This window comes from Mugil cephalus, chromosome 5 (genome assembly GCF_022458985.1).
Source record: "Mugil cephalus isolate CIBA_MC_2020 chromosome 5, CIBA_Mcephalus_1.1, whole genome shotgun sequence".
In the NCBI taxonomy this organism is placed as follows: domain Eukaryota; kingdom Metazoa; phylum Chordata; class Actinopteri; order Mugiliformes; family Mugilidae; genus Mugil; species Mugil cephalus.
Genome location: NC_061774.1, coordinates 17,698,536 through 17,840,191, shown reverse-complemented (window position 1 = coordinate 17,840,191; position 141,656 = coordinate 17,698,536). Strand labels below are relative to the sequence as shown.

Genomic DNA, 141,656 nt, shown 5'->3' with positions numbered 1-141,656 from the left:
CTGCCAGCCAGAAGCTACTGTAATGCTTTTGGCAATACTGAGCACAAGCCACATGACTGCTGCAACATGTCTGCAACACTCTTACAAAGACAACAGTAAAAGAAGTACAAAGGACTAGCGTTATCAGTATTAAGTAGTACACGGGAATTTTAAATTGGTGTGTTGTCATTGATAAAACTGATTAACATTGATACTGAAGAAGATGTTCAGTGACTCAACTGTAGAAATAGACCTGGGGCTGCCCCATTAAGATTCCTAGTAAATACTCAAGTAAATGCCACAACAAGTCTTCTACTAAGAATAGGTGTGGTGTGTGTAGACATGGATAACATGCTGGTCTGCGTCTCGTTTGCACTGTTAGTAACCACCCAGCCATGATTGAATGACTTAAAACATCCCCTAGTTTATTCTGTTGTTAAAATATAAACAGTATTCTCTGCTTTGAATGTTGTGGTCGTGGTCTTACTAACATACTATAATTATAACGGATTGGTGGGCATGTTGTACGACATCTGGTGCCATCTTCTGCAATGAAGGAGGATGCAGACCAGAGAGGAAAATAATTAGTTTCACCACTGATAGTGGATTATCTGTGAATCCTAATTGTTTCCAACTAAAGTTCATCAGGGCTGATGTATTTCCAGGACAAATACAGAGCTACCCAGCAAACTGTAAGATATGCATAGTAACCTCTTACGCTAATGCACTATAGTTTAGCTATGGGAACTAGCCTAAAGTAACTGTGTTAGGCAATAGTATGGTTCCAGTGTGTCATATGACTCATTAAATTTCATAATTTTTTGTGGGGCAGGGTTGTTACCTGGTTTGTAAGCTGACCAGTTTTTTATGAACAAAACTATTCAATTCAAAAGTTCATCATTGCTGTATATTCCCATGACATATGTGTCAACATACCAATTACCTGTTGTATTTGACTGATAGTGAGCAAGTTTTGTCGCTTTGGGCATGGCTGAAAATTAACTCTGGTGCCATAATGCTTTGTAAATATTTCTCGAAGTTAATCATAACGTGTCACATAGATACTTCATATTTAGAAGTTCGCAACTGCAAACAATAAACATATCATAATTACAGCATTTACTGATAAGATTTGCCTAGTCCTTGCAACTTTGGTTATGCAGTGCAAAACAGATGCAAATATGTTAACTTGTAGTCCAACAAACTAGTGTAGCGAGCTTTGAAAAGCTAATAGGCAGTTAGCGTAGCTAGGTGTGCATGTGTCGGCTAATGTTTTTGCAGATAAACACATAAAAGCTATTCTTATGAGTAACAGTTGTTACACCTAAAACCTTGTGTGATGCTGATTGGTCCACACCACTGTGGGTCAGTCACAAGTCTGAAGCTTAAAGTGATCTTGTTATCTCACAAGTATCATGAGAATCCAGCTGCCTCGCAAGATAAAAATTCTTCAAGAAAGTCGTTGACCAAAACTGGTCAAAGGACAAACGAGTCCAGTTGTGGTCATGTATTGTAAATGAAAACTTTTGTCAAGTAAAGTGAGTGAAATTCTTCTTTTTTTCCTTGTCCTTTGCAAACAGAGCCACCTTTATGTATGAGCAGTTCCCAGAGGTGATGAACATGCTGTGGGCCCGCATGCTACGGGACAATAAGAAGAACTGGAGGAGAGTTTATAAGGTCTGACACAGAAGTGATGTGTCATCCCACAATGACACACGCTTATTTGTGACACAAGGTTTAAAGGTCTAAGCTACTATTACATTCATTAGACCTAAAACTGTGGGCGTGATCTGACTGAAAGTAATATGGATCTGGTCTTATTATGGTTTTATCTTCCACTTTCATGTCACTGCTTTTAACACAACAAAATGCAATTGTGGAGATGCCTCACATTTACCTGAGTCTGAATTTAAAGAAACTATTCTGATCTCTTCTAGACAGAAGTTGCAGCTTGAACTATTCGAATTGAGTCCACAAGATTCGAGTTAAGAACAAGCTTTTTGTACTTACTACAATTGTGTATCTTTTTCACAGTCGCTGCTACTGCTGGCTCATCTAATCAGGAACGGATCAGAGAGGGTTGTAACCAGCGCCAGAGAACATCTGTATGACCTGAGATCATTAGAAAGCTACCACTTTGTAGGTAAGGCATCACTCCGTTTATTTTTTTATTACTATTATTTCTTCCATCTTTATCTCACCAGCTGGGGAGCATTACACCTTTGTTGTTGTCCTGAAACCAGGAGTGTTTCTCTGTCAGGTCGGGTGATTTGTAAACTATGTTTTAGAACAAATCAACTTTGTTGGTCACTTTGCGAGATGGTTCATTTGCTGTGCGAACACACATTACCCACAGACCGATACAACTACCTTATAATTATATAACCAGGTATAGTTTCGAAGTTTCGAAGACCGTGTACTGCTGCCCACCTGGCAGGTGTGTGGCAGCAGCAGTGCACCTGCTCTCCATATATACATTAATGTCGTTTTCTACACATAGCCTAGAGAACATGTTGTTGATACATGGAACATTAGTACACGAGCCACACAACAGCATTAAGTGCCAGTGCTCACACTCGCTGTTGATGCTCCATTGTTGCACTTTTTTTTTCCACTATGTCCTGCAAAATTATGACCAATCACAAAACTGTGAAGAAAGGAGTCTTGAGGACATTACATAACTTTGTTTTAATTTCCCTGTGAACATAATCTGAACTGAACTGAAATAAAGTTTAAAAGCAACATCACAACAATATTGTATTAATTGCTCCCTGAGTCGGACTAAAATATAGATGTTGAAGCACCCTAAAATTTTATTTTGATAAGGTGAGGGCTCTTTGCACATCGGGATCGTAGTGTTTACTGTTTATTAACAATAGCTCCAGTGTTGGTTGTAATGAATGGGCGGAGGCCTTAAGAACTGCTTAGTCCACAAACTCTTAAACCTCACACTGCCCCAAAGCTGCTTCGCAACATTGTGTATTTATCAGGTACAAGCAGGGACAGTTGGTGTTCTCTGATGTTCATAAATACCTTTTTGTTTTCCCATTGTTTTCAAATCTCTGTTTCTAGACGAGAATGGCAAGGACCAAGGTGTGAATGTGCGTCAGAAGGTGAAGGAGCTTGTGGATTTTGTCCAGGATGACGAAAGGCTCAGGGAAGAACGGAAAAAGGCAAAGAAGAACAGGGACAAATACATTGGCGTATCCTCTGACAGTATGGGATACAGAGGATATTGTAAGTCGTCAGTTAATTCAACAAAGACTTCTGGTTTCTTATTAAATTCATATCACTGTTCAGTCTTTATGTTGTGGTGCTGAATATATGCAGCTGGAAAAATCACATCCTTTTTCTTTTTGCTCCTATCTCCTTTTCCACCTACTTCAATTGCTGCTCTCCAGCGGGGGACAGGTACGACTCCAGTGGGGAAAACCGGGGAAGGTGGGACGACGACTGGGACAAGAAACAAGGGAATTTCCCCTTCAGTGAAAAGCTGGGGGAGATCAGTGATAAAATTGGCAGCACCATTGATGATACCATAAGCAGATTTAGGAAAAAGGACCGAGATGATTCACCAGACCGTTTCAGGTAGGGGACAGCCCCCACCATATAAAATTTACCATTACAGCGGTCCCTGTATAAAACACTGATTTTGATCAGCTAGAAAACATAGAAGTTTTTAAAGGATAGAAATTACCTGTCTATATCTTAACACAACTAGTCGTCATACCTGACATGAGATATTCTCTGCAGTGACAACGAGGAGGATCGGGGTCGATCTTCTCGCAATGGCCAGCAGCCAAAATCGTTCAAAGACGAAGAGGAGACTGTTACTACGAAGAGTGTACAAATTGTCCAAGCGACGGAGACAACGGCAACACGGGTGAAGAGAGGAGGGGAGCCATCCAAGAAAGTTGACCTGGGTGCTGCAGCTCACTACACAGGAGACAGCAGTCCAGCTAATACCGCCAAACAGGTAGCAAAAATGAAATAGACTTTATTCATAAAGGTCTTATAATGTGTCTTAATTTTACTTTTTTACTTACTTGTATGAATTCTGATAATTCCAGTCCCAGTCAGCAGCAGCACCTCAGCCCTCCAGCACTGGCCTAGCTGACTTACTAATGGTGGACACAACACCCAGTCAGCCCGCTGGCTCAGGTACAAACACTCACTTCTGCAGTACCCTGACATTTTTATTCTTTTTTAGAACGCACTTGTTATCTGTCTTAACACAAGATCGATGAGAAGATTATAAGTTGTGCCTCTTTGGTTTCGGCAGATAAATTGAACTGGAATCCAATAGTCTGAGAGAAACCAATAGCTGCTGCCTAAAAGAAAAAAAAAATATGCCTACCAGTGGCAGCAGATCTGCCAGACACCAATAGACAAATCCATTAGTTCAGAGTCGCAGCATCACAAACAATAAACTCCACAGTGACTACAAGCACACACTAGACTGTGTCGAATGTGACAGTGCCCAGCTGCTGAGACTAGCCGATTCCGATTTTGGGGACAGCAGGGGGAGGGAGTTGATGTATAGGAACTAAGTGCACCAGATGTTTTTGGAGGAGTCCCTAGTGCATGGAGAGGGCGGTAGTGCCGAACAGATGTTTGGTCTCCTCCACCTAGCCACTGCTCACCCCTCCCCTCCCTCCAACACTTCTGACACTGAAGGAATGCTAACTATGGCAGAATGACACCTGGACTCACTTGTTTAAATTTGACGTGTTTATTTCCGTTCCTTGACGCAGACCTGATCGGCGGATTTGCTGACTTCTCCTCGTCTGCTGCCTCTGCTGGACTCTCTGCTGGATCTGGTGGGTTTTAAGAGGGTTTTTTGTTAGTGTGTGCATGTTTATGCTTTCCTGTTGCAGCCATACTGCTAGAATATTCAGAGGGATGCTGAGAGGGAGCCCTGACCATATGGAGCCTGCTACCTGCTCTGCATAATAAGAACAGACACACATCAACTCCGGTTATGGATGACAAGGAGACAGGGACAGGGAGGAAGAAGTTGGTGGGGGTGGAGGAAGCTGAGGCAGAGACAACAAGTCGGGCCAGTTCAATGAAAATTTAAAGCGCGGCACCGGTGGTCACTGAGAATGTTCTGTATACAGCTGAACTGGCATCATTGTAGACTCAGCTTTTTATTTGTTGTTGCTGTGACAGGTTCAAATTTGCTTGTGTGACTTCTGTTTGCCAGATCTTTCAATTATTTACACAGTTCACAATACAAACATCACAGTTGGGATGGCAGGTATAGACTCTCATGCCGCTACCTTGTTTTACTGCAGCAGCACCGGCCTCTAGCACCAATGGAGAGTTTGGAGAATGGAACGCCTTTCCCGGAGGTCAGATGCCAGCATCTGCTCAGGCCGCCGACATCAGTGGGAATGACCTTTTTGGAGCCATGACAGCGCCTCCCGCTCCAGCCCCCGCCCCCGCCCCCGCCCCGGTCTCCGCTCCAGGCTCTGGTCCCGCCTCAGCAGACCTGTTCGACTTGATGGGGCCAACTCAGTCTCTCACCTCCTCTCAGAGCCTCAACTTTAGCATGAGCAGCACGCAGAGCATGAGCAGCACAGTCCTGCCCCAGTCTAACTCACAGGTACACATCGTCGCACTCGTGCACACACAAACCCTTTATTTAATAATTCACAGACAAACATATCACAGCATGACTGGCGAATCTGGCTTAAGTGGGATACAGGCAGCATTTCACCTGTGTTACATACAGAATACTGTACTATACACTTAACTGAGATATGTTAAGGTGGCGTAAATTTGGGCTAAATTAATCAATGAAAAATGAATCGTAATATAAAAGTTTTTTTATATATATATATATATATTTTTTTTTTTTTTTAAGATCCTGATCACAAACAATTAACACATTCATTTGAGTCCACATTTTTTTTAAAGAAAAAAACAATACCGGGCTTAAGTGTGTTTATTTAAATTAATGGTATAAAAAGTCTAAATTCTTATATTTGAAAAGACTTTGCTTTGAAACAAACGAAAAGTGAGTTGTCGATAGTTTTCAGTCGCAGAGAATGAATGCAGTCTCCAACAATGTGAAATATACCAGTGTGTGCACCAGATGGTTTATTCATTATTTATGCTTAAAAAAAACAACAACATTGTGGTTAAAGTCTCTAAATGCTGTATTTCTGCATTGTCTCTGGCTTAAATATTTTTACAACCAAATACCAACATGGATCGGTAAAAGAAACTAAGTTCTAGATATGGATTGTCTTTCCATTTTCTACTTTTAATTTTTATTTTATTTTTTTGAGATACTGTGAATTCCAACTGAAACGAGCAGCTTCGGTCAATTAAATTGGTTTACGAATTTCTCCAACATTTTTAATTCTTCACACATTTATCCTCTCGCTCACAGTTCACACTGCGACCGCAGTCAGCCAGCTTGTGTAATAGAAACATACCTTATGTGATTGAAAGACGGAGGACAAGCACAATGGTGGAGGGTTAACACGCAGCCTCGCCAGATGTTCCTCTCCCCCTGAGACCGCCCGCTAACCACCCACTCCTCCTGTTACTGACACAGAATGAGAAGAATGAGATTTGAGTTACAAAAACATTAAAGCACCAACAAAAGCTTGCATATGTCGACTGTATTTCTGTGTTAAAAGGTTGTCGGCCTACTTAAAAAAAAAAAAAAAGTAATTCTTTGTTTCGCTGAGAAGACACCCACATCTCCCTCTTACTCTAGTTACTTTAGTAGGTATGTTTTTAATGAGTTTAGAATGAGATGCAGCAGATTCCTCTGACAGTGTCGGAGTTAAGTAGGTCAGGCTAAAGATGAAAGATGAAGGCTAAAGGTGATTCCGGTATGAATTAGGTTTGTGCTTACAAGCATCTTTGTCTTTGCCAACCCCTCCAGAACATGGGCGGTTCTCTGCAGCCTATGCAGCCCCTCCAGCCTTTTCAGCAGGGAGGGGCCCCTCAAGGTGTAGGAGCCAAAGCAGCCCTCCCACCCACCTGGTCAGATCCTTCGGTTAACATCAGCCTCGACTTCCTGTCCCCTGGCATGCAGCCCCCCAAGCCCAGCCAACCCACTCTCAACACCCTCCAACAAGGTGAGGAAACCAGTAGATACGTACTGAATGACAGCAGCACTGTCGCCTGGATTCCTTTAAAGCACTGGTCTTCAACTTTTTTCAGGCGTTCTATATTAAGCTCGGCCCAGTCCTGTTTGTAAATATACATATCACTATTATCAGTTTGCATTCAATATCACGCTATTCAAATATGACATGTTCAAATTTCAAACATGTGCAACAGTAGGGTGGCCGTGCAGCTGCCATGAACATACATACGTTTACCTTCAAACACAGCTAAATATAGTAGGGACAGTGAATCTTGTGTAATATGTGGCCTCGTGATTGGATCAGCAGCAATAGGGGCGGGGATTGACAGGTCTAGTGTGGCGTGCCATTTATCACGTTACTAAAATATGTTGGATTAATACTAATGTTTAAAGAAATTTAAATTTTGGGTTGAAAATTTAAAAAAAATTATCTAATCACCCAAAGATTTTGCGACCCCCTTGCAGTACCCCCTCACACCTCTAGGGGTCGCGGACCCGTTTTGAAGACCTATGCTTTAATTTTTTATTTTTAATTTTAATTTTTTTTTTCCTAGACCTATGCTTTAAAGGATCCTGACAGTCGGACCAGACTTAAAATGTGATGCTTGAATTGACTGAGTTTGTTCTTTCACTTCCAGGCAACCAGGCACCTCCCAACATGCTTTCCCAGGGATTTTCCAATATGAGTCTCGGACCTACAGCAGTCCGACCACAGGTTAATCCCATGATGCACCCTGGTGCTGGCATGGGAATGGGGATGGGCATGGCCCCGGGCATGGCCCCGGCCCAGGGCATGGGCATGGGCATGGCCCCCCACCAGGGCATGATGGGGATGGGCATGAACATGGGGATGCCACAGGGAGGTATGACCATGGGGATGCCTGGTGCTATGGGGATGCAGATGGGAATGGGCATGGGGATGAACCCTGCAATGGTCCAACAACAGCCCAAACACGATGCCTTTGCTGACTTCGGTAACTTTGGAAAGTGATGAAGCCGGAGAGCAAAGATTTATCAGGAGGAGTGGTGGCAGTCTCTCCGTCCACTGGTGAAGGATTGTTATGAGCTGCAAACAAAGAGTACTTGAATAATGTCAACTATCATAATACCAACACCCTGCAATCTTCCTGTTTTTTAAAAAGTAATGTAGTGATGGGGATCTAAATGAATGTGTGTACGTGTTTGTTTTGTGTGAACCAATGATCGGTCTGGTCTGGGCTCAGGGTCAGACAGACACACTGATGACAGTGTGCAGTGTTGGTTAGTTGCGAGTCACGGAGAGGAAGGAGGAGAGTGCCACTGAGAGAATGTGGAGGGATTCGCTTTATAACCTCAATCAAGTGGAATCACCAGAATAGCAAAAACCTATATATAGTAGCTGTATACATTCTTCTTTTTTTTTTTTTTTGAGATGCGTTCTTAATAACTTTTCTGAATGATGAGTTTGAATGACACGATCAGCCATTTTAACTTTCTAACGTACATTGAAGAATGTCAAGTTACCTCTTTGTTTGTTTTTTTTTTTGTTTTCTTTGTTCCTCGCTCTTCCTTTCGCCTGTAAATAGAAATCTGGAGCCCTGAAAATAAGTTATGAAGTTCATGTGAGTGGCAGTGTGAGGAGATGTATTATGCAGACCAAATCTGATACAAATTAAGGCCTTTATCTAAGCACACCTTCTCTTTGTACATAATTGTCCACGCTCCAGATGTGGCTGTGAGCGGCTACAGCTGGAGTATTTAATAATTGTTTGCAGTGAAACCTAATGATTCATTCTGAAGAATCTCTCCTTCAACAGTCCATCATTTGTGGCCTTTCTTATCGGTATATATCTATATATTTTACTTATGAAGAATATTGTAATCTGTTTGCCTCCAAATGAGATAATCAGTAGCTAGAATATGAAGCCTCAAACAGGGCTCGTGGGTTATTCATTACAGCACATAGTGCCTGAACGACCTTTGCCTTTTCTCGTCAGTTAACCCTTTTGAAGGAGTCAGCGTGGCCGAGCAGCGTTGAACGTAGCTGCCAGGAGGAAGCGTCTGTACTGTGTACAAACATAACGCATGTTTGCACTCGTGCCTCAAGCCAAGTGTGCTCTCTGCGCAGGTGTCAGATGCAATTTTATAATTGTTTCATTCTACTTTCTTCGTCCCATTCTCCTTTTCTTCTTTTTTTTTTTTTTTTTTTTCCTAATCTGTTCAGGCTAGTGGTTAATTCAGACCTATCAATTCAGCACCTTGTGTCGATTCAGACTGTTAATGATTGTTCAATGCATTTGTCTTGTTAAATGCTGCCTTCCAGTTTCATCTTCCATCTTCAGCAAAGTTGAACATTAAAACAGAGATCTTGAAAACATTGTCACCGTCATACCTGTCATCAGTCCACGTCTGTTTTTGTAACTCATCGGGTACATCGTGGTTTGTGTTGTGTTGTGACGCGTCGCCAGCCGCGCCGCGAGTTAGACGTACGCGAACGCTTCTCTTCGGAGGTTCAAGTGCCTGCCGACTGTTGCCTCCTGACCCTTGTTATAAGTGATTGATAATCATAATTGAATCTTGGCTGCCTGACATTCTTGGTATGTCGTCGTTGACATAAATAATTCACTGAGCGGAGGAGAAGGCAGTGGATTCTACAGCCACGGGAGGATTGCGCTTTCTGCTCTCCCAGGGGCTCAAGAGGCTGAGCACACTAACACATAGTAGCCTTGCGTCAGTGTCTGAAGCGTTAAAATGACCAAAATCTGTTTGCCTTTTTTTTTTCTAATATATATATAAATATAGATCAGTAGAGGCTGTTTTATGCATTATGTTTTATACTTCAAATCATTTTGGTTCTCTCTAAAACGGGACTGTTAAAATTGTTACTGAAACACTATTATATGCAAATGTAAAAAAAAAAAAAAAAAGAAAAAAAAAAGAAAATCCTTTGGAGCAAATGAATTTTTGCATTATTCCCGTTTTGATTTGATTTACACGTCCGGATTCTTTACAACATTAAACAGCTGATTGAAATTTGTTAATGGTGTGTGTTATTTGGTGTGCTGTGTCATTAGCCCCGTTCGAAAGTGCTTCCAGCAGCAAATAGTGAAGCCGCGGCACATGGCGCTGGCATCCACATTAACTCGGAGCGACTTTAACTCACACTTTCTGAGGCGATGAAGGCCTCCGGTGGAAACGCGCGGATCGGAAACGGAAAGGCTGAACGCAACAGATGTTTTACCCAAATCTCCCATCTAAACGTCCGCGCATCAGCGTCTTTTGAAATGCTTCAAAAAAAGCTTTCGGTGAAACTTTGTGTCCTCTACGCTTAAATAATTCTTTCAATGTACTCTCTCAGTGAGAGGCATGGCCTGATTACTGTGGTAAGATGCACACAAGAGACAGGTTGCGAAGTCTAATTGTGGCTCATCTCTTCACAATCAGCTCTGTGCCCTTCCCATGTTGTATCAAGGTTTGTTGGAATAACACACTTATGTGACAAACACCACTAAAACAGCTTACATTAAACAATTGACCCCATTCTTCCTCTCTGGAGAGGACTGTTAAATGGGCTATACTAATAATATTCTGATACATTATATGAAAAGTAACTGTATATATATACAGAAGATGAACCAAAAGCTCTGCTGCTGATGGAGTATGCCCCACTTATGACATCAAATACGTGGAAAGAGGGTCAGCTAATCTCTGCAGCCAAATTAAGAGAAACTAAAATACGGATCTCTGAGGCGGATCCAGAAACGCTGCACGATTGTTCCACGCCGCTTGTCATCCAAAACTATCCTCTGCCATTTAAAAAGAAAAGACAAGGAAAAAAAAAAACATCTTTACAACTTCCACGAGACGCAGTAAATTGTGCTTTTATGGGTAATGTGCCCATTAAAGAGTAAAGGCAATCTGAGACGTCAAGACAAATGACAGCTTTTGAGTGCCATCTGCAATCTCCAGCTTCACAAACTCAATTATTCATAATGCATTTATGAAGTCCGCTGAGACTGCGCTGTCATTCTTGTTCAAACTAACGGGGAAATGCAACATAAAGGGACAGGCTCTTTGAGATGACAATGGCCCTGGTGAGATGGCTCCGGTGGGTTTATGCTGCCACCTGCTGGGCAGCGGCCACGACACGGACTTCCCCTCAGACGAAGGGTGACGGACAAAAAAGAAACGACACATTACGACAATCACAACTAAGAAGCTTTTATTCCTCCCAAGCAATATCATTTCTCTAGTGGCCAGAGAGAATCCTCCATATCAATATGATACAAGAGCCGTCTGTGTGCGATTCACTCGAATCTAATTAAATCTGACCGATCTCTCTGGCCGTGTTTCACACCCATTAAATACAGATGCTTTTTTTTTTTTTGTCCTTGGCGAGTGTCGCACAGGAAACGACTATCAGAGAGGCTGCGGGTTAACCAGGACCACGTTCTCGCCGCGGATGAACAGCTGGTTTATGTGGCGTGTGTGAACCTTCCCGTACGTCTGACGAGTCTGTGAACCTCGAGCCTGCACTGAGAGTTTGTGTTTGTCCCGTTCGGTTTGAACAGCTTCGGACAGCTCGGCCTTCGCCGTCTCGCCGTCCCCTCTCACACCGGTGGGTTGAGCGGAGCAACTCTTCGGAGCGGTTTTGTGATACGCGGGCGGACGACCGCCGGCTTTCTCCGTGTTCACTGGCCCGTCACCTCCCGAGCTTCTCTGGAGAGTCAGCTTCTCAAACAGCTGCACAAAGATTAGAGTCATGTTAATATTTGGGGGTAAAACTCAAGGCGTACAATTAAGATTTTCATTCAGTCTCTTTTTCAGTCTCTTGTCCAAACACTTCTACTTCCATCAGAACAGACCGCTCCAGGATCCAGGAATTTCCAGCTGGATTGAAACGGGTGTTGCGTAAACATTTCATAATCCATTCAATCGGAAAATATTGGTGCATAATAGTCATGTAAATGTTTGTGCTGATCATTTCCTACTGGCTGGAATAAATACACTCTTCCTGCATAGGTTTGCAGTGAATAACAGGTCATGTGACGAGTGGAATAAAACAAAGCAGGAGCAAAACGACGAGTTGATCAAACTAGCGTGTGAACAGATGAATGAAATCAGAATTGACTGTATAAAAGTAGCCGAGCACCATTTACGTGCAGCGGGCAAAGAGGCCACGCACGCAGACATGCCACCCAGCAACACTGCTTCCTCCTCCTGATGCCTTTCTCAGAGCCGTATTTCCTACTGCTGCTTGCTCACGTTAGCGCGTTCGGACCAGATGCAGCACATGCGTGTGTGTGCTCCTTTAAGAGCGGGCGCCAGGTTTGCGTGTTCCTCTTTTGAGAGCCGGATGCGACGTGAGAGAGTTTTATGTGATGGCGCTTTTAAAGTTTTACAGAAAACCCTCAGGTTTCAGGTCGTTTTCAAATGATGCTTTCTTTTAAGAGGGCGCCTCAGGCCTTAATGAGTTAAAAACATCCGATCTGCAAAAACAAGTCTGACTTTTATTGCGAACCAGCAACGGGGCACGCAGCGCATTTGTTAGATTAGTGGTGACAGTAATCCTTAACTAAGTATGTGTCTAGAAAACAAGTTCATATTGGCTTTTTTTTTTCCACCACCAGATCTGTTTAAAAGAGAAAAAAAAAAAAACGCTCCATCTGCCACCCCTCAACGAGGCAACCTTCTACCGAGGAATACCGCCTTTGCTGTTTTCAGCATCCAATTATTTTGGACAAGCTTCTTTAATAAGACATGTGAACTTCCTTGTCCAAATCAGCCGGATTTAAAACCTTGAGGATATATATATATATATATACACATTTAATTTTAAACTAGTAGGAAATATACACTCGCTTGCCAAAACACACACCAGTGAAAATGAATGACCTCTAATGCGACAGTCCTGAACTAAATATTATAATTTACAGATAAAAAAAGGTGGTGATTCAGCCGTACGATCATTTTGGAGGATGCCGTTTGTGGTGCTGTTAAGGTGGATTGAATTAAAATGCAGAAGCATTTGTGTGGTTCAGCCTGGCCTACTGACTACAATGGGGTTGTCAAAATAATAGAAAAATGTGTCAGCACATCACAACACAACTCTACAAACTGAAAACACAGTTGAATCAACAGCATCCTTAGTTATTTTAACCAAATGCTGAATGTTGTAATAGAATGCATTTGTTTTCGGTAGTGGACCTAATGGACTCACATGGGGAAGCACTTGTGTCGTATGTAAAACAAAAACAAATTGCATACCCGGGTAATAGTGAGGGCTTTCTCATGGTAGACGGCCTCTCCAAGCAGAGGCTCTCTGTATGTCTCATCCACATCCACCATGGCCTGTCAAAGAGAAAAAAAAGTTGAGATGCCACTATAAAGAAATAAAAGTTCATGGGCACAAGTATGTTGTGGAGTAAAAAAAAAAAGAAAAAAGCAACAGCAGGATTTCTCACCATGTTCCAGAACTTGTCGAAGGCCACGACAAAGCCAGAGCAGACACCCCTCAGCCCTTTAAAGGTCCGGATGTGAACTTTGACTCTTATCCTCTCCTCAACGCAGCGGTACAGCTCCCCCAGAGGACTCCCTTTACACACTGAAGACACATGACATGAAGGTTACACAGCGGTCTCTACGAATAATAAATCATACAAGAAAACTCCTGCAACACAAAGACAAGAGTTTTTTTTTTTTTTTTTTTTACCCCCCCCCAAGATAAAGCCTGGAAAAATGTATAAATAAATTAGAGAAACATAAGATATGCAGATGCTTCCATCTGGGTCAAAATTATCTTTTGATTACTACAGAAGTGGTGCGACTCCTATACCGCCGCCTTCACAGCCACCGGAGCGCAAACCAATCGAAAAACATAAGGAATATTTTGGAGAACAGCATCCTGCACCGCCATCAATAAATCACTCAATAAGGAAATATGTTTTTGTTTCATGTTTCATCTCCAGGAGAGCTCCAGAGACTTGGGAGAATCAATGCGGAGGAGTACTGAAGCAAATCTGGAGGCTTGTAGTCGCTCGATACATAACTAGAACACTTTACTTTATTTTGTTCTTTCTTTCAGACTCACCAGCCTGAGTTGTAACGAAGTGCAATCGGCCAAACCAAAGCATCATTAGTTTCTGTTGTAGGGGCACAATTCGAGTTATCTATCAATGGAAAATGACAAACATTAAATGATTTGAGCTGCTTTAACATGTCAATTTGCTACTGTGTGGTTTGGCATTTTAAATGTTGAGTTTCTTTGAGATTTCAGATGGTTGGTTGGACAAAGTGAGTCATTCAAACATACCACTTTTCGCTCTAGGAAATGGCTTTTCATACTATTGGAATTGTTAACAATGACTAACAATGTAAATGGTTCCCTGTAAAACATGTTAATTTACAAAACAGGACCATTTAAATGTATCTCACTGTAGGATTTTCCGACAAATACTACAATTTAATTTGCCAAGTAAAAAGGGTTTCGCTTAGTTCAATAATCCTCCCCCCTTGAAGAAAGCTGGAAATCATAATGATATGGGTTGTAATACTGTCTTGGCAGCTTGCAGCAGTTAATAATAATCGTAAATAAAAAGGCGTAACTAGCGCGTGTCAAATCTACTGTGTCAAGGTAGCATAGAAAATGATATTTTTTCAGAATAAATTAAGAATCCCTTTCTAATAGTCAGTCATCTCCCAATTTTATTTTAGTAAATAACTTTTTTGGGAGAATAAATACATAAAATGGATTTCATTGTGCAAATTTCACATGATTCAGAATATATTGTAAGGTTTTGTTTCAGTAAGCTTTTGTAGAACTTCTGAGACGCCAAGTTGGACAGTGCATGTGCATGAATAAGATAATCACCTTCGCCTGTTGAGCTGGGATCAGGTGCAACACTTGACTTGTGCACATTTTATCACATATATTCATGTTATGTTAGGTTGGGTGGGTCGCTCGCAGACTTGAGTCAAACGTATTAAAATGCCACCTTTCCAAACTGTTTTTGAGAAACTGAAGGAAATGCATCAGTGACAACTTAGAGATACAAATTGCCAATGTTGTATTCATTATATTTTGTAATCACGTTTTTTGTTGTTGTTTTTTCTGAAGCCAGGCTCAAATATAGATATATTTTGAGGGGAAAAAATGGTGTATTTAAAGATATGACAATTTTCATGAGTGGTTAATCGGCATTTCGACTTAGCATCGATTACTCAGATAGTGCGTCGAAGGTCTGACGTTCCATTATTCAATAGATACCGGTAGATCGATATCGATACTTTACGATGGAGTTATAAATGATTGCATGTGTTTTTAGCTGAACCAGTGTAACAGTGTTGTGGGCACTACTGAACCTACAGGGCATCCTGGTCAGGACATTTTTCTGGGGTTTCTGCTGCCTCCTCCTCCTCTGCGGAGCTCCGCTGCTCTCCCCCTCCTCTGACTCGGCCACCGGGTTGTTCACCATGAGCTTCTTCAGCCTCTCGATGCGCTCCGGGTCCGCCACTCCCTTCATCGCCTCCCGCCGCCTTTTCTCCACATTCTCCGGCTTGGCTCTGCCCCGGCCTCCCTTCAGAAAGCTCTCGTACTCTGCCACATTGTTGAAGCTCTTGATGTTTGGAACTGGAAGCTGCACGGTTGGAGAGTACAAGGCCAGCAGCGGGTCAAAGCTATCGGAGCAGACATTTAATTTATCTGCGTCATCGTCCCCGGCTTTGCTTTCGGCCTTCGGTTTATCCTCCGGTGTTGATATTGTCTCCTTACTATCTGACTTAACACACTTCCTTTCCCTCTCCTCCATGTTTTAAAACAACCCGCAAGAAGAGCTGCGGTGAAGCGAGGAATGCTGGGAAATATGTAGTCCTCGGCTGAGGCCCAGCTCAGTGTGCCGATTAAACTGTACTTTTAAATCCCCCCAAATGTCCTGTTGGATTTTTCGTTTGTTCCTGAAATAATTCCACAGCAACACTAAACATTTCCTTCACAGTCTACTAACTCAACGGAAAGAGTTTGTCGCGGAACTGGACTACAAGTCCCATAACCTCTTAGCGTTCTTGAGTCGCAACGGTTGCACTCTAATATTGTTCCACACGGTGGCGCTAAAACACAAATGATGCTTTAAAGCATCTTTGGCAATCTTCTTGCCTCAATCGATTATATTATTTAACAACATCGAAATATGTTTATTTGCGATTGTGAATTTTTTAAGCGGTCTTGAAGCAACGGAGAACGATTAGCTGTTTAAATAAGTAATCATTTCACTCTTGCGCCCCGGAACTGTCTGTTCGTAGATTTTTGAGTTAAACTCGGACATAATTCGTTGACGGACTGTACACAAACCAACGTGTGTAAGATTTTTTTTGGTAAATTTAGCTTTTCATTAATAACACAAGTTGTGTGTCTTACTAAATCTAATACAAGCGTAAGTTTGAATAACAAAAAACCCACGAACTAAATCGACTCCCCAGAAGCTAACTTGTTTTTTTAATGTAGGAAATTAACACCACATACGGATGACATCATGTGTAAGTATTACAGATGGATGCTTAAAAGTAATAACTCCATTAAGTGCAAAGATTTGATTTGTACTTCTTTGTAAATGGGCTTCTGTGCAAAAGTAGCGTAATTGTGGTCCTACTTTCCCAAAGTAATCGCTAGAGAAATGTTTGTTTACACATTATGTCTCTGCTTGTTTCTTTTCTTTTCAGGCACATCTTCATGGTGATCGGAAAGATCTGTAGATTTGGTGGGGGATTTAGGTCTTGTGTGCTCCTACCATCCACCCGTCTTTTTACCAGTTCCGCCACCATGGCCAAGAGCAAGTTTGAATATGTCCGCAACTTTGAAACAGATGACACTTGTCTGCGAAATTGCTACATTGTTGTGAGACTGGATGGTCGCAACTTTCACAAGTGAGCTTTCGTTTCATTTTGTGAGGTCATGTTGCATCATAAGGTCTGTATATTATTTTTAATTTCACCTTGTATTCCAATTCAGGTTTGCAGAGCAGCACTCGTTTACAAAGCCCAATGATAACCGGGCTTTGGGACTGATGGCCAGGAGTGCACGCTCTGTCATGGAAGAACTAGAGGATATTGCCATCGCTTACGGTCAAAGTGATGAGTTCAGCTTTGTTTTCAAGAGGACCTCAACCTGGTTCAAAAGGAGAGCCAGGTGTGGATCTTTCTTCCTCACTTTCGGTCTCACACAAACTTCTCATCGCATTTATCTGACTTTAATTTCCTCTTCTGCTTTCCCGACAGTAAGCTCATGACCCACGTGGCCTCCCAGTTCTCCTCCTCATACGTGTTTTTCTGGAAGGAGTTTTTTGGTGAACAGCCCCTCTCGTATCCCCCAAGCTTTGATGGACGCGTAGTCCTGTATCCCAGCAACCGTAACCTCAGAGACTACCTCAGCTGGCGGCAGGCAGACTGTACGTGACTCGTTCAAAAAAAATCACACATTTAGGATAACAAGTGTCGCTTGACTGTACGTGTGATTTTGCTTCTTTCAGGTCACATAAATAATTTATACAACACGGTGTTCTGGACGTTAGTACAGAAAGGAGGGCTCACCACAACACAGGCAGAGGATCGCCTAAAGGTGAGAGTGAAACATAGCCTAAAGTTAATTTATGTTTGTGTTTGCATTAGCAGATGTAAATAACAGAATTACTGAAGGAAGGAGTAAAGTTAATCTGCGTATTTAGAGGTTATAAAGCACGAGCAGATGAAAGACAATGCTTTCAGTTCACACACAAAGACGTTCACAAGGTAATTAGTAATTAAACCGCATGTCTGATTAATATTTGGTCACAGTCACGGTCATCACAGTACCTTAGCACATAAAAGAAACATTCTTAAAAACCACAAGTAAAATAAAATAAGACTAGATTGAAGTAAAATAAAATTATCTTGTAAAATATAATAAACAGCGCAATCAAAAAAATTTACAGACTTATGCACAAAAGCAGTTGGCAAAACAGTGTCCAAGAGAGAGAGCGTCAAGAATCTGAGAAATAAAACTTTAAATTGTGATAGTTTAGATAGTTTTGTGTGGGTGAGATCATAAAGCAAGCACAAACATGCATCCGCCCACAACCCTGCAGGATGTTACTGCATGTTTGGACTTCCAAATGGTACTCTTTATACTCTCCACTGTCTTGTGACCTCTTTGCTTCACTCTGCTATGTGTGTGTTTACATGTGCATGTGTGTGTATCTCCCTCCACCCTCAGTCCAACAGACGCACACACACATGCATCTCTTTATATATCTATGACACAGACTGAGAGCTCAGACAGACAGACAGACAGGGACTGTGAGGCCTATTTGTTTTTTTTTAGAGTCTCCCACCCCACACGCTGTTATTGGCTGGAGGCTACACACCCACTGCCCAAAGGTGGCAGCTCAGAAATGTCTTCAGCATAAAAATATTGAAGAAAGACAAGAAAATGCAAAGAAAAGGTGATAAAGACCCTACATTACTAGTAGGTCATCAGTGATGGTTACTATAACTTTAATCTACTTGGCAAGTTTTAATTTTTTCAAACTCTCCGTTTCTGTGTAGTCCTTATTAAGATAAGACATTGTTTATTTATCCCACGTATGGGAAATTTCCTTGTTTCAGTAGCACGGAATTAGACAAGAATACATGCAAAAAAACAATATCAAATGATATAATTACTAAGATTATAAAAAGTAGACAGTTTTGTTTGCAAACGAAATTAGAATAGGTTTATTAATGGAAAGACTAACTGAGTGTGTTTAATAGATTCCAGCAGCCTCTGTTGGAATTATTTATTGTTGTGTATTCAAATACTACACACAATATATCATCAGGGCCGTCTCTGTATGTGGCAGCTGCCGAGGATCGATGCAGCTGTTCTCTGGAAGTCACTTCGCTCTCCATTGGGCTGTGAGGGAAACAGCCGATGAGTTGTGGAAATGTTCATCATGACTGTATGTTTAGGAAACATGAGTTATTCGCAGCTCACCGGCCTGTTGCGGTTTCTAGTTAGTTCATCGAGAGAAAAAAAAAAAAGAGAAAAGGGGTTCGTTCTTTCTCGTCAAGTAAATGAATTCTAACAGCAGTAGTAGGAAAGTGGTTTTATTGGTGGAGTTTTGATCACGTTTAAACGCAGATGTCCTGACCGTGTTTCTCCTCTTTCAGGGGACGTTAGCTGCAGATAAAAATGAGATTCTATTCTCAGAGTTTGACATCAACTACAACAATGAATCTGCCCTCCACAAGAAAGGCACCACGCTCATTTGGGAAAAGGTAAGAAGATGATGAAGAGGGGTTAAATCTGCGCTTTCATTCCTCGGAAACTCCCTCAGATGTTCTTCTACTAGCTGGGATTTTCAGTGAAAGGTGTCACATATGCACAGAATAACACACTAATAAATTAATACTTCAGTCTGTGAGTTTTTGAAAAAACAAAAACAAAAAAACTTTCCAAACATGTAGGATTATGGGATGTTTTCCATAAAAAGATTTTTGCCCTTTTCATCGTTAGGGTTGCCATTGGTTGAGGAATTGTCTTTCTACCTCCGCTCAGGTTTCGTCCCATATTATTTAAAATTGCTGTGTCAGTAACATCCCAGTCTGTGATGAAGATGATATTGAAATTTGTCTTTTGACTCAAATTTACATGGTTGTCAACAATATAAAATCTTAGCTGCAAGACACTCATTGAGAATCTGTCAGGTTTGTGTCTTTGACAGTCTCATATGACAAGATAATCCTTTAATTTATTCAATCACTGCCTGAATGCATAAACACACGGTTACTTTGTAGTATGGAATTAGATTTCATCAATATCTAGGTGTATCCAGGTATACAAAAAGAAGAGTCACGTATTTGCCTTTCCTGGTGATCCTGAGCAGCACTCTTTTCAAAACAGCTAAGACAAATGTTTGTGGAAGACAATGTAGCAATATTCCTGAATTGCACGTAATACACTGCATCACAACTAATCAATACTGAAGTTAAATATAAAAGCGCATTGCAGTTATGCAATTATCAGAAGAGTAATCTCCTCTACTTTTACGCCTGCATTCACAGCCATTGTCATGCAAAGAGCAAAAAAACATCTTCCTTTTTTTTGGGAGAACAAGTATTGAAAAATGACTTCTTGAACATGTTCAGGGAAAATAATAATGTGTGTAGATTGCTGTGCCCCTCTTTAGCCAGACAAGTCGATCGCTTTAGCATCACACTTTTCATTTAACTTACTGTTACAAGTAACTTAAACGCAGCTTTGCATTAACTTAACCAAACTTACCTGAGTTTATTGTTAATTGATCTGTATGAATTACAGTCATTGAATACCTACAAAGGTACATAGTCAATATGTGCACTATATTTAAAACAACCACAAAGTTTTTATCAATATATCTTGATTCCATAATTAAATGGATGTCATGTAATGGCTGATTGTCTGGTTTATAATAGCACAGCTTCCTTCAAGATGATATTGTACTGAAAAGGAACTCAGGAACAAAAAACTATTGAACTTTAAGACGTTTTGCAGCAGTAGGAAATGTACGCTTACCGGCCAGTTTATTAGGCAGACCAGTTTGTTAAATACAACGGAAGCAATGAAGCTGAGAGATTGTCTGGCTCTGCACCAGTTTATCTAAAGTGCATTGATTAAAACATTATATCTTAATTAGTTCGTCCTGGAATGGTGCAACTACCCAGATAGGAATTTCCCAAAATGTTATTCCTTTAACTCTATTAGCCAAAGTTTCCATTTATTTTATCCAGCGAGATGAAACGATCACGAAACGCATGAAGCTACCAAACGAAGAGGAGAAGGACGTGTCGGTCACGCGGAGCAGGAGGAGGGTGGAGGCCTACCACTGCGACATTATAGGGGATCAGTTCTGGGAGGAGCATCCCGACATCTTGGAGGACGACAACTGCTAATGTCGGAGAACTGCTCTGAAGTCATCACTGCTTCACATCGACTCGTGTCGAACAGCATGTTACCCGTGAAGCTTGACATGTGAAATGACACTGAAGACTATTGACTTTGTACAATTACGTTATCGCAGCTGGACCGTATTCTTACATTGTATTAAACTCTGATCATAATTGTCACTGAGCTGGAACTTTCCTGCTTTATTTGCGTGATGATATCGGTCAAACGGGAGTAGACCATCTAATAATCTTTGGTAGGAGAGAGTGTTAAGGACGTGCGCTGCAGTGTGGTTATATCTTTGATACAGGCATCTGCTTACTCCTCTAGCCTGGTCCAATACATGCAGCTCACCTGACGTTGCTTTTCCAAAAATACATCCCCGTCTGATATTATGAATGGCATTTAGAGTACTACCAACCGTTCATCTTGCATCCTGTTTAACGTCTTTCCTCTTGGCCCTGCGCTGCTTTCTTTTTCTTTTTTTTTTCGGCTATTTTAAATCTCGGCTAGCCTCTTTTCTAATATTTTACAGTCAACTTTACAGGAAGCGTTTCCGCAAAGTGCTCAATATCACTTACGGTGTGTAGTAAGAGTGAGATTTATCGAGGGCGCAAATAAGCAGAAACCAATACCTCGACAGGAACACGCAGTCTTGTCTTGGAGCCAGGGCACCATTTAGAGATGTGAATGGATTTGTCGGCCTGCACTGTCATCAGCGCTAAGAATACCTCACACACCCTGCATACACTCTATCCTCCTGACATGTGCTCTGTGGAGTATTTATCATCACACTTATAAATGACCTGCTCAGTATGAATGGCTGCTGGAAGCTTGTAGAGGTAGAAGCCCGTACTGTATTTTGTTACTTTAGTAGGCTCGGTTACTGTCGAGAGTTTGAGCTGTATTTTTGGGTCCGTGACCTCGTTCGAAGCACGTAGCTGCTGCACTGTACTTTACATAACCAGGCGTGTATTTATTAATTTGCAAAATCTTATTCTTTCACAAAGACCCATTTGTTTTAATTTGGACAATAGTTTTCTTTAATGAATGAATGAATGCCAATAATAAAAATTGCATCATTGCTATTTTCTTGATTACATGAACACTCTTAGTGCTAAAAATCAATTTGGTTGTTGACTTACTTAGTGAATACTGTGACTGAACCCTTTAGGAGTAAAGTATTCGTCGAAAACCACAACGTGTTGAGACAAGTGGTGCAGATATTTAAAGACGGCATATGTTTACATGCCAGGTCTATACATAAACCCATCGGGCTCCACTGGCTGGAGTCAAAGTCAAAGTTTTACTTTATACACTCTTTGAAATCTCTCCTCCACGCTGACTGAGTTGCCTCCGCTCGTTCACATCAGACTTTTCGCTCGGCCTTGAAGATGGTGCGAAGTTTAGACAGCTATGTTATCTTTCTCTTGTCAGGAAGAACCATTGCAAGACATCGTCGACACAACTGTAAAGTCACCATTTCGCAACCACAACTGAGCATTTTGGAAAAATACGTGTCACCTGCAGATGGTTCCGCATGGTGGTTTTTGCAATCCCTGCATGGCTTCAACATCACACGTAGCTACTGGTCTTGATTACAGCTCAGGTGGTAGATGATAATGTCATCAGGATTATCTCAGACTGGGCCACAAGACTAGAAATGCATCACTTCTTTGTAAAATCAGACTATGTTTGACATTTAAGACCAGGAACATTATTGGGGGAAGTTATACTCATTGTATTAAGGTAAATGATGGAGCTAGCATTTTTTTAGGTGTCCAAAGGTTAGGATATTTCTCTCTACCTCTCTGGTATAGTTTCAGTTCTTGTTCTATTACTTGTAATCCTTCCGACTTCATACAAATACCGCTGGAGTGCCCCTTTAAGATATGGTCCACTGAAGAACGATTTTATAAAGAAATGTCATGGTGCATCCTGTCCGTTATACGATTCTGTCGTAATCATTATTTCGGTGCCTTCTTTTCAACATATCCCGTCCGTCTTGCTTCAGCTCAGCGGGCTACGTGCCTTTTCTCTAATGAAGATGGAAGGGGAGGGGTTGCGAACGCCACGGAGATGTGCGCCCCGCAGGCTTTTACAGGCATCTCATTCAGAGAGAAACCAGCGGCATCGGCACCGGCATCGGCGGCTCTTCGCGATGTGACACCCGCAGCAGTGTGGCTCACTCCTCTGATGTGCAACACCCAGGCCGTTTTCTGTGCTTTGTTTTTTTAATTTTTATTTTAAACCCCACCGTTTACATTTATGCATCAGTTTAGGGAGTCTGCTCGGAGCCGTGTGTTTTTAGAATGCGTCCGGGAGCGCGCAACCCTCCTCTCGATGCTGTGCAGACCTCTCTGTGCCTGGTAGCTCTCCTCCACTTTGTCCAGGCTGCTGCTCTATATGAAGGCGGTGTTTACAGTGGTGAGTCTGACTCGGAACAATGAATTTCATGTAGGAAAAGGTCGATATTGCATTCCGTTTTTCATGCGTTTTGTGTTTAAAACGCATGTGTTTTTTTGTGCATGTGCCATGTCATAAGCATTTTTTTTAAAGTGATACAACCAACCAAAAAGCATTTCTCTTCCATGTCTGTTGTGGTTATGTTTTCTTTACATCCCCCTGTGTTTTCCAGCGAAGAGCATCCTTGAGCACGTACAGAGTTATGAGATTACTTATCCGGTATGGCAGCATCCTCTCAGACACAAGAGGTCTGCCAACAAAGAGGTGAGTCTGATCCGCCTGCCAGCTCCAGACCACAATGACAGACATTTAATCTTTATATCAAGTTAGTCATGTTTGCTTAATGACTTGTTCAGATAATAAGTAATTTATGGGAATAGTGGTTAAAGAAGTGGATTTGGGGCTGTAGGGTTCAATTTCTCCCTTGAGCAAAGGCTCTCTGAGGGCCTTGTATGGCTGCCAGCTGCTCCAGGTGGATGGTTTAAATGCAGAGATTAAATTGTCTGTATGCGTACATAAACTTGGCAAATAAAGCTGATTTACATTTGAATGCGTTTGGTGTTTTCCTTCCAGCATCCTGCAGAGGCAGAGGTCCTGATCTCAGCTGAGGGCCAGGAGCTCAGACTACATTTGGAGAAGAATGAGTGAGTAACCTAAGTGCACCACACCATCAGTATATTTAATGCACAGGATTAAATTCTGGAGGCTGGAGGAGAGGGTTCTTCGTACGAAATTGGGTCAAAAAAACGTCTGGCACATTGTCCTGCGTGTCCTTCATGAGACGCCCTGGCCAGTGCTGTTGACTTGACCAGATGTTAGCTGTCACATAGACACGTTTATAAGGTCAATGCCCCCGTGGGTGCCAAAAGGGGGGTGAAGGGAGGAAAGAAGGACGGTGATTATGGACAACAGAGGGTTGACACCCGATCCGTGTGCCTTGGGCAAACAGGAAGTGAGATTGTGCCCCATCCTGTAATCTGATGGAGCGGTTCCTGTCCAGTAACAATAGGATGGCTATAGGATATAGGAAAGGAGCTGAGTATCTCACCACTACAGCAGATAGTCCAACAGCTCTTGGGGATAGCGGGCAGCTCTTGAGGTATCAGTGGTGACAATCGAGCTGCAGTTTATCACTTTTGGATTCGAGCCAGCGCACAAGCGGACTGGGAAGCTTTTATGAACATTAGAAATTAAGTAAATTTTTCCCCTTTGAGTGTGTGCAGTCTCACTCATTCATTCACTCGCACTAACAGACCATGACTCCACTGTGTCTGACTGACTAGCCCCTGAGGGATTTGCCCCCTGCTCTCACAGCCCGGCAGGTGGTCATGCTGCTGGATTTCCTCCTGGGCGAGGAATTTTCATCAATCACAAACTGCCTTGGCATGTGTGGTACATTAGAGAAGGAATGACAGAAAGTTAGTTTCGAACAAAGTTTGCAGTGGTTCGGGTCCTCAACACGAGATAGAAAAGGGGCCAGCTGATAAAATAAAATAAAAAAACATTAATTGTTCTTTAAAAGAAAAAGAAAAAAAGAGGAATTATGATGCTCTATAAATAAGTTAATTTCCTCATAAGCATGTAAAATACATTTCAAAACTGTTTTTTTTTTTTTTTTGTTTTTGTTTGTGCAACTAGAACCGGAAAGCTGAGAACATTTCTTCATTTGCGCCAATCACTTCGGGTACAGTTACAGTCAGAGTTCATCAGAATGCACTGGCTGTTAGTAAGAGGTACTAATAAATTAAAACAATACAACATTTTTAATAATGAAGAAAAAAAACATGTAAAACTTCTTAGTAATATTATTTGTATTAATGTCCATTCATTTAAGCTTTTTCCCATAATCCACTAAAAGACTTTTAAAAAAAAAGTCAGTTTCTTATCTACAAATTGAGGATTGAGAGTTTTATTGTGAGTTTCAGGTCATTGTTCATCTTTCTTCCTTGCAATTTTTTTGGTTTGGAGTATCTTTTTCCATCAAAGAAGGAAGTCATATAAACTCACGCATCAAAGACAAAATAGTTTTGCTCAATACACATTTTAAAGAACTGCTGGTAGAGACCAAACACAGACCAAAAAATAAAAAAGGTGAATGTTAGACATAAATGCATCAAGTGGTCAGAAATACGACACAGAAAAATAACAATGTTTCTTTTTAGCCACTAGTTGAGTAAATTGATGGTTCTTTGCTAAGAAGTTTAGCAGATCAAGATTCAAGATTCAAGATCACTTTGTTGAATCCCTCAGGGAAATTATTTTGTCCAAGGGATAAGAAAGAACATATATGAACCAGACATAAAATAAAATAAAATAAAATAAAATAAAAGGAAGCTTTTTTTTAACGTTAATACTTTATTTAAAATGTTATTTTATGTGCTCTATGTTTCATGATGACCCTGATACAGACTACGAGCCAAAATGTATCAGTCCACTAAGATAAAATATTTGTATACACTACATTTATAGCTGGAGCTTTGACCCCCTTAACCATAAGACGTAATAGAAATAACCATATGCTGCATTCCCTCCCCTGCCCACAACAATAACTTGTGTAAAGTCCCTTACAAAAATAGTTTTTTTTATTTAGTTTGAGGTTTATCACCTCACTCCCATCACATTTTGATTTGTCTTTTGTTGGTCTAATGTGGAGGCCACAGGCCGGGTTGAGGAAGACAGCAGCTTGCATCAGTGAAGATTAATGTCTGATGTTGGAGACGTGCCAGAGAGAATTCTACCAGTGTCCACCCCTGTCTCCTGGCTACTCCCTTGTGTCCTTGTTGTACCCAAAACTGTTGCTCGGACAGCAGACAAAGGAGAAGCCAAAGTAACTGTGAGGCGGTCTCGATCCCGTCTGTGTTTATCTCCCTGCAACATTTCACATCTATTTATCTCCAGCCGTCCTCCTTTTCAATCCAGTCCATCTTGATGCGTCACTTCATGAAATCATGGAGAAAGACAGACCTGTGAAGTTTTGTGAGCATCATCAGTTCTAATGGTCGTCATTTGTGTCCTCCCCGGTCATGCTGGTCGGTGCTTGTGCATGAGTCTCTTTTTTTTTTTTTTTTTTGGTTCGTTCTTCTCTGACGTGTGCACGAGTGTCTGCTGGAGCTTTTATCTTAATGAGAGGCTGCGGCGCACCCGCAGAGTACCGGGCGTACTGCGTGCTGACTCAGAGAGCAGGAAAAGGGATGTGAAAACGGAGGGAGAGGGGGAGGAAGCGGCGCAAGAAAGTGAGTGATGGAGCGGAGGAAAGGGTTGAGGTGAGAAAAAGTCATGGAAAGAGGAAAGTCGGCAATGGCCGGGGTCAGTTTGGGTGTGAGTTATATCCCTCTGGTTCAGACACGAATCGTGTGGATCCTCCTCTGCATGACTTTCCCTGCTCTCCTGTTTAATGCCCTTCCTGCACACCCTTAAGTGCATGAACCTGAATTAAGCACTCCCTCGGGAAATGTACACAATAACATTTCTCCTTTCTCCCTCTCCTCTAATCTCGTCCTCACCTCGTATGTCTTCCGCTGTCCAGCTTAAAAACGAGCGCCCCGTTCCTTCCCATTACTTTCTGCTTCTCTCACCTCGCCTGACATTCCCCAGGGCTCTCGCACAAATATACGTCTCCCACAATCCCCCAGCGATCAGGCTTTGGGAGATCGCGGCCACACGCAGACAGATGACACAGAGACACACTTATGTGCGCACGCATGCACACATACACACACAGCACCCGAAAAGAACACAAACAAGACTTAAAGCTCGGTGCTGATGGATTGCAGGTCTGAGCCGGGGACGCTTGTCCTTATTTCCCTTGTGTGTATGTTTAGTCTCACAGTGGCGCGGCCCTGTCTGCTCAGATGTCTCAATCTAGGTCTCTGTGTTAGCGCCCGTGTTCACACAACCGAGCGTCGGCCTCCCTTTGCAATAAAAGCCTCTTCATCATCCATTGCTGAGTGGTGCTTTGACTTTGCATCAGCCTTCTCCCTCCCGTCCTCCGTTCGTGTGCGGTGATGTCATCTGATACTAGGAGAGAATGCAACCCACTGACCCTCATGCATTACCACCCCCTGCCCCCTCTCCACCTCAATATCTTCCAAGTGCATTAGTATTACTCCCCCACCCCGTCTTTCTCCTCCTGAGTCTGAACCAAGCCTTTGTCCAAGCCTCACGGCCAGACAGTCAGCGTTGCGCTTCTCAATCGCAGCATCTGTGTGGACGCTGGACGGCATCCAAACACTGAGTGCACAACGCCGTCGCATAGACGTCTTTAGAGTCTTGATTTGAAAGCTGTCGCAGTATTTGCCAGAATACAATTAGGCGCAAAGCTTTGGCTCCAAAAGTGTTAGAAGCGTTTCACACTGGTTGACTCGAGGTCTGGCAGTGGCACTATAGGTTCATGCCACCCAGTGCTGGACATGTTAAGATGGAGATAAAGATCCCAAATGAGTGTTTCTGTGTTCAGCTGTGGGATTTTCCCCCACTTTGGCTGACTGATGTCTGTTCTTATGTTCAGTAGTTGACGTTATCAGGAGTTGATCAGTTGATTATTTGCCCAAAATACAACTTATCAAAGGATATTTTCTATTATCATTATTTTTAACATTTTTTATTTACTTTTTTTTTTAATATAAGAATTTACAATCAGTAAAATTATTATATTTTATTTCTGGTTGGACACACAAAGACATTTCAAGATGACACCTTTTGTTCTTGGTGACTGCAGTGGAGTACATGGTCCATGTCCAACTTCAACTGGTCCTCTTGTTACAATTAATAGCAGGCAGAGCTATCCTGCATTCAGATACAAGTTTGTTTCCTTGTTCAAATTTAAACCCAACAAAGATTTTTGAAGTTTGAATCAAGAATAGCGGACTCTTGTTGGTTCAAAAAAAGACTTTTACTTTTCATTCTTTTTATTCTCTCTTGTGAGTGTGCACCACCCGACCATCATCTGGGGTGTAACAATGAAACTCATCCGTTTGGTGATCACGCCTTTTTGTGGGTCTTGTGGTTGTTCCACCTTATTCAGCTTTGCTTCAGTTCATTGTAATTAAGACTCAGACTTTGTACAATTGGCTGATATAAGTCAAGTCAAATAATAGGTTGTCATACAATTAAGCTGTAAGTGTATCAAACGTAAGCTGTGGCAAATTCATCGCCAGCTTTAGATTTTTCACCCGAATTCATTGTGGCCTCGTTACACATTAAGTTGCAACTATATAGCCTTGTTAATTGCATGTTGCGTCTGCACGTCACACAGTGGCAGGTTATGTAGCCATCAGTGTAGTATAGTACACGCAGTGTTATCCCACAAGGGCCAGTAAATCAGCGCAGCGTAGCTCAGGAACAGAGCTGCTGACTGGCATGTGAGAATAAAGGAAGGATGGAGAGTCGTTACGCGTTTCCCTCATGGAAGATGTGATAGTCTTCTTGTATAACGACGGTGGAACAGCAGCAGGGTAAACTTCAGTCGATCCTCAGTTATTCTGCCGGTTAAAGTGACAGGGGTGGTAACAGAGATGAGAGGAGAGGCGTGATGGGAATATTTGGGAAGCTGGCGAAGCTGGATGACCAGAGGAAGGCCAGATATAAGTCAGGTCAGTGGGTCAAATGACAGCGCAGTGGGGGTCGATGCGTTTAGGGTGTCATCGGCCGGATACATTACCACTGACTCATCATTTTTAAGTCCCCTCTATGACTTATTGTCCCAGTATTCTATTAAAAGGATAAAGTGGCGGTATTCTGTCTTTGACTTGCTTTGTTGCAGATTGCATCAACAGGCTGCCATTGTTTCAAGGCGCTTGTCTCCCTGAGGGCATCTGATGGGACAGAAAAGAAAAATCCCCATCTTCCCTTCATCTGTCTTCATTGTCCTTTAAAGGAAGGACATTTGACATTTTGGAAAAATCTGCTGGTTTGCCTTCTCAAAGATGGTTCTCTCATGTTTGTGCTAAATATGAATCTGTGTCTTTGGCCAGGAGTGACATCTAACCTGGGTGTGTTTAACGGTTACAAAATCCTCTGAAACTGATTTGTTCAGTCACGGCAGCCACCTATAAATAATTTTTCATATCTGCTCCCCTCCTGCCACGAAACCAAAATTGTCAGAATGAAAGTCCTGGCAGGCAGTGTTGGTGCATCTGGACAGAATCAGTCTGTAGTCTGTCAGTTAGGTTTTTCACAAGTTCTAACTTCTAATAAGTTTTACCCAAATTTTTAAAATATAAATGTAACCTGTGCATTGCAACCCAGTGGCCAAATGTCTGGGGAAAGTACCACATGGAAACAAGTCCTGCACAGCTGATTGCAGAGACAGTTCAGAAGAGAGAAAGTGCACTTCAGTTATCAGACAGGAATTATTTAAAGCTTAAAGCTACAGTTATAATGGGTCATCTTTGTGCTAGAGCATCTTTATAGCTGGTTCAATTCCTTGCTGCGTGTCTTTTCACTGCCTTCTTCTGCATTTTCCTGTCTCTAAGCCTGTCTATTTCTAAATAAACACAGTGTGAATACGTGCAGCTTTCCGTGCAACTTGATTTCACGGCAGCTGCTGCTGCTGCTGCTGCTGCCGCTGCGCGTTTGATGGATCTGAAGTCGAGCCGGGGAGGAGTGATGAGAGGAGATTTAGAAAGACGGTGTAAAAGAAAACCAGCTGCGAGGCGGACAAAGTTTATGAATGAAGGCAGGAAGAAAGGATTGAGACGAAGCTGCAAGGAGAAAGGCAGGAGAGCGAGCATTAATCCTGGGCCGAGTCCAAAGATACTCCCTGAAATACACATACAAACAAATGGAGAAGAAGAGGAAATGTATTACCCAAATAAAATTAATGTTTCTCCAGATATGTGTATGTTTCTGTGATTTATCGGCCTCTCCCGCAGAAGTCGGCCTTGTGTGCGAATTGAGAAATTTCAGGATAGTAAAAGAAAAAAAAAAAAAAAACTGGAGCAGTGGTAAATAATAGCCCTGTCAGGCAAATGCAGTCTGGACATACCAATAACTCTCAGCATAGGGAAGTTATCAACTCCTTCAGCTATACTTTCCAGGAAATACAAAGGATCAACTTGGAAAGGTACATGTGGGTTTTATTATAACCTTTTTCCCACAGTCTTCTTTGTGCTTTCTTACCACTGAAGGAGCTTTTGTCTAAACCTTTAAAGCAGTTTGGTTTTATAGAGTCTCCTTGAGAGTGAATGTTTTATGAGCTGTGGGCTGCTGGTGAGAATCTGTCTTTTTCTGTTTCTGCAGATTCCTTTAGCTTTATATATATATATATATATATATTTCACCATTACACCTCCATATTCCGGCTGTTTCTGTAGATTAAATGTCTAACACGATATACGTTCTTGTCCCTGACTGTTTTTTGACTTTCACCAGGCAACTTTTGGCTCCTGGATATCAGGAAATATGGTACACCCCCGACGGAGCTCGCAAGACCTCATCCCCTGGCAACGCTGTAAGTCTGTGATGTGTTTTGATGATCTATTAGTTGAATTACTTCCAGCTTACTGTTTCCCTAGCCTAGAGAGGTGTGTGTTGAGTTGTGATTTCGGTGTTTCAGGGACACTGTTTCTACCACGGCGAGGTTCTGGGCGTGGAAGGTTCCAGCGTTGCAGTCAGCACTTGCTCAGGACTCAGGTAAGGGAACATATTTGTTCCCCAAGGTGAAATAAATTTCTCACAATTCTCAAACGTCTCTTTGTGAAGACTCCTACAGTTAAGAAAATGGAGGAGGACTTTTTTTTCTAGCTTTAAAGTTTCTTCAGCTGCGATAAGACGAGATGGGGGAAACGCTTTTGCAATGCTCAAGAGAGGAAGTTGGCTGATAAGGATTTGATTGGGCCGTGATAATGTTTGTTTTCTTGTTTGATGTGTTTGCTGGCTCTCTCTGCGAATCATCAAAGCTATTATTCCATTAATGCTAATTGCTCAGTCTCTGTTCATCTTCTGTGCAAACAAATGCAATTAATGGATTCAAAGCAATTTCCTCACTGTTGTCAGACTCCCTGATAGAGTAGATACCTGTACGTGTAATAGAGCTCTGACGTCGCTGCCGCCCGCGGCCACGCCCCTCTGAGTGGCAAAAACATGGTGAACTGTATCAGTAAATACAGCGAGACCGGGAAAAATATGGATTATCAGATCATATTAAAGGAAATTGGACTCGACAATGATTCATATGAACTAGTATGTATATGGAAAAGTGGATTAGCCTCACATTACAGTTATGATAAATGTAGCTAAATAAAAGATGCTAATGCTACGATCTTTCCTGAGAAGTAACGTTAGCCGTTAGCATTCGAGCGGACGTTAGAACAACAAGGTCGACAAACTTAGCTGCCAGCCCTCCAGAACGCAACTAAGGGATAACTTAAGATATGACTTCATCAAAAAATAAAGCATAAATTAATATATTACTTGACACAAAATGTGAACCACAACAACAAGTCTTCGATGCATGGATTCCAGTTGTTTCTTCGTAATGCGATACTTCTCTTTTCTTCGGCAGATGTCATGTCATCATGACTCATTTTTTTTTAATGAATTTCAGGTACGAAAGTGTGAAAAAACGAACGTGTCTTATCTCCATGTTCAACTTTTTGTTGTGACCGTAACCATGGAGATTTCGCTGACTGTGACTTATCAATGTACGCATTATCACATTAGCAAGCATTAGGTCACTTCTTTATGCTACCTAAAAAGGCAGTGTTCATGCAGAGGTGAAACTAGCTGACCACAATGACCCTGATTTGACCTGAGAGTGTTTCCTTGATCTTCTCTGATTGGCTGAATGAAAACCACATGCTTCTAAACCTCACTGAGAGGCACAGGGACTCAATTAAAAATTTGTGGCGAAGTGACTATAGGGTTAATAATCTCCTTACATGAATTTTACACACATGTCAGGTCACTGAGGAAATCTGTCTGTTATATGCATGTAGTTAATTTAATAGCTGATAAAAAGTCAGATTACGTCCCAAACAAACAATGACAAGTCTGTCGGGACTGATATTTTATAGCGCCTACATAATCATTTGGCCTGTGCTCAAACCGTGTCTGAATAGATAAGCTGATAGGAAACAGTTGTGTATCTTGTATCTCGTATAGTTGTTTAGGTTAGTAGGTCATTGGCTCCGGAGTTAGTTCATCGAGTGCAACTCAGTATGGAGGTCCTGTGTTTTCTCCTGCTGTGGCTCCAGAGCAGCTCACGCTTCCTGCCAGAGACGCTCAGAATGGAGAGGCAGGGGAAGAACCAGCGAGCACTCACAGAAATCGTAGCCATATGTGTGTTTTTGTTATCAGGGTCATTGCTCTGCTAGTGGAGGAGGAGTGAATGAATACATCTTCCCACTAATGTAGAACCTCTGTAAGAATGCAAACCCCAGCATAAAGAGGCATTGATGTGTGGGCGCCCAGATGTTTTCTGCAGCTGCATGACCCGCCGCTGCGTTGTACGCTCCGGTGTCGGTGTGTGTGCTCAGGAGCGGTTTTGTGAGGAAGCCAGAGGATTGTGTACTTCTCTGTCATCTTCGGCTGATCTTCATTTATAAACAGCCGTAAATCCCCTGAGACTGGCGGCACTCCGCTCCACCCATTCAAAAAATGAGCTACATTTAAAAACAAACAATCTGTTCTAGATTAAAACAGTGAGCAATGATTACTTACATTTTAAGAAGTGACTGGGGTTATATCAGGACAGTGTTTGCAAGGCAGAAAGATACCAAGCACTAAGGCACACATTCCTTTCTTTAAGCTGATTGGATGGAACCGTCATTCGTGCATTGTTTCCCCAGGGGACTAATTTCTCTAAACACAAGCGTCAGCTACCTGATCGAGCCCCTTCCTGTTACCACGGATGCTCAGCGGCACGCCGTGTTCAGAGCCGAGAGCCTCCGTCTGCCCGGGGGTAGCTGCCTGCATCACCATGGCAACGAGGACCAGGAGGGCGGGCTTAATGAGTTCATCCACGGAATGATGTCACCACAGAGCGTGAGGGTGAGTTCAGGCAGGAAAATAACAACAACTACCTCCTTGATACCATTTGCAAGCTTCACACAAAACATGACAGTGTCGTCTCTGAATTTTCTGTATTCAGACTGTTCTGTCTCCTTCTTCAGGTGAAAAGGGAAATGAGTCCGAATATGAAGTATGTAGAGCTTCTCTTAGTGGCAGATAAAGCTGAGGTGAGGAACCTGTTCATCATTTTTCACCTTAAGCCTCAACACTGTTCAAACACTGATCACAAGTTCAAAGGAAGAGAGCATCATTTTTGTGTCTCTCATGACCTACACCAATCAGGCATAACATTATGACCACTGACAGTGGAAGACAACGTCATTGACCATCTTGTGACAATACAATGTTCTGCTGGGAAATGTTTGGACATGGCATTCATTTGGATGTTACTTAGACATGTTCCACCTACCAGGAGCAGACCAGGCACGCCCACTACACAGCAACGACACTTCTTGATGGCAGCAACCAACCCCAGCAGGATGCATCTTGACACAGCCACGCACACAAAAACTATTTATGAACTACTTAGAACTAGCAAAAATAAAACTCTGATTCATGTCCTGTTTTTAATTTTAATGATGGGAAAACACCTTTTTACAAAAACGTCAGCAGTAGATGTGGGTGTTTGATTGTTTACTTGTACACACAATGTGGTTTATGTTTTTCTTTCAGTATGAGAGGCATGATAGTAGCCTCGAGAAGACCACAAAGAAACTAAAGGAAGCGGCCAACCTCGTTGACAAGGTGTGAAGCATGACTACATCAGACACTTACATACATCACATCTATTTTTATTGATGACTAATGGCATTTTGTGTCTTCCTGCCTCCGTCTGCACCGACAGTACTATAAGGCTTTGAAGATCCGTGTGACTTTAATCGGCCTAGAGGTGTGGACCGACGGGGACAAGATCTCTGTGTCCGATAACCCACATAGCACTCTGGCAGCATTCCTGTCCTGGAGACGTAAACAGCTCCGCACTCTCCCCAACGACAACGCTCAGTTCATCACGTCAGTGTCTCTCGCACTCTTTCACCTCCTGCTTAGTGATGATAATGAACATCAGTCACATCCCTCTAGGCTGCGGTCCAGTTTAACTAATAGCCATCGGCATTTTTGTCTCCAGGGGGATGCCATTCCAGGGGACTACCATCGGGCTAGCACCTCTCAAAGCCATGTGCTCCGACTACCAATCAGGGGGAGTTAACACGGTGAGAGACGAGCGAAAAAACACTCATCAATCCTCTGCGTGTCTTAGTTATCCAAAACATCAGCCAAGTCTCTTTTGTGTAGCTTTCAGTTATCTTATGTTACTTTATGTCAGCGTGCGTCAGTAATTTAACTCCTTCCTCTGTTGAACAGGACCACTCAGAGATCGCAGTCGGTGTAGCCGCCACCATGGCCCACGAGATGGGCCACAACTTCGGCATGAGTCATGACATCGCAGGCTGCTGCCAGGCGAAAGCTGAAGACGGAGGTTGCATCATGGCCGCTGCCACTGGGTACGACACACAAACGCGACAACGTTAAATTAAAATGCGGTCGTTGACAGAAAAGAAGGGAAACTAATAACTTGAATGTTGACATTTGCCGGGTGCTTCTCTCTCCCTCAGGCATCCATTTCCACGTGTGTTTAACGACTGTAACCTGAAGGAGCTGAAGCGCTACCTGAACTCTGGAGGAGGGAAGTGCCTCTTCAACTTGCCAAACACCAAAGTGATGTACGGAGGGCCGCAGTGCGGTAACGGGTTCTTGGAGGAAGGAGAACAGTGTGACTGTGGAGAAGAAGAGGTCCGTGGCTGTCTGTCTGCAGTTTGTTTCTCTTCGTGTCTTTTCTGTTCTTGCCTTTTAATCATGACTCCGCTGCTGCTGTTACGTTTCTGTGCAGGAGTGCACCAGTCCCTGCTGTAATGCCAGCAATTGCACCCTGAAAGCCGGAGCCGAGTGCGCCCACGGAGTCTGCTGTCATAACTGCAAGGTACTCGCATTAATCTGATTATAATGTTTGTCTGGAAAAAGCAAACTAGAATTAGATTTGGCGTAAAGCACATAAAGTTGTTCTTGTTCAAAACCTATCCTTTTCTCTTGGTCTCTCACCGTGAAGCTGAAGAGCCCAGGCGATCTGTGCCGTTCTCCATCTGGACCATGTGACCTCCCGGAGTACTGCGATGGAAAAACAGAGTCTTGCCCTGCTAATTTTTATTTAGTGGACGGTACATCGTGCTCCAACGGGCAAGCCTACTGTTACACCGGCATGTGTCTGACCCTGGAGGGGCAGTGTCAATCCCTATGGGGGCGAGGTGGGTAAAGGGGATGCTGTAGATAATATACACATACTGTAAAGCATATAGGCTTTTATAAAGGTAGCACATGTTTATGCGTTTAGTTAAATGCATTCTAATGACACAGAAGCACTTCATGACTGGTCTAATGTTCAGTACAAAGTACAACAGTGTAGGAAAGCTGTATCTAATGCACTGGCAAGTGATGTACGTGTTTGAAGAAAATATCTGCACCGTGTCCAGTGACGAACAAATGAAGAGACTACGGTTACCAGCATTATAATTAATAGTGTGTCTAATTCCAAGTCCTCTGCTCAAATGTGGACAGTCTGGATCACATTTGACAAACTGTAAACTTTTTCGAATCCAGGCATTTTAAAAGACAGAGATCACAGCAGCCTTCGATCCTTACTTTGTCATAAGAGTGCATAAACCCAAAAGCTGTGGTTTCTTTCCTTTTCTGTAGTCTGTAGAGTTGGATCACTATGTATTGTATGCACAGGGTTAAACATCAGGTGTTCGACGCAGCTTGACGGAGTTAAAGGTGAGTCCTCGTTGGGTTGCAGGATTAGATTGTTATTGGACAGCGTCCATATCCATGTTGTGACAGAGCCTTCCTGCAGAGCCTTTGTAGTACCACAGGAGCCGTGCAGAACAGTAAGGGATGCCATCTGGTCTCCATCAGGTGGCCGCGTAACACACTGTGCTCGCACGCATGTGTGCTTTTGGGTGTGCATGAGCTTTGATATATTTCTGTACATTTTCTTCCTTCGAAACAGGTGGTGACGCGGCGCCTGACCTGTGTTTTAAGAAGGTGAACGTAGCCGGGGACATGTATGGCAACTGTGGCAGAGATCTGCTTGGGAAATACAGGAGCTGTGGGGACAGGTGAGGAGCAAGGCGCTCGGCTGACACACTCAGTACACTTTCATTCACTGGTTTCTCAGTTGAAGTGTATTATATATATATATGTATTTCTTTCCGTGCCAGGGATGCCAAATGTGGGAAGATCCAGTGCACAGCCTCAGCTTCCAAGCCCATTGAGAACAACGCTGTATGCATAGAAACCAATGTCATTTTGGGCAACAAGAGAATTCGGTGTTTGGGAACACACGTGTACAAGCTTGGGGACGAGGACCTGCAGGGGGACACTCTGGACCCTGGACTGGTCATGACAGGCACCAAGTGTGGTGATGACTCGGTGAGGCTCTCAAACAGAAGCGGCATATAGCGTGCATGTTGAGCTTAATCCATATGAGAAATATAAGAAAACCACATTAGTGTCATTTACAAACTTGAGTCTTTATTTTTTTTTTGTGATTTCCATTAAGTAAAATCTACCTTTAAATGCCTCTAAGGTGCATCACATTAATGAAAGTTTTTCACTGGATAGTGGATGAGTTAGTTTTACTCTGATAACTTCTCTACTGTTCCGCTCACGCTCGCTCCTTGTTGTAACAGATATGCTTCAACGGAGAGTGCCGCAATGCATCTTTTCTCAGAGCCGATGAGTGCAACGCCAAGTGCCACGGACATGGGGTAGGTTTCTGTGAGTCACAGCAGGGATCCTGATGTGATGGATTTCTGGACATGCGGGGAAGATTTGGCTGCCTGCCTGCTATTATGGAAAGATGGCAACCTTGGCGGTGGTGCAAGAACTATTCAGAACACTTAATTAAAAGCTGCAGCACAGCAGTGTAAAATGCTAGTGCGAGGTAAAAGTCTAATCTGTAGATGTAATTAAACTAACAAAACTAAAAGTAGCCTACTCAGTAAGTGGGAGGATGGTTCCTTCTTCTGAGTATTTATCTGAAATCTAATTATAGGAGTCATTGATGTGGTTAGCAGTGTATTTTAATAAACCTATGTAATGACTTTACATTACTTGGAATTCATTTGAAATACCACTGTAGTCCTAAAATATCCTTCAGATGTGTGTCAGTTCAGTGAATAAAGACTGACATACTGTCTTTTTAGTGGTGATCTAATTTCAAACTACATCCGTCTCTGTTGTTCTCATCACAGCTATGCAACAACAACCAGAACTGCCACTGTGATCCAGGCTGGGCACCACCTCTGTGTGACCAGAGGGGGTCAGGGGGCAGCCTGGACAGTGGACCTGTCATCAGCCACAGTGAGACGCAGGCTAATGTTTTATGTGTCTAAAAATATTTCTTTTTGATTGTTCTATTTTCTCACTCTTGCTTCTTTTTATGCCCAAAGTTAATCTTCTTCCAGTCCTGCTTGTTCTCCCCCTGGCTCTCTTTCTGGGTTTGGCTGCTGTTGGACTCTGGTGCCGCTACAAACATAAACTCCGCCCACTGAAAACGTCCACTTCACCAACAGTGCCAAAGTGAGTAATTGTCAAATGCAAATACTGAAATTCAGCTTAATTTGTAGCTAAAATTTTTTGATATCAAAGGCTTGACATGTTCAAAATCCTTTTTCATCCTCAGTTTTCCAGCCTCAGCTGAGGTGAAATCTCCACCTGCCAACGTCAGCGGTCATTCCAACCCAACCTTCATGCTAAAGAATAAGGACTTGGTACAGAAGCCAACTAATAGTATGATGCAGAAATAATGTGGCTGTAATGTTTTGAATGAAAGAAAGTAATTCCGTGTGATTTTCCTCAGGAGAAACCCTCTCCTCGTCCGAGCCCGTCTTGCCCAGCTCGGCCCAGACATGCTGGTGTGCGTCCCGCAGTGAAGCCTCCTCCGATACCAGCCTACGCCGCAGGGCAGAGAGAGCAGAGGCAGCAGCCTCAGATCCAGCCTGTGGCTTCTCCTCAGAAGCAAAACCCTCCTCAGGATTACACTGCCTCTCCTTTTAAATCTGCCCAGCTCACTGCGCTCAGACCGAAACCGACTTGTCCACCACATTCATGGCCTCCACCTTTACCATCCCTGGATTCCAAAGATCGGTCACAGCCCTCTGCAATACCGAAACACCGACCGGACCCCCCAAACAGACCTCCACCTCCTTGTCCTGTCAAAAAAACATCAGTGGTGAATGCATTTCATCTACATTGTAAAGCCTTGTGCGTGCTTTAGTGAATGGTAAATGTCTAACTTGTCGTTGTCATGTATGTAGGAACAAAATCATGTGAAAGGCCTGCAGAAAGGACAAGCTGCTCTGGCTCCATCTGCTGGACAGAAAAAGCCAAACAGGTAAATCTTTGTGTGGGTTTTTTTGTTTTGTTTTTTAAAAAATATCTATCTATAAATAAAGAAATCTCACTATCTTCTAATTTTCTTACACTTCTTCTTTCTAGAGTCTGAACTAAGAGCTCAGGGAGGCGATGGGGACCACCACTTACATCCAGGAATGGACTGCCTCAAACTCTTTTTTGCAGCTAGCTATAGCATACTGGCACTGTGGGATGAGATAAATACTTGAAACTTTATTTACACTGATGTGTATTGAAGGGAAATGAGATTATTACAGGAGGTTACACACACACACACACACTGTATGCTTTAAGTTTACACTTTAGTTTACGGTCTGTCCTGAGTGTGTCTGCTTAATTTGCCTGAAACACCTAGAGCTGTGGATTTAAGTGCTTTTTATTTTGTTGTCCCAGATGTTGATGGAAATGTGAAAATTTTCCGGGAGTATTTATTCGCAAAGAGAAATGAATGTTTACAGTGCAGCCTATGTAACAAACATGGTGCCTCTTAAGCCACCCAGCGATAAGGGGATATCTTATATTAAGAAGAGACGCCAATACTGAAGTTCTTGTGCTTCTTGTATGTGAATAATAATGGGTTGTAACTGGACTAAAGAGAACCAGTGAAATACCTACATGCATGCTGTAAGTACACGCTTATGTTGAGGGATACTTGTCTAAGATGTAGCAGGAATTATGAGGGATTTTTCAATTTACGATATTTGTTTTTTATTATTTTTTATATTGTTATAGTGTTGCACTAACAATCATAGTGTTAAACACTCCCTTAAGACTCATATCCTTACCAAGGTTACCAACCGGTAACATTCACCTTTCAATCCTACAAAACAATAATATTAAGGGAGTTTTTAAACTTTCTTTTTCCGGTCAGTAAATATCAGTGAAGAACCTTCCCTCAGATAATTTCAGATTATCAGCAAAAGATGAGCCATATTTTTTGTTTTCACCCTGCGCTACTCCTCTGTTTGTGAGAAAGCTGTGTTATAGAACTGCAGGCTATGTAACAGTGATGCATTTGGGATTGTTATGAGGTACTTCTAACTATTGGGATCCATTTCGACTGCCGGGAGAACTGTAGTATGTAACCAGCTTCCACGTTCCACCTTATTACCAAACCTATGCAAACACAGGGAATGTGCAACCCTGCGTCTGAAACTGGAATTCAAATGAAGAGAGAAAAATAAAAGTTACACTTTCTAATTGATCCTGTTTTTATCAGATCTTGTTAATACTATAATTTGATACTTCTACATTCATGTTTTCTCATTTGTAGAATTAAATTGGACACTGAAACTATTGTGCATATCATTACAAAGTATATCTGCAAGTAACAGTTCTTGCGCACATAAAAGGTGTTTCTGTTATTGAGCCTAGCCCACTGACTAAAATGAGGTTACAGTAATAAAAACATGTTGGTTCAACACAGGACATATTAATAGTACTAGAAACCACAGCCTCCAAAGTTAAAACACAGCTGAAATCATTGTACCTCTCAGTTATTTTTAAACAAATGCTGAATACCATAACCTTCATAGAGCTAAGAACTGTTACATTAGGATGCATTTGATTTCACTTACCCATCTAGAGAACTAGCAAGTGAGTGTATATTGTGAAAAATTCTGACCATGATTGCAAATGACATTTTTGCACTACCACAGCCATTGCTCCGTAAAAAAATGTAAATCTGCAGTTCTACATAATAACTAAACATGGACATCTAATTCCAAGCCCTCTCAATTAAACGTACATGCTTTTCATAGACATATTTTTCATAAATAGTCTAACATGCTTAAAACAAGTGAAATATAGATGCTTTATTAATGGACAGTCAAGTCCTTTAATTCCATTATTAGGAATGTCTTCTTCGTTGCGAGGCACAGATTGACAATAGTCAATCTCCAACAGAATCTACAGAATCGTCATAAAGCTGCCTTCTTTAACAGCGAGTGAACATTGGACTAGAATTTATGTAAGTTCACGTGTTGGCCACTTGGTGGCAGTACAGCAATCTGGACGTAGGGGCTCACTCACCCACCACTGGCCCGGGTGAATTGAACCATTCATTCATTCTCTCTAACTGACTACCCATAACCATATTTCAGCAAAACCATCACAGATGTATCTGCTCACAGTTGGTTTGACTAAATGGGTGTAGGTCAGGCAGTTGAGAAAAATGATACAAGCTGTGACAATGCTCAGTGCTTCCTCAGGCAGAAAAAATACAGTGGTGTTGACACAGATGATTCTCCACCTTGCTGCCAAGATTCCAGATGTGATCTCTGAAGTGATGGTAGCTGTAGATCTGTTCTTTCTTCATCTTGTCCATCTCCATTTGTACAACATAAAATATGCAGGCTATTAATAACAGGTCATCATTATCCAAAATCTTTGAGAGGAATGTATACATTGAAACATTCTTAACAGTATGTTCACCCCATCACACACATCAAAGGTGATACACATTAATATTTTTTTATTATTATTTTTTATCAGGTTAAGTTAAGTTGACCATTCTATGTGAATGGACCATGTGTAGGTGGATGCAGCTGCAGAATTGGCTGGTGGAGGCATGTCCAGATTGTTTTAACTTACAATGCAACCTATTGTGCGCTTCCTGAACATCTCATTTTCCTGTCAGTATGCCCCCCCAATCAGTCTGAACAGCCAAGTGGCCAACACAGTTTGGAAAGTCCTGCAGTCGCAAAAATAAATAAATAAATAATAATAATAAAAAAATAATAATAAAATTAAACAAAAAATAGCTGCAGTGTTTTCCCACCAAGAAACTCAGTCTCAGGTAAGGAAATCTGATTGTACCGTCCATTAAGTTTCAAAGACCTCCCAAATTACAAAAAATAAATAAATAAATAATAAAAAATGTGCTTGGCGCCAACCTTTCTAACGCCTCATTTGGTTCAGTGGTCTTACACTCCTCCAACATGTTCTTTGTTTTCCTTACAGTGACTCCATTAAATGTCATTATTGTTTTCCCTTTACCACTTCTGTTGCTGGAAGGAGATTGTTGTTGTTGGATTCATAGCATTTCTATTTGTATTCTTATATATTAATGAGGTAGCTGTTGTACATACAATGTTTGTTTGTAGAACAAAAAAAGTCATTATTGTTTAACATTTATCAGCTCCAAGTGCAACAACATCCGCTTAGTAAATTAATAAACTAACAAACTTATTCTACTACAATATAACTACTACTATCACCATAACTTGTTGTTGTTGTTGATTGATTGACGAAGGGTAAATTAGCTTGTAGGCGCGTTACCGCCACCTAACGGATTGGAGTAACATTACGTAACAATACAGTCAATGAGAAACCACAGCGACGACTACCGATTTGTCGGCGCCATTACACAGTGAGGCAAACATCCGGAAAAATATTCGTGGGCGAAAAACAATCACGAGGCAACACAGTGGTTGGTGATTCTAAAGTGGCCGTAGGTGTGAGTGTGGCAGGTATAGTAGGTCTCCAGATATCAGTGACCAGAATTTGATCCACCCTTAGCCATGTCTCTTAAACCTCCATGCACCAGTTTCCGGAAGTGGACATCAGGAACATCCGTTTTTACCTCACGAAGTCTTAAGGTAAATAAATTAATCTTTCCTCACTACAACCTGTTCTTAAAATAACGTACATTATCTGAAAAACCTGCCAAAATTTGTACAATTCTATTAATAAGAAGGAGATTATGACAAATTGGTGTGTCCATGGTCAAAAATGGTTGTGGCAATGAAAGTCTTCTGTTTATATGATGCTGGCCAGATCTGCAATGTAGGCTCCTGACATGTAGGCTAAGTACAAATCAAGCTTTATGCTGTTAACATTCACCAGCCTTGTTTTTGGCTGCCTTACAAATGTTAAGTCCTTGAGTAACTGTGTTCTCGGCCTCATCATGGTAGCCGCTCCCCAGGGAAATATCCAGCTCTTTAAGTGATAAATGATTTACTGTCGGATTGTTCAATAACTCAGTGGTTAATCTGAGCTCATTTCACTGAAAACAGTTGCCCACTTTAATGAAATCAACCTGATGAGAGAGCAAGATTGACCCAATGAGTATGAGAACCACAACAATGGGCTAAAACATGCTACAATACTGTTAGTCTGTTGGACTAGGGGTGGCGAAAAAAAAAATAATATCGATATGGCAATATATTGCAATATATTTTTTTAATATAGATTGATTGAATGTCATGTCATGAATGTAAAGAAAAAGTCATGTTTTGGTCCTTTTTCACTTTTTCTGCACAAGTGCAAAAAATTGGAATTGGATCATTTGTTTTTTGACTCAGTTTGTCCATTGAATTATTACTGTCATCTGATGTACATATATGCAATGTGTATTTTAAGCTTCATTTAAAAATTTTCAGAGAACTATGTAGAATATTACAATATATCGCAAAATCATAATAATGCAATAATGTATCGTATTGTGACTCAAGTATCGTGATGCGTATCATATGGTATCGCATCGTGAAGTCCTTGCCAATACCTACCCCTATGTTAGACTGACAAAACTTAACAGACATACAAACACAGAAGAAAAAAGTGATCCGTGATCACAACAACTATAATATTCAATCCCCTCTGATAAAAAAAAAACTATTTTCTGTTTCTGTTGTGTTGCTACTGGAGGCCACCCATACCCTGTATTCATCATTTACCTGTCAGCAGCCTATACGTTTGAATGACGCCTGCTCTTTGTAATGATGGCGGTGCTGAAAGGTGCCTGCCCTTTAGTTCTCCACATCCTTAACTGAGATGAAAGCCCTCTGATTTATTCTAATCAAAAGACTGTTAAATACCAAGGCCAGACCCCCTGAACCAGCCTATCTCCAACACAAAAATAAGCCACCCCCACCTGGTTGACTCTCTAAAGACTTGAGAGCCAGGTGATCTTCCCCCAGGACCAAAGGGAGGTGAAGGTAACTGTGACTCAGAGGGAGTCGCGGCATTGGCAGGCAAAGGTTTTAGCATGTGGCTTAATTGCAGCCAGTCGCCTCCTGCTGAGCATAATTAGTGTTCGCTAGCATGTCACTTGCTGTGGAGTTTCATTTATTAGAGATGATGATTGGCTGAGGGATGAAACGCAGGGGTGACACCCCCGCTTCCCCACGCAGCAGGAGGAGGACATAGCCAGGAGGGCAGTAAAGAGAGGATCTCACCTGCTGAAAACCCCCCTGCCATGCATAATGACCTAATTAAGGCCGAGTTGTTTTTCCACTTGTAATGTTGATTATCACACTCATTTTTTTTTATCACTTTCTTTCAATCAGTTCCTGCATTGTACTTTTAGTCCGTCTTTAGTCCAACTCCATTATTGGACTTTTTCTTATTGTTATAAGGGAAATATTCTGTAGCAGCTTTGTGTTCAACTATTTATTCAAATTACACCCATCCTTACCCATTATGCATTTTAGTAACAATGAGCCATGACATTATGACCTCTGGCAGGTGTGAGATGCAGGAAAGATTGGGAAGTGGAAGGATTTTAGCAGCTAATTTTGACCTACATCTCTTGTGGGGGTGTCCCCTGGTCGGCAGTTGTCCAAGGAAGGAAAAGTGGTGAACCATGCGTGGCCAAGGCTGGACAGTGTTTCACATCCAGCTCTGTGGCAATTGGTCATGATTAACTGTTTTGGGCATTTCCTGTTTCATTTTGTTACTAAATCTCTATCATCTCAGATGTCTTCACTTCCCCCATGTGGTTGGTGTCCCTGGTTGTTAGCCCTGCCCTGATGTGTCATGTATTTACTCTGTATTTCCTTCCCACTCTGCCAGTCCCCCTTTGTACTTCATGTCAGAAATGTTGTAGTCTTTTCCTGCTTGTGCTTCTCTTCTCCCAAGTTATTTTTTTCTTTGTCTTTGCCTGCTTTTGAAGTTAAGACTTTTTATCTACCACCTGAGTCCTGATTTGTGCGTTTGAGTCTTCCTGAAACCAGTCCCTTGTTACACCGTGTGGTTCAGTGTAAAACAGACCAGCTACTGTAGCTCAAACTACTGAAAAAGTTAATAGTGGTTCTGACTGAAAGGTGTCAGAACATGCAATGTATCACAATTTGTTTTGTATGTTTGTCTATAGACCCTTTAAGGTGTCCATGCTAATCGAGGTGCCCTGCTGAAAGTACCTACAGCAGTTACATGAGCATCAAAACTGGAATGCACGGTGATGGAACAAGGTGGTGTGTCAAATCACTCTTTCTTTTATATCACATGCATGCTCTGATATTTTTGTTTCAATTGAAATACTCCCCAATGGCAGTGGCCTCTTTGAGCAGGATCGTGCACTCTGCTAGAAAGAAAAATGGTTCAGGGATGGTTTCAGAAACTCAATGAGTTCAAGGTGTCCAAATTGAACTCAGTCTAATCAAGTATCTGTGGGATTCCAATCCATTGAGGTCAGATACTGCAGGGCACTTTTGGGGTTCTTGTGGGAGTCTGTGTCTTGATGGGTCAGGTAGTCATAATGTTAGGGCTGATCCCGTCACTGGCTACATTTACATGGGCATTTTTTCTTCAGTCTCATTGAAATCAATTTAACAAGCCGCCTTAACTCTCTGCACTGGAGCTAAATCAAATTATCCGATGCCCCATGTGTTCCTCCAGGAATTTTGTTCAGTTGACCTGCTCCACATGGGGCCAGTGTGCACAAAAGTAATGTTTTAAAAGAGACGCATGGACAGGATTTCACAGCTACTAATGAACATAAGTTGTCCTGTCTTAATAGATCCAACCAAACTAACAGAAGTATGATGAGGGTGTCGCGCACCAGTGATAACACCCAGGATGTGCTTTGGGTGTGTAGGGAACTTTAATTATATAGTGTGATACACATAAATATGGTTAAATCAGCCAGTATGATGATGATGATGATGTATTTTTTAGAGAGGGATGCACGCTGTTGTCCCACATTGGAGCATGTAAAGAAAGAATATGAGCTCTTGGTGAGGAAGATTTAAAAATATAGGATAAGTTATCTTTTTGTTGGTTCTTGTTAAGTTGAACTGACAGTATGGCATCACTTACCTCATCCTCATGTCGCTGGAAACTAAAGGGCAGTTTATTCCTGTCTAAACATTCCTGGTCAAATCAGACAAGACCAGTGGAAACATCTGGGCTGGTACACCATGTTGGAGTTTTCAGTGGCATTTCATTTGTCTCAGATATGGGGCAGCCAGGTTTGTACCAGTTGTCTGCCAGTGATTTAGCAGCTCCAGGGCTCTTTGTTAAACTGGATACAGTCCCGCAACTGCAGATTTACTGGCTCATTTACCAGAGTAAATGCCAGAGCTAGAAGTGTCAACAGTAAAGGCCCAAAACAATGGTCACGTGGTGTATTTCCGTTATCCGTCTTCGCTATTGCAGCTGTTGTGTTATTGCCATACAGTATTATTTCATTGTTTCTCTGGTTAAACAATAAAGCATAAAACCTAGTCCAGTGATCAGTCAGTAGCTTTTTATTTTTGCCTTCAGTGTTTACGGCCAGGTCACTCCCCGAGGGACTGATGGTGCGTTATATAGTTAAGTGCTGCTATGATAGAGGTAGTTGCCATTGGCAGTGAAAGGTCAGCATAAATGATTAATGAGAGGAAAATGTCATATGGGAGGGGATGGAGAAAAAAGAGGTGTTAGGAAAATGTGGGATGACTACATCCTAAATGTTCTTCTGCTCTCCTTGCACTTTTTACAGACCTTTTATGGTGCAAGACATTTTAAAAACGCGAAAAATAGGGAGTTGAGGTCTCTCATCACGCCGAAAATGAGTATTATTTACACGGGCTTCAGTGTTCATCACAGCTGGATAGCTTTTACAGCAGACAGACGGATCGATCACAGCTCAGCCGTGGCACAATTTCCTCTCGTGATGTTCATCCCTGTAACTGTGAGGTTTTGACCTATCTTGTGCATTCAGATCAATGAAGAGAGAATTCCTTATGAGACTCCTGCAGAGGTGAATCCACTGAGGCGACATCTGAGTGTTTTCCCCTTTAATTAGAACCTGTGGCAATGCTAATGGATGCCCTTATGAAAATTAATTTAATGACTCTGCTGGAAATATGTCTGATATGTGCTGTTAAGACTCGACTGTACGCGTGGACATGGGATGACACTAAACACCTGCACTGCTATCATTTAACTATTTTTGACCCCATGAGACATTCATACTCAAACTACATTTAGACAGTTGTCTTTATTGTAAACACTTGTCATTCAGATGCACAATTATGACAAAATAATCTTTCACTGAAAGAGGGCAGTAAACACCAAAAAGAATACCTACTTCCACATCACTTTCCTATCTAAATGAGTATACCGTACAAACAATGACTCAACTCCAGAATATAGTCTTAGCACCAACCTCCAATTAAGATTCTCCTGTTTAAACTTTTAAGTGAAGGGCAGTCTTATATATCCCAATACTAAAATCTGCTGCGTATTATATTGATTTAATATGCAACACTGAATATATATATATATGTATATATATTTAACATCATCTACTGTACTCTATACAGTGTATACCATGTCCTGCTTACCAGAAACTTAAATTTACAGTCACAAATAAACAATTACAATCCAGTTCTGCTTCAGTAATCAACGTAAAGACATGATTGCAAAGTTTATCATTTATACAGATGATGCTAATCTATTTGTAGTCCACGCTCGCACTGGTTTCACTTCTTACCTCTGAATAATATCATAAACACAGTTGACAGGATACCACAGGTTTACGGCGCAACTCTCAGCAGTCCATTCAGGAGATTGGTTATTTTTTTTCCTCTTTGTTCTGGTGCTCCCACGGCACGGGATCGTTTTCTTCCGTGTGCAGTCCGGTCTCCCTCTCGTGCCAGAACTGCTCCACGTCAGGCAAGACAATCCCATCTTTGAGGCTCACCCTGTCTGCCTCCTTCCCTCCTCCTCTTCCTCCACCTTGCTCCGACTGAGGCTGAGCTTCTCTGCTGGGTTCCTTGATGGAGCTCGATTGAAGGCTACACTCCCTCCCCAGCTGGCCTGATGTCTCCGGTCTGGGACAAGGGGACTTGAGAGTGGTTGGGTTGTGAGGTCCAGGCTTTGCTTTAGGTGGAGATTGTTTGCGTAGGGTGAGGCGCCTCCACAGGCCCCTGTAACCCTCCCTGAACTCCTCAGAGAGGGAGAGGACGATGAGGGGGTTCACCAGTGAAAGAGAGAATGTGAGGAGCTGAGCAGAGAGGGTCAGAAGAAGTGGAGGAGAGGAGCTAAAGGACCGAGCTCCTTCTGTGTCCGTCTCTGCCCTATGACGCTCCCAAACCCATACCACCCACTGCGGCAGCCAGAGGATAGCCATGGCCACAGTGAGGCTAAAAAGCATTAAAGTCAGCTTCCTGGATCGGATCTGAGCCCGTAGGTTCTGAGTCTTGCTGGAGCGACGCTGGCACTGGCCATAAGCCTTCCAGAAATACATCAGGGCAAAGCTGAGAGGTGCGCAGTAGACCGCCAGAGGGTATGCTTTGATGTACACCGACATGAAATTACGGGCTTCAGCGGGAACCATCAGAACACACACCAGTCCCCGGATCTCTCTGTGCAGCGTAGCAAAAAGCCAATGAGGGATGGTGACGGAGCAGGCGGAGAGCCAGATGAAGAAGAGCACCACCAGGATGGAGCCCAAGTGGATGCTCACCTGCTTGGTGGGGTTTGACACATAGCGGTAGCAGGCTTTGGCCATGATCGCCACTGTCAAGCTCTTCGCTGCCATGCAAGACTGGAGGAACCAGTCGGCCGTCTTGCATACCATCCAGCCCAGGTTCCAGCTAGCCTTGGAGTAGGAGGCAGCCTTGAAAGGCACCGTGAACATCAGCACCAGCCCGTCGGCAAACATCAGGTTGAAGATGAGGGAGTTGATGAGAGACAGTTTGCCCTTATGTGCGTTTGAGAACAGGATGACCATCGCGGTGAGATTACAAGCCACACCCAAGACGCAGATGACTCCGAGAATAGCCGGCACCAGGACCCTGAGCTCTCCGGGGTCAAAATGCTGGAAAGATCCGTACTCATTGAACGGCCACTTGTCTATGGAGCTATTCAACACAGTCCCATTGTTCCCACTCAACTTATCCATCTTTCCCAAGACGATTGTGATCTGATATGAGAGGAGAGGAGAAGTCCGAGGCAGTCTGGAGATGAAAAAAGCTTCCAAGAACTTCCACAAACAGAAAAGCTGTATTTTAGAAAATGAATCTAAACCTGTGAAAACAATCGCATCATAGAAGATATTGATTGACGATCAGTGATCACAGTGGAGCTCCTGTCTGTCTCCCGGTTTATCCTAAGACGCGATGATGCAGCTTCTGCGGCTAGTTATAAAGATGGTGTTTGATTGACAGCTGATGTCCCCAGCTGGCAAAATGTGCGTAGATGGCTCCCTCATGGGGCCAATTAGGAAAAACTTGGTGCGGGGACGAATATATTAGATTTCTAATTTCTCTAAGTGATTGTGAATTAATGGTCATTACAGTAGGGGTTTCAGTAATTAGGTGTTTTATATAAGAGGTTTTTAATGCATAATGTGTCAAAGAGAAGATCTCAGGGCAATCTGTTGGTGAGAGATTTTTGATTTTGTGCAGTATTTTAGATTTGCTACCAAACAGAACATCAAATGTGGCATTCATCAGCAATCCGGGTGGATGTTGTCATTTGTTATTGTTTACCACTCTCCAAATGGTAGAGTAGTTACTTCTCTGTCATTTTAAGATTGTACTACACAGTAATATAATATTAATAAACACAAATAATTAAACTAAATTAAGAAATCTTTGACAGTAGTTAGCGATTTGAAGTCCGTCACCAACCAACTCCACTCGGTCCAGAAAATCATGGTTTCCTTCGTCCTACTGTTTGTCCACACGAGGGCGTCCTTACACCACAGGCAGCGATGATCATGGTCAGGACACGAAACATGTCACACACATTTGATTCTGCAGGCGATAACACAGGACGTCCAACCAATGCAGGATTTGAACTTGCACATCTTTATTCTTTTTTATTCAAAGAAAGTCCAGTAAGCATAAAGACTGCATGGTAATTCATTGCATTTCAATACATTCTGAGCTATAAAAGTTTTGTTTCAATTAGAAGTGTCACAAAGGAGGTTGTTTAGAAGACATTACCATTTAAAGGAATCACACTTAATTATTCCCTGATTTCACAGAGTTCAGTTAGACCTTTGTCTGCTGCTTCGCGTTATGGGAGTGGGCTCATCTGAGACGATCTCCAAACTAAGCCGAGCACTGAAAGACGACCTGCAACTGCTGCTCCATGTCCATGTCGCCCGTCTCCCACGAGAGGGGAAACGCGAACAGGAACGGCAGCAATCTAAAAACCAAACATTTTTGAACGCTCTGGAGAGAAAGCCAATAACTTTGAATTTAAATTGAATAGCGCCTCAGATGATCTGCAGATGTTCAAATAACTATATGCAGGCTGTCAATTTCATCGGATCCAACACATGCAAAAAAGGACCTATGCTAGCATTGTTATGCCAAGAGAATCTCGAGTTTGAGTTCGATATTTCATCGTGATAAGCTTACGGTTTTACCATCTACAGATCATTTTCAGAACTATCCAAATCATGTGAAAATGCTGCAAGAAGTTTTTTAAGTTTTTTTTTTATCAGGAATTTTGCAACAAAAAAAAAAAAAGAATTTGTGTGGCTTTGACTCGTCTCTTGCAAACTGATGACGTCTGACTGACAACTGCAATGTGAGAGCAACAGATACTTTGTACATATCACAGCGTCCTCTCCTGAGCTCACAAGCATGTAACCGGTGCTATAACTTAATCTTGACTACATTGCTTCAAGCACTTTTTCCTCTCGGGACCTTTATTTTTTTTTTGTTTGTTTGTTTGTTTTTTGTTCATAGAGAAAGAAAGAAAAATTGGGGGGAAAAAAAAGAAAATTTCCTAAGTTAACATTTCATTTGAAACATTCACACTCCCGCCTTGTAGTCAGTCCCCTCCCACCCGCCCTCCCCTCCACTACATCAAACCCCCACATACCAAAAGAAGGCACCACAGCTTCTACACAGACCGAGAGAATGACTCAACAAAAACAACAGCATTAAATTAAAACCATTGACACGGCCTGGACGGGCTTCATTCACATTACAGACTACAGCAGTCTCGCACGGAGACACAAAATTGGTACTACAAATGACTGACCCGGAGAAAACTCTCAGTTTGTCAGGTCAGGGGTTAACAGTCTCTTCTTTGTCTGCAGTACGTTGCACTGTCCAAAACCTCACCTCAGTTGGAGGCCGCAGGGTTGATCACATGCAACTGTAGCATGAGCATACTGAAACACAGGGGGGCACTGTTGCTACATGACAACGAGCCACCATCATGTAAGCGTGGTTTCTGTCTGTGTGCTCTATTTTATGTGCCCACATTTGGCCCTTTTCTTCTGGGTCCAGGGTGCTGCTACATCCTATTAATCATGCAGCAATTGTGCACAAGTGCACAGGATTCAATTCTCCAGGGGTCCGCGTGGCTAAATAAATTAAATTAGAAGTCAAATTGAAGAATGAAAGTTCATTCTTGGTCTCAAGGAACCCTTTTCCTCAAGTTGTATCCAGGTTGTATCCCAAAATTCACACTGTCTACTTCCCCCACGTCAGTCACTGGATACTCAACTCTGCGCTTGCTCAGCAGAGCCGGGGGGTGGCGGGGAATCCAAGACAGCAGCCCCTCACATGTACGGGGGGGTCAGGGGTCGGACTGCTCTTTAGTTGACCTTGTCTTGGAAGATGTAGAGGTTGTTGGTGGCCGCTACAGCGATGATGTTCTCGTGTGGGTGCCACGTGGTGTGGAGGATCTTCTTGCTGAAGTCAAGGCTGTCTACGCTGATCTCATCCTTACGGCGTTTCCCACCTACGCACACCTGGAGGACAACATCAGGGACGAAGAGGCGTTAAGGCGGAATGCTTATGCAGTTTCAGCACAAGCAACTCTGATTTCAGGGATTTTATTAACTCATTCCATTTGGCCACTTGTGAGGAGCTGAAATAACATGGAAATAAAATTGCCATGCAAAACTGAGAGTTTGCAAACTGTGCAAACTTATTTCATCTGAAGTCATTTGTATCCATCCTAATCCAATATTTTCTCTCCCTTTAGACTTGTTACTAACACTTAAGGGAAATATTTAGTTAATTATCTGCTAAGTCTTTCACTTTGTTCACCAGGTAGTTGCACACCTATCCCCCGGTGAGAGGGAACCGATAAGGTCATTTGTAATGCAACATCTGGAATGTATCATAATTACAAAGTTACAGGACAGGTAACCTCCAATGGAAGGCAAGTGGATTTAGTGGTATTTAGGTCTGCAACTAATTAAATTAACAATTAGTTGAATGATAGAAAATTGATTGGCAGCTATGCTGGTAGGTGAAACGTTGCCATGCACAGGTTTATGCTGGTTGAAAGTGACTATTTTGACTTTTCTTAACATTAATAGAAAAATTAATAACCGTAGAACCTTCATCCCTGTTCTACTGTTGTCTGTTCCCTGACGGTACAACTAGTACTTGATGTATAACTTGGCAGAAAATAGAGAAAAAATTCTATCACAAGTTCCCGGAGCACAAATTGTCATATTTTAAATCTATCATTTTGTCTTATTAAATGTCTATATCCAAAGATATTCAGTTTACTATCACAGGTTTGATCTATCATAAAAGAGACCCAACAAATAATCGCCCTTTAGAAGAATCAGTGAACGCTTCATTGCGTCAGCTGTGGCCTTGTCTGTTCTGTTCTGTTCTGTTCCGTTGTCCTGATTGGTTTCGGGACTCTCGGGGATTATAAAACTAAATCCATTTTTCTTTGAACCGATGGAATAACTTGTGTTCGTGTGAGGCGATTTACCTTGCGAGGCTTAAGAATAGCTCTGGGTTTGCTGTTCTCTCTGGACGCTTCCAGTGTGACGTCACGTTTGGTGTTGCGGTCGAACATTCGGAAGAAGTTGTTGTAGGAGCCGGTCATTATGACGCTGGAGGGGGGTAGAGGAAAGGAGAGTGGGAGGTTATAGAGAGAGGGGTCTGCAGGTGTACTGATCGATTTATGGATAGATTGAGGAGAAGTCTCACCTGTCTGACCCGTTCCAGACGCACTCAAACTTGTCAAATATGCAGTCGTTCTCATAAAGAGAACAGAGTTTGCCCCGTAAGTAGTCGTGGACCTGAAAAACAAACAATAGATATTTGTGTTACAGCCATTTTACCACTGTCTTAGTGGACGACGATGCAGCCATAAGCTGTAACTCCATATGCTCTACTTTCAGTAATCCTACCAGACCTGCTGACCTACACTAAGATGCTAGGTAGCAGGTGGGATTGGACAGAGAATCCCCTGAGCCAAGCTGATGGCCTTTATCAATCATGACCTGCCCTAAGATGGCTTCCCCTGATCAGGCAATGTGGATCTGACCCCGATGACCACTCAGTGGGAGGTTTTGCCCTTCACGTTGCATCACTACCAGCACTATCTGTCTTCTAATGGACGCTGGGCTCAATAAAGCCTCCCGGGGTATTTGCTGAAGATGACACGGTTACAGATTGGTGGGGTGACAGTGAAACAGGATTATGTTGAGTGATTAGCCTGAAATCAATACATTTTGATTTGATCTAGGCCAGCCCTTCATTTACCAACTTCACCAGCTGAAAACAATCTTCGGAGGATTCAAAATGTCCAACAGGCAGGAAAAAAAAAAAAATCATGACAGAAGCGTACCTGGTAAGTCTCCAGTGGCTTGTTCTCCATTTGAAGGTCCCACACCTTGACAGTGAGGTAGTCCCTTGTCATCAGGTAGCGTCCATTGTGGCTGAACTTCACGTCGGAGATCGATGAGATGATCTCGGAGAAAAAGGAGCGCGTGGATGGATCCTCTGGCTCCTCAAAGTCTACGAGTGAGAGAAACACAAAAAGCAGTTATCTTGTGATACAGAGATACTTTTATGCATTTTACATCATAGCGTTTCTTTAAATCATTTTACAGCAAAGAAAAAAAAAAGCAGATTTGGTTTGAGTGTGTGTGTGTGTGTGTGTGTGGATGGGGGGGTTGTCATTAGCAAACAGTAACCGCCACAACAATGCCTGGATGCCGGGGCTTTACTGCCGCAGCTGCATCTCTTCACGGAATTACTTGTGTGTTCAGGGAGACAGTCGCGGGTCAGCATGGTGGGTAAATATTGGTTATGATTCATATTGATTCTGGCAGCTGCTGATCTGTGTGCAGGCCAGCACGCCGGGGATAAGAGCCAGGCATTCCATCGTTAGCTGTCAAGTTATTGCCCCCTCCTTCCCTCTCTTTTCCTCCCACCCCGCTCCCCTCGCTCTTCTCCATCTCTCCAAAAATGCCCCCCCCCCCGCACTCCTCAGCTGAGGCCTGGAGAATAGCTCTGTGATGTGTCAGTGGGGAGTCTAACAAGGGATGCAGCGTGAGAGATGAAAAAATGGGGGGATGAGGAAGGGATAAGAAAAACAAATCAATGTCAAAGTGCTGGGCCCATATGAGCCCTGCTGGATTTGTGTGTGCATGTGCATGTGTGTGTGTGTGTGTGCCGATGAATACGAGCGTTTGTGAATAAGCAGGGGTGCGATGTGTGTGCATGTATATATGCATGTGTGTGCATCCCCGCCCTCCCTCTCGTCCTGCTCCAGGGGTGCATAATAGGGTCCCTGGGGAGTCGGCAGGGGAGCCGTTTGGACCCTCTGTCTCTGTCCCGGGGCCTTGGCAATCCTCTCTTTTCCCTCCAGCCATCTCTCTCTCCCTCACCCTTCCATCCATCTTTGCTATTACACTGATTGATACCAGCAGCCTCCCAGATTTACAGGTACGCAGGGCGATACAGTACGATTGGGGGGTTTGGGTGTTGCGTAGCTGTATATCAGACTTTGTGTGCGTGGGTGTGTGTCTGTGTGAGGGAAGCTCTGAGTCATACTTGCACATTGAGAAAGACAGTAGGTCAGTATCAGCGGACCTGTCCTGAGGCTACCCACAGCACCTGCCCACTCTGTGTGTATAATGTGTGTGTGTGCACAGCAGGTATGTCAATATCAGACAATCCAAAAAGCTTCAAATTCACTTCTGAACCCAACCCCCCTTTTTTTCCTTTTTCTTTTTTTTTTACTCAGCCCTCAAACGTTCATGTGAAATTCAACAGGCCGCGTTAGCGCTCGGTCCAGTGGTCGCATCGATACGTCTGAGGAAATGAGTGACATTATTGAACAACAAGGTGCATCCACGAGGGACTAATGCGATTGCTCTTAAGCCATTGATTTGCCGGCGAAAATGTCAATGTATTCATTATTCATTCAGCCAAATCGTATGCGTGGGTTGTTGGGTTTCAGGGAAGGCCGTTCATTGTTTGAGACGCGCCACGAGATCTATCGATGGGTTATCAATCGTGCCATATTGAGCAGGGGAAGCCTGCATGTCACGGCTACACAAAGGTGGAGCCGGAACAGTGGAAATCCTTGAATTTACAACCCCATGTTTTATGCATGCTGACTGATTTCCCATTTCTATTAGTGTTTGTTTGGTCATGTATTTTGAGTTTTACACAGGCTTGCACCTCTCTCCTGATCACTTCCTTCCTTTTTGCTTGAAGCTCATTGTTATGTTGAGTATATTGAGTTTTTATCCATGTTTCTTGTGTCTTGTGTGCCTTGTTGTGTCTCTCCTGTGTGCACCCAGGCATTGTGCTTTTTCCCAACTACGCAGCAAGGGATTGGGTGCACCTGCTCTCACCTGCGTATGGGGGGAAAACCGTATAAAGCCTAGAGGAGGAGCAACAATCAGTGATTTTGATTTTGGTCGACAATGATTTGGTCATAGTTTTAGTAGCCACACTGCACCACTGACAATTTAATTTATATGGTTACTTTTTACATGCACAGCCTGGTCTTGCCCGCTGTGTGACGTTTAATCTGGTGGAAATATAACAGAGGAAGAAGAGGAATTTTATTGACTAAAGTAAATGGGAAAAGATGAATGAGATGGGCTCGAGTGTTCAACGATCGCATCAAGCTTTTCAAGTCTATTAGGCATTAATATTCCCCGATTCAGTGGGGCCGTTGCAGTTCTGATTCCCGATAGTGTCCATGTCAATGTAACCAACATTACTGCTCTGTCTCCATAGAGTTGTTTGAAATTAATTTGTGGTTGTGGAGTTTAAACTTCAGTTACAGTTAAACTCTGAACCTACATATCTAAATCTGACAGGTGTAAAGGAAAGATAAGTTAAAGGCTTTAGCATTTCAGTGTGGAAGCCTGTGAGATGGAAAAATTTGGATTTTAAGAATACATAACAACTAAAAATCAATAAAGATCTTAATGGAAAATTCTACAAATGATAAAGTTTTTAAAAGTGGCTAGTTAGAATTTTTTTTGTTGTTGTTTTTGTCTGGTGGGATTTCAGTATTTCAGGAATCTTGTTAAGAAAATAAAATAGTACAAATGTGAAAACTAAAAGCATCTCCAAGCCACAGCTGAATAATTTTTCCCCGCCATGATACTCACATTTGCAGTGCTTGTCGCAGAGCGCAGCCTGTCTCATGTCACAGAGGCGTATCGAGCCCTTGCTGCTACTGTAGGCAAAGGTGTGACAGTGCTGGGGGTGAAACTCGGCGGAGGTGATCACTTCTGTCAGCTCCTCCATGTTCGCTGGCTTGATGTCCACGATGTCTGAGACACGGGCGCTAAGGAACAAGCTCTTTGAGACGACTACAGTGGACATCCAGTGAAGGCGCGTGGAGTGTGGCTAGCGTCACTGGTGGTGTTCAGATTTAAATGAGCTGCACAAATACAAAACTGTAAAAAAAAATAAAAGTCCTGCATTCAAAAGTATTATCAGTAAAATCTACTAAAAGTATGCAGGTAAAAGTCACTGTGCAGTGTTTTTGATGTTTGTGGAATAGTTATTTTATTGCACGACGAAATCTTAAATCCATTTTTAATTACGTTAGACACAGATGGGAAGTTAAATCTGCACCAATGCATCTTTTGTTCATATATCACTCATTGCTATGGGGTGGGGGTGCCTCCTGCAGTCTAGGTGGGTGATGCAGGTGTGGGTTCATTTTTTTTTTTTGTTTTCACATTTTTAAAAGATGATAAATGCAGAAAAGACCCGAGTCAAAGGATACTGAAGCTGCGGTCAGTGATCTCCAGGTTCCACAGGTTCACCCGGAGGTCATCGGTGGAGATGAAGGTCTGAAGGTCGGAGTTGACAGAGATGGAGTTGATGTGGTAGGTGTGGGCATTGCTGAACACACGTCTGGCTGTAGCCTCCACCATCAAATCCATAGGCTGCAGCACCGGCACCTGTAAGGGCCAATGAGGAAATCCAGAAAAAATATTCAAGAAAAAAAATCTAATCTTAAAGGCTTTGATGTGTCACACAGTATTCTTTGAAGCTGGCTCCATCAAGGCCTTCTTAGATATTTATCTGTGTGACTGTGCATGATTTGCTTGTCTGTGCCTAAGAATATACCGGGTGTGTTTGTGTGTGAGAGGCGCAACTGTGTATGACTCCAGGGACTCGTTTGACATTTACTCCAGAAATCTTAATGAAACAGAGACAGCGTCTCTGAAGGGCTCCGGGGCTGTTTGATGGGCCGCTTCAATCAGACTGTGAATATCAGTTTGCTCCACAGCTACTCTGCGACTGATCATGCCTCCCTCTCTCTGTCTCATGGAAGTGCTGAATAAGTCAATCCCTTTCTCTTGTTTGTGTGTGCGTCGAAGAGAAAAAAAAAAGACAGAAAGCGGAGGAGGCGGAAGAAGAGATGGCCCGGGGGCATCGCCGGGCCCTGCTGAGGAATGATAACTGCAGAACTACAGAATTAAGACGAGCTCTCACACACGCGCGCACGCGCACGCACACACATGCACGGTCGCACAGTGCTGCTTGGGCTTCAAAGACGCCCAGCACCAGTCTGCATGCAGCCCCCCGTTGGCCAGATAAAACCCAGACAAAGAGAGAGGAGAGGGGAGGGAGCGAGGAGAACAAATCGGCTGCTTCTTCCCTTTTTTGCTCGTCCGTTTCTGGCACTGACTGAGAGACATGGCAGCCCAGCAGGCTCCTGTATCTCCATGGGTGTCACTTCATTTCCATGTCTTTCACTGGCTGTCCAGAAAGACACGGACCTTATTAACCTGTAACCCCCCAAAACACTGGCAGACACTGTTCAGCTTGCCCCCGCACCTTACAGTGATCTAATAGATTGTCCTCCTTATAGAACGTAAAACTGAATAAATTAAATTGAGATATCTGTTTTCCGTTTTAAAGCGCATACGCCGCAAATCACTTAGAAACACCAAACAGAATGTGTTTCATTCTTATTATTTTATGTCTAAGGATGACTCTAAACGATAAACCTTACCACGTAAAATTGGTTTGATTTTTCTGGCTGTGTGTCAGCTAGTACTCTTGAGGTCCTCCCTATCCTCCCGCTTTCACCCCCTGCTCAGATTTCACAGCCTCTAAACAGGATTGACACAGTCCCAGCCTGTCCTCCAGGTTGCTATGATCCCCCGGCCAGCCAGACAAAGGCGGACAGACACGCTGAACACAGCACTAATCTGCTGTGGCAGACACACACACACACACACACTGTCCTATGTGGGCCTTCCCTTGTGTGAAAATGAAATAGGTAGTGGGGTGATAAGAATGGGCGAGAGACAGATCATGATCCCTTCATGGTGTTCATCTCAGTGCACGTACTGATCGCTTTCCTTTTACACTTAGAATTTAGACTGATCATATGATATTCACTGGTTTTTAAAATAACGATTAGAAAAAAAGTGTTGCTAAGAAGTGTATGGAGGATTAAAGGCTACCGTAGCATCAAGGCTGAATGCTAAATTTTGATTTAATCAGCTTATCTGAACTCTTCTTATTTAGACTCCAGGACACTCAGTGTGAAGGTCTTAACAGAAGCCCTGGTTATTTCTCAAGTCAAGCACCTACGGCTTTGGATTTTATATATTTATAACATTTATTTATAATTTATAACTTTTAAAGGAGCGCAACACCAATCCTATAACTACCTTGTTTTGGGCTCAAGACTCATTTTTAACAGTCGGTGTGAAGTAGGACTGTACCAGGGGCGTCAAATAAAATCTGGTAGTGAGCAGCGCTATGCTAGAAATGTAGGTTACGATGGAAACAAGACATCAGACAAAAACAGATCAAAGGGAATTTACAGTGAGAATGAGAGCAGGTGGTGTAACCTATTGACAATATGTATGTTGTTTCTTTCTGGGTGGAATGACTGGGAGGGACTGAAGAATGGTGTCCCATTTGATCGCATAAGTGTTTGAAAAGATGAACGAAGCCAGAACTGATGTGGTTATCAGCTGTTAACTGCTGAAGTTTAAAGCAATCCTTTAAATTCTGTCTGTTTTTCTTCTGCTGTGTGATGATTTTCTTGTTATTTTCACTTTTATTTCACAGTTAATGTTGAGCAAACAGGTGGGAAACTGTGTGGTGCAAGTCTAGTTGACTTGTAACGGTAATTCAAAGTGGCTTCTATGAGAGAACAAAGTTAAAACTTGTATGAGTTGAGTGTTGTGGCAGAAATTGTGTATAAGATAAAATAAGCCTACTAATAATGCTGATGTCTTGTAATGCCTTATTTTTATTCCACTCGAGATTAATCTGATCTCTGCCTGACATCACAGTCTCGTTCATTCAGTATAATATACTGTATGGTCTTTAGTTTAGACTATTGTGAGCAGAAAACACAGAATATGTGAAGTGCTGTATGGTAGATTGTTAGTTGTTTTAGTCATCTGCACTGTCGGATTTTGGTATTTTTGTCTAAAATATCTGGGTGGGCATGCCTTAGATTGATTTAGGTCCTACCCAACTGAGAGAAGTTTTGTGTCCTTGTTGGGGCCACTGAGTCTCATATAGCACCTCTCAGGTTGGGAGTGCCCCAAGGCTCTATACTTGGCCCTCTTTTGTTTCCTTTCTACTTACATCCTCTTGGATCAGTTCTCCGGAAACATGGCATTGCATTTCATTTTTACGCTGATGACTGTCAAATATATTTGCCACTTAAGCAAGATAATTGCTTAAGATAATAATGCTCTGCAAAACAACTGCTGTCGTGCTTTGCAGAAATCAAGGCATGGCTGGCCATGAATTTTGTGCACCTAAATGACAATAAAACTGAGGTCATGTTGTTTGAGCCTAGTGGTGCATCCAAGGACCATGCTGATCTGGGGCCTTTAAATCAACTGGTAAAATTTTAACACACCAGAAAGGTGCATCATAGCATTATTCAATAGAACGCATGTTACATTTTGGGTGGACGTTGTCTGTAGTTTTGCACGACCTCTTACCCGTAGCGAGGTGATGGTCGACGGGTCTCGGATCCGTCCATCGTCGTCCTTCAGGTTGTAGCCCTCCGGCCGCTTGTCCCTCTCACTGATCTTCCACAGCTTCACTGTCTTGTCTGAGATAGACACACACAGAAAACACACAAAATACAGTTAGCTCGCGGCTCACTCCAGTGAATCTCCGATACAAGATGGATGCGGGGGGTTGGGAAGCCAATCTGGCACATAGCTGGGCAGGAGCCAGCGATGGATGATGAATGGCGGCTCCTGTGTAGATTCTGATGTCACTGATATCAATCTACAAGTTGAGTACATTTCGCTGCTGCGGCGTTCCCCCCAATATAGCCATCTGGGCGCTTTTCGACTCCGCATCACATAAACACACACCAGTTACATTTCATCGTCTCGGTCTAGTGAAGTGGATGGCAGCAGCAGTCAGGTTGTTGCTTTTTTTTTTTTTCTGTCTTTTAATTTCCACTGTGAATATTGGTGTCAGAGCAACAAGGCCATCGCCACAGGACCCTCCACCATCTGCTCCAGCCACCGCTAGCACTTCTGTAGCAGCCATGCATGAAGCCCACAATCTGCGAGACGTCTCTCTGCTGATGTGTGTGTGTCTGTTTGAGCTATCGTGCATGATTGGTGTGTGGTACCACATGCTTTGATATGTCTGTATGTGTGTGGGTGTGTGTGCTCGCACTGTGGCAGTCATGCATGAAGTCCTTAATCTGAAAACTGCTGCTGGTGGCACTTGCTCAGTCAAGCAAAACACCAATAGGTTCACGGCAATAGTCAAAAAGACATTTTAATGTCATATTAATAACACCTATCCATTCTGCAAAGTGAAGAATGACTCTTACCTTTAGCTGGTGCTTTTATTGACTAACAACAACCTAACAGCCACATAAAACACACTCTGAGGATGATATTGTGATCCGTATGGGGAGTATTTTGCCATTTGTACCCGGGCTGACTTAGCTAACTGACTGACCGTTGGTGGAAAGCAGGAAGTACGCTGCATTCTGCTGAGGAAGCCATTTGATCTTGTTGATCTTCTCCTCAATCTCCAAACTCTTCAGGTAGTCAAACTCGGGCTCGTGACTCTGGAATGTGCTGTAAACGTTGTACTCCCCACGACGTTGGGGCTGGCTCTTACTCTGGCAGAGAAAGAAGGAGAAACATTGTTAGACATTAATTTATTTGCTGTAAATTTCAAAAGATAACAATACTGTAACTCTCAAAGCTGGTATAAGATGTTCCAGTGTTTTAGAACGTGTACAGAAAGGGTACAAATATACATTCCAATAAAGTCAACTTCCCTTTAATCGGAGTCATCAAATGTTACAGCCATTGTGGCCTTTTGTTCTTTGGGAATCCCCTGACTTTTGATCTAGCATCAGCTCCAGATCAAATGTTTAATTTCCTGTATGTATTTCCAATGGCTGAAAGCTTGGAAAATTAAGTTCAACCAGTATCACTGCTACGTCTAAATACTGTATTGTATTTAGACAATGTATTAAATCACATCGACTGCATAAAAACGTAGATTTGCCTGGAATATCACAGACATGCTGACAATGACCAAAAAAGCCTGCTCCACATCATCCTAAGTGTTGTCATCTTTACACAAAGATATAGGACACGTTTTGTAAAACATAAATCAGCCTGCTACAGCAGCACAGACGCTATGCATGAGCGCCTTAACAGCAAACACCAGTCGTTTGAACATCAGAACATCAGTACTGACATCAAGACACAGCAGCATCAGTATTTGGGCTATTACAACTGGTTCTTGGTTGGTGGTCAAGGCCTATGACTCATCACTGTGCATCACTTGTGTTTCAAGTAAGAAATCAGAGAAGAACCTCAAGGGCAAGTCTGAAGCAGTTCATTCAACCATATAAACCTAGTTTAAATCAGGCTCAATATTATCTTTGCTTATTAATACTGGGAATACAGTAAACAGGAAAACATTTTCAAGATTTTATTTTGCCACTTTAGCAGCATCTCAGCTATATGATTTACTTATATCTCAACTATATATGTACAGCTGCTCCAGTTCAAGAAATTCAAATGTCTTTATCTGCACATATTTCTCTTATTTTGCATTTGTCAATATTTGGTTTTACTGGAAATCTTGACATCTTAGACAGACATTGTTGGTTTTAAGATATTTCCAGTTGGAGGTCCTTTTCAGATACCTCGCCTTTGTAGTTATAAAAGCCAAAAAAAACAAAAAAAAAAAACAATAACGTTTCAATGCTGTCAAATCCTTTTAGCAGAAGGACGGTGTAATTAGTGTTGCATTGTTGGCATTTCCTACCTCCTGCTCCCTCTGGAAGACAACCACTCTGCCTCCTTTATCCCCGGTGGCCAACAGCTCCCCCGATGAGTTAAACTCCACCGTAGAGATAATGTCAGCTGCAACACAGGAAGCACAAAATGTCAGTGTGGACATGAACAAACCTGTCAAAGTACCATCCAGGTACGCCCACTCTCTGAAAAATATTTCAGGGAGTGGGTGGAGTGACTCCTAGAAAACACATCAGGAGGAGGAGAGGGGAATCCACAGAGGACTCCTCTAAGGCTCTGAGGTACCCCAGTTTGGTGAAATGTGGGTTAGGAGAAACCATGGGATGACTCGCATGATAATTCGTCTCGTCTGATTGAAGTGAGCCAATCTGTGTCACTTAATTGCACTTCTGATTATTTTTAGAGACGCCGCCGCCACACTTGTAATGTCATTCATCCCGATAGTCCTCGACTCTCCTGCTCCATCGCAAACCGCATTCATAAATCTTCCAACCGCTTTATTTATGCAGCTGAAATGTTCGTTCATGTGTAGATTAATTATATGTTCTATTATTATTCAGCGTAGAACAATTAAATATTTAGAGAAACGCTACCAGTCAGTGTTGTCCATCTCTAACATGTCTGAGAAGCTCTGCATAGCTACGGTTTTGCCAAAAAGTAAATAATAGACACCTACCCTTAAGGTTGCTTTTCCTCTCCTCCTCAAAGGCATACATCTGCCTTGGTTTAGGAGAGGCTAATGGTGACTGTAATTATTATACAGCCCTGGGCTAAAAAGACCTGGCATAATGTCTAATGTCTCCCTCTCTCTAACACTCACACACACACACACATATATACACCGCAGCAGAGACTAGCCCTCTTTTTAACAGTGACAATAATGTTAGACAGAGAGAAAAAGAGAGAGAGAGAGCTTGTTGTTTTGTACCCCCCACGCCCTCAGTGGACCTGCTACTGGCGGAGCTCTGAACAGGAGAGGGGAACGTTGCTATGGAGACCGTTTCCATCTCTAGCGGCAGTTCGGGAGCGTATGTGTGCCAATAGCTCTTCGACTTAGTTGCTGATGCTAGCTGTAATTCAGCAGACAGAGAGAGTGCTGCAATAGAGTGAAAACCTGCTAGTGCATCTGGGGGAGTGAGTGCAGTTCAATGCAGCACACAACTCCAGACAATAGGCTCCCTGTGGATGGGCTCATCTATGCACATAACGCTGTTGTTCACGGTGGAAGTGACTAAGCATCATGTCTTCGTATATTTGTGTTACATGTGCCCTTGTTCCAAATAGCTGTTAGACAGAAAGTCACATTCACGGATGAGGTCAGAGGGATTCTCATTGCCATGCGTTGCTAATGACATGAGGTGGGGGCCTAATACTAGTCATATTTGAATAAGGAATCTAATAACCTTTCACAGACAAGACAAAGTCTGACCTAATTACAGGCTGGGAGAACCCCTCTGATACTGTCGGCGCATGCACTCTCACAAGTGCACACACAGGCAAAAAAAAAAAAAAAAAAAAATGATTTCTGTGTCGTTTGTAGACTTCATGCCTACACAGAGATGTGTCGCGCACCCTCCCCCCCTCCCGACAATTTCATACGCACACAGCTAGTGTCCTCGCAGACACCATCAGACCAAACCTACTGCTGTGAATCGAGTAGAATCGGCTTAGCAGTCAGCATTCTTAAACCAAAGGCGTTTTCTCCCTTTTTTCAGAGTCCCCCACTCCCTCTCTGCTCTATCCCTCCCTCATCATGAACGCATTAACTCACTGAAGAGAAACCAAAATTGATGGATGCCATTTAACCAGTTTATACACGAGATATGTCCCTCAATCATCTCCGCGAACTATGAGCCAGGCACAGCAAGTGAGGCCGACGCTCGCGGTAAAGACGTGATGGAATGCCTCTCGAAATGAGCTTTTCCTCATGCAAATGAATTCACGCCAGACAAGGCGAGCCATTCAACCTCAAGCCGCTGACGAAATTGCGCTCAAATGGCGACGTATCCTTTAAACGAGACGGCATTGGAGGGAGCGCATTGATTAGCGGCGCGGGCGCAGGTGGGCGGGGCCTGCTAAATGATTTCCTCTTGCATCACAACAGATTTTCATTACGGGAGCATCAGCGGGGTCAAGATGGACTTGGAATTAGGAGCAGGCTGACTGATCAAATGTGTACTTACACACACACACACACAGTCGGTCTCTCTCTGTCGCAAACACACACACAGCTTCATCAGCAGACCATAACCAAGATGAAGCCCATAAATCCTGCGGCCAGCCAGGTCTGACAAAGACAGGTCAGCGCTTCAGAGGGATGCTCGAGATAGCACGCATCCATCACCAAGTAATAACACGGACAAGCCTGTTGGCCCGCCGCTGCGATGCGTGTATGTACGGCTGAATTAAAGCAGGCGCAGAGCAGCTCTTATCTGTTTCTGTACACCGATCTGATACTCAATAAGCAACCCCTTCAGCATGCATATACTGTGGAATTGGCAGTGAAACAAATCGGATGGAAACATAGATATGCATTGATTCTGGAATGAAAACCGAGTACGAGGAGCCAGAAATACAGCGGCACCAGGACAGGATATTGAATGTATTTATAGACGCCCCGAGCATGACAGATCAGCGCACAACAGAAAGAGCAGCTAAGAGCAATAATAGCGTAGGGAGAAGTCTGGGCAAGAGAAGTTTGCCGCTCTAAATAAAAGATTGCACAGCGAGATTCGTTGGTGCACACACAGGCAGAGACCAAAATAGATAGAAGCACCCTGGCTAACCTCTAGACAACACATAATCCTGTCAGAGGTAAAAAACAAAAAAACAAGAAAAAATCTAACCGAGGCTTGATCCAGTGGCACTGGACGGTTGTGTAAGACACAAAAATGGTGTGCGTGAATGGAAAGCTAGTTGCGTAAGTGGAGTGCAGTAATTTCAGGTAGAGGGAGGGACGTGAGCAACATGGTGTGAACGCTTTGTTAGCGTTAGACATGGACTGGAGAGGATTATAGCACTTGTGGTGAGCCGTCTGCGTCAAAGGATCAGGACGGTGGATAATTCGAGTCCACTGCCGCACTCTCTGTTTCCACCAGCCAGTGTTCAGTGGATAATCAGCAAAACACGTCATACGTCTGCGTTTCTTTCTGTCCGGGAACACAAACACGTTGAGGTATCACAAAATACTGTACGTGACGACGTAAGGACCCTTTCTGTGCCGAACAAGCAGCCTGATTAACGACTTCATTTCACACCGGCAACAAAGGAGATCAATCAAAATTGCGAATATGCCCTGCTACCTACTGGTCTGGTACCCAGCCGTATGATTAAGGCCTTATTAGGCTTTATTAGCGGCGCACAAAGCAACAGAGCACAATGCACCTCTCTTCATCTTAAGAGCATGACTCTTTGTAAGATCTGGAGTGAACAAGCTAATTAACCTGGTTTCTACAGGATCAGCCCCTTGAGATTGAGACAGGGTGTGTGCGTGCGTGCGTGCGTGCGTGCGTATGTATGTGTGTGTTTCCTCCTGCGTGCGTTTGCGCGCGTGTGTACTCTTTTGTGCATGCATTTTCCGTATCCCCACACTCCAGGGAGTTGAGGGTGAAATGGGCGAGACGTGTTACTGCTTCACTTCTCACACTTCATTAACACATCGGCGTGGCCCACATCTGACTGCAGACACAACACGGGACGAGAAGGAGCCGAAATCGGGGTGAGGCGGTGAAGGGAGTGAAATCAATGTTCGACTCCTGCAAGCCCAACACCAAGAGGCGTCATTTAAAATGCCTGTTATTTGGTATTCTTTTAGAAATTGAAAGCGTGCAGCGAGGGGGGGGTGTCGGGGGAAGCGAAGAAGCACGCAATCATAATCCACCACCAAAACAAAAAGCTGACACTCCGTCTGTGGTGCTTTGGTTCAATCCCTTTCATCTTCCCGTTTTCAAGGCTGGAGTGAATCGAAGATTAGATGTCTGCTGCACAGATCCAAAATCCTGTATCTGAGGCGACCTTATCACGGAAACATGAAGGTTTCCGTGTAATGGCGAGCGCACGAGACACAGGAATTAGCTATCAAAACTTACAAATGTACCCCATTATCAAGTCCAGAAAGGTCAAACACTGCTTCGCCTTCAGGCTAGTGGTGCACCAGAGGACTCAGAAACAGTGCATCCATCATTGCATTAAGCCATCTACTGACCAGGAAGCCATATCTCTGTTGAGAAATAGGACATTGTTGCAATCATCCTACAGTAGCAACACTGCGGGTATTCTTTAATAAATTCTCATTAAATTTTCATGGTGCTGCAGACTTAATAAGAAGCTAATCAGGGGATGAAAGCAGCTGCTGAACAAGGAGTGTGACTCGCCCCAACTTCACAGCTTGCCATTAAGCTCCCACCACCCCCCATGCACATGCATGCACATTATCTTCCGTGCACTGTGTGGCGAGGAGGGGCCCGGCGATTTGAGTGTTTCATAGTGAATAATGGATGGGACCTGAGGGTACGCCGGGCTAAGTCGTTTTATGCCGGGGTCCTAAAGTGTGGCCCCAGGCCGTTTGCCTTGGCACAGGCAACCGGGCTCTGCTTTCATCAGCAGCAGCAATAAAGGCTGTGCGCTCTCTGTTTCGGGGAACTGCATCAGTATTCGCTGGGGCTGGAGAGGTCAGAACATACGCGCAAGCTTGTACTCGCATCAGACGTGTAACAGCAAAGCAGGGAGCGAGACGCGGAAGGCGAAGAAGAGGGGGCAGGGGAGAGAAGCAGGAAAGGATTACATGTCCTACCAATAGATCTTTAGGTCATTGTTCCGGTGACTAAATTGTATGGGACCTGAAATCAATACCAAAGCAGATGTTAGGTAAGGTCCTGCCTCACAGAGAAGAGACCTATTTACATTTCACACCCAGTGTGGTGCTATTTGACAATTCCATCCATTATAGGAACATCCGAGGTGTGGAGATTATGAAAGGCTGATGCTACAGGAGCCCAACAGCCGACTGAATCAGCACACACAGCTACGGGGAGACACAAATCACGCATCCTATCACCATTAGCAATGCGTCATCTGCAGGCAGCAGCTGAATGCAAATCAGAATCGAATGTCATTTTCATCCCCTCTGGATAGTAATGATCTCTGAGAACTTTGCTTTGAGGTTGAAGCGACTTCAAAGTATCATACCTGACTGACTGACTGTTTTTTCGCTAACATTAGTGTGTATGTGTGTGAGCAAACAGCATCAATGTAACCGCCCATAGACCCACTGAGCCGTGGGATTGGTGCAAGGCAAAGGTCAGTAAGAGTGACATCATTAAAATGTGACATCATTAAAGTGTCCTGCTGCCGTGGGCAAGCACGGCCGGAAGGGAAGTCCTGCTCATCTCATAGTAGACCAAAATGTGTGTGTGTGTGGTCTGAGCGGACTGGGCCTCATGGAAGACTTTGGTGAATTTATGAGGACGGGCGACAGACCCCAACACCGGCCTGTGGGATATTTAGCCGCTGACTCCACAGCACTTATGAGACAAGGAGTGAGAGGGCAAACAAAAAACACAGACGCATGCACTTATTCATGATATACGGAGTGTGACGATCACTCGTAAATCACAGCAATAAAATACAACAAAAGTAGACATCTGAAAAGCACAGATGGGCCTCAGACTAGACAGTCCTTTGCTTTAGGGAGACACGTTTTACAATCTGTGTAACTCTCCTCCACCTTCTCCTGGTCCAATGAATGAAACGGCGAGCGAGAGAGTGAGACGGAGTGAAGAAAGAGAGATGGAGACAAGAAGATGCCCTCCTGTTTTTCATCTCGATGCGCACATCAAACAAAGATATTCATCACGCCCACTCCCACCCCCACTACTTCGCTTTCCTCTCGCTGTGAACCAGTGACTGTGTGTTTAGCAGTGACAGGGAATCATCACACAAAGTGCTGGAGCTGAGCAAATGATGGAGCTCTCCGGCATTTAAATGAAGGAGAAAAAGAAACAACAAGAACGAAGGAAGCAGCAGAAAAGCATGAAAGAATGAGACTTTCTGCCTTCTGAGCCTTGATTCTGTCTTTCCTCCAGCCTGCGGTGGCATCTGTAACCTGAGATCTTGGCAAATGGAAGGAGCTGTGGCGGCTCTGACCCACCCCGCAGCCACATATACCCTCCAACAACCTCTATTCTAACCCACTCTGGTGTACCGTTCTATTGTATTCAATCCATCATTAGCATAAAAAAACATTTCTCAGTTACGTGGAGCTACATCATATTTCAACTTAAAATATGTGTCTGTGTTTTGGCCGATTTTGTTCCTTTCCAGACCTCATGGTAAGTGGGTGGTAAAAATGTGTCTTGTGAGAAAGAATTAAAGGCTTGCCCAGCCCTGCAGAGACTATTTATACCACTGACTGCAAAAAAAAGCAGCACTTCAAACTGAACAATAAATACCACTAACTGTATTTATCTCAAACGTCTGTGCGAAGATAGTAATTATTTGTTTAAGCACGGAATGATTAATGAGAAGATGGTACTGTGCACATCGGAGTTGGCTCAAGGCCTATTTTAATCTGTAGTAAAAATACTGTGTATATATATATACACATATATAACAAAATGTATATGTAGTTATTTAAAGCCAAATACATTGCATTTAAACATTACATGATGGTGTTATGATTGGAAATGAAATAAAACTCTAAATCTCAATGACTTAATTACTTCACCGATATCAGTACGGCAGTTAATGTCCATGAGCAATCTGCATATAAATTAGTAAACGTACACTGAGATGCAAATGAGCTAAACTGTATTTTTTTTTTATTGCCTCTAAATCAATGTCTCGTGCTGATTGTAGGCGGCGGTGGAAGACAGGTGCGTCTAACTGGTGGAACATAAGGGACTTATTAAGCATCAAACACTTAACAGGTTGATAATCGAGAGGCTGATGAGTGGTCAATGAGGAGGAAACATGGAAGCACTCACAGCTGAAGAAAACCGCTATTGTTCAGTGCTGGTTTACGAGCATGTACAGTGAAAATGTGTGTGTGTGTGTGTGCGCGTGAAAGAGCGAAGTAGAGAGATCCATATTTCATTGTGCTGCCTCCTAGAATTAGGGCACCTTCCTCGTCCCTGTCTCATTTTTTCAACAAGTCAACACAGAATGATGAAGGTACATTTCCCCATCATTTATTTATTTATTTTTTACCAGCCTGAACATTACAGACTACAGAAGAAGCTGAGCAGGTTTTATTCCCTTGTTGCATGTAGTCCATGCAGATTATAAAGCCCCTGATCTACATGGGCTGGATGGAAACCACCCTGACACCTACATGCTGCACCTTCACCCCAGATGACTAGAATGTTCTTTTATTATCATAAATAGCATGTTATAATGCGTGGGAGGTGATTTAATGGCCTTAAAACACAATTACGCACTCCGTGAAGACCAAATAGCACCATTATGAAGCCTATATATTTTTATCACCCAGGCCTTTTTATAGTAGCCTGCTTAATATTTGCTGTAATATCTGTTGGAAGAATTTAAATGACTTTTTTAAACTGCGATATAAGCCCTCCTCCGCCTGGTGCCTCCAGGTTAATCGTTTTTTTTTTTTTTTTTTTTTTTCTTCTTTCTATGTTAAATACCTTCGGTTGCATAGTTGTGGTCGCGAAGGAAGCTGTTGTTGATTTTCCGGGTGTCACTCTCCTCCTCCATTGATAAATCGGCTGGTTCCGGATCCTGAACGCGGCAGACCTGCTCCCATCCTGCCCGGTACCGTCAGCAGGCGGGCTGAGGGACCAGCGGGGGGCCTGTCATGGCTCCAGATCCTCCGGGCGTAATCAACACAATCAAATACCTGCGATGACGACGACGCACGGGCAGGTCCCTGTCCCCACACAGACACGACACGCCTCGGGACGCGTCCACCGAGCCCACCGAGTCCGCGACGCAGTGACAGTGTCGATGCCAACAGTGCGTTTAGTAGCCTACTTATTATAGCGCATTAGGTTCTCTCCATCAGAGCTCGCTGTGCGTCTCCCAAGACTATTGAAATAAAAAACCAGGGGGAAAAAACTGTACGGTTGGTTAAAAATGAAATAAATGCGACGTCTCCTTGAAGGTTGCACCCGTAGCAGCGGCAAGCGGCAGCGCACTCCGTAAATCTCTTTTGGAGGATTTGAGTTTAGGCAGGCTAGATTGTCTAACCCCCCCTCCCAGTGCCAGCGGGGCGGGCGGGATTATGCGTCAACAAGCTTGCTCCGATCACCTCAGCGTTTCCATGTCAGGGCTGCATCTTCCCTTTTCTGTCTCCGGATCATGCGGGGTCTCCTCGCATTCTCTCCCTCTCATTCAATCATTCAGTCCTAGCGGTCCGGCGCCTGCGATCCCGGCAGCTCAGCTGACTCACTGTTGCCGGATAGCGCAGAGAGAGAGCTGCGCTGTGGCTACACACTGTGCTGGTGCTGCTGCGCTTCAGCAGGAGGAGGGCCCCTCCCTTTAAAAACCACCAGCAGCAAATGTGACGCTCGGTCGAGCCAGCATCAGCCAGAGGAAGACTTCAAAATCTGTTCACTCACTGGTGACCACCAACCAGGTTCGTGCGTGTAAAGCCGACAGCTGCCCTCTGGCCTGGTGGCAGGTTGCCTGTTAAGCCTGGTAGATCACCATACCACCACCCTGCTGCGGAGGCATCTATACATTACCCCCGCAGACTGAGAAGTGAGACTGCTTTCTCTGCTCTCCCCTCTGCATCTGTGCCCATCCCTAACAGCAGCAACAGTCACGCCAGGAGAGGACAACAGAAGCTTTTTTTATAAGATATGTAATAAGAAGCGCATGACACGGCAAGTTTCTTTCCAAAGATGCACTTCACAGATGCATCAAGTTACAGAAAATTCTGGGAAGGGAGGGACTCAAACGAGAGCGATGGAGACAGAGGGGGTATAGGTGAAGTAGACCACAGGGTACGGACAGTCAGAAAGAAGATGAGAATGAAAAGAAAAAAAAAAAGACAGACGCTGATTAATTAGATTAGTATGGCTGCCGCCTGCGCCTCTTTCTGGGAAGATCTCATTTCCATGCTGAGTTTAATAACGCCACACACAATGGGCCTTCCTCTGGTCAAAGCTGTAATCTTTGATGAGTGTGTGCTGCGTCGGCGCGCCGTGCATCTCTGCCTCTATCTACTCACTTTACCCTAAATCTCTCTGCTTCCACAAAGGGACCGGGTATCGTCCCTGCACGAGCCTCGGCACACACACCAGCAGCAGCAGCAGCAGCAATAAAGGGATTGTGGAGCCCCCTCTCGTAAATGCATTAACACTCTAATCCACAGGACCATTTGCACACCCAATCCTCTGCTCCTCCACTAATGGAGTTCTGGCTGTCAGGGAGGTAGGCTGCTCATACCCCAAAAAAAAAAAAAAAAAAAAAAAAAAACAGGCCTTCCTACACTTGCTATTTTACACCCCATCACCCTCCAACCTCCATCTCGATTGGAATACATTACGGGGCATTATCCATACCGGGGGATAATGAAGGCTGCTGGAGCGTCGGCAAGCATCCACCATTCAGATGTTTCCATATTTACAGTCCTCTGCTCCTGTAATGAAATTTGCAGAGAAAAGCTGCCATCCTTAACCTTCTTAGATCTAACTGAGCGGTCAACTGTGTTTCTCCATCTCTATCAATATTTAAACAGGATCTGCGAGGACAAAAGAAACACGGAGCGCTCCTCATCCACAAAGGCCTTGGCTGAGTTACAGCCGAGTAGATGCAAGGAAATTGAAATGAAATCGGTGAAACAACGGGTTTAGCAGAATGAACCGGCATGGATGAGAGGTTCAGTATTGTCAGATTTCGTCGGGAGGTTGGGGGGGTAGAAATTATGAGGCACAGAGATGAAGGGCAGGAGTGGCAGCTAAAGGCACAGAGAGATTTGACTGCATAATGAAGGAATAAGTGGAGAATGCTGCTCCGAGCCAGAGGCTGGGATCAATGCAGCCTCTCTAATATCTAATATCAGCCACCATATCCCTCCCTGCCTGCCTCCGTCCCAATCCATGTGCATGCGTGCACCCATTTCATTTTCACTATCCCATTCCCCCCTCTTAAAAATATGACCTCACAAGTCCTCACAGGTCGACACACACACACACACACACACACTCTCATATCCTTCACTCAAAAGGCCTCAAGTTTCCGCACCCAGTGGCTCATTTAATACCGCCTTCCTCCTCCAAATCTCAGACTACTAGTTCTCCTCTGCTACCTCACTTCTCTCGCTCATTACACCCCATCTCCCACTCCACTGGGTTAAGAGACCAGTGACAGCGCGTCTCCAGACCAGCTGCCTGTGCGTCTGACTTGCAGGAAATGCTCGGGGGGCCACCAGAATTGGAGAGCGTGTCCTCAATTCTCCACGATCGTATGGACAAAGTGGGTTAAATTAGGCCCTAGCAGCAGCAAACATAGGGACACAATCACATGGCAATAATATTTTAGTCACGGCCAATTGCTTTCCTTGATGTGTGGTAATTGCTTGACCTGGGGATGCCGGTGTAGGGCTCCGAGTGGGAAAACGCCGTCGCCTGCATACCAAGCAACACATACATTCACTCACAATATAGAGTACAGGCATTTGACCACACAGCAGCAGTGCAGCACAGTTATACTTCTGTAGCTTCACTGCAATTACCTCATATCTCAAGACTGCAGTCGATAGCGTATTGATTACTGGATAAGGCCTAGTTTAAATAGGCTAAGATATTGACTATTTTCATGCAGCTAATTCCGCAAATATATGGTTATGGCGAATAAATCCAAAGCCTATTTAAGGCCCGTACTGGTAATCATATTTTGACATGAATAAATAATGCAACAATGAGTCTGCAGCTGAGAATACATTAATGTTTAATATCGTTTATTAGACTGGTGAAGATGAAATGTATTTGATTGTTAACTGTTCCCTTTCAAAAAAATGTTTCAACATTGTTAATGGAATAAACTGAAAAAGGATCAAATTAATTGGTTTGGGATAATAAAGTTCTATAAAATATGTTTGGTATGCCACTATCATGCCGCAAACATACTCATTTATGCTCCATATAAAACATAAAAGTACACTCTACAGTGGCTGGGGAATAAAGTAGGTGTGGAAGTATGGAAATAAATCTTTAACTGCTATATTAACCAGAGAGGAATGTCTGTTTTGGCTAATTCCCTGGATAAAGGGCTGCAAAAATCGTATAAATCAAATATGATTAAGAGCGTTGCTACAACTATGTGAGATGTGAACTGAACGGCGGCTCATTTGTCTTATGTGAGTATTATGTTTACCATGTTCACCACTTTATATAAGTGTGTTAACATTTTTGAACACACAGTACAGCAAAGAGTGGAGGGAATTATTAGTTATTATATTTATTCTGAAGAGAACATCAGATTTCAAACGTGGAACTTGCAAGATGAAAAGTCATGAGATACTCATTAGGCCCCGCTCTCTACCACTGAGCAGCCTTAGAGATATTTAATAAAATAAGTAAAATGTGTTGGCGGGTTCCATCGGCTGTCTGTGGCCTTTCTGTGTGAGGTTTGCATGTTCTCCCTGTGTCTGCGTGGGTTCTCTCCGGTACTCTGGTCTGGTCTGGTGGGTACTCCGTCTTCCTCCAACCATCCAAACACATGCTCATTAAGTTAATTGGTGACTCTAAATTGGCCGTGGGTGTAAGTGTGAAGGCTTGTCTTTCTCTCTGTGTTAGCCCTGCGAGAGGCCAAAGGCCTGTCCAGGGTGCACCCCCACTCTCACCCAGTGACACCTGGGATAGACTCCAGAACCCCCGCGACCCGCCAAAGGACAGTTACAGAAAATGAATGAATGGCACCATGAATATCTGGACAAATAATGTAATAGCAATTCAGCCAAAATTTGCAAAAACTTGTCAATACATCATCTTCTGGGGACCATAAATGCTTGATCAGAGTTGAGGGATTTTAGACTGGACTAACACTGGTAGCCCCACTGCTAGCATAGCTAGACCTCCTATCCAGAATGTCAAAAGTCTTGGTGACATTCTGGACATCACCCTCTCATTTGGTCCTCATATTAAAAACCCAGACTGCATTCTTCCACCTACGCAACATCCTCAGACTCACCCCATCAAGCGATTGCGCTTCGTAAGCATTTCCATTGAAAGGTGTTTTGCGAATGAGCTGTGACTCTTGTAAAGTCTTGCCTTTCGATATGCCGTAATTGTTCTAAATTTTCACCACGCGAGACTTCACCTTGAGGAAATGGACTTCAAATGAACTGGTCACATGACCCCCAGCATCAACTCCGGTGACGCCCGGTGACGGGGAATTGCGGAAAATGTGTTTCCTTTTCCAATTTTGGGATAAACTGTTATCGATACATCTGAAAAACCACTTCATGAGGGCATAAAAGTGTTTTAGCTTGAGATATTTGAGAGGTTTTTCTCTTTCTCAATCCACCGCTGAAATCCTGGTCCATGTAACACTCTCCTCACTGGCCTCCCCGCCAAACTAGAGAGACTACAAATCATCCATAATAACTGTCGCCCGGATCATCACCGGCACCAAATCATCTGACCACATCTGACCCTGTTCTCATCTCACCCCACTGGTTCCCTGTACACTACCTCATCCAACATGATAACCTCCGTCTAGTACACCTCCTCCCTCCGCTAGACCTCTGCTGGACTCCTCACCATCCCCACCTTACGCCTCAGCATTATGGATGCCCGCGCCTTCAGCTGCTCCATCTCCATCTCATTATTCAAAACACAACTCAAAACTCATCTGTTGACCTGCACTACCTTAACTGTCCACTTTTTGTTGTTTTTGCTTGATGTTTTTAATATGTTTTCCTTCTCTGTTAGGTGACCTTAGGTGACGTGAAAGGCGGCATAAAATGTATTATTATTAAAATGCTATAGCTGTATCTATATATAATATACCGCACCCTAAACAGGATGGCAAAATCTCTGATGGTAGATGGTAGTCACAGCCTCCAACTCTGAGGTATGTTAAAGCTGTGGAATAGTTTTAAATTGAAACAGAATGGGAAGGATCACTCTCTTTTATTGTGCCAAATACACAAATGATTTAGTTCCAGATGCATACAAGGAAAAAAAATATATAAAAGAAATATATTAAATGGTTGTGAAGGTAGTAAGGAAATCAAATTAGAAGGTGCACTTTCTTCCTCTTTGCTGTACAAAGGTGAAGCTGCTTTTTGAAATGTATACAGCTAAGCCTGTTTAGTAGTTGAGCTGATTTGATATGACGTCCCTCGGTGCGACAAGCTGCATCAGAGCGCACCAGCTGAGCGGCAAAGACGTCATGGTCATAATTTCCCCTGCGCGTCCTCTGGTTCGAAATCTTCTCCATGTTATCAAACAAATCGGGATGATAACCGTTCAGTAGCATCAGATTCTTTCCAAACATTCATTGCCATCCATTAGCGATGCAGCCCGCCCTGGCATTAAGAGCAGCTAAACACATGGGAGTAATAGGATTGCCCTGGCAGTCCATCTGTCAGGGGACTGAGCAGCAGCAAACCCCAGGGAGGCAGCACCCTGGTCTGGATACACCTCCTCACTCTGCCCTTTCTTTGCACTCTTCTCTGCAGATATTTACTCAGTGTTGAAACACAACCTCCGCGACAGCCATTCAAGTGTGTAAATGCCACGAGGAGTAAGTACAATGCCGGAAAACACACACAGTGCTGGGAGTTTATAACCTTTTGGCTTTAAATAATATAAAACGATGCCACTGTTCGCTTAATGGAGTACAGATGGAGATACATGGCTGAGGCTGGTGAACGAATGGAGCGCGAGGCAGGGCGGGGTGGGGGAGGGATACGGCGGAGAGTGGAGGGCCTGCGAGAGGGAAGGAAAGAAAGATAAAAAGATGGATGTATAGTTTTGGTAGAGGGCATTAAATCAAGCCTAGAGGCTGTCCCTAAATCAGCAGGCTTTACTCTTGGTGTCATTCCAATTACATCAGGATGAGACTAATGCTCCATTGCTCAGAGACTTCGGACCAGCAGGATTGGATTTTCTGTTTTCCCCCCCTGACTCTCCTTTCCCCTCCCCCAACCTCCCACCTTCTCTCTGCCTCCCCTGATAATAAATTAATTGAAAAGAATGCATGTACAATGATTAGCTCAGGACGGAGCATTTTGGGTGAAAATTAATCAACTGAAACAATTTGGTTTGTAGCTAATTTGGGAATGCGCCTGCAGGATACACAGATACATGTCTACATGGGCTGGTACGCTATCACAAAACCACAAAACACACTTGTAATGTTTCCGTTGAATTGTAATAATATAAGCAGTAAACAAGATACATATATACGTTGTTCTCAAGGTGGAGACGCTTTCACACATAGCGGATTCAGATTTGTTTTGTGAACACACAGCTCTGTGTTGCTGAGAGGAAATGATGCCACTTAACAGAAAATCATTGCATTGTACCTCTCTGGTTGCTAGGAAACTGCAATTGAGCTGGCATTGCAATGCAGCAAAACAGCTGTCCGCGTAATTGGACAATTAAGATCTTAAAATGTCATTATTCTGGCCATATTCATCTCAATAAAGATCCAAGCTCGTCCCAACACATTTTCTACCAGTTGGGTTAATGGGACGAACACGGAGGGCTCGCGCTCCGAGTGCGGCTGGGTTTCATTAGTGAAAACGACCGGCGGAGCATTAACAGAAGGGATGCGGGAAAAATAGCGGCAAAAGCAAATCACTGTTTGTGAGCTCGGACGGGCGCTTGTTAAGTACGCTATATTTATCCTACAGCACTTTCCTCCCCGCGGACAGATGAAAGGCCGGCCAGTAGAAAGTAGGTTAAGCAGGTTAGCGAGCGACTACAAAGCCATCTCCTCATACTTGACCAGGAATCCATGCACGGCTTATGTTCAGGACCGTGGACAGCTCTTCACAGAGCAGACGCAGAGGCAGGCGGGGAGAAAAGTGCGTCTGGAAAAAGGAGAAAATCCACCGAAAAATGGAATTCATATGAGGTGCTTAGACTCCATGCGAAAGCTGGAGGAGCTGAGTCTGGAGCTGATTTATACAACTATTTAGTATATAGAATAAAAATGATTGCAATGGCAGACCTAAACCTGAAGATATTTAGTTTAAATTGATGTAAAACAAAGAAGAGCCTCAGATTTGAGAAGCTGCAATCAGAACATTATTGTTATTTGGCTTTGATAAACCAATCAAGCCAATAAATTATGAGTGGGTTAGGGTTAGATAAACCGATGAATCCGCACTATCATCTGTTGCCATAGTAGCCAAGCCCTCTGTATAAGGAGCACCGAAGTCTAACGTCTTTCTAATCAGTAAGAAAATTGACGCACAGTGAAATCACCCTTGGCTTGTACCAGTCACATGTAGGTAACCATTATATCGGACAGCCATTGTTGCTTCAGCTAGTGGTAATGTGCTAATAAGAACCGAGGCATAGGAGGGGTGGGGGGCTGACCCAACACATGAACACGTCCCCACCCCTGTTCTCCACCAGGCTTGCCAGAGAGGTTTCCCTGCAGCCATGTTTCAACCAGCCCCATGTGACTACAGAACATGGTCTCGGTGCACCTCGGCTCAAGAGCCCCCCACCCCCCCACTCCCGCCAACCCCCTACACACGCACAAAAAAACCCACACATTGCTTTATTTCAATAGTCCACACACGCACTCGGTCAACAACAAAGATAAACACAAGCAAGCGTGTCACACTTAGAGGCTGTAATCTCCAGGAAAATCCCATTTGGCAGAGCAGCTGCCAGCGTGGATCACAGATAGACGGTAGTTGTGGCGCCCACAGGGTGGCAAGCTGTCCATCCACACTTTTCTGTCAACCAGAGATACACAAACCCACACACACACACACACATGCATACGTAAGGACGAGCTCAAGGTAAAGTGGGACCGGCATCAAACACTGCGGGGGTAAATGTTTTGCCACTTGCTGCGTTCGTAGAAACATGTCAATAAGCACAACTGGCCACTTTCTCATTTGGCTTAATTTTTATTGCTCAATGTATTGATCTGGTACGAGGCGAGCTGCAAAGTAGCCTCGGGGATTTACCATTTCTAATGGAGCAGGGTGTGAGAAGACTTGCTGGCAATAGTGGCCTGTTTGTTCCATCTGTCTGTTTATCGTCCTGGCTAGTGGTCAAACAGAGACACTTTATTTTGGGAAAGCGAAATGAGGCTTCACGAAATAAATAGAAAAGAAATGAAATAATTTAAAACATTAGAAAATGAACAACAGAAATATAGTATGTAGTATTACAAATTGTAGTATTATAAATGAGATTATCTATCTATCTATCTATCTATCTATCTATCTATCTATCTATCTATCTATCTATCAGTCAGATGTGGAAATAAAACAGAGCACTACACGATTCTCAGAAGGAAAAAAAAGCTTCCTCATTAAAGGAGATAATCTTAGAGCACCACCAACTGGCAAAAAGAAATATTACACAAACATTACACTCACCCTGGGCCATATCATGAGCACACAGTTAAGATTTGTGTATGTGTTAGTCACGGTTTTATCATTCCAGTAGTTATTTGTCAGCCTGCAGGACACAGCTTTGGGTGTGTGTGTGTGTGTGTGTGTGTGTGTGTGTGTGTGTGTGTGTGTGTGTGTGTGATCATAGATGACATTTAGAGACAGGGTTTTAATATTACGCCACACATGCACATACACACACACACACGCATTACAGCTACTTGAGGTTGGTTCCTGTCTTTGTTCGGAATTAGATCAATATCAGTTTCAAAGGTATTTTGTTTCAAGGTTACTCTCAAGAGAAGATAAATCACTCAAAGAAGTACAATTACAACAATGCCGGGGTTTCAATCCAGACACCAACAGTGCATTGATATACAAGAATAGAAAATCTGATTAACAACAACAATATAATACACTGTACACCATTGTTATTGGAGTTGTTCTCAGTCCCTTCGTGATATGACAGGTATTGTTTCCTGTCACCTTTAAATTTAAAATCACAAAAAAACAAACACACAGAATAAAATGAAGCCTAAAAAGTAAAAATCTAATAACTTCAGCCCATGAAACATTAAAGCACTGCCACTCCTGCCAACATATGAAACATTTCCAAGACATTAGGTAAACAAAATGAATCCATTCTAATGTCCTGCACTAAATCTCCCTTCATGTTATCATGTATCATTTGAAAAGGTGTCAGAAAGGTGGTAATTCAACTGTGTTATCATTTCGGAGGATGTGGTTTGTGGCTGTGAGGCATAGGTCTTCAACGGGAGGTTCGCGGAGGTACTGCAGGAGGGTTGCAAAATCTTTAATTGATTAGACATTTACATATATTTTTTAAAATTTTCCCCCTGAAATTAAAGTTTCTTTAAGTACACATTAACAAAAATCCAACATGTTTTAGAAAAGAGATAAATGGAGTCAGAAGATGTTAGTGCCAACCTACTGTTGCACGTTTTAAATACCAAAAAAAATTAATATTTGAACTTGTGTATTATTTGAATAACTTAATACTGAATGCAAAATGATAATAATAGAGTACATTCATAAATAGCACTAGGCTGAGTTTATTTACAACCCTAACCCTAACCCTAAGACCCCTGCTGTAAGGAATTAAAACCTTAAACTAGGGTTGACAAAATAACACAGTTCAAAATGAATACACTGTTAAATCACCATTTCTGTTCATGAAGATAAGACGTGTTAGTGCAAAACTCATATATGAATGTATTGTTTTCCACTAATGTACCTAATGAACTGGCAATGCAGGTTTATTGGCGGTAAACAAATATCTTGGTATTGGTTGGAGTTAAATGGAATTTCCCTAAAATAAGCTACGCTTATTGTGTGTGTGTGTGTGTGTGTGTGTGCGTGTGTGTGTAAGGCTCAGTTCACATTTCAATCAATGCAGGAAGTGTTTTTGTCCTCTGCATCTCAAGGCAATCTCTAACGATTATTTGAAGTCCTAGAAGAGGAAGATGTGACCAGGAGTTTATTTATATGTCAGGACTGTGCTTGTGTCCGGGGTGAGCATCGCTGAGGCGCTTCGTGATGCGACAGCGGCGTCAATACGGGATCCATATGTCGTCCACCCCCGGCCTCAGAAACCGAGCACGACTAATTACTCTGGCGACACAAGAGGCAGCGATCCGCCAGCTGAGGGCCTGCAGGAGGAGAGGTAGAGACGTGGGAGTATCCCTGTGATGTGAGTATTCAGCGCGGACATACGAGGTCACACACTTGAGTGAGCGAGAGCGCAGACAAACACACTCGCGTGCATTTGCGAGGGGAGTGGTGTTAAGAGGGCGCCCGTCTCCTCAGACAGATGAGTCGGTGAAGCCGAAAGAGGAGCGAGACAGGGAGTCGTGCTCTACAGACACACGTCAGTAATCATACAGTGAGCGAACAGACAGAGAGTGAGGCTTTTTTTTTTTTTTTGCCACAGAACAGCCATTTCCACAACGCCGAGCCTCTTCCTGGTGCTGACCAAGCTCCTGGAACCGGACCACATCGCTTTACACTAAAAGCTTTTTCATCAGGCAATCACGAATTAAACACTTCTTCTATCTCTTGACGTTTTCATTCAGCGTTATCCCCATCTGAGTGTAAAACAGAAACAGTCTCAAGGCTAAATTGTGTCTCACACACACACACACACACACAGACACACTAATCTCACAATGAATGGTTTAAGTTTGGGGTAAACAGTAAACAGACGGTGTGCCAGGACAGCTTGGCCTAGCTGCACACCGTCAATACTAATGACATCAGGACACAAAGTATCACTATGGAAACCTGGAGGCGCCGGTCCTATCCCATAGACCTCTGTACTACCGGAAGACTGGAGAGAAAGCCCAACTGGGGCGGAGAGAAAAGGGAGAGTGAAGGTAAGGAAAAATTGAAAAGAGAAAGCCAAAGGAAGGAAGCGGTGAATGAGAGCCAGAGGGATGAAGATGTGGAAGAGCAGGGCGAGCCAAGAAGTCAGAGGGAAAAGAAAGGAGAAGGAGAGCGAGCCGGTGGGTTCTCGGGTTCGGAGGCATTGGTTGGTTGAAGCTGGTTGGAAGCCAGAGTCGAGTGCTTGGTATGAAAACAGGCAGAGCAGTGTGTCACGGCCAAGCCTGAGATTCAAACTCCGCCGGAAAAGAGCTCCCTCTTCCCCCAAAATCTGCACTCTCATCTTCTCCCCTCCCCCTGGCTGCATCACCCCATCCATCACCCGCTCTATTCCACGGCCTGACCGCCTCTCTTATACTCAGCAACACTTTCGAGCGGACCAGATGGGCTCGGTGAAATACACCCCACTGTCTGCAGCCACCGGAGTCAGCCGTATGCCGCTGCTCCCCTGAGCTGCTTTATTCCCTAGAACTGCGTTGCCAAAGAAGGGACTACGAACACGACTTAGCACAATGTCACTTTGACCGGTACGACACAAAGTGTAGGGTTAATTATAGAACAAAGAAAAATATCTCCCAGAATAGACCAGTCTGGGTGTGTCGGTCCTTGGCCCTCAGAAATTATTTACTGTAAGTAATTTCCAAGCGTAAAATTGGCTGCTGGTGGGAAACCTAATTTAGGCTCTGCGTTGTACTTTGTCACACACCAGGCCTCTAAACACATTTTATGGTTGGTGGGTCACAGAGCCATTTGGTCAGATCAATGTGAACTAATCACTCTGAGTCGAGGTTAAGAACAAAGTGAGCAAAGCTCATTTTAACAGAATGGGGACAAAAGTCTGCCCAGTGTCACGTTTTAAAGTCAGACTCCAGCTGCTTCTTAGGACAAGAGGTAAATTCATTCAAAGGTTAAAAACGGAATCAAATGGCTAACCACGTCTGCGTCTTATTTGCTTTAATGAGTGCAGAATCTCCCATATTTTAAGTAAAAATTGAGAGTTTGAGATCACAAATGTTCTTTCTACATTTTTTTTGCAATTCTTAATATAGAAATGTTGAGGCAGATGTAATTCTTACACGAGTCGATTGGATGGCGATGGACGATGTCAAAACAACATCTTATTTTTGTTTAGGTGTGGCTTCTTTTACCTCGTCCTCGAACTCAAATCACTTTGACACATTGCGTGTCTCGAGGGAGACACTTATCCCAGAGACTGTCACTGAGTCACGTCCACATAATCCCAGTGTATGGTACTGGTGTCATGGTGGGATTTAAAATCTGGTTAAACTCCACCGAGACACAGATGGTTAAGAAGGCACTTTGCCAAAACAGATTAGTGGCAAGAAGCATTCATTCAAATTGAATTCAGGTAATGTATTCACATTACCTAGATGTTCCCTGTCAGGCTCCAGTTTGCACTTTTCACAGTTTATGTAAAATATTATATTAACTAATCTGGCAATAACGCCATTAAAATTATTCAGCAAAACCCTAAATGGATTTATTATTTATTGTGCTAGAACCTGAATTCAAACTATGATGTAACTTCTTCTACATTTATTTTACAGTTCTGGTATAGACTCATTCAAATCTATAAAACAATTAAATAAATCCTTCGGCCATAAAATGCAGTGAAGTTACAGTAGCTATAAAACTGTACAATAAAAACATCATGACAAAACTTTAAAATAAAAATAGTCAAACAAAGCCAAATGTCGGCACATCACATAGATGACAAATCATTTACATATACTATACAGTGGTGATTATATTCACCAATGGGTTGCATTTGCAGTTACACCTATCCAGCATAACATTATGACCACCTTCCAGAGAATGGACATGGGCCTTTTGAGGGTGTCCTGTGGTGTCTGGCAACAGGATGTTGTAAGTGGAGGGCCTTTGGGTCCTGTGGGTTTTGGGGAGGGGGGGGGGGGGGGTCTCTGAGGTGGATAATCCCACAGATACTTGATAAGTTTGGGATCTAGTGAATTTGGAGGCCGGGTCAACACCTTGCGCTATTTTTGATGTTTTTTGCTGTCGTTAAGGGGTGTCACTGCTATGGGGTGGGTGTGCCTGGTCTGATCTAAGTGATACATGTCAAAGTGACATCTTCTACATCTGGGGGAATCTACATGAACGCCAAGTCCAAACGTTTACCAGCAGAACACTAAATTGTAACAAGAATGTTATCTACTTCTCCTATCGGTGGTTTTAATGTTGTGGCTGCTCAGAGTATTTGGTTATAAAAATAAGTGGGCAGTGAAATTTGAATTATTCCTAACTCATTCGAGACAACTTAATGTGACTAAAATGCAAATCATCTGAGTAAATATGGAGGTAAATATGCAACCTAAATTCTGAAATCAAACAGGATCTTATGGTTGTATCACTACTGAGTCACATAGGTGTATTGTAGGTAGATTGTAGACATACGCAGTTTGAAGAACAGCCACCGAGGTACGCACTTGGTGATTTCCTGAATCTTACAAGTACTTTAGAAGCTTAAACAGGCTGATGACTAATAAGGTTCACTCAGGGGGAACTCAGAACTTCCTTTTCTGCACAACAATAACAGCTATAAATAAGGTGTGTCCTGCTGTCAGTTCAAATGTGCAGCTGTGCAGTTTTTTGTCGCAAATATCAGAGGTGAACGACGAAGCCGACAGAAACAGACTGAACAGAACTGGTTTGCTGATTGATGAGTCACCGTGTGACATCATGTACCGTCCATCCATTCAGACGGTGGTGTGTTTTTGTACTTTGCGAGCGCGTGTGTGTTCGGGGGGGAGTTGTGGGAGCATGTGAAAAGCAGCAGCAGGGAGACAGACTAGTACTTCATGTACTGGTGCTGTGTGCTGCCTCATACAGTAGCATTAAGCTACATTATTTAACCAGTGCCACGTCTTGTGTGTACAACACCATTCAGATAGAACAGTAAAAGCCTTCACTGGAGTATGACATGCGGGGGGGGGGGGGGGGGGGGGGTGACGTAGTGCAGCTTTTCTCTTTCACGCATACAAACATACACCCTATACTCAAGGACACAATAAATGTCTTACAAACAGCTTTCTCTCTTTCCATCGGCTCTAGACTATGTTTTGGTTCTCATCCCTGCTTCGTATCGACCTTATATTCTGTACAAACAGGGCCGTGATGACTCTGCAACAATCAGAGGCTATTTTCAGCAGGACAATGAAAAACTATACTGGGGAAACTATAAAGGGGAACCTAAACCAAGATCTAATTGGATCAGAGCCATTACTCCCGCGGGTATGGCTGGGTTTGGGTTTCTACAGAGAGCTGAGATAAACACCAGGCACAGTCTCACGCCATAAAATTCTTTCTCCACTATCCTGAGAGCAGATGACAGTATTTTTCATTCCCACTTGTTTTCCTGGGGCCTTTTGGTTCGGTACATAATATGTATGTAATTACTATTATGTGTGCATAGCGCTTGGAGAGGGGAGCTTGAAAAGATCAGAAAACTAAAGTCATGAATTTCAATTTACAGCATACGACTACTGTTCTCGCTTTCTGGAGGGAAGTCTTACTCATTGTATTTTAAACTCGAAAGTTTTGTGTGAGTACTTCTTGATGGCACACTTCTCTTTCTCAGTTTTACTTTCCTCCATTTATAGACATATGCTCAGTGGCAGTGATTGTCATCATTATCCGTTCTGTTCCATTTACCAGGTGTGTTGATTTAATTTTCTTTTTTCCAGCCCTGTGTTATTTAAAGGACCAGTGTGAGACAACTGTGACCAGTATTCACAGTTGTGTTTTAATAACTGTAATTGTATTTCTGGTAGCTTCAGATAAGCCTCATATAACTACGTAAGAAGTCTGCCAAGTTGAGCCGTTACGTTTGAGTAGCCATAACTTCTCCTACAAGCATTGCCATTTTGGTTGTTGTAATCTCCAACTTCACCACTAGATGCCACTGAATCCTACCCATGAGACCTTTAAAGTAGCCTGATGTGCCAGATGAGCTTGTGGAACAGAAACCTTGAAGAGGTGGTCTTTGGAAACACATTGAAAAGAACATTTTATTGAAAAGAATTTCAATAAATACAAGTTTGCAAATGATTGGATGAACTACCTTTAAACCTGTAAGTCGCCTAATACAAAAGAGTTGAAGAATTAAGAACAAGTTTGGGTTTTTTCCTCCATCCTAAAGAAAATATTTTTCCACTTTGGTGCTAAAAACCTCCTCTACATTCTCCATTTAGTCTCTAAATTAATTTGCCATTTGCTCTGGAGCTAGACAGTTTTCACTGAAGTCTTTGCTGTAAGTAAAAAAAAAACACTGTGTTGGCGAGGCTGATTATTGCAGCTATTTTAACAACGAAAAGAGAAATACCACATTTACCAAAAGAGGAAACTGTGTTTATCATTTCGCTCTGTCTCCTTACCAACATCCACTTCCTCTGTCACCATTTGCTTCATTTTATACACTCTTAATTGCAGCATGTTTCATTAAATGCCGCTCAGATTAATTGTCTGAGACAATTTTTCCATGTTCCCTAACTGCACAGCATATACTGTAAGCATCCCCATCTATGTTAATAACAATTTTATGCAATGCACAAGCCTTTTTCTTTTCAAATATGAGTATTTGCATTTGTCTTACCTCCTGTACCAATTGTTCTTCTGATAAATTGCTTACACTCTCCTCGGCTGCTGCACAATCTCATTAAAGTTTCATCCGAGATAGTCTTCTAGTCTAACTTTACACAACTTCAAAAGGCTCAAATGCAAACAAGGAAAGCCTGTCATCCGAGTGTGTCGCCACCAGGGTATGCTTCACACTTGTTACTTCTTAGCCTGGGCACATCTGATGTTTATCAGGTTGTCTGTAATACACAGTAAAAAGCAATATTGAAAGCAGTTTAATTATACACTTGAAAATGACATTTCCTCTATTCCTCTAGTAGCCCATATATTACACTGAAATAATGCACTGTCAGTCACTTTAGATTATCAGTATCTAAAAGAAGAAATAGATGAATGAACTTTGCCATACATCAGGAATAACTGCATTGATTTTTATTGCAGCACGGTCTGTAAGCTGTCTCTCTCATCCCATCAGGACCTTTTAAAAAACTACACAGACAGATGGCATTGAGGGAGACCTAGAGGAAGAGGAAGCCCGTCCTGTGGTTCTATATATACCCCAATCCCAATAGTAGCTGTGTCTCTACTGCAGCTTGTCAGAGCAGAGGCCCAGCCGTCCAGCTTCATAAGGAGCCCCTTTGTCTGGCTACACAGCTCCCAACATGGGCCGAGTCGATGCTGTTTCACCGAGGGGTTTTAAAAAGGCTTGAGTCAGAGGCAAGAGGTAAAACATTCATTGTAAATTTCATGAAACTGCAATAAAGAAAGAGGACAAAAAGACTTGCGTCACTGTGTTTGCTGTAATGTAATGATGATACTGGGGTATAATGATGATACTGTGAGGCTGGAAGAGTGAAGGGAGTCTCAGTGATACTGTAGCTGCCCACTTCTGTCCGTGTTTTCATGTACGCTTACTGTGGAAACCTAGCAGGAAGTGTTTGTGGTAAATTGAGACTGAGGGTGGGTGCTGTGTGAGAAAGACACTGATATGTTATTGTGTTTTCATCTGACTGTGCGAGCGAACGTCATGTTCATTTCAGTTCACAACTGGCTCCCGAGATCCACCTCAGCGGGAATAACAAGACGAGTCTTTGCCCTCTATCCAAATGTGACTTGTACTTTCAAATATGTTGCTGCTGAACTTTTCCCAAATCGTCCGATTGATTTCTATGTTGACTGTCTTCCTGGCAGACACTCATTTCTTCCCCTTCAATTAATTCAGCATGAAGTGACTGTTGTGTGGAGCCCATAAGTGTGTGCTTCCTCAGTATGAACACTTTCTTGTTTCTCTTGCATCATTGCTAAATGAAGGGGAGAACGTGCAATGAGCCAAGATAATGTTCAAACATAAACATTTCTAAGCTTACACCCCACTTACCCTCTATTATGCTAAACTTGACATTTTGTTTGCATTTCTCCCCCATTTGTTACATTTAGGAATATCTTCCCAGAGCACTGCATATCGCAGCATATAACTCCCTCTGTTAACCTCTGGAAGGTATACACTCTACTGCAACAGTATGATGACATGCACATACGGTCACAAGTGATATACTTTAACACTAACCATTGTGCAGAAACTATTTTCCATTTTCATGACAACACAAAGCCCCTATTTAATGTGGATTTGACCAGTGTTGATATTTAATCAGTTTATGGTTATCATTACAAATGCGATGCAATACGATATGATGCGATATGATATGATAGGATACAATCTGATACAATGCATGCAATGTATCCTTATCGATCACAAGTAAAGTCACCTATCATATCAGTATTGAATCCGTATTGATGGTCAGTACCATCATGGCTACGATATGATACGATACAATATGATGTGTTATGATACAGTACAGTCCAATGAAATGCATGCAATGTATCCTTCTCAACTCTTATCTGACAAGTAAAGCCACCTGTCATATCAGTATTGAATCTGTTTATTATGTTCAGTACCATCACAGCTACGATACGATGCGATACGATGCGATACGATACGATACGATACAATACCACCATAAATATCACCATAATTGTAAGAATACAACTGTACTATCAGCGCATACATTCTGGCTTTAAAGCTACTAAATTTGATCACATCGAGGCAACAACAACAAAAGCCTAGGTGTTACAAACTTCAGGTGTGGAATATAAAAGACCATATGAGTTGTAAGATGGAGTATGTAAGATAGGAGTGTGATTTTAATAGCGGGTGTAGTCTTTTTAAAGACAACCTCCTTTTTGAAAAGCTGACCAAACAGAAACAGAAACAGAATGGTCACGTGGGAATTATGTGAGTAGTGTATGTGGGGTGTTTGTCCTCTGCGGCATGCAAGGACGGGTCAGGGCGATTGTGTGGCACGTGAACTAGGTATCTATGAGTGTAACGGCAACGCAGTAAGATGTATGATAACGGTGCAAATACACAGGAGCATGCCCTGTCCCCATAGGTTCAACTCGGTGCCATGCTCTGGCAAGGAGAAGACAGAATTCATCCAGTGGCACTGATATGAGAAACTCACTGCTCTTTGTATACATAGAACATATATAACACAAGACAAGTGTCAACTATAGTCATTAATCACAAAAAAAAATTGTCACAGCCCAAATCAGAAAACTCCACTTCTATTGTGATTTTTTTTCTGTCATACTCCAACAAATGATGTATCATTCATACATAAAAAGAAGGAAGCTGATGCAGGACCAGCTCTGTTGATTGATGGCACCGTGAGACGTAGTGAGGTGTCAGTTGGAGACGCACATTTAAGTTTTTTTTCCCTGACTCAAACACAAAACAGCGGCGGGGGGGAGACCCACATACACACACCCATCAGAAACCTTTAAGACTTAATCCATCACACGAGAACTGACAGACGTGATGCGAACTGGGAGAAAAAAACAACACCAGGGGACGGTAAATAGATAAAAGCCACAAAGAAACTTAACCCAGGGGGCACAGACGCATAAACGCTGGCTGTGTATCCTTCAGAGACTGGACCCAGGTGAATCCAAGAGATGCTGGCACATGATTCTGCACAATGGCCCAGATAAACAAACACACACACACACACGCTATGGTCCAGTACAAGGCTTATATAATGTATTTTCCGCTTACATGGTAACTGCACACTCATCTTCCCTGGGGTGAACTCTGCTCAGCTGGAGCAGCCATGAAGGAGGCCTAACAGTATCCTCCTCGAGACCAGCAGATCTAACGGAAGGGCAAAACCCGGTGACAAGGTCGTGACAGGATGTGAAAACACATGCTTCCAGCCAACTCTAACGTGCATGTGTGCAGGGATTAGCGCAGAAAAACATCCTTTTCTGACTTTAGTGAAACACACACAGTGCACTCCGCAGATAGTGCGCAGAGGAAATGACCTGTGTTTTTTTCCACAAAACATTTCCAAGGTCATCTGCTGTGTCATCACACTCTGTTGACCTCCGGCACGTGAAAGTCCACATCTTTCGGTCTTGCTTCCTGCATACAAGTGCTTCGGAGAGCAACACAGGATCGTGTATCAAATTACTGTGGCTGAGCTCCATGTTTAGTAATCCATCACTTCCTCTACTATACCACTCCCTTATCTCGGGCATAGAGATTGAGAGTCGGAATATGAAAACATAGGGGGAAAAGAAGACTTGCCTCTTAACGAACAGGAACTTTAATTATGTTTTGATTTGGATGTTGGTGTAGTTGCTGCTTTATGATGATTACACTATGGAGATACAGCAATTTGTCATATCTGGCATGTACAAGTTCCTTTAATGAATGTTGAACTCCAAATTAAAGAGCTGTCGCTTTCTGTATTGCTTTCATACTCTTCCATGAAGAAAATTCCTTTTACATATTGTTTTGCTGCACATCCTGTCTATTAGACCGAAACAGATTGTCTCTCTTCCTCTTTCTTTATAAATCTGTAGATACACTATATAGGTCATCAACTCTGCAGCCTGTGAATGGCCCTGGCTATGGCCACCACTGTACACTGTACCACACTATCTTCCTTCCTATGCCAGAGAGTTGAGGGCAGAGCGCGCACAGGAAGGAGGGCAACCATGCAAAGCTAAATAATGCAATGCCTCAGTCTCCACATTATGACCTAGTAAATGGCTGGTTATACAAACACTCTAACCCCGCTGGACTGCCTCTGACAGCACAATCGCCAGGATGAATTGACCAGCCTATATATGAAGGCATTTAGTGCTGTCATGGACGGCCAATTCAGTGTTATTAACTCCAGGAAAATAGTGGATTTCTCTATATGGGAGAGTTGTTTGGCATTCTAAGGAGACCGCACACTGGAGGGAAACAGTGAATTAAGCCAGGTGTTGTCTAAGGGCATCTAAAGCAACGTGTGAACTGATCGAATGAATCAGGCGTGAGGAGGGTACTTGTCATGCAACTCCACAAACTGACTTTCTTTCTTTGCTTGATGAAGGCCTGTGTGTTGACAGCTTTAAAGGAGGCGAACTGAGCGAGACTATGAGTGCTGTCTCTTTACAACCGCTGGACACAATATCTCACACAAATCCTCCCGGTCAGAAATCATTTCCTCTCGTTCATACCAAGGTTTAAGAATGGCTCCAACAACTTCATGCACTGTGGCAAATCTGCAGTGGGCTGCGTGTGCAGGCTAACCCTGCGACTGGACCGTCTAACTTCTGCACATGTATCCTGTGCTGTTCGAGTGTTAGCCTTAACATTTATGTCACACGCTCAAAGTAAGCAACTCACAGCACCGTGAAAGCCCCCCCACCCCACCGTCGGCGTCCCACCCTACCTTCGGTGTGGCAAGTGGAGGACAGGATGGTGCTCGGAGGGCGGAAGAGGTACGGCAGATAACGGGAAAAACATTTCATCTTCTTCTCCGGTGCTTGCCGTCGGGTGAAGAGCGCTGCGTTGCGGGCTCCACATCCGCACTGCTGCCGCGACAGCCAGCCAGGCGAGCCAGAGACACAGGGAGAGCGAGAGAGAGAGAGGGGATCCGGGGAGGTGCGGGAGGGGAAAGAGGCTCTATATGTCCGCGGCGCAGGGGGGCTATGACAGCATCACTCTTCGAAAGGCAGGCAGCAGGCTCCGGTACAACTGCGCGCCGCCCTGGGAGAAAACAGCGCACGGTGCGAGCGCGTCTCCGCCTTCCCGTCGGTAGTTCACTCCGCGCGTGTAGTTGTTTGTGCAGGACAGGGGGTCGCATCTGTTCTTACAGATGGGAGGTCAATGGATGTGTGGTCCACCGCTGTAAACACCGCCGTCGTATTGCTTTGTCAGCTCACTTAGAGCAAATTAGAGTAATTGTGTTTGATTAGAGATGGTGATCTAGATGAAGTTGTTGCCAGGATGTTCACTTATAAACTGGATATGTAGCTAAATATTAAATGTATTAATTGACATAGTCGGTTTTGTGGTTGACTATGTTTTAAATGTGTATGCGTGTGCGTTTTCGTCACACTGTCAGTGTTAGTTGTTTATCTTTCACGCCAGAAACATACATGTTAGTGTGGTGTGTTACGATAAGAGGCCCAAACTTGATGAATCATAGACAAAACTTGTTTGCCTGATCATGCCAAGTAATGGTTACTTCTGGCGCCATCTAGTGGTGATATTTAATTTGCAAGCTGGAGTTTGTACTGTACGTCTCCCTAATACAAGCAACATGTTTTAATTTTTGAGTGCAATTGCTTTTACACCGTGCTTTAATTTGCAATAACACTAGCCGCTCATAATCCTCAGCACAACAGTCCCTACAATAGATTCATTCAGGTTCCTATAGGGTCTACAATCTCACAGGACCTGAAGTGGCCCTCCCGCATAGACACACATAGGTTGAACTTCCTGTGTCAGCTCAGAAATTTCAACCTGCCCCAGGATCTGCTGATCATTTTCTACACAGCAATAATCCAGCATGTCCTGACCACGTCCATCACGGTCTGGTTGGAATCTGACACCAGACATGACAGGGACAGAACTGCAGAAAAGATTACTGGAACTGACCTTCCCTCCATCCAGGACCTGTACTGGTCCAGGGTCAGGAAGTGGGCAAATAAATTCTCCACAGAACCCTCACATCCTGAAGACAATCTGTTTAGACTTGTCCACTCAGGCCAGCTTTACAGAGCAGTGTATGCCAAAACCACCCGCCACAAATACAGTTTCTTCCCCTAGGGCAGTCACAATGTGTGAGACCATTCACACGATCAATAACTCTATTAAATGTACATACGCACTGTTCAAATCTCTTGCCCTTTATTTTATATTTACTAAAGTGTTATGTATGCTGTATGGTATTATTTTTTATGCTTTTATTTTTACACTTATTTAAGTTCTGTGTTTTTATACAAGTGAGCAAAGTGACCGGAGTTAAATTCCTTGTACGTGCACATGAGTTCAACCACTCGAACCACGTGTAAGTGTTGTTAAAAATGACAGCACCATTGAATGTAAGCAATATTTTCTTCTGTGTTTGCCGAGTTAGTGTTTGTTTGTGTTTTTATTCCTTTTCTCGCGCCATCTCGCGAGACTTGGATGTGAACTAATGCCAGCGGAAGTACGTTACGAGTCTCTTTTCCGCCGGCCATAGAGGAGCAGACGGCAGGGTAAGAAATCCTGGCAGATAATTTCACAAAAGTTATCACCATCCATCCTCCATTTAGTCTTATTTTACACCGTGCAGTGTAAACACACTCTTATCCATGTACAATTAAAATACAGGGGATATGACTACAGTCTGGATAGATTAAAAATAAATCCATTCAGTGTTGGGTTCGTTATTTGGTCTTCGCTTCCGCATGTCGTAACACTACCGAAAGCGGTACATTTGATGTACAGTGTCTTCATCTGTCTTATTTTAACGCGAAATGCGTTTTGTTTTAGACTGTATTGTGTGTTCGCTATATTCAACAAGCGGAGTTTTAATGTTTCGCTAACATGATAAATATAATTGATACACAATTAACAACGGTGTATTTGCTCTATTATGCTAGCTTCGTGGCTCCGTTTTGATAGCTTAGCATATAGCTCCGAAGAGCTAACTTATCCCAGAGAGCTGGCTGGCTTTTAAAGTAGACATAAGCTTTCTTTCGTTTCTTTCTTTTTTTAATCATGCGTTGTGTAGTATGGAGTGTCTCATATATAGGAAACCCAAATGTAAAAGTACCGGTTAGCATGTTAGATTCCAACTTGTTCTGACTGAAGCTATCAGTGCTAGCACTGTTACCAATATCACTAGTTGTGCCGTTGGTTTCATCTGTGAATGTCGGCTGGTAATTAATCCATATATGTTTGCTCACAGCATCATGAAGCTGAATCCATTTGTAACATCCTCCCGCCGCAAGAACCGCAAGAGGCACTTCAATGCCCCCTCACACATCAGGAGGAAGATCATGTCTTCCCCCCTGTCCAAGGAGCTCCGCCAAAAGTACAACGTGAGGTCCATGCCCATCCGCAAAGATGACGAAGTCCAGGTATTGTGTTTTGAATTGTTTGCAAGTTTGTCTCATAATTGAGTGACATTTTTTTTTTGTGCTGTATTTGCCTGACCTGCTTGTTGCCTTCACTGAAAGGTTGTCCGTGGACACTACAAAGGCCAGCAGATTGGCAAAGTGGTCCAGGTCTACAGGAAGAAGTACGTCATCTACATCGAGCGTGTCCAGAGAGAGAAGGCCAACGGAACCACAGTCCATGTCGGCATCCACCCCAGCAAGGTGAGGCCAACGTGTAGATCTTCAAGTTGTGTGGATATGTCTGCAGATGGTGTGAAAGTTGTTCAGTAGTAGTGTCTCATAATGGTTAGAGGATGCACACTAGTGTTGAACTGTATCTGTCTGACATCTGAAGATGTGATCTCGTGACTTTTTCTTAGTGTTTAGTGACAAATATCAAATTCCAAAGCTGCCTAAAGTGTTAAACATCAGTTTTGTGATTTCACCTACACTGTGCACTATACTGTAAGTATAGTGTTTTATTTGTTAGGGTTCAGGAGTTTTTTGACTGACCAGAAGAGTGTGGTTAAGGGGTAGATGTCCAACCACACTTAAGTTTTTCCAACTCTGTATCAGGTTAAATATTTGTGATACAGTGAAGTTTGTAGTTTTTGATTATGTGTCAGTTGTTGATGAACATTGCGGTAAATGTTGAGCAGTATTGTTGTATTGAAGGTCATTATAGTGAAGAAGTGGTGATTAGATTTTCATACTGATGTAAAAGATGCACATCTTTTACCATTAGTTGTAGATGAGGAGGGTGTCGAGCTTGAATCCTTTTTTGTTGTAATTGTTTGGCAGTTAGACTGCATTTATTTTTTGACTCTAACTATGAAGGCAGTTAAAATTCAGGAAGAAATATTTAAATCTGACAGATATAAAATATAACTGTGGGGAAAGAAAATGCATCGAAAGAGCAGCTTTAATTTGCTAAATTTTGTAAGTGCAAAATCAAGGTGATGCAGTTTGTACCTTAGTATGATCAAAGTTACTTATGAAGTCTGCATCTTTGAAAACTTGCATGAAAGTCCAATTCTTGTAGAAGATGACCTGTATGTGATTTAGAAAAGAAGTAACTCCTTTCCAGTTAATTGTATTCCACTGGAAAGTGCCTGGAAAGAAATACTCTTGCGTAAATTTTGTAATGTAGATTTCTCACAACCATCCCTGCCAGACATAAAGCTGTGTAAAGTAACTCTGAATATTTTTTTTTCGCACAAACGACTAAATCTTGACAAAACGGAACAAATTTTAAACAAAAGCAACGTTTAGTCTTTGGCTGATGTCGTGTTCTCACTGATGACTTTTCTTGCATAACCTGCACTATGCCAGGACCCTTATTACCACCTGGGGTTTTCCTGATTGAAGATTTAAAACTTCTATCATGATAAACTAACTCCCTGCATATCTATAGGACATGTACTCATGTGTTAGACACTGGATCATCACTCTGACCATTGTGTTGGTCTTTACAGACCGTTAAACACTCACCTGCCTCTCTGATATACTTGTTTTATTTTTTAGGTTTTTTTTGCCTATCAAGAAGTTGCACATAATTTTTATGTCAATCAATTAATCAGCTAATCGTTGCAGCTGGGAAAAACACTTTTCGGATTTAATATTACTAGCTACGTCCTGTGTGCTCTGCGGATTTGTTTGCGTTTATGTAGTTCAAGTGGTGCTTGAATGTCATGGGGTTGTGTGAACTGTTGGCGACAGTCGCCCAGATGTGGCCAATGAAAAGTCTACACAGCACTATGTTGACAAGCTCTCAGCTGCATCAGGACTGCCCAAAGCAAATTGCAGTTTTATTACTGCCAGCAGAGCATCAGATTCAGCTAGGAGGCCATATTCACAAATGTTTTGGCCTGGCGCAGCAGAAAATGCACCAGTATATGCATCGAGTTTGTTCCAGTGATGGGTATTGCTGACCCAACATGCACAGCACCTGGAGCTGAGATTAGGTTAACCTGTATGTAACATTGCTTCTTATTTCGCCTGTGTGTTCTTGCTGTGTCATTTCTTCTTTGCAGCTAAAAGCATTTGAATTAAATTTTAATGGGGTCATTAATCATTTGATGATATATTTGTCCAGTGCACAGAACTATGTAGTATTAACCAGGTGCTTTACATCATTAATTTATGTTATTAATAGCGTTATTTTGTCTTTGTGTGGTTGCAGTGTCAGTGAAACATTTCATAATTTTACTAACCACTTTTTTTGTGTGTCTGTGCAGGTGGTTATCACCAGGCTAAAGTTGGACAAGGACCGCAAGAAGATCCTTGAGCGCAAGGCCAAGTCTCGCGCTGATGGAAAGGAGAAGGGCAAATACAAGGAGGAGACCATTGAGAAGATGCAGGAGTGAAAATGACCTTTTGCTATCAATAAACTGTGTAAATGGATCCATGTGTTGTGGTTTTATGTTTTACTTTGTGTAAATGTTAAGTAGAGGAATTTGTTTTTCCAGTGTGTATCGTTTGAGGTAGTTTAACTTTACTGTGCAAATAGCCCATTATAAATTTGAGTTAAAGATCCTTAAAAGAAGCCTTAAGTACATTTGCAGTGGCTCAATTTCTTAACTTAAACTCAAATTAGCCATTTTTAGGAAAAGTGTTAAACTCAGGTTAGCAGTAAAAAGGCCTATACTATAGAGCAACACATTTTTGAGATGGATTATAAAACATACTTTTGCTTTCCACATAGTATGAAGTCCTAAAAGTCCTGGCAGTTATTTATCATGTTAATAATCCTTGAAGTTCAAACACTGATTTGCTGACTGACATCAGCAATGTGCTGATAATAAAACAGTGCATGAAATATTTTGGTCTGGTAGTTTAAATAGACTACTGGCCATTTAATACATTTATCTACCAAAACAGAACAATATGCACATCATTCATGTAACCTGAAATATATTTTAAAAACAAGACACTTATTCAAAATGGATAATAGAGACAGCGCACATTAATGACCATCTATTCAGACAGCAATAGATGTAAATATGCCAGATGAGAGCAACAATGCAAATTTGCATCGGCAGTCCCTACACAGGAAATAAAACATGGTAAGACAGAGCAAGAAAACGGAATACAATAAGAACATATCGCAAGACAGAACAGTGGCTACGAGACAGGTTTGCGTTCATCCACATTTCTGAAGGTTTGCAAAGTGGGACACTCCCTTATGGATAGTGGATGACTGGTCCAGATCTTGCTGGTCTTTACAGAAAGAGCATTTTGTGTGGGACCTCACAGTCCCCTCTAGAGGAGGCTCTGGTATTGAGACCAGGCTGTGAGCCCTTTTTTATCCAGTAGGTGTCCTGGCAAGATTACAGAAGAGCTTGGCAGTCAAGAACTTGCACAAACTGCTTATGTTACTTATTCAAAGTCCAGAAAAAGCTCATACAATCAACAACCTGTGATCTTCATGGAGATTTGAGAGTTTAAATCCATCCATTTGTGTATAAAAAATATACGCTATATTTGTTATATACAGTCTGGTAATGTGTCAGATTGTTCATTATTAGGGCCAAGGGGCAATGCACCAAGGTACTGGCCACTATTGTTATTAATATTACCGTATTTAAGTTAGAGATTTGGGGCAATACATAAAAATGTATTTCTATATGTGGAGTGAAAATTATGGAACAGACTGATGGGGGAGAACTGTCCAAGCAGTGGCACAAACACGTGATATAGGGAAGAAGAGGGGTCTGAATATATTGAAAATACATGTTTATGTTCATGTGCAAACGAGAAAAATAAATGTTAAAAGGAGAAGGGGTAGGATTGTGCAAGGCTTTTTCCTACTCCTCTTCGAATATGTTCAAATACTGTTCAAATGTTGTTCTTTTTTACCTTTTTTTTGTATTACATGTTCAAAATCAAGCGTTCATTCGTTCGTTTACTGCCAGTTGTATCACTATTGGTGCTAATTCATGAATTATTGAGCTTGCTATCCATCAGCCATACTCTCTTTATTACTTCCTCCTCTCTCCGGTGAGAAGTCATGTGATGCGTGCTGCCTTCGTCCTGTCATCGGCTGGATCGTGTGTTGAGTGTCAGGAAAACTTGTCAAAAGCTTCTATTCCTGAGGTATTCTTCCCATAAGACCTCCACCATGGCGGAGATGAGTTTTGTGATCTCCATGTCAGTGATGACGCTGTTCTGGGGCATCGTTGGAGGAGTTGTGCCTTGGTTTATCCCCAAAGGACCAAACAGAGGGTGAGTTTGTTAGCTTCTCTGTAGCCTTCAGCTGGCTAACAGAAGCTAAGTTAACTCTCATATTTTATGCTCTATTCTCTCTTTACCCTCTTCTTTTTCTAACCAAGAAGCTGTGTAAAGTCTGCGGGAAAGTTTGTTTAAACGAGTTCTAGCGTAGTTTAATATATTTAAACAGGTTTAAACCATGTTAGTTAACGTTACTGAGTTACGAAGTAAAAGTTGGTGTTAGCCAACTGAAGCTAATGTTACAACTCCACAGTTCCCCTTGTTCCTTAAGCTTTATGTTTATAACACTTAATTTCTTTGCATACATCTACAGTAAATGTTGATTTTGTATTTAGATGCCAGATTCTGGTGTAAATATACTTCATCTGTGGAAATGTGCTAAAACTGATACTACTTCCTTTATTTGCCTGTTTGTCACTTACATCACGAGATCAACCTGCCTGCCTCCTTTTTTAAACCATGTATTCAGTCTTTAGATGTTAACTACACTATTTATAGGTATATTGTCTCTTTTTTCTTTTCTCCCCACAGAGTGATCGTTGTAATGCTGGTGTTAACTGCAGTCTGCTGCTACCTCTTGTGAGTATTATCAACTTTTACCAAGATTTCTGTCCCTCATGCACATTCAGCTTTTACCACCATGTTTGACCAAAACATTGGAGGCTCAGACAGAATGAAATCTGGGTTTGTACATTTTTGAAAAGGAGAACTTCTCAACAGGTGATCACTCATTTTTAGTGCAGGGGCTGTTGATTGTTGCAGATGGTATTGAGTTGTTTCTAAGTTCATACTAGTTTATGTGTATTACCCTCGCAGTAAGCTTGTTGTGAATGTAGTCATCCTCTGATCAGTTATTTATATTCACAGTTTTGCGTGCATCCGGTGTTATGTTACATGCCAGTGGGCAAAAGAGGGCAGTAGAGACAAAGTAGTGTTGCAGCTAAGTGAGGTTATTTCCTAAAGGCCTCTATGTTGAAATGTAACCACTGGATACAGTTTTATCCGAAAGGCTGGAGTAGATTCAGAGATTATGTGTTTTTAAGTAAAGTTTTGCATCGACTCTTAATCTATTTATGTCTGGCAGCTGGTTAATAGCGATTCTGGCCCAGCTGAACCCGCTACTTGGGCCTGCGCTGTCCAATGATACTATCTGGTACCTCTACCGTCACTGGCCTTAGTCCGTCCTCCCAGGACACATTGCAGGTAAACTCCTAACAAAAACTGAAAACAACACGTCCTCATTTGATGGGCCATCTTTTATCATCTGCTAAATGCTGCTCATACATTTTTCTAATTTGTTGTGTTCCTTGTTTTTTTCCTAACAGTTTCTCCCAGCAACGGAGGACCTGACAGTGCTGCATACCAATGGATGTTTGCTATCGCAGAGATCATTCCCTCTACTTTGCCTTAAAACTCCAAACACCTTCATGATTATTGAGAGATGCCCACACTGGTGCCTTGTACAAAATGATTCCCAAAGGACTAAGAGATCTCACCCGAAGTGCTTTACTTTAAATTAAAGCAACCCTTATTTGTTGTCGTTGTTGGTTTATATATATTATGTGATGAATGGTATTGTTGATATGACTGATGTATAATTAAATAGTTGTTGTGTTGTGCATTTGTCTTCATTTTTGTGTCTGTTAATGTTTTTTATTTAGTAGTTATTTAATTAATATTAATTTCTGTTTGTTAACTTTTTTTAAAAAAAAAATTGCTCATCTAAGAGTTATAATAACTTAAAATTTCTGTTAATTAATGACCTTTTAGATGTGCTTTTGCGCCTAGTGTGCATTTTATTTTTCCCATCTTCATTCAGAGCATTTAGGTAACACGTATATATTTATTTATTTTTTCCTTTTTTCCAAGGTAGTTTTCGTTTAAATTACATTATTGGAGTTAATTATTATTATTTTTTTTTATTTGCCGATTATTGTTCTTGTTGTTTTCGTAAAAAAAAATAAAAAAAAGTGTCAGGGACGGACAGACGGGAGTCCGGGACAGACTTCCTGCTTCCTGCTTCCCGTAGCTCCACTTGGCAACATGGCGTCCACAGATGTCCACGTCCGAATATGCGAGCAAGAAATACTGAAATATGACTTGGAAATCAAGGCTCTCATCCAGGTGCGAATCTTAATTTGGTAAGACTACTTCGTGCAGCTTTAGGACACGCTGGTGTTTGCGCTTGACACGCAAACGAGCCACGTTTGTACCCGGTAGCTTGTCTGCTACGTCAAGTGTTTGTAGTAACCGGTGAGGAGACGCGTTTGAGCCGCGGTGGAGTTTGCGCGTTTTAACCTTTCTCTTTAGTCCCAATCGACTGTTTAATAGGCTTAACGAAAAGCTTTGGTAATTATATTCAAGTGGAATTCATAAACTAGTCAATTTGGTTCTGAATCGAGTCGAGTCCAAGTTATCAGATTGTTGGATTTACTGATTTTCTCAGTTGTGTCCAGCTAGAAACTGTATCTTGACATATTTTGCATAAAAATAAATATGTAAATAGGTATGAGTTTCCTGTTGGATAATTATGGTTGATTATCTTTCAGTTGGTAACAAGTTATTTAACCCTAACTGATGCAATGAGTAGGTTCTCGTTTCTTAAACAACCATGTCTAAAGACAAATCCCATGGTCGTGGAAAAGATGTTAGTCTGTTTGAGAAGGGTCAAGTCATTGGCATGCATCAAGCAGAGAAACATCTAAGGACAGTGAAGCAGAAACTAGTGAAACTGGTTTAAGAACTGTCTAATGCATTATTAAAAACTGTGAAAAAAAAATCCTGAATGTTCGTGATCGTTGATCATTTAAACATTTACTGAAATCAAATCGAAGAAAAACAACAGCAGCAGTCATGGCTATGTTTAATAGTGAAAGTAAAAGTTTTTTCACACGTGCAATGTGAAAGGAACTCAAGAAATTGGGACTGAGCAGCTGTGTAGCCTTAATCAGCAATCAGTGAGGCTAACCGTAAAAAGGCTTCAATTTCCTAGGGAGCATAAAGGTTGGGCTCTGGAGCAATGGATGAAGGTAAAATGAGTCCGATGAGTCCAGATTTACCCTGTTCCAGAGTGATGGATCATCAGGGTAAGAAGAGAGGCAGATGAAGTGATGCACTCATCTTGCCTAGTGTCTACTGTACACGCCTGTGGGGGCAGTGCTATGATCTGGGGCCAGATCCTGGGATTAATTGGGCTCAAATTGTGAGAGAGTGGTTCAGGCAGCACCAGACCTCATTTTGACACACGGATTGGTCACCACCGAGTCCAGACCTTAACCCATTGAGAATCTTTGGGATGTGCTGTTTTCAGACTCTCACATCATCGATACAAGATCTTGGTAAAAAAAAATAAAAATAAAAAAAAATTATGCAACACTGGATTGCAGAAGCTTGTTATCAAGCAATGCAACAGTGAATGTGTTCCGTAATCAAAGCTAAAGATGAACTAAGGAAATCTCTTTTTTTTTTTTATTTGGCTAGGCAGTGTATAAATAATGAAACTCTTTCAAGGTTGATTCAAACCCTGAAACATGACCATTGTAGCCTTCTTGAGAGAACCACAGTAACAGTCAGAGCACTGTTTGTGTTCAACATTGTTGATATCAAAACACTAGAGAAGATCTGTGGCTTCACTGTCTCACCAGGATATTACTGATTGCCAAGGCCCTCAAAGCAAGCTGACGGATTTAAACGCAGACGTGAAGAAGAGTTTCCACAACCTCAGGTCACGGATCCAGGTGAGAAACGTTACTTCGTGATTTCTTTTTAAACAACACAGGATCTCAGTTCTTAATTAACGCATGAGATGAACGCTGTTTTGTCTCGATGGCAGGATTTGGAGCAGATGGCGATGGAACAGGACAAAATGTCAGACAAGGAAGCTTTGATGAATCAGGTGGAGGGACACAAGAAACAGATGCGCAGGTAATGCCTATTCATCTATCACACTTTTATAGATATGAATATTTGTGTGTGTCCTCGTGTCTGTGTTAACGTTGCTGCGAAATCCCGCGGGGTATGCGTGTGACATTTAAACGTGCTTGAAAATGTTTTCATTTTTCTGTATTTCGCAGTAACCAGACAGCCTGGAGAAAAGCCAGCCTGGCCACCAAACTGTCCATCGACAATATGGAAAAGCAGGCTCTTCTAAGCGGAGCCAGTGATCTTAGGCAGAGGTGAGCTGAGAGTGTGTTTTCCAGAGGGTCTTAAAATGCATATTCCGATCTTGCAGAAGAATACATTGCTTCCCCTTCTTTCTAGTCCTCTCGCGTGATTTATCTAATTTGCACGAGAACCTTTACGGAGGAGCGTCTCATTTTGTTTGTATCAGGAAGATGACCAAAGAGGACCTGGCCCAGACAAGCAGCGACATCACAGAAAATCTTATGAACATCAGCCGGATGATGGCCCAGCAAGTTCAGCAGAGTGAGGAGACCATAACGTCTCTAGGTACGTGAAGCCCAAAGTCATGTGTTTACTTTATCATACCATCCTCTTAGGAGATGGTGGTCGGCCCGTATTCTATTCTTTCCTATGGGAAAAGTCAGCGTGAGCACACAGACTCTGTCGCCACCTCATGTTTTTCAGACTAAACATTTTAGTCCATTTTTCACAAGCCACAACTTTTGAGACCAGTCACGGCGGCACCCCCCTAAAAGATGTTCCATCAAAAGATCAGAATGAAAAAATAAGTGAAAATCATCTCCTTATCTATAAATAGTAATAACTGTCATGTGAAAAGTGGTCATCTCATCAGTTTTAAAACTCACCTCTCGGAGACACAATACTGCTGGTTTGAATGGGTGAGTCATGGGACTAAGTCTTCATAGCTTGGCCTTTGTGCAGGGATGTCTCCACAAACACAGCTTGTTATACGGTTTATAATATAAAATTTCATCAGCAGGTCATCACCTCAAGTAGGACAGATTTGAATGTGGCGTCTCTGTGCTACTGAGACTAACTTAACGTTGATTTACAGCGTTTGATGTTAGACTGTTTGAATGCACCCTGTCTAAAATTAATATCCATTTACACTCACTTGCCAAAACATTAGGTATTCTAGTGGAAGCATGACTACAACAGTCCGACAGTAACTGCCATTCATGACTGTTATAATGTTCAGTGTTTATGGCGAAACAGTCAGAAAGGTGGTGATTCAACTGGTTGATCATTTTTGGAGGATCTAGTTTGTGGTGCTGTTAAACTGGGTTGTTTCTGTTATGGGTAGTGAAATAATAGAAATATATGTTGTTACAACACAATGCAAGTCAATAGGACTATAAACTACAACCTTCAGAATGAAACCGATTGTCTCTGTTATTTTAAACAAATGTTGCATATCTCGACCTTCATGAATCTTAAGATTTAGTGCAGGACTGTTACATTAGAATGCACTCCTTTTGACCGGTGTGCCTAATGAACTGGAAAGTGGGTGTATATTAATGATGTGTGTAACCCCATCCCCAAAGCGCTTTGTGCTGAAAAAAAAAACATTTTCTCTCCTGTTTAAAGCAACCTCCTCAAGAACAGTCCAGGAGACAAATGAGGAGTTTAAGACCATGACGGGGACCATCCAGCTCGGGAGAAAACTCATCACCAAGTACAACCGCAGGGAGCTCACTGACAAACTGCTCATCTTCCTGGCCTTGGCTCTCTTCCTCGCCACAGTTCTCTACATCCTTAAGAAGAGACTTTTCCCCTTCCTGTAGACCAGGTACCTTCTTTTTTTCGAGGAGCTCTCCCATAACCACATACTGTACTTTCCACAGCCAGCTCAAATGATTTAAACAACTCTGAATGCCGCGTATCATGTTACACACATTACACACGAGCGTCTGCTCAGTGGAATGTGGACTGCTCACTTGAATGAATGGTGATGCTGCTGAGAGTGAAATATCGTCCACGAAGAGCAAGATAAACCTGCGCGCCAGTAGCGCCATACAGTGTTTAATTTACCGAATAAGTTTTTAACTCATCTTGCCGGAGGATAATTTATGGAGGGAATATAGGTGGTGCAGTGTCTGCCCGAAGCTCGTCTCTAGTTGAGAGCGGATAATTTAAAACAAACACTCACGTATGTCGGACAAGTTTTTCTAAAAGACAAAAATGATATTGAAAATAATATATGACAAATCTGATCATTACACACAATAGTTTTTTTTTTCTTAAATCTGAACAAGCTTTAATGCCCTGTCTGTTATTAAACAACCTTGTGTGGCACACGATTAATTATTATTAATTACTGTTATTCAGTATCAATATAAAATGACACCATGCTAAGGGTATGCGTTTTTAAAAGGACTGATAAAGTCTGTGAAGCAGCGTCCTATATACCCCACAAATGGTTGTATTAACCGAGGCTTTTTTTTTTATCTTTGTATAGCACACAATCACTCTGCAAACAATTTTGTGTAAATTCTGTTTATAGTAATGTACGATATATTTACTGTGAGGTATAAGATACAACTGCTTAATAATGACTTTGAAATATAATATTTAATTTGTTTTTAATTTTAACATGAATCAGACCTAAGTGCACTCTCAGTTTTAGCCTCGCTACGCGGACAGTACCGGTACTTTGCATCTAACTGCTACTGCATTGGCATACAAGCCCCCCCTCCCCAAAAAAAACTTTATTGGGTGTGGGAGTCGGGACACACTCAGCATCCATCTATGTGTCTACGTGGGCCTGCAGCAGAGCAGAAAAGCTCAGAAAAGCAGCGGCAGCGTTCACGCTGGCAGACATAGAGCAGCATGCATCGCTGCCTTTCTTCAGATAAGACCCGGAAAAGCAGATTATTCCGACCCGTTTCCCTCTCCCTCTCCGGCGTGGGTGGAGGGCGAGGGGGGATATTTTTAGGTTTGTGTGGCGCTGTTATCTGACGTTGCCTTTTCAACACCACGGAGGAGAGTGTGGCCAGAGAAGCTACATGACCTTGCTGCCCGTTCTGCAATTGCCCTTGCATTGCTTATATTGTTTCACGTATGTAAATGTCAGTGCTGATTGCTAATAAACACAAAGGCTTCTCGCTCTGTGTTTAAAATGCGTCTCCAGAGTTTATTTGTGGAGTGTGTATCGTTTAAAATGAAGACGCCAGAGTATGTGTGGAGAGACACGAGAGATGCCTGAGCATCTCTTACTCGTGTAAAGTGGCCGTCGTTGGGCAGAGCCGGTTCCCTAGCCTGTTCGTATAACTGCGCACTTAGACAAAGCCTCTGCCTCTCTGTCGAGCAAATTGGGCGATTCGTGCATTTAGCACCGAGATACTGTCAATCAAGTGTCTCGGGTTTGTGTCTGGACAAGTGGACTGAGGTCTCGGGAGCACACAGGGCACCACCGTGCTGGACGTGTAAACACGAGAACCAGGCGGCGACTCCACATTCATGTAGTAGACTTTACATTGTGGAGCTTTGGTGGGGTTATTTAACTTTAAACACAGCATTTTATTTTAGTACTAAACGTCAGTTCAGGTAAACTAAGTCTGCTCATTTTTTTTTTTAAATGAAACAGCAATGGCTTAGCAAAGCAGAAAAGGTTTTTACAAAGCTGATCTCCCAGTCTGCAGTGTCTGCCCAGTGATGGTTAAGTAGTTTGGATAAATTCCCCCCGTTAAATGTGCCCCAGAGAAAAGTTTCACAACTTTTTGTATCGGTTTTCTTTACAACGGTTTAAGTCAGTCTAAAAAAAAAATAAGTTAACTTAAAATGCCGAATTTATGAATCCATTTCAGCATTATAAGCATTAACAGTGGTCAAGGTCATGGCTAACGGCTACCACTGCCCCGGCAACATTTAAACACGCGCCTAGAGAGTACATGTGACTGACAGCGGGTTGTAAAAAAGTGTAAACTTTTAACAACCTTTTAACCTTGTTTAAGCATATTGAAGGAAGCCTCCTAATAGCCACTTGAACATTTTAACCAGACACAAACCATGAGAGAGTTGTACAGAAGATGGGCTTTTTTATGTGACTCTATAACAGTTCAGTCAGTGTGTGACCCAGAGGCATGACTACAGCACATCAGATATAAAGTTTTTCTAATAGACCTTTTTTTTAATGTTCTTTTTTTTTCTTTTTTTTTTAACAAACATAGCCACAAGTAAACTGGGCACAATAAGGTTGTACTCGTATATGACAAATAATTTCTATTGATACTACTGATGATGATAATAATAATACGAAATAATAATAATAGCCTTTATAAAATCACATTTTCATGCCTTCAATTCTTGTCTTTGTATTTTCACCCACTAAAAATAACTGGGTTTCAAACTAAAAATATATTTAACAATCCACAACATTTTTTTTTATTATTTTTTTGGTTCATTTAAAATATATATAAATATATATGTAACTTGGTTGCAGTCAGTTCATTATTATTCAAGTTACATGTGCGCTGAAAATAAAATGAAAATTTGGGCTATTCATTCAAAAACTGGTGCTGACGACAAAAACAAACAGACAAAAAAAAAAGAGTCATTAAATATAAGAGAAGTTACACAAACTCTGCATTGTCTTTGGACACGTTTTAAATGCATGCAGTTGTAATATAATCCGAATTAGAATTTGACTTTTTTTTTTCTTTTTTCTTTTTTTTTGTCCGTTGTTTCGTTTACCACGTCCTAATACCGTGTAAGGAAGACACCCCATTGCTGGAAGGGAATGTATTCTGGACATTATTCAAGTCTCCTACTCCAAAGTTCATGTAATTCCCGGCGTTGGAAGAACCCTGCATAGTCTGCATTGTGGCTGCGGGGTAATTGCATGCATAGTTTGTGTTGCAGCCGGGGTTGGTGTAGTTGCTGAATGATGGATAGTTGTTGTACGTGAAATGGTTGATGTGACCCATGCTGTAGGAGGGGTTGTAGGTGGCCGCGTCCGCCGCCAGACAGGGCTTCCCATCCCGCACCAACACCGGCACCGACACCCTCCTGGGCGGCGGCAGGGACACCATCTCCAGGCTCTGGTCCTGCCTCTGCCGCTTGCACTTGTACCTCCTGTTCTGGAACCAGATCTTAACCTGCGTCGGGGTGAGTTTGAGCACCCCGGCCAGGTGGTCTCTCTCCGGTGCGGACAGGTACCTCTGCTGCTTGAAGCGACGCTCCAGCTCGTACACCTGCGCCTGTGAGAAGAGGACCCGCGGCTTCCTGCGTCTCCGGGGCTTGGGTCGTTCCGGATCTTCGGGTTTTACGTCCTCTGCAGCCTCGGCCGGAACACTAAACTCCTCTGCTTGAACCAAACATAAGGGACACATAAATAGTTCAATAAGACGTATTGCTACTTAAAAAAACTATATTTTTAGTATCATATTTTTAGTAGCTTTAAATTCTTAGTAATATAATAATAATAATAATAATAATAATAATATGTATAATAATATAATAAAATAATGCAATTCCAGTGTCCATCCAGGATTTATTCACTGTGCTCTTTGAGAAATATGGCACTATTTACACACATTATTTGAATTTTTATTATTGTTTTTTTATTATTATTTGTTATTTACGAAATTCTAAAAAATATTCACGCCTACCAATACAACTTTAAAAAATCCTTATATAAAAAGTAAAAAAATAAGTCCAGCCTAGTATAAATCTGATTCTTATAATTGTTCTCGTCAGTTCCACGGAGTTGTTTTTGGAGAATCCGTTGCACACGCACGAGTGTAGGCCTATTTGTTTTACAGGCCTCCCCTTCGTCCACTCACCTTTTCTTCGTTTCCCCTCAAACGCGTCCGATTTCCCGTCCTTATCTAGATCCATGTCTATGAGGGATTTGCCGTAAAAGGCAGAAGCAAAGCTGAGTGCATTATTGCCTCTGCCGGCTTTGGAGTCGTGGGTGTCCTCTCCAAACAGAGAGGCGGCGGCGGCGGCCGACGACATGTCCCGGAGAGGCTCCTGCTTCAGGCGGGCCAGCATGCAGGAGGAGGAGGAGGAGGAGGAAGAGGAGGAGGATGTCGGCGCGGTGCAGCAGTCCATGCGAGAAGTAACGTCCAGAGGAGACACCATAACGTCATGACTCTGCTCCAAGTTTAATATATCCTTTACAGAGAAGGGAGTGGTGGACGTGCTGGGGCTGGGAAACATTTCCAAGAACTAAAAAAAAAAAAAAAAAAAAAACTATTAAACTGTCATATGGAGGCAACAAAAAAGAAATCAACAAACCCCTTTCCTTCGTGGTGGTATTTACTGGGTGTAAGTATTAGTTTGGTATACCAGACTGATCTTGAGTGAAGTGTGCATTTTGAATGTCAACTTTGAATGTGTCCTAACTTTTTTCTTGGCCTCTCTCTCCTCTCGGTGACGCAGGGGGGAGGAGGGAGAGGGGAGCCAGTGGCCACTACTCCCAATAATGACGTAAAGTCATGTCTGCTACATGTAAGGCCTGTAGGTGCGACCTGACCTACAGACTTTACACATCCAATCTCAACCAGATGTATTAAACGCATTCTAAAGCAAATCAGAATCAGCAGCGATTCGTATTCCTGGTGCATGACATATATCTTATTATTCTTTGGTTTTCGATCGCATTGATTGTGCATTTTTTATTTAAGTGAAAGTGACTTGTTGGACGGTTTTTGGTATTGCTCTTAGTCATTACGCACAATGCAAACGCGTTTCAAGGCCAAGCATTTGGACGGATGTTTATACACGTCTTCAAGTACCAAGAGAGAAATCATTTATCTAACCCTGTGCACATCAGATGCGTCTGAACAGCGAGTGGGGAGCCAAACTCGCAGTATTTAGCTCGGTGAGAAGATTTAACGGGGGTTAATGTGTCTGATAAGTTGGATCCCCGAGGGGGAAACGGATCAGACAAGAGCCAGGAAAGAGGGGAGCAGACAACAGGTTGGGTCCCTGGACACGGAACCTGAAACCATGAGTGACACACTCTGCCGCCGTCTGCCTCCGACAGATTCTGGAGCCGCTGTCTGCCTTATCTGGACGCGATAACAGACGACAACAAATCTGCACACACACACATAGGCGCTCCCACCCACGCCGCAGGCCAGGTTATCCTGAAGAAGTGTCATGTGTGACACGTTTGTCTCGGGCAATAAAATAGTCTCGATTTATCGGTCTGAGGGGTTTCATCCTGCCGTTTCGGCGAGTTCTTTGCAAGCCGAGGTGCCTTTAAACATTTTTGGGGCATTTTTGCGCTCTACATTCCAGTACTGTGAAATTCAGATGTACCGACGTGTAGTACACATACAGGTAGTTCAATTAAGCATACAATGAGCATTTTGTACTTCAACAATGATAATATATACGTGGCTCCAATGGCCAGCAGTAAAATAGAGTCAACTGCGCGTAATGACGCATAACCTCTCTGCGTTTCCCCTCGCACCGTTGGCACTAAACCTGCTATTAATGCCTGTGGAGACGGTCACAGGAGACAGACAGTATTATCGTTTGTTTTATCTTCAGCGTTTAGCGCAGCCACGGGGTAAATGGGTCCCCCTGTCTCCGACCCAGCGATTGTGTTTATAGTTTTAAAGACTATTTGTGCGCCTCGCGAGCTGATGAATGGCCGTGAAATCTTTCTCGGGCGCAGTGAGAATCAACACTGGCCCGACTCTCGCTCTAATAATTGGCGAAATAAAGTAAACGCTCGTCGGGGAAACACAAGACATGGGAAAATGCTTTCACCATGATTGATTTCCTCTGCCACTGCGCAGTTTGAGTGTAGCCTTTCCTCACTTTTGTGTCATTAATTGCGAGGGTTCTGAGGATTCTGAGAGACGAGCCACGCAGGCCACTGATTAACTGCATCCGAAATTAAATGCAAACCTCAGCTCCGCTACATATTAACATATCGTGTCAACTGTAAATTGAACATGACAGGTCTGGCATGTGTTTCACATCCCTAATGCTTCGTCCCGCGGCAGCCCTGCGGTCCCCTTTGACCTGTCTTTCTGCAGCACATCTCCAACTCAGATAAAGCTTCAGATAAGGCTGCTTAAAAACTTCCGCTGCACGAACATGTGGGTATTTTGAGGGCTGCGTGTTGGAGGGAGATTCTCCCGAGTGAATGTGTGTGTGTTTGAGAGAGAGAGACAGACAGAAAGAAAAAGAACAGGGGGGTAGGGGGGGTAAATTAAGTTGTTTGTGTCTTGCCTAAGCGTTCCTGGTGGCGCACGACGCCATGGGCTGGTATTCGCTGTCCTGGAGGCCTTCGGGTGATTTAGATCCACTAACTGTTTGATAATTAGACCGATTAAGAGAAGAGAGAACAGGACATAATCCGGCTAAGAATGACATAGCAGACATCTTACGCTTTCCCCACAAACGTGGTTGTCCTCATTGTTCAAGATGTCAGAGCGCTAAAGCAGGCTTGCCAGTATCACAATTCATGTATTTAATTCTGTGCATGTGCGAAAGCCAGTTGTTGAACTTAGGCGCTACTAAAAGTGAAGAATGCACTTATGTTGATTCATGGATGTTTGGGCTGCATGTCAACATTATGTAATCCCGATTTGCATAGTCAGTAATCTGTCAGACAAATATATTGTCCGACCAAAACAAATAAAATCAGATCTTTGGAAAATGTTCTATGTTCGCAGGGTCCCTCAGTATTTTACTAAAGTACAGGGAGCAACATAGTTACACACAATTATCATAAAGCAATGGCTTTTAACCCAGTGACCTTAAGATGGTTTACTACATAAAATCTATTTTAACATTAAAACTACACACATATACGGGAACATTTTGATTGGTTTATATTATATAACATGTACACAGTGTATTGCACAATTGTGCAAACATCAGTTTCTTCCCCAGAGTTGTGGCTGCTCCGAATCAGTCCAAGAAACTCTGTCTGACACACAACCACGTCAACAGTCTGCATGCTGCTGCTATATAAATAACCTATACTGGATGACAAATTGCACAACACCAATACATAATATCCGTATATTCCACAGTCAGATTTATATTTCTGTTTCCATTCGTATTTCTTTCCATAATAATATTCCATTCCCATCTGATTTAGATTTAATTTATACTTGTTTCCTACTGTTTTTAAAGTTTACAACTGGACACCTTACAGAGTGGAAACAAAATCTCGTTGAAGTGCACAACTTGTGTCCTGGATTTATCTTCTGTGTTCTTAAAACCTATGTTCTGGTTGTCCGCCTGAATTTACTTTTACATATCGCATTCAATAACAGTCAATAATTTTATCTGACATACAAGATAGATTCACACATTTTTTTTTTTTCAGCATTTAACGGCTTTCATGCACAGCTGTATACTCTTGCACATAAAACCGCCAGTGTGCAACAAACGTAGTCCTGCAAAAGTTTAAGGCCCTTTAGATGTTTAGGTTACCATCAGGGAGGCGTCTGATTGTCCCACATTCAGTCTGCAGCATGACAACAGCCCCAAACATACAGTCAGAGTCATAAAGAACTATTTTCTGCGACGAGAAGAGCACATAGAGACTTTATGGCCTGTGTAGAGTCCTGACGGCAACATTATGGAGTCAGTCTGGGATTAAAAGAAGGGAGACACGACGGCGAGAGATTGAATCCGCAGAACAACTGTAAGTCACAACATACCTGCTTAGAACCTGTTCGTCGAATGTAGCACGGAGAACAGAGTTTTCATAGGTCTGCTCACACAAATGACTCATTCTGTGTAGTTTTATTTTTTGTTTACTGAACTCTCTATTTAGTCAATTGTTGTCATTGTTTCTGAAATCACCCTCACTTTCATTTTAGTGTCTGACCGTGTTTCACAGTACTTTACATTAACCTGCAATATATATATACACATAGATGCGGTAAATTGTGTAAAACATTATAATAGAGTCAAATCAAGTAATAGATAGAAAATAATAGTTTTAAGAAGTTATTGAAATTAAAGCGATTGAATTCTTAACACCAGACCAGTCTATTCCAAAGACATATAAGGAAAAAAAAAACGTATTCCTAATATCCTAATTACTGAAGTCAGGATTGTCAATTCAAGATGTAATTGTATGTAAAAATTGGAGAAAGAAAAAAAAAAAAAACTTTGAAAGCAGAGATATGATCCTTTTCCTTGGGTCCGCCCGGAGTCATGCTGCAGCCGTTACATGAGTAGTTTTGGAACGCAAAAATGGAATAAAAAAAAAAAAAAAAAACACACACACACACTGTTTTTGACCATTTCTACAGAAAATACAGAGAAATGTATTCTAAAATATATATATATATGTATACATAAAATGAAAAAGATAATTTAGAGACATGAACATTTTTCTATGTGGTTTCAATAGACAAAAAGAAAAATACCCTCGTTCTATCAGAATGAAATATAACATTGCTACACCCAAACACAAAAATAAAATGTTAATACAAGCAAATAAAACTTTAAATGTAGACTATAATGAGGGGGTAGCTAGATAGGAGTTAGGGACCAACAAACTGCTTTAGACTGAATATTTCCCATGTCCCAAGGTCCAGATTGGAACTGAAATGTAGCATCTATTAAAAATTTAAAAAGGGTCAACAAACCAAAAGTTTCACTAGTAGTTTTGCAATAAAACTCAGAATACACATCAGTCAGGCTGTAGCCAAAATCTATATCATATCATCAGACGTGACAGTTCTTGTGCCCCCAGGAGACATATAGCCCGATGCTGTCGAAATTCATATCACCACCTGTTTTTCCATCTTTCTTTTCAAGGGTTCGTCACATATTATATTTCCCAGTACTTCCTTATCCTCACATCTATCAGTTAATGGGCGATGCAGTCCATTTTGCTTCCAGTCCAAGGTCAGATCTTGGCAACTGCGCTGTCACGCTGTGTCTCGATCTCTGCTACGCCCTGGATGTTTCTCACAATATTAGTAACTGGAGTGGAGATATCACCGAGCAGTGAGTGAAATCGATGGCCCTTTACCACGGCTCTTCTGTCCACAGCTTCTTTTGGAGCTACAATACCCCCATGTGGCTGACGGAGGAAAACACCCAAAGCTTGATTTGATCTGTTGTCCACTTGATTTCCCGATCATGATGTGATGGAAGTCATGCTGTGGGAAAGATCATCCAGAGGTCAGCTCTGTCTGATTTAACGGGGGACATGACCGTAATCGTAAGTATCCGCTGGTCAGGAGTCAGGTTGTTGTAACTGGAAACTGAATGGCAGCGATGTCGAGTGCCATCTGTCGGTGCGTCATTTGTCTCGTCCGTGATGGAAGGAGCAGCATCCCGTCCATCCTCTTCATCCACCCACCCAACCACCCAACCCCCCCATCCCTCACACACACTCCTCAGGTCATGTTCATAGGCTTGGCAGGGCTTCACACAGCCTTCTGCTCGGTTCAAGGTGATGTTAGGCCCCCCAAGGGACGTAGGAGGATGGATCTTACTCTGCGGCTAATTTAGTTTTGTCTACCGCCCCTCACAGCTGATGTTTGAGGTCACTAGTTGGATACTTTGTTGTAGCTCATGAGCTGATGAATGGATTTCACGGGACAGCCTGCTAACATATGCAGACCGTATATATTACACGGATTCTTAACAGTGCGCTCCCATGCAGCTGGAAGAGACAAAGCAAAAGACAAAGCCACTGTAGGTTCCAAACCTCACGGCCAACAGCCATGTCCTCCTATCTGCAAACAATCTTTGTAGCTGAGTTCAACACAGATCTCAGATGTTTCTTCCCTCAAATCCTTAACAGCATGAACTTTAACGTCTGTTAGACGTGTCCAACAAGTTTTCTTCATCAAATCCTTTGTTGTACACATTGTTTTCCACAGTCTACACCAGGGTTCTTCAACGTTTTTCAGACCAAGGACCCCCAAAGTGATGAGAGATTAAATAGGGACTCGGCTGCCAGGTTCAAGTATTCTTTTTTATTATTATTATTATTATTATTATTATTATTTCAAAAGAAATATGAAATTAAAAGATATATAGCAATCCACTTTGGCCTCAGCCTCAGGAGCACATAGCTGCACTGTTAGCTTCTCTTTCTCTAATATGACAGAGTATTTCTGGATTTCACATGAGGAGTGAATCTAGCGAGATGGCTCTCTCTAATTTCTTCTGCCTCCATTTTTCCCTTTACTAAAATATTTTGGATATATGTTAATTTGCATTTTAAAAAATTAAATTTGTGAGGGAAAATTAAAAAATATATATATATAAAGAATGTTTAATCAACCAAAGATTTTGCAACCCCTCCTGCAGTACCTCCACACACCCCCTAGGGGTCGTGGGTCCCCTGTTGAAGACCTAAAATATATTTTCTGTATGAGCACAACCTTAGGAGCACACTGAACGCACTGCATTTCATTTTAACATCTGCATGCAAGAAATAAACCTTTAAACTCAGTCTACTGTCTGTTAAATGACAACATCGACTGGATTGTTTGCTCAGACTCCCTGTGCAACCCTGCTGTTAAATCTACCAGTGGTTTCCCCCACTGTGAGATGAATTAAAGGATTATCCTATCTTAAGACTTCCAATGGTGTAAAACACAGGTGTCAAGCATACGAGCCAAAAGCAGCCCACCAGAGAATCTAATCAGGTCCACAGCGTGAATTTGAAAAATTACAAAGAAAAATTTCAATGAAAATAACCATAATTTGTAAGTGGACATAACACAACACAGTGAACAGTACAAATTGCATGTGTTTTTCTTAAGACATTTCATTTTTTAGTATAGTTTATTAAATTGAGACGTGTTCACAATGTACTTGTTCTGCTTTGCACTAAAACAAGTGAAAGAAAATCTGGAGTTGTGGTTACTATAGGTTATTGTGCGGTTATCTTACTGGTAAGCTGCTGTTTGAGATGAAATTGGGCTGAATGTGGCCCCAGAACTAAAATGAGTTTAACACCGTTGGTACAAAACATGTGGAATGTCCCCAAAAAGTAGCTGTTATAAACAAGACATAATATTTCTTCAGTCCTCTTGGCATCTCTGCGAGTGATCCCCAACTGTTAATTCCAGGCATAATATTTTTACACTTTGACTTCCTGTCTCAGTCAGCAAACGACTTTGGATGTGCCAGCATGAAACTCGGCCACAGGGGCGCAGCATCACACTGTCTTTCACCGACCCTCCTACATCTATTTCATAATCCCACCCTGTCGTTTTAGATAAATGATACACCATTAGGTATTTTATCTCACCCTCAAGTCATATTCCATTTGTTGAAAACATTTTCCATTTCCAGCCCAAGTCGTCTTGAGTTCTGTGTACACGTTGGACCGGCCTACACATACACAAATGGTTCGGTCCCGACGGTGTGTTTAGCTCATGTGTTCATTTCACTTTTACCACTCTAAATTATACTTGAGCTGTGTAATTTCCTCAATGCTTTCCCTATTTGTAAATATATAGTATAACTCCATGTCCTCCGTTGTCCCCTCTTTAAGTATTAGTTATCATGATTTCTAGCTCATCGTACCAGAGTCCTGCAATGACCCGGGACCGACTATGTGCCCTGAGGTTTGCATCGTCTCACTGCGAGCCTGCCTTGTGCTGTATCAGCTGCCGTTGCTTTATGGCCCTTAATTCACCCAGCCTTCCGCAAGCCCATTTAACATGCTGACTGCTCTGTTTTCCATGCAATTGGAGTTGACCAAGGAATGAGGTAAGAGGATTGCTAATAGGCTAAATGACCAACATTGTAATAAGGCTTGCCGGAGCAGCTTGATTTCCACACTTGGCTCGATGGATAATTCATGTGGAGACAAAGGCGGCGTAGAAAGAGCGCGCACGTCTGTGGTCAAGGATGAGCCTTCTGCTGCCCACGTGCACATACGCGCGCCCGCACACACACACACACACTATCAGCTGAGACATATAGATATTGTCGATGAGGCCGCTAAGTCCGTGGCATCTTCGTGACTGCTCCATCTGAATCAATTTTCGTCATTTCTAATTGCGTTTAAACTTGAAACTTTGTGTCGTCAACTTGGCAGAAAGATCCTGTCCGGTCACAGCTTGGTCCAATTCTGGCCCACTGTTTTCAGGATGTGACAGTGGACTTCAGATGGCATGACCCATCTGTTAGACGTTCAATCTGTGGTCTTTTAATCAGGTTTAAAAAAAAAATTTAAAAAATTAAATTGTAAGTGCTTCTATCAGCTGAGACACCAACTTACCTTCGCAAGTACGCAGATTGAGTAAGGCTACTGTGCTGCCACTCTGTGTGTGAGTGAGAGAGAGAGAGAGAGAGAGACTGTTATTGTGTGTCCTCTTCCATGCCTGTCCTCGCTGCCTGTGTCTCCCTCTCTAATGGGGACAGTATGAGAAGAGAGCTTGTGCTCCGTCTGGACCTTTCTAATTGCCCCTGCCACAGAGGCCTGATACAGCAAGACCCTGTGTTCCCAGCAGGTCAGGCATGTGTGTGTGTGCGTGAGCGTGTGTGTTGTTTGTGTGTACGTGTGTGAGTGAGTGAGAGAGAGAGAGAGCGAGCGAGAGAGACGTAGCGAGAGAGACTTTGGCATAACAGAATCATCACTCAGGTAGTGCTCCCTTGGGTCCACCGCACATATTCAGGCCCCACATAGAGAACGCCATTCATTATAAATATCTGAGCTACGGGAGCAGAGCAGGAGTGGTTGGAGGAGACACGAGAGGGGGGGAGGAAAAGGTGAAGGAGGAGACAGTAGGACAGAAAGATGAGCAGAGGAAGGAGAGAAGAGGAGTACGGGACAGATAGAAGTGCAGATAGCTGAGCGGATCCTACAGAAGAAAACATTTAAGTTGCAGTACTACCCCGAAAGCCACTTTGTAGAGCTTTGTGCGATAAGACACTGAGAAGTATGTGGCTCGATATTATCCTCCGCACATAATCTTCTCGCAAGCTCTCCGCTACTGCCAGGCCAGGTTATGAAATCCACCCAGGGCCAGGTTACAAAAATCCTCTCTGTGGCATCTGCCAGCGAAGGCAGCTCCGTGTTGACAGATGGGCACAGCATTCCTGGGCTGGGGCCTTGCCAGCACACTGCCAGGAGCTGGAATGAAGGAGCCACGGAGAGGCTGACTGGCATTTCTTTACACCTATGTGCTTAATTTCTGTGGCAACCTCGAGGCACGTACGACATGAGTTACATTCCCTGAATGCTGCTCCTTCAAACTGACACGTAGGGACATTGATGGGTGTGACTGGGAAATGAAAAAAAAGGTAGTAATGGGTATGGATTCAGGCATGTGTCTGTTGTTTATTAAAATGCCTCTAAAATAATAGCGATGAGCATCATCTCGATTTTATGACTGTCCCTTGGTTATGAGTTTATTTTTCTTTTCTTTTTGTTCCAAATGCAGCACCAAGCTGCATTTTCAGGAGGTTTATCTCCACAGCTTAGGCCGGCTTACGTCCCATGCTGGCCCAGTTATGTGATGTATGTCCGGGCAGGGAAGAAAAGTTTGACCCCTTCCTTGAAACCTTGCTGTTTCCACAGGGACACTGTTTTATGTGCTCAAGGTGAGTGGAATACCAGCACAGCTCCATTATGCGGGTGCTTTACTCTCCCTGACCTTTGCACCACTGACCACCTGCTTTTCCTTAACAGCTCGTACTAATGAAACTTGTATGTGGCCATTTAGCAGTTATCAAGACGGCACACAGAAATACAGTACAATTCAGATGTGGATGATATTTTTTTTTCCTTGCCTGCTGTGTTTTCATGTTAACAATGTACAGTAAATTGTTCTGTGCATTTCAGCAGAGCATTTGGAACACAAATATAGCTTTGGCATGGCCGGACTTAATAGGCTGGCATTCTGCAAAACCGTGCCACATTCTCCACAATCACCACTCTTTAACATTTAGCACTGCATGGACACAATGTTCCAAGAAGCAGTGTACGTACGGTGCCCTGCCAACTCCTCCGACAGTGAGAGATTACCGTGATTACTCCAAAAGCAGTCTCAGTATGGAATGATGTATGCACGGGGGTCAGGGAGAAAGACGGTGGGGAGGGTCGGCAGGAACATTGGCAAGTTTCACAGCCGAGCACAGAAAAGACCAGCAAACGTGAGCGAGTCGCTGACCTCAAAATCACTGTTAAAACACGGTGTCCCCATTTGGTAATTATCCTCCTCCAGAGATGAGGTCAGGCTGAAAATCAGCTGAAAACAAAGTGGGATGATAATGGCAGCGGTGACGATGGGAGCGAGAGAATGAAAAGCAGAGGAGAAGAGGACATGACGGGGAGAAAAATGAAAGAGGGAAAGAGAGAGGAGTTAGAGAGAGTGGTGGAACTCGCTGCTTGGTGTGAGCGAGCATGGGAAATGCGTGGGACTTATGGTCCATCACTGGCTCTGACGAGGGGATGTGTTTGGTGATGGACGCTCAAGGACATGCATATATGTACGTACGTACGCACACACACACACACACACAGTTGTGATTCCGTCCCTGTCCCTTTTATGTTTCACCTCACCGGGGTTTGCTTTTTGAGGAGACGGGTCCTTACAATGTCACTGACAGATCGAGGTCCCCACAACGTCAGTAACCCAGACCGACAACCAAGTCTAAAATCATTTGTTTAGTCCTCTCAACAACGCTCCATTAAATTCTTGGCTGCTCACCTCCTGACACCTGTTACTATTTTTATCTTTTTTTTTTTTTTTTTGCAAAAAAAAGAGTAACTCAAAAGTTTTCATTCGGAACATATTTTCTTTCTAAACCTCATTATTCATACATCGCCTCTTGTTGTTAGTGATGTTTCTCACTCGTCTAGGGTGAGGAGAAGCGGTGTGGGGGGAGGGGTGGGGGCGGTTGATGAAATGCCAGTGCTGCCTATTTTGCACCACCAGGGGGCAAAATCTGGTCAGAAACTACAATGGAGGGTCTCTGGAGCATGTGCACACATATACACAAAGACACACATGTGCGTTCGTGTACGCACTCCCCACCGTTTGACACTTATATGAGCCATTCTATTGAACGCTGTATTTTACTTTCATATCACCGTGTTACACACGCCGAGCGTATAGCTTGTCATGTAGGCCTAACCCGCCCAAACATGAAACGGCTACACTGCGTTCAATAAAGTATCATGTTTATTGAGGAAGGTGTGATTTATAGACGCTTAATTTGACCGCTCACCACATCAAACAGTCACACAAGTAGCTGTCAGTTTTGAGCTGTGATGTCTTGAAGCTGAGCTCACCTCCGTGTAAATCATGCGCCACTCTGTGTCAATGTTCAAGCCAAACTTTGGCAGGATTCAGCATGATGCAGCCTTTTCTCATGTCTAGGTTATTTTTATGGCTGAGGCGGTGGTGGAGCCATTGGGAGGTCTGATTACCCTTTCGGAATAAGCCAATATAATCACAGCTGCCAGGGGTGGTCGATACAGAGCGCTGCGCTGTGAATTCATCTTTCTCGAAGGCGGCGGGGGAGTAGGAGCTTGTTATTACATGGCATTTACTGTACATTGCACATTCAGCTCCATCGATGCAAGCCCTGCGGCCCCATGCCCCGTGAAGCTTTTTTTTCTTCATGCTACGTTTTATGTTTCCTATATGTCTGTGCGATGTTAGCTGTTAGCCATAGGTGGTTTAGGTCAGCTGTTGTCAAACCCATGCTGAGGGCTGAGGGAAACAGAGCCGCTGAGGGCCATGACGTGTGCTGTTACTGCATGCGTGTGCACTTTTATATGGCTTTAATTACAGACTGTGAACACAGACAGACTTGTTTATTCTGCTGCATAGTATACACTGAGGCCTGGTTGGCACCACAAACACACGTGCCACACACACTCGCACACACACCGCTTTGTAGTAGTAAAAGTATCTATCCTGGACGGCACAGTAGGTTGTACCTGCCAGCCGAGTGAGTCACTTCTATTTTATGTCCATTAATTCAGTCATTTATGACTATCTGAGCACAGAAAGTCATCGCAAACAGGCGTAGTCCTCTGACATAAAAAAAAAGTGTTGTTTTCATCATTTTCAATTTATATACCTCGCATCTTTTTTTTTTTTTCCTGTAATTCGCAGGCATTGAGCGGTTCTCAGTTTAATAGAAATATAGTAATCTATCACCACCATAGAGTTGTATTGTAATTCCCTCGGCTTAAAAAAAAAAACACACAAAAAAAAAACAGGCTATTTAAAGGCCATCAGCCTAACATAGACTGCTTTATTTTGAGTAGACGAAGAAGGTATAAATAGACTTAGAGGAGCGCAACAAGCGAATGGTTCATATGAAATGGCTGGCGTTACATCATTGCCTGTGAGAGTGAAGTTCTGGAGAGGCACTGGGCTCTCTGGGCCAGCCATTATGGTTTGTACTAATGTTCTGGTTTCACAATCCAAACATTCTAAGAGCTGTTATTTGCTCTCTTTTTCCCTTTTACTCAGTAATTCTGCTTCTTTTTTTCAACTGAGCAAAGCTGTCAACAGAAGAGGAGAAGCAGCTTTAAGTGGGAGACAGAAAAAGGACGGATGAGGAAGAGGAGACGAGGAGAAAGGAGGAAAGAAGGAACGAAAGTGGCCCAGACGACGACGCTAGTAAACTCCGTGACCCGCGGGATGCATTGTCCGCGAATCCGCGGAGAGAATCATGTGTTTGATCAGGGCATGAGAACAGGTAAGGTGTATCTGTGTACAGACAGTCTGAGGTCTGAGGAGGCTGGTGGTGAGGCAGCGTCCACCATGTGGTTGGACTGCAACTCATCATTACTGTTGGCTTCAGTTGCGGCTACCGAAATGACTTGTATAAGTAAATCAGTGCCGCTGAGTGAAGTTCCAACTGGTAGCTAAATCACAGGACAAACCAGCGTCCCCCATCATGCATCTCTCCTGCATTTATCCTCCGACTGTAATAGATCCTGCTCTTTTTCAAACGCGGTATAATGAAGTGAAGCTGAATCAGCATTTCCGAACAGCAGACTTGTGTCTCTAAGTTGGCCCATACGTACTCCATTCTGCACAGTGTCTGGTGTTTTTCGAAAAAAAGTTTTAATTTGCACAGATAATGAGATGAAAACACAATTTGCGGTGGCGGCATTTATGATGGCTGCCTCTGTGTGCTCTATATATATACTGTATGAAATGGGACTGGGATGTGTCCAAGCTGCGCTGTATATCAGGGTTTTTTCTGTATGGCTCCAGCGGCGACATATTGCAGCAGAAACGTTAAGCCAGTGCAAACATACATTTATTTTTTTAACCATATCTGTATGTGGATAGGTATCACTGGCCACTATCGTTCCACAATGCAAAAGACAGCTCAAAATGAGGAAGTTAAATTACATCAAATTAATGATTTATTGCAATCGTTCTAATACTAATCTTCACTCCGGTACCTAAACAATCACTCCTATAGATCAGGGGTCTTCAGTGTTTTTCATGTCAAGGACCCCAAACTAATGGAGAGATTAAGTAGGGACACCCTACCTACTATATGTGTTCTATATGAAACTCGGCCTAGTGCCATTTATAAATATACAGTATAATTATCATTTTGCATTTAATATTAAGCTATCCCTTATCCCTTTACCACACAGTGCCTCCATGGGCCCTGTTGAAGACCCGTGCTAAACTTTTTGCTAAATAAGTCTCTTTGCTAAATATGCAACATTTTAGCTTAGCATAGTGTCATTAAAAAAGGAACAAAAACAGCTTGCTTCAGTCCAAAAGTTAAATAATTTATTGTTGCTTAGCCCTGCGATAGGCTGGCGACCTGTCCAGGGTGAACCCCGCCTCTCGCCCGATGCCAGCTGGGATACGCTCCAGCAACTCCCCGCGACCCTAGTGCAGGATTAAGTGGTATGTAAGATGAGATGAGATTTATTGCTGCTGTTTAATGAGGGATATTTGCTTTCTGTCTGATTTCTATACAAGATGCTGGCAGGTAAATATTGTCAATAACCTGGAAACTAGCATGAACTTTCCTTTGTCTACAAAATTTGCGTTTAAGAAAGTCGGCCCAGAACCGCGCTGATGGGAACTGATCGTGGCCTGAAAATGATCTGCCACGCCAGTTAAGTCGTTTGGGTGAGTGCAGTGTAATTGAATTAGTTTACAATGCAGAGGTGTTGTATTCTGCGTATTGAACATGCCCCCGAAAGGAAATGCTAGTGGCGTGTTACCAGAATTGCATTCTGAATTGAGTCTGCTATGGAACCAGGGCAGCAGCTTCGCTCCATCGTCAGTCTCTCTACGAGGCTAAACTACATGCAAACGAATGGGATTCCCAAAAAAGTCAAACTATTCCTTTAAGAACTTTCCCTGCGCTGGTGATTTGCAATTCCACCTGCGTAGTGGTCTCATAGATTTAATGCTGCCGAGTTTAGAAATCTATTGGAACAGACAGTCCTGTTCATGATCAGAAAAACACACAGACACATACACACACGGGTGATAGGCTATTAAGTTGAGAACGCTATCAGTCAAATTGACAACTTAGCTGGACACTCGGATTGTACATGCAGTTTTCACAGAGCAAACAGAAATGTGATATTTTGACTAATGGTGTGCAAGCTGAAGGAAAGTCAAATCACCTCTGGGTCATTGAAAAAGTTATTGGAACATAATTAGTTTAAGCTTCATACAAATGGCAGGTCCCAAAGAAAAATGTTGGTTCATTACAAAGACAAATGTTGGAAAAATGAAGCCAGTGTACCCACTGTGTTCTTTTCTAACTGGCATGCAGTTTAACCTAACAACTGGTCTTTCACCAGGTGTTGGGCTGCTAAAGGCCTATTTGTCAATGGGCTGCCATTATTTCATTGACTCAAGACATGTTTTCTTAATCTATAATTAGTCTGCAATTGCAATGCAGCTGTAAAATCACAAGCGTGGCTCTTCTCTGAGCTGCTAAACTATCCCAGCATTTTCTTTTTTTAGATATAATTAAAGTGAAACTGCTGGAGGTCACTGAGAACATTCTCATTTCAGATGCACTTGAGAGTCTTTGTGTATAAATAGCCTTGCATGCAACCTTATGTAACGTTACAAATAAAATCAAGCGGCTTAACAAAGAATTTACTTGACAACAATGGATATTTAGACTGTCTCAGCAGAAAATAGTAAAGCTTCGGCGGAGAGCCTGATTGTGGATGGCAGAGTTTTCCAGGTGCTTGATTACAGCTCCAGTGAAAACAGCTCTTTGGATAATTGTCCTTCCATCTAAATACCTCTCCAGTGATCCATTTTATGGGGGACAGAGAGGATAGCAAAGACTGAACTATGGAAAAAAAGCAGGTATGAGCCTGCCGTCCTCCATTCGCGGTACTTCTCACTCAGACAATGAAGAGATCGCTATGTGTTTCTCAAGCAAGGCACCAACGTCCAGCACATTCGGCACAGGGTGCATGCTGCAAAACGCTTCGAAGGGGTGCTTGGCATGGTTGGCACGGTGCCTCGGCCTGTGCTGCCTGGTTCATGCCATTCATTCCTGTGTGAAGCTTGAGCTGTCACCACATGGACAGCTGGTTGTGAGCTGCAGAGTTGTGAAATAGCGCAATTCTCCACATCCTTTTAATAAGTCATAATGCATAGACCTGCATCGGTTTACCCCCGCTAAATCACCACCAAAGAAATTTGTCTGGAAACCATGAAAATGACCTTAGACCAGCGACTGGAAAACAAAACGACACCCTCCGGCATTTGACAGCAGTGCAACGCGACCCTGTCCTGAGTTAGATGAGCCTGCTTTCAATCAGCACACATCAGGCTGCATATCAGGTCTAATTAGTGTATGTGGGCCTGCAGCGCAGAGCTTGGTGTGAGACACTAGGTTTCCGTGCACTTCAAGCTCTCCCCTGCACGGCACGACCAGACCTCGTGCCTATACGGCTTTCATTGCGTGGGATGTGACGCACAACTTTTATGGGTTCGCTATTTCTCATCTTAGCAGCACATGTGTCGCAGTCCGAGTAAGATTCCACAACAGCTGGATCAGAAACACAAAACACGGACATCCATATCCGTACCGCCCTCACGTACTCTCACACATACACGCACGTCAGTGCCAAACATCTTACAGGTCTCGCAAGAGTGGATGAATTCAGATGGTAAAATGATAACAGAGGGTTGAAAAGAGAAGAAGATGACTGTGGGGAAAGGTCAAATGATACCTTAGGCTCCATGCAAGTCAGAGGCATGTGTGCAGATAAAACTAAGGACCATATGCAATATGTAAAGGTTTGTGTGGGTGGCAGATTTCATTTGTGCTGATTAATTTCTGTTTTTCTGCAGCCGTGTTAAAACCAAATACATCCTGTTGGAATGCAATAACTTTGAATAATGTAAAATGTGAGCAAAAGTAAAACTAGTACCCAACTATGCTTTTCCCCCCAGCTCTAAAAAGCTGTGCAGTGCCTTCTAGCCCTTTTGTTACACATTACTCTGTCATGATCTCCTTAGAAATGATTTTCTGAGGTTTGCGGAGATTGATTCTTAGACTAACATTCATCAAGCCGACATAAACACAACTCCAGACGATGCACAGTAGTATTTCAAGTGTTGTTTTAACACATTATTTCGCTGCACCCGATCCAAGACAATGTTACGGATGTGTCTCTCCTTTCTCCGTTGGTCAAAGTCAGGTTTAAAGGCCACTTAGGACGTCAATTGGATTAGCCACGTCCCTGATTGGTTCAAACTCTCTTTTCCTTACCTGGCATTTTGGTTCTCCTGAGTTGTGTATTTAGGGTTTCCATGACACCAGCAGGGAAAGCTTGGCCCGACTTAGAAATGGGCGTGGGCCACAGAGGCTCGTTAGCATTTAAAGGTACAGACGCCGAATCGCTCACATGAAACAAGACTAAAACCAGGTGTGTTACGGCATGTTGGAGGGAAGGGTTTCGGGTGAAAATCCAAATATACATTCTGGGCACGTGTCAAACTTATATAAACTTCTCAAAAGTGTGGATAATACGGGGCCTTTAAAGTCGAATCTCGTCAAATGCATTTCACGCTTCATTAAAAAAAACTGCAAAATAGACTTTTAAACATGTACAGAACCTTGTGTTAGTTACAAATTTTCTGCCTAATATTGCTACTCGTGCATTGGCGTGTGGAACTTTAATAAGCATGACATTCATCTGATACCGGGATGAAGAGATGGGGGCGGTACACTGCAAAGGTGTGTTTGTGTGTCTGCAAGGGTTTGTGTTTTTGAACCAAGCGTCAGACTGTGTACTTCCCTGGCTTGATGCTGGTCTTGAGGGCAGAGATTGGCTGAGCTGTGTGACTTTACTGGGAAAATTAGGGTAAGTGGTGTGGTGGGGAGCATGTGGGCGAGGGTGGGTTACTGACAGGGGAATTTACTTACTGGCCTTCGGGAGACGTTCCTCAGTTACGTTGTGGCTGTTGAAAAACTAATCCTTGCAGTAAATCATGACATTATACATCCACACAGCTAAAATTATCCCGCGAAGGTCAGGCAGAAATTGTGACCAGGGTTTGGCTGCATTCTGACAAAGTGCTAGCAATCCAGAGGCAGACAAACATCCAGATAAACATAGTTCTATCACTCTGGAAACTTCACACAGCTCCCTGACAATGTCCAAACATTGCAATTTCAATTTGCACGCCCTGAATCATTACACAAAATGCAGGTATTTTAGGTAGGCCGAAATTGTTTTATTATTTTTAACACAGTAATTGCAAGGCAAATGGTCTTAATTGTAACCCCAGCCTCTGAAATAAACAAGACTGAAAAATGAAAGTGGTGATTATGGTTTCCCTGGGCCTGATGTGGGATTTGTGAAGCTGCTGCCAACTCCGTTTTCATGTCACTGTTTCGAGTTCCTGCCCAATATAGACACACTGAATCACTCATCAGAGCACATGCCTTAATGGAGGACAGTTCGAAGGCTCTGTCCAGCTCAGGAGGGATGCTGAATCTATCTGCCCCCATCATTACTCCCTCAGCGGAATGTTCCACATGCCCTCCACAATTACCCCTACCCCCGTGATGAATGACGGAAAAACTGGATTTGACAAATAATATCTATCACTGCCGGATTTTCCAGAAAACAGTTAAATAGTTGCAGTGCAACCAAAAGATTTGTACAAATGTCACTGCGAGATATAGGAAGGATTTCAGTGCATCACTGTCCTGAATTAGAGACCAACTTTCACCTCTGCTTCTCCTGATTTGTAGTTTATCCGCCTTTAGTCTAAACTCCTCTCCTGTTTTTTTTTCTTGAATGATTAGTCTTCTCTGGACAATGTAAGATTAAACCCAGTGTCATTAGATATCACCAGCTGCTCCACGAGGGACCTTGATGCATGCATTTGAGTGCTGATGGCTCCTAGACCGTGATGCTAACCTGTCAGTCAAGACCGCGTTGTGCTGCGTGGGTTGTAGGGCAGAGGTGAGGGTGTGACCTTTTTCTGCATAGACTTGATTCTTGCTGCCTGGGCTTGGCGCTCTCCTCTTGGATGCCCCTGCCTTCGCCGTGGCCATTTTGCTGCTCTGCCAGTGTTATGTTTGGCGGGGGACAACTGAGATGTTGGCAGCATGCGAACTTTCAAATGCACAACACACACAATACCCCAAGAGGCCAAAGCCCGTCACACACAGGTTGATTTAGGAGCGAAATTAGTTTTTAATTTGGCTTCTGTCAATTTTGGGCAGTCTGTGGATGATTTGCTCACGTTAAGATCCAGGCTAGTACAAACACTCTTACAAATGTGCACTCATAAAATCTTCATGATAGCTCTTTGTAATAAGACCTATTTTAAGCGAGTTAATGAGTTTAGAAGAAATGAATTAACATTTGGGGAAATATTCCTATTCGCTTTCTTGCCAATGTGTGAGGAGTTCTGTATCACCTTCTTATTGAAAACTTAAAATCTGTTTTTTTTTTTATGGATTTATTAAAAAACAATTTTGGCTTATTTCAGCCTGGAGGTGTTCCCATTATTGAGGACATCGTGGCTCGGTGGACCATGTTATTTTGCAATCTCCTCCGCCATTGTAGAGATTTGGAGAAACAAGGTTCACAAAAAACAGCATGTGACAAAAAAAAAAAACATTTATGTGAATCATTTGAAACGTTTGTTTTTGAGTGTCTAGAAGTAAACGGACAAATGATTCACCTGATATTGATGATTTTACCAACTGCAGTGTGGGTCTCCATATAAGCCAACTTGCCGCCTTACCTAATAATTGGCGTATTCGTCTGCGCAGGAATAATAAAGCCCATGCTTCAGGGAATCGATGGTACTCCTGTGGTCATTTCTCTGCTGCAAACTGAGGAGGTTTTGCTACGTGAGGCCTGTTGATGCCAGATTTCTCTGTGTGTCCATGGATGAGAGTAATCCTAGCTTTGGAACTGCAATTAATGAGTCTGCAGTTTTGATAAACATTGCAGAGGTGGCCTTACACCTCCCTAAAATTAACTAGAGGAAAATACCAAGACTGGCTGGACTCCGTTTAAGCAAGTAAAAGCTATTACAACAAGAAAGAATTCACTTTATGTGCTGCTCTATGGTCTGCAATGACCTCTCCGGCCCAAACATGCGCAAAACATAAAGACATTTACAGACTCACTTCAGCGCCTAATGTGGAGTGATATGAGCAGCCACCAAGTTGTAAAATGAAATTCCAGCCGGTATGTTCTGTGGATACTTCCCATCGTATGAGTAAACACACACATGAAAAACGATTAGAAAAGTTCTACAGAAAGCATCGGGGAGCTTGTGTTTGGTGACCCGGTGTACGCTGTTCACATTGTTTCGTGCATCTCGTTGCTTACTCGAATCTCTACAGCAGATGTTAAGATTGCAAATTTAGCATTACCCATAGAGCCGCAATGATCACACTCATGGGAAACACACCATGAAATATTACCAAATTATCCTTTGAAGAGAATTAGACAGTTCCACAAAACAGTCTCTGGAGTTTCCCTAAACTTCCTTCCTTCCTATGATCACTCAGGTTCCTCTCCGGCTGAAACGGTGGAAAACGTGACCTTCTTAACAGTCGTTCTGTGCACGCTTATGCAAAAAGTATAAAATAATTCAGGAATGAGCCCCTTCTGATAAGAAAACTGGCTGACCTTTTACCTTGTTTAGCATGACTGTGCCTCTTTAACAAATCTATAATTTAAAAAGTCCGATCTGCCATTTAAATGCATCTCTTTCATAGCAATGAACCAAATCCATTAATTCACACTGTATTAACATTTCCAACAACACAGCAGTTTGCAGTGGAATAACTCTTTATTGACCCTGTTTGGAAGTAAAGAAACACATTTTTAACCTTGACTGATAACTTATTGAATTGGTTTTGGTTTGAATGTTGGTCTGACTGTAACAAAAACTTGAGGTCAAACTTAAATGCGTTGAAGCCAATGGATTAGTCTCAACTACATATAACTGCTCTGGTTGAAAAAAAATCAGTTCCACCAGTTACTCATTCACTGTGGATCTTAAAAATTCCTTGCATGTGTATGCGTATCTGCTGCACCAGCCACCCAAAGTCAATACTCCCTCGATGCTTTTCTTCCTGGAAGTAATTAACAGTAACTGTGATAATAAAAATATATATGTATATATATATATCTTGGCAAATCCCTGAATAGCTGGTGGCAGCTTATCTGCCACAACAGGAGCTACCTTGAATAACCCCCCTCTCTCAGCTTGTTCTCACTATCAAGCAGACATATTTTCACATCCACATCCCTGCAGCTGCGAAAACACTGACTCCTGCATACTTGCACACTTATTATTCAGCTAATTTGAAGCTTTAAGGAGATTGAAGTTGCTCCCCAAGCTGAAGGACGAGGTTCATCCTGTGGAGATATTTTAATGAGGGAACACTGATCTACATAAGCCAGTTAGCAGCAGGGCGTTGGTGCCTCGGTTCATCCCCTGTGCGTCTGCTAATTTCTCAACCCATGTATCTATCTTTCTTTCCCTCAATATTTGTCAAAGCTCACTGTCCATGTCGTGGAAACCGATCAGAAATTATTGCCTCTAAGACTCAGAAGCACAGACTTTGCATGAAGTTGCATCAAAGCATCAGCAGGAAGAAGAAAAAAAAAATGAAGGATGAGCAGCATCTTGGCTTGTCTGCGTAAGAGGCCGCTAACTAAATACCCCCCTGCGGGCACTTCTGCTTGGTCAGACCATATAAAGCTACCCTAATGACAGTTCTGGAGTCAGCTCAAGCATCAACATCAGTCTTCCAGCTAATGGGTTGTGACTAGCCAAAGTGTAACCTAATTTTCACCACCAACCATACAACACCCTCTCAGTGCGCAGATCTCCACAGCACCGATTCACTGTGTCTCCGTGCATGTGTGTGCTGAAGAGCAAACTGGGCACCGCATCCGCACCAATCAAACAAAAGTGTTTTGACAGCAGACACGAAGATTCAGCAAGACCTCGGTTTCCCCGACTGTCTGTTGTCACTTGAGGTTTTTAAACATGTATTTCGGCTTCCAGAATGATGGGAATAAATCCAAAGCTCGAACACAGAAGACTTTTCAGCATTTTTATATTGATAAGCCAAAATATTATGACTTCTCCTTCTCCAGAGGCATGAGCTCCTCCAGACTTGTAATCGGCGCCTTGTTGTATCTGGCTCCAAGACCTTAGCAGTGAATCCTGTCAGCTGCAGGTCCAACTCCCAGGACTTCATACTCTATCAATGACCTGTTATTGTGCATCGTTCGTCCCACCTTGGTCCCCTCACCACTGCAGACAAAGATCTTTGCAAGATGCTGTTAAAAAACAAGACCATTTCACTATTTTTTAAATATCCTTAGAAATACTACATCTGCGTTATTCTCAGGACCTATACCACACCGCCCACCCGCCTCCAGTGTCCAGACGAACAGAAAAAGGGAGCTGCACAAAGAAAAGGTAACAGAAAGAGACAAAAAAGGTGGCGTCATTCCTATCTGATGTGAACCCAGCGCTCCGATTCAGGTAGGACGCGATGAATGGGGGGTGAGGTAATCCTGGACCTAAGTGAGTACCAGACAGAAAAGGAGTGAGAGCATTCAAGGACTGTCCGCTGACTGAACTTTACTTGATCAATTAACTCCATTATGTTAATCTGGGATGCACTCCATGTCCTGGGATGTTCCCTGTTGCTCTCTGTCTACCCAGGAACTTAGGGATGAGCCAAGACACAGAGACCGGGGAGACGAGTTCATTTCCTGCTGACCAGTGAATGAGGTCATCGTTCGAGGAGCCTGGGGGCCATCTGTCCTCCTGTGAAGTCGCGTCAGGGTCTGCCACAGCCTGGAAGTGCAGCACATGTCCCATGAGTGACCACTTAGAAGCCTTTAAAGACGACATGCTTACACTGAGATTTATCAGAGTCTATCTTGTTCGTTTTTATTTGTTTTCTCATTTACCAAAGCCTTAATGGACTCCAGATTATTTTGTGCATGATACCATTTAAAACAAATTCACTGTGGGGGGGGGCGGGCAGAAATCACACACATGCAAATGTACACCCAGACAGTCACACAAAAGAACAACAAACAAAGGTGAGTGGTAAAATCTGCAAGACGGCTTGTGTGTGGGTCAGAAAGGCTGTGACTCCAGCGAAGCGTGCATCCCAAAGGTGATTCATGACAGTTTAGGAGACAGTACATTGCTTTGAGCTAACACACCACATCAAGGCCATTTAAATGACCCAGAGAAGCAGTCCTGGCTAAAAATAAAGAGGCAGAAAGGCCAAGAATAGCCTTGGCATGAGAGGACGGAGTGAATTACTGCCGCGATAAGACATGATTCCTACACATGCAGTTGGATCACGATGTGGCGGGGGAACGCAAATTGGTACCAGCTGTGTGGCCTTGGAGTATGCCGCTGCAGACAGGAGACAGGGTCCAACTATGCGGATTAATCATTTACTCATATAACACAGCCACGTTGGAAACCTCAGGCACTCACTGCATTTATCTCCATTCATGTGTGGTGGCACTCAGGCTTGGCTTTGCGCAGCAGTTTGTGTGCGTGTGTGCATATGTGCATGACTCTGAAAACAAAGCCAGCTTCAGTGCCCACCATCAAGTCCATTAAGTTTGGAGAGGAAGAATGCTCCCTCAGTGGATCAGTCTTCTTAGGACTCCAAATCATGATGTACGCTTCGCGACATCCCCTTCGTGCCCCGCCCCGTCCAATTTCCACCATAATGCTCTCTATTAAGATGCTTTAGAAAGTCTTTGTGTAAATCTGTTTCCAAGTTCAACTTTCGTAGAAACCATTTGGCCTATATTTCAGTCTCAGAAGCATTCCTGCACCCAGTTTTCTAGGAACACCATATTCTGGGAACACTGCACCATATGATATTTCAGGGAACTATATTTCAGAGTAATTTTGGACTTAGGGGAGTGTGTTTTTGAAAATCGAGCCAGTGGGAGATGTAGCCAACAAATCAAGTTTATTACCATGAGAAACACGAACCTTCAAGGAAAATCTGAGGTCGTCGCTGACAGTGTGCTAAATAGTCAGCATCACTGAACTCTATGGACGTGCAGCACCTTCTGCCAGGTCTTATAAACTGCTGAGCACACATATATAGAATCACACAGCTAATTTTACAGATGGGGGTTAAACACTCTGCGTCATAATGACAAAATTTTAATAGCTGCGCTCACGTACACTAAGATCATTGCCTTGATGAGTTGTTGGTTTACAGGACAAGACCCCCATGTATTACTCAGTGAAGCCTCTGTTTATGGTGCTGCTTTTACAGGTCTATAAAATATTAGTCTGAACCACTCTGCTCTTGTGTGTGTGAAAAACCCACATCTGAGGCCTTTTGGTTTGTCATGAGTGGTTGTGGGGAATAAGAGCTAATACCGTGGCTTGGGACCCTTCCTATAACAACACAAACTTCTTCGAGGGTCCTACTGTGACAGCCAAGACCACTGCCTGGTCCCAACATCAAACACGCTACAGGGGACCTGTGCCGTGTTTACTGACCGACCTGTCTGGGCGTTTGCCAAGAGCAGCTCCCAGACATAAGTCGTTCCTCTGACATCACTGCACGTCTCAGCCTGCAAGGGGATGGAAGGTAGAGCTGTGTGAAGCTATTAGAAAACTATAATCAAACCAGAGCAACTGCACATGCACAAGACAGAGGAAGTTTAGGTTTAGTTTAACTTTCTGATCGTTGTGTCGTTGTGTGAATTGTTCCGGACTTTTTGTCTGTCTAACCAAGTACCTTTCTTGTACATTATATTCTTCTGCATTGTGATAATTTTAGTTTCCTCATCTCCTGGTATTATTATACTTTTTTATTAGCTGTCTGGATTGTTATAATCCACCAAATCAACACTAGCTCAATGCTACCAAAGCTACTCCCTCCAGAGAACAGGACCCCTGTTCCTTGATCAGGCACTTATCATGCAGATAGAGATAAAGGAAGATAAAGTTACAATGCACAAGACCTTATTCATCTGTATTCATTTAGTCATCTTTCTCCTGCAGAGTTTAATCTGTTCAAACACAAACTTTTAATCAATTTCTACAAGCGTTGGAGCTCAACAGGAAAGTCAAATAAAATTGTCAATTGTAAATACACTATTTAAGCTCTCAGTAGAGTTCAACTTGGGAATCGAGGAGTTCTGCTCTAACATAAAAGCAAAACTTAACCAAGCAGATATTGTTTTTATGTTTTCTGGAAAGACTGTTGGTGGCCATACCGATCAGGCCCTACATTATGACCGCCTTCCTAACATTATGTTGATCCCCCTTTTGTGGCCAAGACTGCCCTGACCGGTCCAGGCATAGACTCCACTAGACCCTTGAAGATCTGATGTGGTATCTGACACCAAGATGTTAGCAACAGATCATTTAAGTCCTGTAAATTGCAAGGTGGGGCCTCCATATATTGGACTTGTTTGTCCAGCACATCCTACAAATGCTCTCAATTTGACTGAGATCTGGGGAATTTGGAGGCTGAGTCAACACCTCAGCTACGTTGTTGTGCTCTTCAAACCATTCCTAAAGTAACAGCCACATGGATGGCAGAACCCAAGGTTTCACGCTGTCTCTAGCAGCTTGCCTTCTTCACATTGTGCATCGCAGTACCATGTGTTCCCCAGGTAAGCAACGTGCACGCATCTGGCCACCCACGTGATGTAAAAGAAAATGTGAGTCATCAGACCAGGCCACCTTCTTCCATTGCTCTGGATTCCAGTTCTGATGCTCACGTGGCCATTGTCAGCACTTTCGGTCGTGGGCGGGGTCAGCAACAGTGCCCTAACTGCTCTGCGGCTATGCAGCCCTATAGGCGTTGTATTCTGACACTATGTGAGCTACAGTAGCCCGTCTGTTGGATCAGACCACACGGGCCAGCCTTCGCTTCCCACGTGCATCAGGGAGCCCTTGGCCGCCCATGACCCTGTCAACAGTTCACCACTTCCTTGGACCACTTTTGATAGATGCAAACCACTACAATGCACAAGAGCTGCAGTTTTGGAGATGCTCTGACCCAGTTGTCTCGCCATTACAATTTGGCTTTTGTCAAACTTGTCAAGCTCAAGTCCTTGCGCTTGCCCATGTTCCCAGCTTCTAACACTTCAACTTTGAGGACAAAATGTTCCCTTACTGCCAATTATATACCGCCCACTAACAGGTGATGAAGAGATAATCAGTGTTATTTACTTTACGTGTCATAATGTTATGCCTGATCGGTGTATATAAACCCAAGGTTGAAAAAGAGCTTTGTTTTTCTAATGAAAAGCATTTGTCCTCCTTTCTCTGCAGACAGGCACAACTAATGCATCTAATGCTTTACACATCATCACAAGAAGAATGTTCAGAATCCAACATACACACAACATATAAACAGACCGAGTTATATTTGTATATTTAATGAATAACTGCGTCTTAGAAAAATGTAAATAACTCAAAAAGACAAACTAAATCTGTAGAGGGGATGTAAACCACGAGAAATAAGAAAGGGGAAAAAAATCTGGAAGGGGGGGGGGCGGGGAGAATTGGACAATGAGGTATTATAACGGAAGATGGCCCAGGGCTTTGAATCTGGTGCACACACCATATGCACCACTTTGTGAACTGCATTTAACACACACACAGACACACACACACGCACGCAGTATAAAATGCATCCCATCCACCAACTCAGCAGGAGGAATGTGGGTCCAGTAAATATCTAGAAGAAGAGAGTTGACAGATGGCAGTGCAGAACACAATAATTACCACATACTTCCCACCACTGTGCATGTCTGCTACATCCTCAGCTCCTCAGGCCAACTCCCTCTAACCCAAACCAACAACGCACTTTCAACCAGAAAATAGCCCACACAGCAACTTCATCCAGCTTAGGTCTCACAAGCAAGCCAAGATTTCGGTTAGCAGTGCAACAAAACCCACCCCACATATAGACTGGCTAGCTATTAACCAAAGACATTAGCCCAAATACATATAGGTTTAACCTTACTGAAATCATGCGGTACTGCAGCAGAGATCAGCTCCTGACCACAGAAGCCTACAACCACCAAAGTACCAAAGGAGCCATTGTCTGCCTCTCTCACTAAACCTACCGTGACGGACTCCACTAAGACCACGTTTAGACCATAGGGCTGCTTCTCACACCATAAACGCTCAGCTCAATTCACTAGCTGCCTGCATCTCCCACCCAACCCACAGGTATGACTGCACATGCCAGAACGGCCAACGCTGCGTAATCATCAGATTGGGGGTTGGAATTCACAACCGTGAAGATGAGTGGCGCCCGCCATCACAACGTCATGAAAGCTAAGCTGGGGCTCCCTGGACCTTAAAAACGTCTCGCTCTGAGATGTGGTCTCCTGTGTGGATAGTTCGGAACCAAACAAGTGGTTTGCACTGAACAACATCAACATTACAACAAGTACCAATGGGTTAAGTTAATTTAATCTTGTTGCATAAGAGCAGCACAGATTCGACTGTTTACACCAGACCCAACCTTGGGGTTGAGAAACTATTTGTGTTTGCTTAATACGCAAACAGGGTCACAGGAGATTTGTCAGACTAATACATACATTTCTAATGTATTTACATTAAAAATGCCCCAGTGATCCATTTGGCACATTCTCTTTGCTCCAAACAAATCTAAACTACAACATATGGAATTTGGCGACCTGAAAACGGGGGTCAAACTTTTGCAGAAGTCTTGGCTCAGGCATACAAAATACCTTTTTGCAACATCACAATGAACAGACTTATTACATGACCCTGTAAAAGGTGCTCACAGGCAATGGAAAAGTAAAGGTTTAAGGAATAGATAAGGGATTGCGAGCCGGATAAAAGTGTGTTCTGCTTGTGCAAAAACAAATGAAGGCAGCCTGCTCCCTCTCCCTGACTGTGTCTTTCAGCACAAGGTAATGATGAAGGATGAACTGGCCTTCCAGGGTTCACTGAGTTGGTCTACAAGTACTCCACTGACGCCCCTCTGTGCACTCAGCTCTGATGCTTGCCCATGCTAGGAATGTTCACACATACGGATACAAACACAAGCACTAAGGCATGGCTTGCAGTCTGGTAGCAGGTTATCCAACATTCCTGACCTGAGCGACATTGGCTAAATTTGGACGTTTGTCCTCACAAGAAATACACAACAGCGCTGATTGTTTGTTCAGATGTCTTGAGTGACCTGTGTTTATGATTTTCTGAGAAGGGACTCGTGTGGCTGTGCGAAATATGACTGTTGTCTGTCAGAAGCAAAGGTGGAAGCAGCGTGATGTTGTTAAATTACCACAAAACCTCTGAGGGAAGAGGACCGGGTGGATGCTTGAGTGACATCAGTGGCCGCTGTTTGCGTCCCGTTTACTACCAGCTTTGAACATTGTTTTGTTTTACCATGACCACGGTCCTCCACTAAACTTAACCATGTATTTTTTTAACATCAAACCACAGACTTTTTCTAACCTTAACCAAGAAACCATGCTGTGCAAACTGAAGGATTCTAGGAATGGTAATGTCTGTTCACTGTCATTCAGTCCTCAGCTATGATCCAGAATAAAATATCTGAACCAATTTTGCACAAATATTCATGCTCATACTTTATTAACATCATTCCTCTGGCCCAATTTGTGGTGTTAAGTAATATTTCGTGTCAACTATTTATACCAAATATTTTCACTTTCCAGAGGGGAAACTGAAATAATTGTTAGTAGTAACAAATGTTGGCATGCGAACATGCTCAACTAATATGGTTAAATACTGTGCAGTACCTGCCATAAATCACTTGAACGCACCACAAAGATGACAACAAACAGCTAGTTTTGGCATGTACACATGATGTCTATTCAGATGAGATGATGATCAGTCTGTGTTTTCCCTCTTCAGTTTGTTGTTTGTTTACTTTTATCACATCCATTTCTCTGATATGGTCCGACAGTGGACCGACTGCTGGCAACGATGCGGGACACACCATCGAAACAAGGGTCACGGATGTTAGTTTGACCCGTGGAGCTCCATACTACTCATTTGTGGTCCTGGTTTCATCCACCTGCCCAGTGTCCATGGCCTGCAGTTAGCGACACTCCTGCCTGAATGCATCATCCTCCAATCCGCCTTAGGTAGGTGGTACGAGTTAATACGATGTCTCCATTATTAGGTCATTATGCCAGATAACTCAAACTGCAGTTGTCACTGACAGTTTTATTTATTATCAAACTCACATATTGACTTATATTGTCCCTCCATATGAGCTGGGTTCTGCTCAAGGTTTCTTCCCATTAAAATGGGGTTTTTCACAGTTTTCGTGCTTGCTGTGGTGAATTTAATTGACTGGAATTCAACAGATGCTCATCAGAGAAGGTCTGGGTTCAAGTCCAGTTCCACCTGCATGTTCTCCCTGTGTCTGCATGGGTTTTCTCCAGGTACTCTGGTTTCTAAATTGACCCTAGGTGTGACTGTGACTCTGAGTGTGAGTGTGAATGGTTGGGCTAGGGCTCGGCGGTATGATCAAAAATGTATATCACTGTATTTCTTTTTAAAATTCTGACACTATCACGGTATTTATTTTATTTTTTGATTTATTTATTTTTCATGTCTAATCACATGTTCACAACATTTTCTTCTTGTTGAGTGAGGAATTAATGCAGTAGACTGACTAAGGATGGACTATTTTACTGTGATGATGAATAAATATTGTGGAATAATCCCACACTAGTGGTGAAACAGGTTTGCAGGGTCCTATGTTAGTGTTGCCTGCTGATGTGATTAAAAAAAAATAAATAAGTAAAAATAAATGTTATCAAGATGAAACAAAGAAACAGGGACAATAATTATGGTTTCATTTATTTTGACATTACAGACACCGCTGTGTCTGTAATGTCAATAGTTTCGAAGCACGACATTTAAAATGGTCCAGTCTGAAACAGTGTGGCGCGGCGCAACATTCTGAACTATGTGTAATCAAATACACCGTTATGCCGGTATATATATATACATATAAAAATTACCGCATGAGTAAATTACCGTCCAGTCCATACATGACTTGACCAGTGTGTACCCCACCTCTCACCCTGTGACAGCTGGGATAGGCTCCAGCAACCACCCGCGACCCTAGTGAGGATAAGAGGCAGCAGAAGATGAGATGAGATGCTTATCAGAAAAGAATGCAAGACAGTGGTAAGTGAATACTAAATTGGTAACTCAAGACTGATGGTTTGTGGTGGACAGGCATTTTAATAAAATGACTTCCTTTCTGTCTGATGGTTAACATTACTTGAGTCATCTGGAGCATTGTGTCCAGCTCTGCTCTCTAGTGTGGACATTTTTACTTGGGTCTCCAGTAGACTCTAGAATCGCCTCTGCCTCTGTCCTAGCAAATCTATGATCTTTCCAAAACGCTGTGTGAAGTAGTTTTAGTTTCCTAAATCTAATCCAACCTAAAGCATTTAGGTGGAATAACAGGAAACCTCACATGAATCATGTTTATAATGGTCTCATCACCATTTTGGAAGGCACTGAACAAATTCCCGTCCCACCAACGACGGCACAGGATCAGTAAATGTTTAAATGGGTTATTTTAGTGTTGCTTTGTGTAACAAGTAGTAAAGTCAGCCAACACTAGTGATGCAGGCTAATGTAGCACTGGCTAACAATGATAAGTAGCGTCTTTACTTCGTCCAAAGCCTCCCTCAAAAGTTTTATGTGAAGTCTGTGGTGCATATCCAACTGCTTCTGTGTGAATTTGAGCCAACATCACTCTTTCGTTCTTTCTTTCTTTCTTTCTTTCTTTCTTTCTTTCTTTCTTCTGGATCTGCGTCTGTCCTATACGTTTCTTTCTCCCTCACTTTGTCTCTGCTGATTGAAAGGCAGCAGAAAGAGGAGAGAAAGTTAGTAAGCCTTCCAGCCTCATTAGACTGGACTCTACCAGCCATGCAGCGTCAGTGATGGAACCACAAGCCTTGGTAACCACACTCGCAAATGCTTATGTCAGATGTTATAAAGTACCCACGTGGGCCTCATGAAGGACCCCTGTGTGCCATCTCTAATAAAGGAGCCTTTTATTCCCACGGCGACTCACAGAGTGGTCTGGCCAGGGGCCTCAATCCTAAAAATAAAGGGACATACATATGCATTTTAGGCATTAGTGTATTTTTGTCATGGAGAATTCTGGCCCATTCGCTGATGCTACACCAAAGATTTATTTTGGAGAGAAATTATTATTATTTTTTTAAATGTTAGCACTTCATGGGTTTTAATTTAAATGATTCATTATAGCTTCACAGTCTGACAAAAGCTCCAAAATAGGCAGTCTCCTGACCCTCTTTTTTTTTCAGACAACATCGGGATGAGGTTGGAAACATGTTGGTCAGCAAGGCTGTTTACAGAACTGCCAAGCACATAAATTCATCTTCACTCCGTGTGAGTTGACATATTGTCAAAATAGTAGCACTTAATCAGTGAGATTTCCCCAAGGAACAAAATGTACAGAGCAAACAGAAACACCCATGCACAGTTCATACCTCCCACGACTCACGCCAGAGAATTCGTGTCCAAAAGCATTTCTGGCACATGAAATGAAGAGGCTGTATATGGAGCCAGGCTTACAACACAGTTACTCAGCCCCATACGGGTCGAAGTGAAATGCAGAGACTAGATGCTGGTAAGCACGCTTTAGGAGGATTTAGAGTATGCTTGCTCTTAGCGATGAGCCCAGGGAGGATCATTACACAAATCTGCAGCTCTACAGAGCATTTTTGCGTCTTTTAGCTTATTGTTTTGGTGTTCCAGCTGCACCATTATACTTTGATTCAATCTCGCTGCTCGCATAAGGTTATTTGTGGATGCAAGAACATATCAGATTTTAGCTAAGAAGTTCCAAAAGTCTGACAAACACCTAAATTGTGAAGGCAGTGGAACATTTAGTGGTGAATTAGACTATAGTTCTCACATGAGATAGAGGAAACCAAGCCCAAGCAAGTGAACATTTAACTTATTTTTGCTTACCTGACCACAAACACATGAAAACAAGAAAAAGCAGAGGTTGTCAAGTTCATTAAGTCACAATATGTACAATTCTTCTGCTCAAGGATAATTTAATGTACCACAAACCGAAGTTATTGAAGACCTAAACAAAGTAATATGTGCCAGGGGTTGTACAGGCTAGTTGACTTCACTGCTGTGCCCTGACACCTTCAGCATCATGTTGACCAGTCACTGATCACATGACAGTAGCAATATGGATGCCTCCCACACGACAGGTGAGAAGCCCAGTGGGTCGTTGCAGCAAACTACCTGGGGTTCATCGAGTGTGTGAAAATACTTCACCAAAGGTTAAGCCCACACTACCATGATATGCAAAATATTTAAGTCAGTCCTGCAATACATCAAAACTAGTATTACTGCAGTGCAAACTCATCTGAAAAGGCACCCACACTAACACTGTGAAATGCTGTTGATGGTGACAATTTACTGCAGTGCACAGTAGCCTATGTAGTGAAAGGACTGCTGATGGACTGTCAACATTTATTTTTTTAGTTCTGTTGCGTTCTATTACTTCATTGTTGCTGTGGTTGTAGATTGTGTTATTTTTCCTTGATGTCATTGAATGCACCATGATGCGAGGGACAGCTGCATATTAGAAGTGCCAGGCTGACAGTGTTTATGCCGTGGACATGAGACGCTACAACACATTCTTTCCATATATATATATATATACACACACACTCAATTGCCTCTTTATTACCTGTTCAATCATCCAATCACATGGCTGCAATTCAATGCATTTAGGCATGTAGAGGTGATCAAGACAACTTTCTAAAGTTCAAATCGAGCATCAGAATGGGGAAGAAAGGGGATTTAAGTGACTTTGAACGTGGTATGGTTGTTGTTGCCAGATGGGCTGGTCTGAGTATTTCACATTTGCTGATCTACTGGGATTGGTATACTGGGATGGTCCGAAAAAGAGAGATGATAGACAGGCGACATTAATTCAAATAACCACTCGTTACAACCAAGGAATGCAGAATACCATCTCTGAACGCACAACATGTCCAACCTTAAAGAAGATGGGCTACAGCAGCAGAAGACCATACTGGGTGTCACTCTTGTCAGCTAAGAACAGGAAACTGAGACTACAGTTCACACAGACTCACCAAAACTGGACAATAGAAGATTGGAAAAACGTTGCCTGGTCTGACGAGTCTCGATTTCAGCTGCAACATTCAGATGTCAGGGTCAGAATTTGGCGTAAACAGCATGAAAGCATGGATCCATCCTGCCTTGTATCAACGGTCCAGGCTGGTGGTGGTGATGTAATGATGTGTGGGACATTTTCTTGTCACAGTTTGGGCCCAACATCGTTTAAATGCCGCAGCCTACCTGAGTATTGTTGCTGACGGTGTCCATCCTTTCATGACTACAGTGTACCATCTTCTGATGGCTACTTCCAGTGGGATAATGCACCATGTCAGAAAGCTCATATCATCTCAAACTGGTTTCTTGAACATGACAATGAGTTCACTGTACTCCAATGGCCTCCATAGTCACCAGACCTCAACACAATAGAGCACCTTTGGGATGTGGTGGAACGGGAGATTCGCATCATAGATGTGCAGCCAACAAATCTGCAGCAACTGCGTGACGCTATCATGTCAATATGGATCAAAATCTCTGAGAAATGTTTCCAACACCTTGTTGAAAGTATGCCACGAAGATTTAAGGCAGTTCTGAAGGTAAATGGGGTCCAACCTTTTACTAGCAAGGTGTACCTAATACCTAATAGTTTCTGCTATTATTATGTGAGGTCACTCACATATAATATCATTAATTGATTAGTCATATCAGTGGCGACTAATCAACATTGACTTGACTTTCACCACATAATAGTTGACTTTTTTAAAAAAAGTAAGTCATATAGGTTCCTAATATGTACCTATATGGGTCTGATTTCTTTGTTGCTGCTGCGTGTATTGACTGAGTAGGTTAGCAGGTCTGTTTGGATAGGGGAATGCAATTTACACTTCTCTGTGGTTTGACTGACATAGGTTTGGTGTTGGTCCAATAAAATCATTATTTTGTATATTCACAGAGGCAGATGAATCCAATTATGCTCAGTGTTACAAAATAGCTCCGTCAAATGAAAAGCTGTGAGGAGTGCAACATGTTTTATATAAAAAAATATTAATCCCTCAAATATTTAGATGAAGTATTTCCTTACCATTAAGATGCTGTTACTTGAGCCCACAGACCTCCAGGAAATGCGCCAAGTTGGGGTATTCTCGCAATACCTTTGACATACCTGCAGACAAACACAGCAATCACTTCAAGTTATGTACACCCAAGCTTTTCCTCCTTCTTTG

At 42.8% G+C, this 141,656-nt stretch overlaps 10 protein-coding genes across 17 annotated transcripts in view; 6 read left to right on the top strand and 4 right to left on the bottom strand.

The window, feature by feature from the left end:
* The window catches only part of clint1a (clathrin interactor 1a), a 13,906-nt gene extending 3,796 nt beyond the window's left edge, over window positions 1-10,110 (top strand). Inside the window, exons 3-12 of one of the 2 annotated variants that reach the window (XM_047585387.1) lie at window positions 1,560-1,656; window positions 2,014-2,122; window positions 3,052-3,216; window positions 3,381-3,567; window positions 3,733-3,955; window positions 4,050-4,140; window positions 4,734-4,799; window positions 5,280-5,587; window positions 6,884-7,079; window positions 7,729-10,110. In XM_047585387.1, coding sequence (XP_047441343.1) covers window positions 1,560-1,656; window positions 2,014-2,122; window positions 3,052-3,216; window positions 3,381-3,567; window positions 3,733-3,955; window positions 4,050-4,140; window positions 4,734-4,799; window positions 5,280-5,587; window positions 6,884-7,079; window positions 7,729-8,081 — 1,795 coding nt within the window. In that variant the 3' untranslated portion in view covers window positions 8,082-10,110. Of the gene's footprint in view, window positions 1-1,559; window positions 1,657-2,013; window positions 2,123-3,051; window positions 3,217-3,380; window positions 3,568-3,732; window positions 3,956-4,049; window positions 4,141-4,733; window positions 4,800-5,276; window positions 5,588-6,883; window positions 7,080-7,728 lie in introns of both variants that reach the window. The other variant, XM_047585386.1, reaches the window with a different exon arrangement.
* A 1,164-nt stretch (window positions 10,111-11,274) lies between these two features.
* On the bottom strand, window positions 11,275-16,082 carry lsm11 (LSM11, U7 small nuclear RNA associated). Its single transcript, XM_047584999.1, has 4 exons — window positions 15,435-16,082; window positions 13,534-13,673; window positions 13,337-13,420; window positions 11,275-11,812 (listed from the first exon to the last, which is right to left on the bottom strand). Exons 1-4 carry the CDS (start codon window positions 15,874-15,876, stop codon window positions 11,489-11,491), a joined length of 990 nt encoding a protein of 329 aa, XP_047440955.1. The 5' UTR covers window positions 15,877-16,082; the 3' UTR covers window positions 11,275-11,488.
* Window positions 16,083-16,244: 162 nt separating this feature from the next.
* On the top strand, window positions 16,245-21,177 carry thg1l (tRNA-histidine guanylyltransferase 1-like). Of its 2 annotated transcripts, none has more exons than XM_047585000.1 (7): window positions 16,245-16,600; window positions 16,784-16,987; window positions 17,073-17,249; window positions 17,339-17,508; window positions 17,590-17,678; window positions 19,247-19,354; window positions 20,846-21,177. In XM_047585000.1, exons 2-7 carry the CDS (start codon window positions 16,794-16,796, stop codon window positions 21,005-21,007), a joined length of 900 nt encoding a protein of 299 aa, XP_047440956.1. In that variant the 5' UTR covers window positions 16,245-16,600; window positions 16,784-16,793; the 3' UTR covers window positions 21,008-21,177. The 2 variants fall into 2 exon arrangements, with proteins under 2 accessions (XP_047440956.1, XP_047440957.1); XM_047585001.1 differs by having other exon boundaries at window positions 16,415-16,423.
* Window positions 21,178-22,663: 1,486 nt separating this feature from the next.
* On the top strand, window positions 22,664-40,149 carry adam19b (ADAM metallopeptidase domain 19b). Its single transcript, XM_047584998.1, has 23 exons — window positions 22,664-23,426; window positions 23,638-23,729; window positions 24,039-24,109; window positions 30,837-30,915; window positions 31,021-31,097; window positions 33,254-33,455; window positions 33,578-33,643; window positions 34,149-34,220; window positions 34,321-34,487; window positions 34,603-34,687; window positions 34,839-34,978; window positions 35,090-35,267; window positions 35,365-35,454; window positions 35,581-35,776; window positions 36,538-36,646; window positions 36,749-36,959; window positions 37,220-37,297; window positions 37,784-37,892; window positions 37,982-38,111; window positions 38,215-38,302; window positions 38,392-38,763; window positions 38,849-38,925; window positions 39,030-40,149. Exons 1-23 carry the CDS (start codon window positions 23,312-23,314, stop codon window positions 39,034-39,036), a joined length of 2,811 nt encoding a protein of 936 aa, XP_047440954.1. The 5' UTR covers window positions 22,664-23,311; the 3' UTR covers window positions 39,037-40,149.
* Window positions 40,150-47,129: 6,980 nt separating this feature from the next.
* Window positions 47,130-49,887, bottom strand: gpr151 (G protein-coupled receptor 151). The gene has a single exon (XM_047585323.1). It carries the CDS (start codon window positions 49,054-49,056, stop codon window positions 47,725-47,727), a length of 1,332 nt encoding a protein of 443 aa, XP_047441279.1. The 5' UTR covers window positions 49,057-49,887; the 3' UTR covers window positions 47,130-47,724.
* Window positions 49,888-49,945: 58 nt separating this feature from the next.
* ppp2r2ba (protein phosphatase 2, regulatory subunit B, beta a) lies at window positions 49,946-92,486 on the bottom strand. 4 transcript variants are annotated; one of them, XM_047585320.1, is made up of 10 exons: window positions 91,015-92,475; window positions 62,666-62,763; window positions 61,334-61,499; window positions 60,346-60,458; window positions 57,141-57,318; window positions 56,515-56,679; window positions 53,724-53,893; window positions 53,081-53,172; window positions 52,860-52,983; window positions 49,946-51,873 (listed from the first exon to the last, which is right to left on the bottom strand). In XM_047585320.1, the coding sequence occupies exons 1-10, from the start codon at window positions 91,091-91,093 to the stop codon at window positions 51,718-51,720; spliced, it is 1,341 nt and encodes a 446-aa protein (XP_047441276.1). In that variant the 5' UTR covers window positions 91,094-92,475; the 3' UTR covers window positions 49,946-51,717. The 4 variants fall into 4 exon arrangements, 3 of the variants coding, with proteins under 3 accessions (XP_047441276.1, XP_047441277.1, XP_047441278.1); XM_047585321.1 differs by lacking the exon at window positions 91,015-92,475 and adding an exon at window positions 70,302-71,439; XM_047585322.1 differs by lacking the exon at window positions 91,015-92,475 and adding an exon at window positions 63,332-63,386.
* On the top strand, window positions 91,026-96,115 carry rpl26 (ribosomal protein L26). 2 transcript variants are annotated; one of them, XM_047585328.1, is made up of 4 exons: window positions 91,026-91,063; window positions 93,523-93,694; window positions 93,794-93,934; window positions 95,950-96,115. In XM_047585328.1, exons 1-4 carry the CDS (start codon window positions 91,041-91,043, stop codon window positions 96,076-96,078), a joined length of 465 nt encoding a protein of 154 aa, XP_047441284.1. In that variant the 5' UTR covers window positions 91,026-91,040; the 3' UTR covers window positions 96,079-96,115. The 2 variants fall into 2 exon arrangements, with proteins under 2 accessions (XP_047441284.1, XP_047441285.1); XM_047585329.1 differs by lacking the exon at window positions 91,026-91,063 and adding an exon at window positions 92,672-92,827.
* Window positions 96,116-97,710: 1,595 nt separating this feature from the next.
* Window positions 97,711-99,561, top strand: atp6v0e1 (ATPase H+ transporting V0 subunit e1). The gene is made up of 4 exons (XM_047585330.1): window positions 97,711-97,936; window positions 98,474-98,521; window positions 99,027-99,145; window positions 99,268-99,561. The coding sequence occupies exons 1-3, from the start codon at window positions 97,833-97,835 to the stop codon at window positions 99,118-99,120; spliced, it is 246 nt and encodes an 81-aa protein (XP_047441286.1). The 5' UTR covers window positions 97,711-97,832; the 3' UTR covers window positions 99,121-99,145; window positions 99,268-99,561.
* Window positions 99,562-99,826: 265 nt separating this feature from the next.
* Window positions 99,827-104,985, top strand: LOC125008200 (vesicle transport protein SEC20-like). The gene is made up of 6 exons (XM_047585326.1): window positions 99,827-100,066; window positions 101,587-101,679; window positions 101,775-101,866; window positions 102,016-102,117; window positions 102,273-102,391; window positions 103,454-104,985. Exons 1-6 carry the CDS (start codon window positions 99,986-99,988, stop codon window positions 103,648-103,650), a joined length of 684 nt encoding a protein of 227 aa, XP_047441282.1. The 5' UTR covers window positions 99,827-99,985; the 3' UTR covers window positions 103,651-104,985.
* Window positions 104,986-106,225: 1,240 nt separating this feature from the next.
* nkx2.5 (NK2 homeobox 5) lies at window positions 106,226-110,077 on the bottom strand. Of its 2 annotated transcripts, none has more exons than XM_047585324.1 (2): window positions 107,650-110,077; window positions 106,226-107,171 (listed from the first exon to the last, which is right to left on the bottom strand). In XM_047585324.1, exons 1-2 carry the CDS (start codon window positions 108,026-108,028, stop codon window positions 106,555-106,557), a joined length of 996 nt encoding a protein of 331 aa, XP_047441280.1. In that variant the 5' UTR covers window positions 108,029-110,077; the 3' UTR covers window positions 106,226-106,554. The 2 variants fall into 2 exon arrangements, with proteins under 2 accessions (XP_047441280.1, XP_047441281.1); XM_047585325.1 differs by having other exon boundaries at window positions 106,226-107,168; window positions 107,650-110,072.
* Between the last annotated feature and the right edge of the window lie 31,579 nt (window positions 110,078-141,656).

What these genes read in the sequence shown, in the direction of transcription:
- lsm11 (XM_047584999.1), bottom strand. Translation starts at nt 15,876, where the DNA reads ATGGAGGAGAGGGAAAGGAAGTGTGTTAAGTCAGATAGTAAGGAGACA. An exon ending in TGTCCTGACCAGGATGCCCT is followed by an intron (nt 13,674 to 15,434) that starts GTAGGTTCAGTA and finishes ATGTGTCTTCAG; the next exon opens with TGTGTAAAGGGAGTCCTCTG. An exon ending in TCGACAAGTTCTGGAACATG is followed by an intron (nt 13,421 to 13,533) that starts GTGAGAAATCCT and finishes TCTCTTTGACAG; the next exon opens with GCCATGGTGGATGTGGATGA.
- ppp2r2ba (XM_047585320.1), bottom strand. Translation starts at nt 91,093, where the DNA reads ATGAAATGTTTTTCCCGTTATCTGCCGTACCTCTTCCGCCCTCCGAGC. An exon ending in TCTTCCAGAGGGAGCAGGAG is followed by an intron (nt 61,500 to 62,665) that starts GTAGGAAATGCC and finishes TTTCTCTGCCAG; the next exon opens with AGTAAGAGCCAGCCCCAACG. An exon ending in CGACCATCACCTCGCTACGG is followed by an intron (nt 57,319 to 60,345) that starts GTAAGAGGTCGT and finishes TGGCCCTTACAG; the next exon opens with GTGCCGGTGCTGCAGCCTAT.
- gpr151 (XM_047585323.1), bottom strand. Translation starts at nt 49,056, where the DNA reads ATGGATAAGTTGAGTGGGAACAATGGGACTGTGTTGAATAGCTCCATA.
- rpl26 (XM_047585328.1), top strand. Translation starts at nt 91,041, where the DNA reads ATGGTGCTCGGAGGGCGGAAGAG. An exon ending in GCAAAGATGACGAAGTCCAG is followed by an intron (nt 93,695 to 93,793) that starts GTATTGTGTTTT and finishes CTTCACTGAAAG; the next exon opens with GTTGTCCGTGGACACTACAA. An exon ending in TCGGCATCCACCCCAGCAAG is followed by an intron (nt 93,935 to 95,949) that starts GTGAGGCCAACG and finishes GTGTCTGTGCAG; the next exon opens with GTGGTTATCACCAGGCTAAA.
- adam19b (XM_047584998.1), top strand. Translation starts at nt 23,312, where the DNA reads ATGCGTCCGGGAGCGCGCAACCCTCCTCTCGATGCTGTGCAGACCTCT. An exon ending in CTACATTTGGAGAAGAATGA is followed by an intron (nt 24,110 to 30,836) that starts GTGAGTAACCTA and finishes GACTTTCACCAG; the next exon opens with GCAACTTTTGGCTCCTGGAT. An exon ending in AATCAGGGGGAGTTAACACG is followed by an intron (nt 34,688 to 34,838) that starts GTGAGAGACGAG and finishes TCTGTTGAACAG; the next exon opens with GACCACTCAGAGATCGCAGT.
- thg1l (XM_047585000.1), top strand. Translation starts at nt 16,794, where the DNA reads ATGGTGATCGGAAAGATCTGTAGATTTGGTGGGGGATTTAGGTCTTGT. An exon ending in GATGGTCGCAACTTTCACAA is followed by an intron (nt 16,988 to 17,072) that starts GTGAGCTTTCGT and finishes ATTCCAATTCAG; the next exon opens with GTTTGCAGAGCAGCACTCGT. An exon ending in AGGCAGAGGATCGCCTAAAG is followed by an intron (nt 17,679 to 19,246) that starts GTGAGAGTGAAA and finishes CTCCTCTTTCAG; the next exon opens with GGGACGTTAGCTGCAGATAA.
- atp6v0e1 (XM_047585330.1), top strand. Translation starts at nt 97,833, where the DNA reads ATGGCGGAGATGAGTTTTGTGATCTCCATGTCAGTGATGACGCTGTTC. An exon ending in CCCAAAGGACCAAACAGAGG is followed by an intron (nt 97,937 to 98,473) that starts GTGAGTTTGTTA and finishes TTCTCCCCACAG; the next exon opens with AGTGATCGTTGTAATGCTGG. An exon ending in GCAGTCTGCTGCTACCTCTT is followed by an intron (nt 98,522 to 99,026) that starts GTGAGTATTATC and finishes TATGTCTGGCAG; the next exon opens with CTGGTTAATAGCGATTCTGG.
- LOC125008200 (XM_047585326.1), top strand. Translation starts at nt 99,986, where the DNA reads ATGGCGTCCACAGATGTCCACGTCCGAATATGCGAGCAAGAAATACTG. An exon ending in AAATCAAGGCTCTCATCCAG is followed by an intron (nt 100,067 to 101,586) that starts GTGCGAATCTTA and finishes CTGTCTCACCAG; the next exon opens with GATATTACTGATTGCCAAGG. An exon ending in GCCAGTGATCTTAGGCAGAG is followed by an intron (nt 102,118 to 102,272) that starts GTGAGCTGAGAG and finishes TGTTTGTATCAG; the next exon opens with GAAGATGACCAAAGAGGACC.
- nkx2.5 (XM_047585324.1), bottom strand. Translation starts at nt 108,028, where the DNA reads ATGTTTCCCAGCCCCAGCACGTCCACCACTCCCTTCTCTGTAAAGGAT. An exon ending in TGAGGGGAAACGAAGAAAAG is followed by an intron (nt 107,172 to 107,649) that starts GTGAGTGGACGA and finishes GTTTGGTTCAAG; the next exon opens with CAGAGGAGTTTAGTGTTCCG.